We start from the raw sequence: 115,233 nt of genomic DNA on the forward strand, positions 1-115,233 counted from the left end.
GCTCAGGGGTTGGATAACTCCATACCCTCCAACATTTCTCCAGTGAAAATTGGGATATCCTAAGGAAAAGCCTGGCGTGCTCTGGTCTATGGGGTCACGAAGAGTTGGATATGACTAAATGACTAAACAACAACAAGGAAAATCAGGACATTCTGGGATCAAATCAGAAACCGGGACAGCTTCTGTAAATCAGGGACGTCCCTGGAAAATAGGGACGCTTGGAAGATGACTGACAATAGTTGGAAGGCCAGACATTTCCCCATGCCAAGGATAAGCACTGTTAACCAGTTTTGCTCTTTCCTTACAGTGGTACCTCTGGTTATGAACTTAATCCATTCCGGAGGTCTGTTCTTAAGCTGAAACCGTTCTTATCCTGAGGTGCACATTCACTAATGGGGCCTTTTGCTGCATGCGCGCCAGCGCACGATTTCCGTTCGCATCCTGGGGCAAAGTTCACAACCAGGAATAACTACTTCCGGGTTAGCGGAACTCGTAACCTGAAGCGTTCATAACCAGAAGTGTTCATAGCCAGAGGTACCACTGTACTTAAATTCCAGTTTTGGGGTTTGTTGATGCAGACACAGGACCAGCAGTTGGTCTGGTTGGGAACTATCCAGGGCTCAGCAGGACTGATCACTGGCCTAGCCCAGCTATGCTGCACTTCATTGCTGTTTGTGTTGGGGGCCTGGCTGGCTACTTTAGGGGTGGGTGGGTGGGTAGGAGATCCACTTTTGAATAGGAAATGAGGTCGTCTACTGCTATGCAGTGGGAAAAAAGAGTATGTATGAGAGTAGAGGTCTGGGTAGGGCCCCATTGTCAGCACTAGGTTGAGAGCTTCCTGAATGGTTCTGGCCCTGTAGAGACAGTTTTGTTTGCTCCTGATGCTTTGGGGGGAGAGGGATCCCCAAGAATGGATTAGGATGGAGAAAAGGCTGATATGCAACAAATTCTCAGTTGATAACAGATGGAGATTCCTGGAAGCATTTCCCACAAATTGCAGTGGAAAAAAAGACTTTTAAAACAAAACACCACCCCATTAAAAGTATCTTTTATAGTAATTTCCTTATTTGAGCTATTTATTCAGTAAAGCTGAAATCCTGGTGTGTTCATACTATGTGAAAAGGCACGAAAAACCTCAGCGACCGACTCCAGGCTTAGAACATATGAGGAGAGTAGGTTCTTGCCAGCACGCAAGATGGCGGCTGCACCTCAGCAAGGAAACTTCTTGCCCTTCTCCAAGATGAGAGGGTTCCAACCCGTTATCCCTTCAGCTGTTTTTCGAGCTTCGCCCTGATCCGAGATGGCGATTTTTGTCCCTCTCTACCTTTCTCGGTTTCGAAGCAACTTGCCAGCTTCTAAGATGGCGGAGCCGACCTATGGAAGAGAATGGCTTACTGGCCCTTCTTTTGACCACCGTCTTCTTTTTTTGCCCGGAGCAAACATGGCGGCGCGAAAAAAAAAGGAAGCGAGGGAGTAAAGGTTCGGAAGGAGGGAAGCCCCGAGTCCTCCTGGGTAGACGGTGAAGCAGCAGCCACTTCCGCCGAGGAGAGGCCTCGCCAGCAGTAAAAATGGCGGAGTCGGTGCTAGAAGTTGTAGGGAAGCTGCAGTCGCGGCTCACGGGCAGTTCGGAGCCCAAGAAGGTAAAGGACCCCCTGAAGGGGAGGGCGAAGCAAAGGTGGCGGGTGCGTCCTCTGGTAGCCGAGTGGTTTGGGGAACTCTGGCTAACTGGGTGGACAAAGAGGGGGCCCCGCTTGTAAGGGCCACACAGCAAAGGAGACGAGAACTGGGGAGGGGTCCTTGAGAAGGAGGTGGGGGGGCGACTCGGAGGAGGTTGGTGGGATGTGGCGGGGTGGCTCCCTAGTATGGATCCAGGTGATCTGGAGTAAAGGATCCCACCCCCTACTCAAATTATGAATTTGGGGCAGGCTTGGACTTTTTCACACCGGGAGGATGGAAAGACCAGGAGATCCAACGTCTCTTTTTCCGAAGTGGGGTGGCAGTCAGCAGAGCTCTGTTTCCAAGGGCATGTACCTTAACGTGTCTTAGGTTATTTTACGCCTCCCCCCTCCCCGCGCCGCCCCACGACACCCTGGTTGAACTCTGAACCGGGGTGGTTGCAAGGAGGGCTCCGTTCTCAAGCCCCGTTTCCAGTGTGTTCCTTGAACCCCCTTTTCAGTGTGTGCTGATGAATGGTGTGCGGGGTTGTCGCTATGAAAGGGTCGATCTGTCAAATAAAATCATCATATGTGCAGTGTAAAGAAGAAAGCGGGGAGGTTGTTGGGTTTACCCCCACATGGAGCGGGTTGCTGGAGATATCTGAAGCAAGGCAGTCCTCAAAATTTTATAAACCCCTCTGCACAAATGTGGAATTATAACCACCCTTTGATTTTGTAGTTGCAACTACTTTAGGTGTGCTGACCAAAAAGGAGAATATATCCCTATTAATTTTAAACAGTGCTTTTTTCCTGGGGGGACGCAGGGAAACGCTTATCCCTAAACATTTTGTGAATCTAAGTTTGGCTTCATTGAGGGGCAGTATTTCAATATGAGTAGGAAAATGAGAGTACCCCTAAACATTTTTAAAGAAAAAAACACTGATTTTAACCATCATGTTTACATGCACCCCCAAAATGGTTAAAGTGTGCAAAGAGGCAACTAAGCTAAGCTAAGTGATTTTCATTATGTGCTGATTGGGGATGTAAAGTGGGGGGGGGGGCAGGCATGGGATATGGTGAGTGACTCTGTGAATAATTTAGAGGAAAGGGCTGGATTTCTTTTTACTGGACTCATAAAAGAGGGTTATTCTGGCAAATCAATATAACTTTGGTGTCTGCTGAATACCTCATCATGTCTTTGCATTGAACTGATTTAAAATAAGGTTACGGGAGAGATCAGATGCATTGCACTCCATGTACTGGAGCACATTAAGTGCTAGGGGGAAAGCACCACATCTCTGGTGCACAGCATCAAACCACGAAGTGAAATCAACTTTGTATCTAGAAGTGCTTCCTGTATTTTATGGGTTTTAGGTTTGCTTAGCAATGTGAGTTACATTTTTACCTAGAGATTCCTTAAAATCAGATGGCCCTGCTCCTTGGGAATTTTGGGAACTACAGTACTATAGGCTTGGGGTTTCAAACCAGGTCAAAAATGCTTTTTGATTTATATGTAAAATGTTATTTTTTTAAAAGTGCCTGGTTCTTGCAACAATTTATAAAAAAGAAATTCATAGGTGTGAAAAGGAGAGTTCCAACGCACACCCCCAGCTTAATTCTTATTAATCTGCATGTCCACAAGTATGCTTTTTGTATCATCTGCTCTGTGTATTTGTGAGAGGCGGTGGGAAATGTTATGCACAGCTAGAATCTGGTGTCTGCCCTATAAAATATTGGCTTCTGCTTAAATAAAAATGTGAAGGTCCTAGACCTACTCATTAGGGGGTGGGTACCGATCGTCCAAAATGGCAACTTATCATAGTGTACCTGTTACCATGTGAGACATCAGGGTGGTCTGTAATATCCAGGCAAATGCTAAGGAGTGTGTGCCTTTTCCTGTTTTGTTGACTTTCTGAATAGGTGCAGATGTTTGGCCAAGGTCTTGTCATACAGGCAACTAGTTGTGCCATATGGCAGCATGTGTACCGTGATAGCTGATACCACTTGGTAAAAGGACTGTCTGTGTTCACCCTTCATCTGAAAAATTCTGTGAGCTTTGTCTAGGGCAAAGTCCAGAAACCAGTAATATAAGCTTCTTGGGAAGAATTTCCACTGGAAAAGCAAAATCAAATAATTTTGCTGCTTTTAGCAAAAACTTGATTTTATTCTTGCAACAGTTTTTCTAGTTGAGTCTTCATAAATCATCAAGGTGAGAGGACTGCAATTTAGAAAGAAAGGGACTTACATACTCATGTAGATCAGTGTTGAACAATCTTGGGTCTCCAGACATTACAACTCTCGTCATCCCTGGCTAGCTTAGTCAATGGGCAAGAATGATGGGAGTTTTAGTACAATATCTTGGGACCAAAGTTTGAAGAACACTGTGCTGAACTACATGGTCCTGAGGCTCCCAGGTGGGGATTTTATTGAAATAATTTCTTCTTTGCCTTTTAGCCAATAAGACTTCCAGAGCAGTTAGAAAAACCAGTAGTAAGTGGTTCACTGCCCTCAGGCTTATGACACATGAGGAAAAAGGGGCAGGAGGGCACTCTTTCTCCTTCCTCTCAAATGCTAACACCTCAAGCAGACCCTTGCCTCTCCTCCCCCTGCCCCATGAGGCTTTATGTCTGTTGTCCAGGAGATAGGGATTTTGCATGTTTTATAAAACCCAGGGAAGTGGAAGTGTTGTTGGAATAGAACTCACACCAGCCCTTAGTTGGTGATCAGGGCTGATGGGAGTTGTAGTCCAAAAACATCTGGAAGACCACCCCTGCTATAAATCCTCTTTTCTATTGCTCTTTTGTTGTTGTTTCATCTGTATTAAATCCCCACCCATACTTTATTCTCATACTTTTCTTTTTAAATAAGCTGTTTGTATGCCTTTATTCTTCACTCTACCAGATTTTGCGTAACTGAAACTCTAATTTTGGGCTTAGCATAAATGATTACACAGTTTGTAGTTTTATTTTTGCTTCCAGACAGTTTTCAAAGATGTGGATTTCTCTTTTGGGCGAAAGGCTGAAGGCTGAAGTGGCAAGGTGGCAAAAAGGACTGAAGACCCCGGAGATGGGTGTTCTTTGGCCAGTCAAAGTCTGAAAGGAGTTTGATCTCTAACTGAAATTTTGCCATTGAGCCTCTAATCCAGGGTTGGGCAAGTGCATTTGTGTATGTGGATGGCTCAGAAAATGTCGCTCAGTGATCTGAGTTGCAGAAGTTCTTTACGGCTTGTGAAACATTTTGCCTGACTCTGGTCTTTTGCTTCCAGACTGGTTTCCGGAAGAGGTAGTGCTCTGGCTTTAGCCAAGGGGGCTGTAAAGGGGAAGATAGGAAGTTGACTTACAGTGGTGCCTCGCTAGACGAAAAGAATTCGTTCCGCGATTCTCTTCGTCTAGCGGTTTTTTCGTCTTGCGAAGCAAGCCCATTGACAGCTTAGTGGATTAGCGCTACAGCTGTCAAGCGGCTTCCAGCGACCAGCTGTTAAGCGGCTTATCAGCGGAACAGCTGATAAGCGGCTTAGCGGCTTAAGAAAAGGGCGAAAAAAGCGGAAAAAACCCGCGGGGGGATGCAAGATTTTTTTCGTCTTGCGAAGCAACCCCATAGGGAAATTCGTTTTGCGAAGCGCCTCCAAAACGGAAAACCCTTTCGTCTAGCGGCTTTTTCGTCTTGCGAGGTGTTCGTCTTGCGGGGCACCACTGTATATGAAGTCAGACCACTGGTCCATCGAGCTTTGGTTTCAGGCAGGGAGTCTCTCCCCCTTCTACCTGGAGATACTGGGGAATGTTCTGTGTGCAAAGCGGATGTTCTCCCACTGAGCCAGGCCCTTCCCTTAAACAAAGATAGCGTGCACTAGTGGCAACAGCAATGTTTTCTTTTTTGCTTTGTTAGTTTGGTCTTCTTTCTGAAGAGAGGCAGAGAGAGAGAGAGGTTGACCAGCTGCAGGAGAGAGAAGGAGCAGATATCTGGCTGCACCCAGAGTAAATAATTTGGCACGGCACATTTTAACTCGTGCAGCTCTTCTCTAGACCATCTATAAACAAAACTGCAATAAAAGAACAAATGACAAGACAATTGGATGGGCTCCCTTTGTAGTTTAGATCCATTCAGTAAGCGAGTTTGTACAATTATCCTGTTAAAATATCTTCAGATTGTAACCAGTGTTGGTCCGACTCGGAGTAGATCCATTGCAAATAATGGACATGGCTAACACATTAATTTCCATGGGTCTACTGTGAACATAACTTACAACCCCCTTGCTGAAGAAAGAGCAGTGCCACATTGGCCCAAATGAGACTCTGCACCTTTGAGGCCACGTCTCCCTTTTGTTTTTAGACTTGGCAGATGGGAAGGAGGTGGGCGGAATTTTTCTCAAAACAGTTGTGTAAAACAAGAGATTTGGATAGATGCTGCTTTTTCACCCACGAAAAGGCACTCTCCCCTTGGAAGAATTCCCTCTGCTCCACAATTGTTATAAATACAGGAGCCTTGCCTTTGGGGAAGGGAAGCAGAGCATCTGCCTTTCCTGCAGGACACCCCAGGTTCAATCCCTGCCCCCCAGCAGCCTTAGCTGGGCAAAAATAGCCTGGCTTCAGTTATCCATTCTACGGTAACCTTCAGGTTAGACTACTGCATGGGATTGCCTTCAAAGATTGCATGGAAATTATTAGTGGTTGGTGGGGCATAAATAGAATATATTCGTGGCATTGTATACAGTGTTAGTCTTCCTCAGAGTAGCCCATTGAGGTTACTGACCTTACTAGGCATCACACAGTTTGAGTCATAAAATCATAGAAGTGTAGAGTGAGGAGGGACACGAGGGTCATCTAGCCTAACCCGCTGCAATGCAGGAGCCACAGCAAATGCATCCATGATAGATAGTGCTTGATGTGCTTGATTCAAGATGGTGCAACCCTCAGTAGGTCTCCTATCTATCTATCTATCTATCTATCTATCTATCTATCATCTATCTATCTATCATCTCACTCTTACTCCAAAAGCAGCCCATGGCGGCAAACAAAGCTGTAAAACAACACACTTAAAGATAAGTAAAAAAAGAAACAACCCGTCAGAGACTCCATCAGCAATGCATACTGTCCTTGAGGTTGGCCCAGAAGCTGCAGCTGGTGCAGAAATTGGCAAGTTGACTATTTGGGGCAAGCTATCACCACCGTGTTTCACTGCTGCTGAAAGAATTGCTCTGGCTGCCAGTTTGCCAGCAAGCTTAATTTCAAGGTACTAGTGTGCAAAGCCCTGTACAGCTTGGGACCAGGGTGCCTGAAAGATAGTCTCACCCCTTCTGCACCCAACCGACCACTGGGTTCTGCAGGAGAGGGCCTCCTGTGGATACTGTCTTATTAGGAGGTCCATTGAGCATGATAGAATTCCTTCCAATACATACTAAGACAGGCACCGACTATGTTGACTTTTTGGCGCCTACTGAAGACATTCTTCTTTCAGCAACTCTTTTAAGTGGAGATCTTTATCCTAGCCTATGACCACATTGGAACTGTTTTTACATGTGGAATTTTTTTTAATGTTCTATACATATGGAACTGGGCCCCCCCCCCCACTTTTCTTGTTTTACAGCTGTAACTCTTAATTAATTTTTATTTGTATTAATTTATTGTTGCTACCTTTCCTGGGACCTTGTGGTAGAAGGTGGATTAAATAAATAAATAAGAGCATAGAAAAACATTTTTTAAATAGTTGCATGTCCTCATGGCTAACAATTTCAAGGTTGCCAAGAACAGTATTTTTCAGCCATCAGATGCCTGCTTAAACAGGAATACACTCAAACTTTTCCTGAAACTTAATAATGCGGGGAGATGGGCATGCCTCACCGGGGGGGGGGGGGCATTCCACAAATTGGAGAACCACCACCGAAAAGGCCCTGTCACGAGTCAGTGGCAACCGGGCAGCATCTAATGGTGATACTGCCACCAAGGTCACAACTGCCAATCATCGGCTCCGAGATGGTTGATATTGTGGGAAGGTGCTCTTTTAGGTACCTGGGTCCTCAGCCAGTTGGGGCTTTGCATGCTAGTACAGACATCTTGAATTGGGCCAGGTAGCTCCTGGGCAGGCTGTGCAGTGCATTTGGGACCAGTGGCACATGGTCCTTGCCACCAGCTTAGCAGCTGTATTTTGCACTAGCTGCAGCATCTGGGCCACCTAAACAGGTCTGGTGTTGGTAACTCCTTGACTCTGCCAGCTTCTGGTCCTGGCCATGCTGCCTTTGCAGACAAGCCACAGCAGTGGAGGGTTAAAGTCAGAGTGGCACCTGCCTTATGAGGTGCTAGGAAGCTTCCTGTGCTCCAGTAATTCAAATGATAGGAGAGCTGCAATGGGGCTGCCTTTTGCTGAATCTTCAGGATTCCTTGTTCTGCATCGTTTGCCCACAAAAGGTGTGAGTACTCTTCTTCATCAGCATGACTTAATTTCCCTCTGTGTGGCTGCCATCATAGAAGCTGGATGGATTTGTTTTCTTGTGCCCTTCCTGCTTTGCTGCTGCCAAACGGAACTCCCTTTGATTGGCGGACACCTCATTCCCTTTTCATTTTTGTCTCTGCAGCTGATGAAGAGTTTGAAGCGGCTTTCAGAGTTGCCTATTACGGTTGATATCCTTCTGGTAAGACCTCTTTTGATAACAGCACTTCTTATTCCCAGATATGCAGTGCATCACTGAGGGTATGAACCACTTTAGGATTAAACAGGTGGAAGCCAAAATGAGCTCCGGTGGCTTTTTGTCTGACCCTTAGCATCATTCCTAATCTCAAGGATTCTCACAAAAACCCAGTAATTTCTCCCAAATTGAGAACCAAGCAAAGGATTCTTTCATATTTTATTTTTAGTGGGTTTTTTATTTGGTTGTGTTCTGATGTTTTTAATTTAACTGTTTTGGGCTCCCTTTGGAGAGTGAAAGGTGGGGTAAAAATAAACGAGCTTTATTTTATGTACTTGGGGGGATTGGACATGTTACCTGCCAGGATGAGACTGGATATACACAAACCTAAAAGAAATACACATTGGCAATCAATGATGGTCAAAACTTGAGGTTTTCTGTATCCCTTCTGCAGGAGACTGGAGTGGGGAAAACTGTGAACGGTTTACGGAAACACGAACAGGTTGGAGAGTTTGCCAAGAATTTGGTGGCAAGGTGGAAAAAGCTAGTGCCAGTCCCACAGGAAGTGGAACGGTAAGCCAGACATCCCCTAATTCTGTTCTTTGATTACCTTTTATACCAGATGACATCTGGGGACTTGTAATTCATCAGCTGAAGTCATTTCATACCTCAGAATAATTTGAAAGATTCCCACATTTCTTGCATTGATTGTGGCTGACCAGGTAGGGACCAAGTAAGCAAGCCTATAGCAGTGTGGGATAGAGTCCAGGAATCCCTGCTTTTTTGGGGTACTTGGTGGTACAGCACATTCTTGGGGTGTAGAGTTTCCTGGCTCAATCTCTAACATCTCCGGGTAGCACTGGGAAAGGAGCTTCTCTATTGGAAACCCTGGAGAGGTGCTAACTTTGGGTTATAGCCAATGTTAGTCCTACTCAAAGTAGACTCATAGAAATTAATAGGCATGACTAACTTAGGTTTATTAATTTCCATGGGTCTACTGCTTGATTATCACCCGTTCTGTGTAGTGACAATATGAACTTGGTACAAGGCAGCTTCCTTTGTTCCATAGCACAGGGGATTCTGGTTCATCTCTGATCTGCCTTGTAAGCATTACGAAGGTTAGAAGGGGCCTGTTGGATTAGGCCACTCTAGCACAGCATCCTGTTTTTGCGGTGGCCAATCAGGTGCCTATGGGAAGACTGCAAGAAGAACCCAAGTGCAATCCACCCTTCAACTTTCCAGAAATGTCAGAAGCATAGTGCCTTCAATACTGGAGGGTTGTTCATAGCGACCGACAGCTTTATCCTCAATGAATTTGTCTGAATGCTTTTTAAAACCATTCGAGTTGGCCCCCACTACATCTTATGGTAGTGAATTCCATACTTCTAACTTTGTGCTGTGTGAAGAAGTACTTCCTTTTGCCTGTCCTGACTCTTCCAACATTTGGCTCCTCTGCATGGCCCTGGGTTCTAGAACCGGGAGACTGGGAGAGAGAAATGTCTCTCTGTCCATTTCCCCAACACCATGAATAGTTTGTCCACTCTGGTGTTTCTCTCCCTTTTGATCATTCATATAATTCCTTGCAGGCATTGTAGTGAAACGTACAATCCACTCTTACAGGAAAGCTTTTAGAGAACTTCAGTGCAAATATGCTTTTAGTTGGAAGGCAGGCTATAAAATATTTTTTAATGGATACCTTCCCTCAGAAGAACAACCCTCCCGTTACTAGTATTTCTGCAGGAATTGGTGATCTGGGCATGTCTCCTGATTAGAAGGACACAGTGGGTTGTATCTCCCCACCAGGAATGCTTGAATGGTCCAATTGCACCCATTCTAGAGGCAGGCAGCAGAATTGTCCACCTCTAAGTGATGCTGCATAGCTATATGAGACTTACCCAGAGGGATAGTAGGCATCTTCCTCAGAGGCCATGTAATCTGTTGAATCTGCATTGTGTGCAGTCAAATAATCTGTTGTTCCCAGTCCAGAATTGGGTCACAGCAGGAATAGCCCACCTCCAGGAGAGACTGGCTGAGAGTTGGCATGGGCATTTTCATGTAGAGATAGCAGCAGGAAACTTCTTCCATGTGATGGCCCCTTTGGGCTCCTTGGAGTCTTTAATTACTATTTTTATTTTTATCGTGGCTCGTTGACCGCTTTCTCCTAGCAGTAAGAATTACTGGCCTAGCTGCTGCTGCTGGACAAAGAACAGGCACTGAGAACTGCTGGAAACAAAGGCAAAGTTGACTGACCTCCCCTCCCTTATGCTCAAGGAGGGCAGTGACTAAGTTTGTGAGAGTGAGACTGTAACTGTAACTCAAACCCCAGAGAGTTGCACCATCTGTGTTGCCTTTTCCTGTGCATTGTATGTGATCATGGAACCTGGGTGCCATTTTTTTTGGGCTCTTTTGAATGATGACTGTAGAACACCAGTTTAAGCAAACATGTTCACTTGCATTTTGTCTTCTTCTGCATTATCTCAAACGACATAGTCTGTACTTGGACTGTTGGCATGTGAGAAAGTAAATAAGGGACTGTCAAGGTGAAGGAAGAGATACGTTGTACTTCTTGAGTGCAGGGATATTTTATAGACACACGTGGAAATGTGCAAGCTCCATCTTCAGCCATAAGGACTAGAAACTTGGCGTCGAAAAAAATCTCCAGCATTCTGTCTATTGTAGAACTGGAATGGGGAGCCTCTGGCATTCCCAAAGCTGTTGGACTGCAACTCCCATCACCCTTGGCTATGTTGGCTGGGGCTGATGGGAGTCTTACTCTAGCGGTGCTTGGAGGGCTGGAGGTTCCCCACCCTTGTCACAGAGGCACTGAAGTCAACAGTCTTGGCTGGATTCTTTTTCTACCTCAGTAAAGGGAGGGGGGCCAACCTCAGAAGTAACTTAATGCTTTGATGTCAGGTTTTTCTGATCTACTACTTCTTTCCTTTTCTATTTTGCAAAGACATAACCTCGAACCTGTAGAGCACAGCTATGACCGAAGCATCTCTAGGAAACGGCAACGGGAACCTTCCCCCAAAGAGGATGAAGAGGTTGACCAGGATTACACAGAGGCTTACCAGCCTTCCTGCAGCCAGTCGTACGAGCCAGACAATGGGGCAAAAAAGCCCAAGAGATATTATGAGCCCGAAAAAGCCCATGAGACGTTGAGCTATGGTGTTCCAGAGGACAGGACGTGGGGCAGAGAGTCCCCGGCTCTCTCCTCCGATCAGGAATGCTCTGACTATGGACATGCGGCCTCGCCCGAGCCTAGTGATAGCCCTCAGGACCTGTACATGGACCTCTGTAGAGCTGAGGACCAGGAAAGGGAGCAGAAGTCCCTTAATCGGAAGTCCAATAAGGGCCATGGCTTTCAGGACAGGCAAGAGGGAAGCCAGAGTAGGAGCTTCAGTGACTCCCAGGAGAAAGCCAGCTTGGGTCGCAGCAAAGAGCACAAGTCTTCTCACAAGGAAAAGCTGCGGCTGGAGGCCAAGGGGGAGGAGAAAGGGCCTGCTTTTAGCCCGGAGAGGCTGCTAAAGGCTTCCTCCAAAGAGCCTCTGCGAGACTCTTCTATGGTGGGGGGCAGCAAGGAGAGGCTGAAGGCCTTGGACGGCACCAAGCGAGAGAAGAAGAGAGAAGGCGGCAGCAGTAGCAAGAAGGAGAAGCCACACGTGGACTTGGAGGAAACGCTGGACAACCACTTGAGGAAGCAAAAGCACCAGGACTCTGAGAGAGTCAAGCCAGAGAAGGTGAAGCTGGGCAGCCTGGAGGCCTTGCCTGGAGATCGGGAGAAGCGCAAGCCAGAGGGCGATCCCTCCAAGAGCAAGGAGAAGAAGGTTTCGGGCAGCTCCAAGAACTTGGAGGGCAAAGCCAGGGCCTCCGAGTCAAACAAGAGACCAGCCAACTTCTCTCCTCCAAACGATGGGGAGGGAGACGCAGAGGATGAGTACGAGAAGCCGAAGATGTCCTTTGAGTCCTACCTGAGTTATGACCAGCCGCAGAAGAAGAAGAAGAAGAACGTGGTGAAGCCCACGGCTCCTGTCCCAGACAAAGACAAAGGGCACGGCAAGCAGAACGGTTCCAAGTCCAGCACCAAGAGCTCTGACACGAGCAGGAAGACACACAAGCAGGCCAGCGAGAAGAAGCAGTCGGGGGCTTCCAAAGCGAAAAAGGTGAGTGCGATGTTTTGGGGATACATTGCGCCTTCTCCCCTTGAGGGTTCACTTGCTCCTAAGTGCCTTTTACAATAAGGAAAGGGGAGATGGCAGGTAGAGAGCATCCACAAAGGCAGCAAAGAGGTGGACCTGCCTCATGGCATGGCAGCTCTGGAGGAAGTTCTCTGGGATGCAAGGGAACTGGAGTAGCATTCTAGGGTGCTGCTGTTCATTTCAACGAGACTTGTGCAGAGACAGTCTCCCTCACCTTATTTATGAGGAGGAGAGGGGAGACCATTTATCTTGGGGTGGTTCTGCATGGGCTCCATCTGTTTGTGAAATATGGTCTCTCTTATCTTTGTGGTCTAGCACCTTCTGGGCAGCCCAGGACCTCCATACATACTGCCCAGGCTTGCACCCCAGAGAGGTACCGGTGCTGCAAATGCAGCAAAAACAATGTGGGAGGAAGCAGTGCAGTGCAATTACATCTTGAACATTTTCACACTTATCAGAGGCTGTATTTTACTTTATTCTTGATGTTTTATTAAAAGGTGTAGCTCGCCTCTTTTTATTTCTATTTAGCTGTGGGAGCAGCCTCAGCTCATTGGCAGAGCTTTTGCCTTGAACCCAGAAGGTCCTGGGTTCAATCCTCAGCACCTCTAAGTAGGGCGAAGAAGGACTCTTGCCTGGGACTCTGGATAGTCGCTGCCGGTCAGTGTAGACAATGCCAAGCTAGATAGGCCCATGGTCATTGGTCTGACTCAGTATAAAGCAGCTCCCTAAGTTCCCTATGTCTTCTTGGTGACTCCAGCCTCTGATAAACTTACTAAAAAGCAACTGTTGGAGATTTGATTTCTCCTTTGCAGCATAATTGCAAGTGGTGCAGGGCTTGTGACACCTCTGCTCCTCAATGCCTCAGGGCATCTTGCTCTCTGTTTTGCTCCTGTGGATTCTGAACTCCCCAAATTCTGAATTAATGAGAAAGAACTGCTCTCTGCTTAGGAAATACAGTTTGGTACCTGATCTAGCTTCAGCACACTGAGGGGCAAGCTAGCTTTAGTAAATCAGAAGGAGGATAGAACTTCTTCATGGAACAGTGCTATGAGAATAAGGAAGACTATCCATGGAAATGGGATCTGCCTTGTCTTCATCCCAGACTTATTCACATGTAATGATGATCCATGGTTAGTGGATAATTGCATGTATGGGGAACCTTTGGCCCTCCAGATGTTGCTGAATTACAATTCTCAGCAGCCCCAGGAAACATAGCCAACGGCAAGGATGATGAGAGTTGTGGTCGAACAACATCTGGAAGGCCATAGATTCCCCGGCCCTGCCTGCACAGTGCCACCTCCCTCACCCTGAAAATGGCTCATCAACATTGTGTAAAGCTTGCTTAACTTCTGTATTCTTGGGGCCGCTATATTCTCCAGGCACTAATCCACAGAGACCAGAGCAAGCCAACCTGTTGGGCAATGAAATAAAATGGACACTGCCTAACAGCGATGGCTTCAGGTGTATGGAGTGCATGAAGTGGCATGGCATAAGGTCATGGGGGCTGGGCAGAGCACTGTGGAATAAAAATGCCTCCCGCGAGATCCCCTTGAGTGGCAGCACTGGCAGGGAAATACATGTCTGGGTAGGACTTGCTGTATCTTTCCTTTGAAGAAAATTTCAAACAAAACATTTTACTGCATTTTTATTTTAAAATACGTGTTGCACTGATGACAATCTCTGTTGCTGGTTTTATTCCGTGTTAGATTTTCTTTTCATACTGTATTTTATGTTTATAATTTTTACTTGTAAACCACTCAGAGGACTGTAGTCATTAGCAGGTATATAAATATTGGAAATAAACAAGCAACTCTCTTTGGCCTCAACTTGAACTGAAAAGAAGACTAAGTGCATGTCATTGTATTTGCTCTCCTTTCTAGTGGCGGAAGGGAGGTGATCCTAGGTCACTGGTAGTGAATGTCCTTTGCATGCTGGGAATCCCTAGTTCAGTTCCTGGCATCTCCAATTAAATGGATCGAGTAGTAGGTGATGTAAAGAAAAATACCCCTTATGTCTGAGACTCTGAAGAGCTGGTGATAAGTTAGTATAGACCAAGGGTGGGGAGCCTCAGGGCCAAATCTGGCCTTGGAACCCTCCCTCCGGCCACACCCTTTACAGGCTGCTGCCAGTCAGTGTAGACAATACTGAGCTAAATGGACCAGTGGTCTGATTCAGTATGGTTGCTTCTGTTTGGAGGGCAGAGAGAACTGCCATTAGGCAACCAGGCAGACAAGTGTTTGCTCTCTCGCCACTCCTGCCCACCAGCTGTCTTCCTTCAGGACATCCATGGGCCACCAATGACTATGTGTGAGAAGAAAGGCTAGTAAATATTCTTGTGGATTAGCAACACTTTCATGAACTTTATTTTGCAGAGCTGCCTTAGCTTAAACACTTTATTTTCTCCTCTATTCCAGATGATCATTGACGTGGTGCCAACGCTTCCTGACATCCCCTTGCCCCCAATCCAGGCCAACTACCGCCCTCTTCCTACAATTGAATCGATGCCCCTTCCCCAGCCAAAAAGGAAAGGTAACTTCTGAGCTAAGAACAGGATGGAATCTGCTTGAGAAAATCCTTTCTAAGACTAGTGGGACAGCTCCATTCTTTTAAAACCATCAACAACGAAACCCCTATCAGAATGTAAAAAGCAGGTGCTGAAAATACCCAATATAGAGATTATTGGAGGAATCTTACCTTCCAAAGGCTTTGGAATAGAAATGCACCATAGCTCTTCCCCCAAGGCTTCTAAAGAGCTCAGCATGCAGTCCTCCTGGGGAAGGAGGTTTCACACCTGGGTGCCACTGCTGGAAAGGCACTGCCCCGACTTGCTCTCAAAGGGTGTAGAGAATGGTGTCATGTGAAGATCTTAATGTACAGTAGGGGTGGAGAATGTGTGGCACTCCAGATGTTGGATTCCTAGCTCCCATAAACTGGCTGGGGGTGATGAAGGTTGAAGTCTCGCAGCATCTGGAGTGCCACATGTTCACTACCCGTGATGCATTAGGGAAAGGTGCACTCAGGTACCTTGGACCTTAGCCCTCCGATATGCCTGCTGGATTGAGAAATAGATGTACTCAAAGTTTAAGTCATTAGGATCTTGTGGAAAAGGTATGCCCCTCTGAACATGCTTGGAGATCAATTCTTGACCTCTGTTTGGCTTTGAAATGCAGGCATGGATTTCACTTCATTGATCCGTGATTCAGTTCATGTGAGGTTTATTTCCACTTCTGTCAGTATTTTGCCATGCAGCATGCTCCTTGTTTTCTGTGTTGCTTTTGGTTGCCTGGTATAGAGAACCATCATTCAAAAGCTCTTTGCTTCTCAGTCATTTTAGTCATTATGATATTAGTGGAAGAAGGGCTGGAGCTCGGTGGTAGAGAATCTGCTTTAAATGCAGAAGGTTCTAGATTCAATCTGTGGCATCTTCAGGTAGGGCTTGGAAAAGACTCTTTTCTGAAATGCCAGAGAGTCACTGCCAATCTAGCACTGAGTATGAGGCAGCTTTGTATGTTCTTCACACCAAGACTCTGAAATCATAGGATAATAATAATTCACAGTTATGTAGTAATAATAATAGTAATTAAGAGAACTTATAAACCACATCTTGGGATCAGAATGGCATGTGTTCCATCAATTTAAAGTGAATTACTATTAAAAACAGTTCATTGTCATGTTATGGGAGCCATGTCTATTAAAAAAGAACTAGACAAACTAATGGATGATAGGTCTGTCGACTCCTAGAAAACCAGTGGCCCTCCAGATGTTGCTGCATTGCAGCTCCCATAATTCCAGACCGCTGACCATGCCAGCAGAGGCTGATGGGAAATGCAGTCTACTGACATCTAGAACACCACTGGTTTCCCATCCCTGTAATAAATCATGGCGATTGCTATGTGGAATCTTCCAGGTTCATCAGCATAGCTGGGTTCCTGATTCAGGAGCTGTCAGCTTCCCAGTGGCAGCTTTTGGACCAGGGCTGGAGATGGAGTGGTATCTAAGGCAGATCGTTGACCTTCTGCAATGAGGCAGCAGGCCTTCTTGGGAAGGACTCAGCAAGCCATCTGAGCTTTGCATTGTATTTACCTAAACTCTGTACTGGATCCTGAGAACTGACAGTGACTTGTTTCTCTGCTTTTATCTCACTTTCCTCCTGTCCCTCAGTCCTGTCCTCACCCACAGAGGAAGACGAGGCTGGCTTCACAGGACGCAGGCTGAATTCCAAGATGCAGGTGTACTCAGGCTCAAAGACTGCCTACCTCCCAAAGATGATGTCTCTGTATGAGCAATGCATCAGGGTACTCAGCAATAATATTGACTGTGAGTATTTGCCAGCTGGGCTCCTTTAACATAAAGGGGTGGGTTTTGCAGGGAGGAGGTTGGGGCCTCTGGCTGGCTGAGAAAAACTGCCATTTCTGGTTCCCCATGTTGGCTGAGTATTTCTAGTGGGGGAGGGGAGGGCTGCTTAGGCCTTCTCCACAGCTCCTCACCCTTGACTTCCTTCTGCCCCACCTCAATGTAACCATGTTTATTTCCTGGCTCAAATGCTGGGGACCCTCTGTCAGGGTAGGCAATATATACAGCATATATATTTCATTTATTTATCCCAGCTTTCCTGCAAGGAGCTCAATGTAGTGTGCATAGCAACTCCCTCCCTCCTTTATCCTCACAACAACCTTGTGGGGTAGGTTAGGCTGAGAGTAAGTGACTGGCCTGAGGTCACCCAGTGAGCTTCATGGAGAAGTGGGGATATGAACCCTGGGCTCCCAGATCTGTTCTGACTCAATCTAAAGCGGTTTCCTGTGCTCCTATTGGCTTGCCGTAGCAGCCACTCTAAATTGTCAATGCCAGGCATATGTGGCTTTCACTAGAGACATGCAAGGCTACAGGAACGTCCTTATTTGTATTCATAGAGTCATGACCAACAGCAACTTTCACTTTATTTATTGGAAGTTCTCTCTGCCTGCTGCTCTGGCTCCCACTCCCCCCCCCCCCCCCGCCACCGCCTGCCTCTGTGTCAAGATCCTCCTGCTCATTCAGTGATGGGGAACTTGTGGTCCTTCAGATGTTGATGGACTACAATTCCCATCATCCTTGATGCTTGTTGGGAATTGGGAGTCTATAACAACACCTGGAGGCCTATTGGTTCCCCATCCCTGTGCTAAATAGTGGTTTGAAGTAAGAGTAGGACGTTTGCTGCTGCTGCTTCTCTCCATGGCCTTTTTTTGTTCACTTTCTTTGTTATCCTCCTGCTTTGCCTTCCTCAAACCCTTCCTTATATGGTCTCTCAAAGCCCCACTGGGAGAATATTCACACCCCACTCTCCCGGTAAACACTCCTGATGTGTGTGCCCCTCTACGCCAGTTTCAAGCACCCCTTTCTACATATTTGTCGGTTGCCACCAATGGGCTCCGTGACTGGTTTAAGTTCAAAGCAGTCTAGGTCTTCCTTCTGCTTACTGCCCCCTCCCCAGCTGGGTAATGGCCTGCGGGGAACATTTGTTATGATCTATTTCTGCCTTTGTCAGCCCTTCAGATGTTTTGGAATACAGCTCCCAGCCAGCACAATAGCTGTGGCATTCTGACACCTCCCTGAGTTTCAGAAGGTGCTACAGTGGCCTGTGCTCTACAGCGAGTCAAATCAGTTGGGTCGTTGACTGCTTTTGGGGGCGTTTTCGTGGATCTGATGGGTCGCCTTCTCTCTTACAGCAATCTATGAAGTAGGTGGTGTCCCTTTCTCTGTGCTGGAGCCTGTCTTGGAGAGATGCACCCCGGAGCAACTGTACCGCATTGAGGACTGCAATCACGTGAGTGTTATGAGATGGTGTGGGAGAGTCGGGGGCAAGAAGTGTTTGCATCTGTTGCTGCTGCTGTTCCATTACTGGCTGCGATTAGTGTGGAGGCTGGTCCATTAGGGGAAGTGTCACGCTGCCCCATCAGCCTCTGCCTGCCCTCATCCAGCCCCCACTTGCTTATCTTCTTACTTGCAACCAGTCTAGGGTAGCACTAGCTGTCAGCTTCCTTCTCCTTAGCCTCAATGTTGCCCTTATAGAGCTCAGCAGGGAGGAAGATGTAGACAAAACAAGAATCACTTGGCTCTGGCTTCACCTGCTGTTCTCTCTGCCTTCTGCCCTATTGGTCCCAATAGGCACTAGCTTCCACTTCCTTATTCAGCCGTGCCCCCAGCTGCCAGTGCTTTACTGCCTTCTGCAGTAATGAAAGGCAGCCCCATTTACTTACATTGGGGGCACAAAAGGGTGACTTGAACCTGCCCCTGGTTGTCCCATGCATTAGGAAACAAGACTGTTCCTTCCTCTCTGTGTAGTTTTGTATCCTGGATTTGTTTCCTGGGATCTGCAACGAATTTTTGCAGCACAGAATGTTCCTGTTCAGGTGCTGGCCAGTAAGTGGTGTAGTGGTTAAGAGCGGTAGTCTCATAATCTGGGGAACCGGGTTCGCGTCTCTGCTCCTCCACATGCAGCTGCTGGGTGACCTTGGGCCAGTCATGCTTCTTTGAAGTCTCTCAGCCCCACTCACCTCACAGAGTGTTTGTTGTGGGGGAGGAAGGGAAAGGAGACTGTTGGCCGCTTTGAGACTCCTTAAAGGGAGTGAAAGGCGGGATATCAAATCCAAACTCTTCTTCTTCTTCTTCTTCTTCTTCTTCTAAGTCATGTCCATCTGTAGGATATTCCTTTCTCCTTCAGCCAAACTTGCAGAGTCAGCATTCCATGCCACAGAGCATGCTCATTTCTCACTGGTCGTTTTTATGAGGGGCTTCCATCCCTCCCCACCAATATTAGTATATACTAATATTAGCATGAGGGACGCGGGTGGCGCTGTGGGTAAAAGCCTCAGCACCTAGGACTTGCCGATCGAAAGGTTGGCGGTTCGAATCCCCGCGGCGGGGTGCGCTCCCGTCGCTCAGTCCCAGCGCCTGCCAACCTAGCAGTTCGAAAGCACCTCCGGTTGCAAGTAGATAAATAGGGACCGCTTACTAGCGGGAAGGTAAACGGCGTTCCGTGTGCTGCGCGGGCTCGCCAGATGCAGCTTGTCACCCTTGTGACCCGGAAGTGTCTGCGGACAGCGCTGGCTCCCGGCCTCTAGAGTGAGATGAGCGCACAACCCTAGAGTCTGTCAAGACTGGCAGGGGTACCTTTACCTTTAATATTAGCATGATGAGTTCTTCCATTTATCTGGGTCTTTCTTCCAATAAGCTCAGGCCAACGTAAGTGGCTCACTTCTCTCCCCCCTCCCATTTTGACCTCACAACAATCCGGTGAGGTAGGTTAGACTGATGATTACTTAGTAAGGGATTTGAACCCAGGTCTTCCCAGGCCCCCTCTGACACTCCCCAGCCTTCCCCAACCTGCTGTACTCCAGAAGACCTGGACTTCCAACTCCATCAGTTCTAGCCAGCACTCTAATGGTCAGGGATTTTTGGAGTTTTAGTGTGGTAACATGTGGGTTACCAGGTTGAAGAAGGCTGCTCACAGCGTTCTGTGCCTGGGTTCCCAGCCACCCTCTCAGGAAAGGCGGCCTTGGAGCTGAGAAGGGAGAGCAAATCCTTTCCCATGGGGTAAGGGAGAGAGGATGTCGGGTCTCCCTCCTTTAGTATCGACGTGCTCCATGGTCAAGTTTGATAGGGCAGCTGTTGTGTCTTATCTATAAAATGCTTACTCATCTGACGCTCCCACAGGAAAGCTGACAAAACATAAACGCTGTTAATTGCAGTTAGCCACAGTCTTGTCTGCTGCTTTTCCAACATGCAAAAATAGTTTGGTTTAAAACTGTTTAAAAAGGCAAAACTAAGTTTAAAACTAAATTTAAAGGCTTAAAAACTACTGAGCTATAAATCTAGCTGCCGTTTCCGTCCTCAGCTGGAGCCAGAAGGCTGCTCTTAATCATTATGTTGTGTTTGCTCAACATTGGCCAAAGTGGTGTCCTAGTTGGACAGGATGCAACTTATTTCACCCGTATGAAAATTATCTGACTTACGCCAAAGACACACCTTCCCTTGCTTTACCAACCTTACTAAGGGTGTAAATCATTAACTACTTAACGTTTATGTCCAGTATTGAATACAATGAGCCTGATTGCTTTTCAGGAAAAGGGTCAGTTGAGCTACATCTGTGTTTAATAGTAACATTTTAGTTCGTAACTCATAGCTTTAAAGTTGGGGGATGCTGGCCAGCATTTCTGGCACCAAGATCAAATTCTGATGTGAAACTTGAAGTTCTAGCTGTTTAGGCTTCCTAATTCAGATTTTGAATTACAAAAGCGATCAGCCTCTTGGTTTTTCCCCCTTTGTTGATGGCTTTAAAAAAAGGCAGCACAGATTTATCCAGTGTGCATGTGTGTTTCCTCCTTAAGGCAGCAAGCACTTTGTTAAATGTCATACCGGTTGTGTTTTGATGAGAAACCTTAATACAACTTTCCCCAATCTGGTGCCCTCCAGACATTTTGGAGTGCCACTACCACCATCCCTGACTGCTTGCAGTGCTGGATGGGGCTGGTAGAAATTGTAACCCAAAGCATCAGGAAGGCATTAGTTTGGGGTGGGCTGCTTTCATAGTACATGTGGATTTTGCTACCTTCCCACAAGGCAGAATCTCTTAGAGCTCAGCTGGATTAGGGTTCCCTAGACGGTGATGGAGCGGATGCTGCGTTTTTCATTCTGAGTTGTGCTCAGTAGAGGGAATTAGATCTTGGTTAGAGCAGCGCAGGTTGGTCAGCAGCTGTTGCTGCTCTAAATGAGCCTCGGGGGTATAAACAGAGGTGAAAAAAGAGAGAGGTGTCACATGTTTTTGGAGAGCGAAAAAACACACTCGAGAGCCCTTTAATTTATGCTCCAAGGGGGAATGAAATGCAGCCTCCCCAGACAACCAGGAGGCAGGTGGTACAAGTGGTCTCTCAAGAGCAGTGCAGAGAGCTCTGCCTTTAGAAAAGCAGTTCCAAGTGTATGTGTAGAGAATTAATTTAATCCCCCGCGGTGTTTGTCCAATGTTTTGCCTTCTGTCTTTCCCATTTGCTGGGCTCAAGCCTTTTCTCTGCTCATGGCCTGCAGGTTTTAATCGAGGACACAGATCAGTTGTGGCACAATCACTGCCTTCGCGACTTCAAGAAGGAGAAGCCAGAGGAGTTTGAGTCGTGGCGGGAGATGTACTTGCGCCTGCACGATGCCCGAGAGCAGCGGCTGCTGATGTTGACCAAAAACATCCAGTCGGCTCATGCCAATAAACCCAAAGGTAGAATGTGAAGGCCTGGGATTTGAGGGGGAAATGCTAGCCATTTGCTTATGAAACTGAAAGGAAGTGTGGATGAGAACGGCCAACTTTAAAAAAAAATTAAAAATAGTCCTGCCCTTTTGACTTCAGCAGTAGTAGCTTAGGTGGACAGAAATTTAGCATCAAGTCTGGAAACAATGAGAAGGAAAATCTGGCTTATTTACTTTCATTTGTGAATGGTTTCCTGAGAAACATATTTAAATGATTTAGCAATTCTAAAAAGTCAACTAGTAAAACCTATATAAAATCATTTCATACATAAAAAAAATGATTTAAACAATTTCATATATAAACACAGTTTTTAATCCAGTACAGGTACACACTGGAGTAAAAATCTTCACATAAAAGGTTTGTTTAAAAAGGAAAGTATTCAGCAGGTGCTGAAAAGAGAGTCAGCACCAGTCTGATGTGTAATGTAGGGTTGCTATATTTCAAAAAGTGAAAATCCAGACAGATTTTTTTTACAAAATCTCAAAAAATAATGAAGTTTTGAGCTATTTTTAAGGAACTTTGCCAAAACCTACACTTCCGACATGGGTTGTCGTATGTCCACATTTTCCAGGACATTTAAGCGATTTCTGCCTAGGCGCTGTTTACGAGGAAATTCCAGACATATGGCAGCCCTAATGGGATCTTCATTCATTTAGCTTCCTTGTGCCTTTGTTAAAGGCAGAAGAAAAAGGACAAACAAGATATGACCATTTTGGAAGTATTTTTGTGTCTTGAGTCAAAGCTCCTTCAGAGGCATGGCTATCCATGATAACATGAGTTATCTGAAGATTTTGGCTCCGTTTTAGGAAATGAGAATCTGTCCTATAGCCCTTTCATAGCTGACTCTCCAAGGTTATTAACTAATAGCAAAGTGCTCTGGCTCTCTCTTGTATCTTTTTAAAGCAAGAAGCTTCTAACGGCATGGAGTGAAATATTATTGCCTGCTTACATCTACAAATCAAGGAACGACTACAATAGCCAGCAGAAATGTTGGCAGCACTACCTTGTTCTACAGAGTAGGGTTGGTGCACTCCATCTGGGATTGGGGCCCCTGTTGCTTTAATCCAGGGGACGTTTAACCGGCCCACGAGCCACCCCAGAACTGAGCTGCTTGCTCAGCGAGTCCCCACGTGCTGCGCTAAACCAGCACAGCATGGCACAGGGACTTGCTTCCACGGCACTGGAAATCACGTCTGCAGACGCAGATGCCGGAAATCGTGAGTCCGTGCGCTCATGTGATCCAGCCTACGGAGGGATCCCAGGCAGGGTAAACCTTGCTGACCCCTGCTTTAATCTGCCTTCTTTGGAAGGCAGATTTCCAAAGAAATAACTTTTTCCTATCTCCAGTGTTGCCACTAGTGATGGGGGGGGGGGGGGACTTTGACTGCTGAATATTTCCCAGAGTTGATTCTTTTAAAGAGGCCGTAGCCATGTCCTAGATATTAGGTGCCCCCTGTCCTAAAAGACTGTGAATCTAATCATGCATGCTTGAGTTGCTCTTGGTGGTTAGCAGTGAAATGGCCTGTATGTGTATTGCATGTTGTCAGAGGGAAGATGCTATCACTGGGATCATTCTGGAATTTCATGCAGGAAAAGGTGCAGCAGGAGGAAGCTTTCATCAGAGAGGATGCAAGCCATCTGCTTGATGTTGGGAGAAAGCCTCCCCCTGCTCCATGAGCGGGGGGGGGGGGGGATATATGGGTTTTGCAAGGAAAAGCGCTTTTTGTTTAACCTGATCCTTCTCCATTTGCTCACCCTTTTAGGCAGAGTAGCCAAGATGGCTTTTGTCAATTCAGTGGCCAAGCCGCCCCGGGATGTGCTGAGACGGCAAGCAAAATTTGGGACTGGAGGAGCTGCAGTCCCAGAGAAAATCAAGTGAGTCTGAAACTACATAGTCACTTTTTTTGTGTAATGTTGAGGAGGAGAGAACTTGGGGGTGTTAATTTGGTGATCTAATCTAATTCCCGATTTGCACTTTATCAACCAGTGGGTTTCTGGCAGCTCACTTTGACACATTCCAGCATTTTCCCTATACAGTCCAATAAAGTTACAATTCCACATTCGCTAAGATGCCGTTCTGGTTCTCCTTAGCATCTTACTGGGTATGGCGTTGTCTTTTAACCGTACTGGGTTCTGATTGCCAAAGAATCACAAGTGGGAAGTGTTGCTGTTGCCCTCAGGTCCTGTTTTAGGGCTTTGGGTTGGCCACTGTGCAAACAGAATGCTGGGCAAGATGACTGCTATTCCCGGATCCAGCAGGGCTCTTCCTTGTTCTTAAGGTGCCATTGTCACTATGATTCAGGAAAAGTTCCAAGCAGCTTACAAGATGTGTACTTTTCATTCCTCTTCTCCATTTTGGCCCATTGTGGCTGTTCTGGTGTTTGCAGAAGCTGATGATTCCTTGAGCCTAGCAGGGCCCAGACTAACAAGAGACAATTTGTAGGGAGAGGGAGCAAGCGTCCGTGAGGCTGAAGTGTACAGTTTTGATTGTTTTTTTTGTCTAGCAGTTGCTTTCACATAAAAAGTATGATGGCTGGGGCTGATTGGAGTTGTATTACAAAACATCTGGAGGGTACTAGGTTGGAGAAGATTGCTTAAGATGGGTCAGATTTAGCAGTGGTGCTATAATATCTTCTCTTCCATTCATTGTTAGTCTGGTTTTAAAAAAAATCCTTGCAACCTCCCTGTGAGGGATGTTAGGCTGAGAAAAAGAAAGCTTCCACTCTCCCTGGTTCTAAACTGACACCTTCCTGTCTACATTTTGTCAGCTTAAACTCAGAGTGATTGAAATTGCCTCACTTATTCCGGCGGCAGTGTGATTTCTTGGGTGCACACAGAGCAACCTTGTGTCTTTTCTCTCTGTCTAGGATCAAACCAGTGTACTTCACGCCAGCTAAAACCAGCACTGTTCACACAGAAGAGGAACAGTCCTATGATGGACCCAGCACTAGCAGCGGCCACTCGGGGCCGTCCCTGGGCAGTGCCTCCTCTGCTGGCTATGACTCCAGGAAGCCTCCTGTGAAGAGTAAGTAAGGCAAATGTGGGAATGCAGCTTTCTCTAGGGGTTATGCTCTGCTTGAGCTCGTAGCTGTTGGTAGACATTGTAATACAGCCCGGGAACAATGCTGGAGCTGTAGGACATCTTGATTTAAAGGGCTAGAATCTTACTTTAAACATAAATTTGGGGGTTCTGTATTCCAGAGGCACTAACTGGAATCCGATCAAGCACATTCTTGCACTAGATGGTCTCAACTTTCCTTTTCTCTCTGTCTTTATTGTGTTGTTTCAGAGATTGCACCTATGATGGCGAAGACGATTAAAGAGTTCAAGAACCGATTTTCTCGGAGATAAAGACACCCATGCCTGAGCGAGAAGGGAATTATTCTCCTCCTCTTTTGATGGAAGCAGTGCTTAATGGGAAAACAGGGAGGGGTTGGGGTGGCTAAGACTCCCCCCCAAGCCCAATTTTAAGACCAACAGCACAGTATTGTTCAAAGCAGCCCTCCAGTTCCTTCCTCTGCTCCTACAACCTGGTCTGTTCACCCAGCGTTTTTTAAAATGTGAAGTCTTGGCACTTGCTGAGATAAGAAGGTCCACAAACTGTTGCTCTTCCTTCAGTCTCTTTCTCTGAACTCCAGAATGGAAAGGAATACCTTCTTCCTCTACCTACAGTGTTCTTTTCTCAGTCCCAATGTGTATGGATCTTGATCTCTCCTAGCATCCAGTTTGGAGAGTTCTTTTTTGCTGGTACTGTTACGAACAAAGGCCTTTACTTGTGACTGTGGCAGCCACTGCTGCTTCTCAAACCCCATTTGGAATCCCAGAGCCCTAGATCCACCCCATGGTTTTGCCAGCCCTCTATCAAATCATCCCTCGTGCAGCACGTTCTTATCCCCTCAATTCTTAAATCCCCATTTTCCCTCTTATCCCTAAAACTCTCATGCCAGATATGTGTTGATTAGGCCTTTCTACATATGGACACAAAACAGTCCCTGCCCCTGCCATTTCTCCCTTCTCTTCATTTGGCAAAAAACACATGATAAAGCTCTTCCACTTCTTCCTCTCCCTTTTAAACTCATAGGAAAAACAGCACAGGATCTGAGAGGAGGAGCCTCAGGAGGGGAGAGCAAATGGCAGGTTGCAGAAATCTAAATTTAAAGCAGTCTGATGAACTGGAGACTGATCTCTGCTTTTGAAAGCCAAATTTATTTTAAAAAATGAATAGTGATGTTTAAGGTTTTGTGTCCCTGCTCCTAACACCTCTCTTGGTGGGTTTGGGGGTGTTGTTCTAAAACCCACTTCCAGTTTTTGGTCAGACTGTTTTCTGACTTTTTTAAAAAAATAATGATGACAACAACTGGCACTTTAATCAGTTCCCTGCAAGGAACTTTGGGAGAGATGCATGGAGTAGCTTTACAGCCTGTCTTCGTTTTCACATTGAGCTTCTAGATGGGAAGATGATGAAACTTCTTTCGCCCAAGAATCTTGGACGGCACCTAATCTTAGAAGGAGCTCCAGGCAAAAGATGCAGGTGTTTTGTCTACCTTGAAGCGGCAGCTTGTGCAACTGAGTAGAATCTGGACCTGCATTTTCCCCATGCAAGAGGCCAAGGGAGAAAATCCACTGGGAGTTACATCTTTCTTGTCTGTCTGAGGAGTTTGAGGCATCTGTACTTTTGGGGGCCTGCTTTTTCAGCAGCTGGAGGGAGCACAGGCTTTAACTATTATTTATGCTGATGGTGATGGGGGTTGTTGGTAGGGCAGGTCTGAATCAGTTTTGGGAGACTTGACGGTGTGTTTTTCTGGTTGCCAAGGCTGCATGAAGTTTGGCTAGGGGGTTTATGAAGGAGCCTAGCCCTTTCCTGATCACGTGAAAGTGGAAGATGGGAATCTCTTTCTTCAGTGGTTTTTCAGCCTCGCTCTTCTAAACTCAGGCCTTGCAAGGATGTTCCACAGTTTGACTGACACTCGGTGGTGTTAACCGAATTGCAGCAGCTGAAGAAGGCCTGCTTACCTTTAAAAAACCCTGCTGCTAATTCCTCAATGCTTGGGGCTCGATGGGACCTATGAACTGTGTGCCATGCAGGGTTTGAAAACCTTCTTGATGTTCTCTTCAAGCTGAAAAAAGCACCCCAATGTCCCTCAAAGTTCCAGTTTTATACACATGCACACATACATACACACACATGAAAATTTTAATGATGATGGTATTCGAAAACGGGACTCTTGGTCTCTCTCATGCTGTTTGGAGCTGATTAAAGTTCCGCGGAAGCTTTAATGACATCGTGTAGCATTTCAAGGTGTGTTGTGATGTTGAAAAAAAGAAAAGAAAATCATGCTCCTTTTTGCTTTTTGCTGTACTTCATTTTGCTGTATTAATTTAGTTTATTATATAGATAAATCTTCTGCCAACTGTTGTACTTAATGTATTTTCTCCTTGTAATAATTGGGATCGGTAGTGTGAATGGGGGGGAAATTGAAGAATTATCAATCACTGAGGAAAGAACATTTGACCCTGGAAAATATCCCTTCTGTTAGCCACAAAGAGTAAAGGAAACGTGGGTGGTTTCCCTCTTTTTACTAACCAAGTAAGCATCTGAGGAATTGTGTATTTGAAATGGTCAGCTGGCTGTAGCCCCTCCCACCTTGCAGTGTGTGATATCATTTGTCTGCAACAGCCCTGGTGTAGGAGAAAGCTCCATAGTGTACAACACAATAAGTTATGGCAGGGGGCGGTGACTGTGGCAGCCACTGGACCGGAATGATGTGATATCAGGCTTGCTTGACTGGAAAATGGGCAGTTGGGTGGGCTAGTTCTCTGAGATCAGGGTTTGCCCCTTAATTTCTGGTTGTTGCTATTGCCATCTTGTTGGTAGAGATGAGTGTCTGGATGATACTTGCTGCTGCTATCAGCTATGCCATTGGGTGTATTCCACCACTGAAACTGAGCCATCGAGTATATTCCACCCTTTGTGTCTAATCTGAGACTTCAGCTGTCTTATCAGTATTACGGACTAGTTAGGTGGCATTGTCCAATGAAAGTTGCAGTGCAAATACTGTGACGTCTAGCTCAGTGATACTGGAACAAATTTTCTCAAATAGGAAAAGCGGACCCAATGGAGAATGAACTAGCACATTGTCATATCCCTCTATTTTACAGGTGGGCTTTTTCTCCAGCCAGATGCTAGATCAGTTTGGCTTAAAAAGCATTTTTTTAAAGCTTTTCAGTGCCTGGGTGATACACAAACAATCTCGTGCAGAGTAAAATGACTCCAATTCTGATTCTTCTTTGGGCTTCCCACACATTTTAAAATGGGTACAATTTTCAGAGCTATTCTACATGCAAAGGAATTGAATGAAAGTGCCCTTCCTCCCCTTTCTTCTTCTTCTTCTTCTTCTTCTTCTTCTTCTTCTTCTTCTTCTTCTTCTTCTTCTTTTTTTTTGCATACTACAAGGAAAAGGTAATGCTGAATTGCATTTGTCTTTTGTTTCCCACAGCTGTAAATAACAGTTTTCTATTTTACTTTTTTGTGGTAACTATATGGAGATGAATATTTTAACTAGATAAGTTATATGAAAGGAAGAAAATTGTGTCTCAATAAAAGCCAAACACTGGACATTTGTGTCTGTCTGTTCTGCGTTGTTTGTTGAGCTGTATGCTTTGCTTGCTGAGACCTGGGAGTCCAACAACATGTGGAAGGCCACAGATCACCCATGCTTGCCACAAGGCAATAATTTCCAAATGTGTTCACAGGGCCATTGTAAATGCCATGAAAGTATGGCGGGTGGACTACTAAGAATAAATGAAATAACTCAAGGATTCTGTGAGTTCAAGATCACAACCTGCATATGTGTCTTGGTTGTGGCATGTGGCAATTCTATCGTGTCTACATGTAAAGCAGAGCTTTCCAAACGGTGTCCACATTAGTGTGTCGTATGAACACTCTCTGCACTCCTCCCGGAACTGCAAAGGGGTTAATCTAACCTCTGGTTTGCTAGTAAAACTGAATTGCTGTGTTGTGAAATGATGGATGTCTAAAAAGTGTCACCAACATGAAAAGTTTGGAAAGCTCTGGTATAAAGAGTGTGACTTGGTTTCAGGAGACACTGTCTATGACCAAGTAATGGCACATGAATGTCACTTATACCTCAGTTGCTTACTGACACTTGATATTTGTACGTTTAAGACTCATATTGCTGTTGGGGTTGTAAGATGTTTTGAACTGTTTTTTTATATTGTGTTTTAATGTAACTTGCCCTGGGACCTTGGGATAAAGCGTGTGCAACTAATAATAACATTAATGATAAATGCTCAGGTGGTTGGGGCGTGGTGCTGATCATGCCAAGGTCGCAGGTTCGATCCCAACATGGGCTACCAGCATATTTCTTCATTGCAAGGGGTTGGACTAGATTAGTTCAGGCTGTGCGGGGACACTCTATACTTTTTCTAGCTCTGTAACGAAACGGGCACCGTGTTTCAAGAGACGCGGGAGGAGCCAAGGGAGGCCGGCCTCATCTCTCACAAGGCGGCACAGCGCATGCTCGGCCATTGTTGACATCCGGGTTCTTTCCCTCTGCTCAGTGCGTGTGGCTGCGTGTTTGCTGCTGTCGCTGCGGGGTGCGGGGGGCGTCGCCACGCGCTCGGCCATGTCTCACGGGCACAGTCACGGCGGGGGCAGCTGTTGCCATAGCGACGACCACGAAGAGCCTCCCGAGCGGCGCGGCCAGGCCTGGGGCCTTTACCTGCGCATCGACCGCGAGCGCCTGGAGTGCCTGAACGAGCGGAGGGAAGGCAGCGGGGCTCTTGTCTTCCGCGCCTGGGAAGACCGCGGGGACCGCCAGAAGGTCTTCCCTCTCTCTCTCTCGCCTCCCGGAGGGGTTGGGGGGGGGAGGAGCTTGTGGCCGTTTCGGTGCTGCTGAACTGCAGCTCCTACCAGGCCTCTCGTGGTCTGTGCCAGGGAGTTGTAGCTCGACAACACCTGGAGGGCGTTGCTGAAGTACAACTCCTGACATCCCTGCATGGGTGCATCCAGGATTTATTTTTGCGGGAGGGGCAGGCTTTAGGTTAGGGGGTCAGAATCGAGTTGTCTTCGACGCAATTGTTCAGTTAGTTAAGAATTTTTTATTTATTTACTTGATGGGGGGCACCTGCTGCTCCCCCTGGCTGCACCCATGCATCCCTATCATTGGCCATCTGGCTGATGAGAGTTGGAGTCCAGCAACATCTGGAGGGCCAGAGGCCTCCCCATTCCTGGCGTAGATATCGACCCAGCGAAGGTGCTGGTTATGGGGAGGGGCAGAGGGAGGGTCAAGGGTGTGTGTCAAACGACCAGGCACTAACCCTCCCATTCATTATGATTGGATGCATGTGGTAACTGCGCAGAAAGGTATTTTTCCATGTACAAATTCTAACTCAGTTATGAAGTGGAAACTTTTAAAAAATCCTAAGCATTTTCCAGAGAGGTAACAGTGTTTATTCTGTTGCAGTAGAAACAAGGCTTATCTATATAAGATATCTGTAAGCTGCCTCTTAGGTAAGCTATCTGAAGGTGGCTTCATAACAGTATAAATTGAAAACCGGCATGCTTAGAAAACAAAAACTAGAGTTTTACCCGGAAAACGTATGGGGGAAAGTTGCAGCATTCAGGACTTTGTAGTTTAGAGAACAGGCGAGTGTGAGGTGACATGATAGAAATTTATAAAATTATGCATGTCATTCAGGAAGTGGATAGGGGAAAAAACCATTTTCTTCTCTCAAAGCACTAGAACTGATGGACACCGAGTGAAGTTGAATGTTGGAAGATTCAGGACAAATAAAGTACTTTTTCATGCAGCACATAGTTAATCTCCGGAACTCGCTCCCACAGGAGCTGGTGATGGCCACCAACTTGGATGGCTTTAAAAGAGGATGGGACAGATTTATGGAGATAAGGCTATCCGTGGCTACTAGCCATGATGGCTATGCTCTGCCTCCATGGTGATGCTTCCGTATACCAGTTTCTGGAAACTGCAGGAAGGGAGAGTGCTTTTGTTCTCGGGTCCTACTTGTGGGTTTCCTACAGGCATCTGGTTCTCTACTGTGAGAACAGGATGCTGGACTTCATGGTTATTGGCCGGATCCAGCAGCTCTTCTTATGAGGGCTCAAATTTAATATGGCAAATAAGATTGACCGGAGTCTGCATGCTTACTATGAAAGTTAACTCCATCAATATAAATATAAATTACTTCAGAAGGCATACAGTATACAGTGGTACCTCGCAAGATGAATGCCTCATAAGATGAAAAACGCGCAAGACGAAAGGGTTTTTCGATTTTTGAGTTGCTTCGCAAGACGATTTTCCCTATGGTCTTGCTTCGCAAGATGAAAACGTATTGCATGTTTGTTTTCTTTTTCTTATGTCCCAAACGCGGGGCGGCCGCACGGATGGGTCGGCGCTGGCGGGAGCCTCGTTTGTGGGCGCCGCCGCCGCCTCGTCACCTCTCCCTTCCAAATCCTGCGCGCAGCGCCCGTACAGGATAGCCAGCACCAGCAAGAGCAGCGCCAGCAGTGCGGCGAACTTTTTGCCCACGTAGAAGCCCAAGCGCAACTTGACGGTCATGGTGGCCGGTTGAAAGCGAGGGGGGAGCCTGAGCGACTGAGGAAGAAATTCAGCACAGGATCAGTGCTTCGCAAGATGAAAAAAATTGCAAGACGAAACAACTCGCGGAACGAATTAATTTCGTCTTGCGAGGCACCACTGTACTTAGGATGGGAACAGTAATGTGAAGCATGATGCTATTTTCCCATTAGAACTTGAACATGTGAGACAAAGTGTTGAGGATGTCCAGTGTACTTTTCAGGTTAGAGAGAGATAAGACATCCCTACTTTTAGAAGCAAAAACTTACTGATTTACAGTACGGTCTATCAATGTACGTAATACATAGACTGTGAAGGTACAGGTCTTGTTACATCACCTGGTCCAGTCAATTTGTGTGTTGACTGGAAAGGGTCAGAGAGGTGGCTGTGCCATCTGGCACTATTGCTTATGTCTCCTGATAGATTCCCAGTGCACACTATGTTATAGGACTGTTTTGTAGGTAGTTGAGTTAAAGTTATACTTGCCTGTATTGGATTTAAAGTGCAAAGAGGTTTTAAAGAAGACAGGCTTGGATCTGTATGTGTTTGCCTAGATGTCCAGAATTCTGCAACTGAGATGAATTAAGGCAAATTATATATTTCCTGTCTGTGCACTTAAAATTCAGGTTTTGAAGTTACATAGAATTATCTGGGCAAGAATGGTATTGGCATGGAGAGCAGGGTTAGACTGACAGCAGGTGTGGTCTGTGAGTCACAGCACATTAGTTCTGGGAGGCATAAGAGATGGCCTCTCCCCCAGGCTTGGAAATAGCTACCTGCCTAGGGTGGATCATTATTGCTTCCAGGCAATCCAAGAGGGTGGTCTTGCAGAGTGGAAGCAGATTCCTCCTCAATTTTTCAAGGAGAAAATGAATAAGTAGCACAAGTTATTTGCTGAAATATGTGGGCTGAGGTAACATATGTACATTTATTTGCAAGGCTTTCTTTCAGTTTATGTTGCTACTGCCCGGCCTGCATGCATCCAGACTTTTCTTCTTAGCTGTGATGGCTAGGAACTTGTTCTTTAAAAATTACAACCCAAAAGTGGCCTCTGGTGTTCTCAAGGTGCCATGCAGGACAACATTTTATTCACTGGATATAAATTTCCTTATATTAAATGGAGTTTTATGTTTCTTCTAGTTTGTAGAAAGCGATGATGATGAAGAGCTTTTGTTTAATATTCCGTAAGTACCTATTTTGCATGAGTGCATGATTTATTGACATTCACGTCTCTCCATGTTCAGTGCTGTTTTCCTCACTCTTGAAATGTAACTTGAAATGCAGAGCATTTGGGTGGCAGTCAAGCTGTAAGAGGTAATTTTGGAAGATGGCTACTATAATTTTATTTTTGTTTCTACCTGATTTTCAGGAAAGACTGACTCTCAATGCAGGTTGCAATTAAAAATCCACAAAAAGAGTGATGTGTTAGGGATATGTGAAGTATTTATGGCACTCTCCAGCAGCTGATGCCATAATAGAAATTTCAGAGGGGGGTGCAGAAGGAGCTGTGGGTAGACTGGGCGGCAGTATGACTGGTGGTAAAGATGGCAACCCACAGCAACAGTCTTTCCAATGTTCTGAAGAGTCATCAGACAATGTTGAAGGTGTGACATTCTTACAGCAAGATTTTAATCATATGAGTACAGATTATGTTACACTTTAGTACACCACCTAGGAATCTTCTGGATTGTTAAAAAATGCTTTAAATCTACTGTACTTGGAAAACCAGCAATCTGTCTCTTGTTGCAGTTTTACTGGCAATGTGAAACTAAAAGGCATAATTGTGATGGGAGACAATGATGACACACACCCATCAGAAATGAGACTGTAAGTGGGGCTGAAGGGGAAATATTTTGTGGGGGAATTGTTGTGCTGTGCAAATGCCTAATCCTACCAAGACAATAACTGAGTGGTTATTCTTTGTTTCTTTCTTTTTTTGCTTTAGCTCTTCTATTATTCTAGTCAATACTGGCCATTGTGTAACTTGCAGTAAACGGTTAAGTTCAGTAAATCTGAAATTGCCCATGCCCAAATTCTGTGCCCGAAGAACTGTCTTTCTTTACTCTCATAACTTCCAGGTCATCATGTAGCAGTGACATCAGAAGCTACAATTGGCAGAATTTGTCAAGATCTGGCTTCTATGCTAACACATGCTCCTCCCTTGCTTTCCTGCCACTGCTGAATGGTCCCTGTGCCCCGGTCCTACATAGGAGAAAGTAGGAGAGTGCCTCCCATTCTTCAGCTCCTTCTTTCCTCAGGTGTCTGTTTGTCCCATTTCCTTCTAACCATCTTGCCACTTCGCAAGCCTTCCTTCCACTCCCACCTCACCTTGGTAACTCATAGTGTACTTAAGGTACTCTTCGCACCTTTGTCGCCTCTGAACAAAATACAGGATGCTAGTTCTTAGGTGGAGCCCATAAAAATAGGGCCATACAAATAAAAGCTTATGATATGACCTGTGGGACCCCCTAGAAATCATACATAGATCCCTCACATTCATCAGGAAGAGTGCACATTTTAACACTCCTGTGTGCAACTGTGAAGACTGAAACTGTAGAATCATGAGAGCCATCTTTAGTGCTGCAGTGGAATATTGCTGCTTTGGCTGTGTGCTCTAGGCAAATTGGCATTTGGCTTTGCTGTCATGGCATTTGCAGGTTGATGCCCTTAGCAGTTGGGTGCAGGAGCTTCGCAGGTAGCTTGCCGTTCTGTCATCTGTGGTGGTTTGAGGGTAGAGTCGCAAAGGAACAGGGAGTTGGTGAATTGGGGATGTGACTGAAGTTTCTTAAATTGCTAACTTTTATTAAATCAATATTTCCCCTAGGTAGCAATGTTGGTACTACTGATTACCAGCCCAGTTACTCAGAGATCCATGAGTTGTAGTTCCTTTCTTTTTCAACAGGAGGAGCAGTTTCCTTTTCTAAGTAGTACATTAGGGCAGTACTGTAGTCTTCCAACTACTATTTCAGACCTGGGACTCACCTTCAACTCAAGTATGCATTTGGGGACGTATCTCTTAATTTTTTTTACTACATACAGGTAACTCACATCTATGCTTATTTTAATTACACTATCATAGCTTTGTGTGAGTGGGTAAGGGAAATGATTAAGTAAATGGAGAGTGGAGGAAACCCACTCTCCATTTATTTATTCCCCTCACCTGTACAAAGCTGCAATTGCGGGCTTACCATGCTTTGGGTAAGCAGTGCAAGGGCCCTGGAAGCATCCCAGAGCCCTTTCACCTCCTTCCCAGAGCCAGATAAGTGAGGCACTGGGCTTTGGGAATGATGCATGAGGGCTCTGGCAGGGCCCTAGAGTCCTCCCACCTCCTTCCCAAAGGTGGGCAAGTAGCGCTGGAACTTGCAGGGGGGCTGACTCTGAGGGTTCATGACTTAATTTATCTTTGTGTATATGCATGGACCCCTGGAACCTAGCCCTGATATAAGATGAAAGTTATCTGTACTTTCAGGGTAGAATTTCGGCTGTTGTGACCTAACTTAAATCAATCTGTGACCCAGCAGTGGATCCCAACCCACCAGTGGAGGACCAGTGGAATGGAGCAGGGTAACCATTGTAGTGCCCTCCAGATGTTGACAAACTACCGTTTCCATCATACCTGATTTTTGGCCATGCTGGTTGTGGCTAATGGGAGTTGTAGCTCAAAAACATATGCAGCTCCAAAACACAATATTGGGCTGCCTTTGCAGTAGATAGACTTAGAGCATGTCAATCAATCAATCAATCAATCTTTGTTACGGTCCAGAGACCCAACAAATCAATACACAATTCATACTTAGAGCATGTCTTAAGCCAGCCTTCTCCAACCTGGTTCCTTCCTGGTGGTGGTGGGTTACAGATCTTGCCCCCCTGACCTTTGGCCGTGGTGCATGGGAATGATGGCCATAGCAGTCCCAAACAGTTGGGAGGGCACCAGGATGTGAAAAATAATTTGTTTTTGTCTTCTGATTTCTCCGTTTGTATGGTGCTCCTAGCTGTTGGGCTATGTTTTGCAGTACAAAGCCAAATTACTACAGTGGTTGGGATATGTAAGCAAACTTTGAATTTGTGCAGGCTGACCTTTGCTGTTGTCTTGTATTTATTTCAGCTTTAAGAACATTCCTCACATGTCTTTTGGTGATACTGCCAGAGAACCAGATCAGATGTTCAGCCTGAATCGTGACGTTACTGGAGAACTGGAATATCCTACAAAGTGAGTCATTGCTCAGCTCTCACAGGGGATTTGCAGAACTCCCTTGTTTTGAAACTGGAAACAAATATTCAACCTGTGCCTCAGCACCATCTCTCTGATAGTTCTCCATGTACCAGATGTCGCAACCTTCTCTTTTGAACTATAATTTGCCGTGTTCTTGAGCATAAGGAGCCATGGCAGTTAAATTGGTTAATATTTCTACAGTACAGACATTTTTGGTGTAAGAAATGGAACATAAAGAGAAGGGCAACTGTCTTATTTCCAGACTGATTCTTAATTATATTTTATTTTCTGGTATAGCTCACAAACAGCATTTTTGCCACTGCTGTTTTATGTGGTATGGTACTTAATTGCTGCTCCTGAAGCACACGTGTTGGGTGGGAACTAAGCACCATAGCTGGATACATGCAAATTAATAAAGAAGACAAAGAAGGGAAGTTAACTTGATACCTAGACTGTAGAGAAGCTTTTTCCTTACCCAGCTTCTTCTTGAGCTTTTTTCTGCAATTGAGGATTAGAGAGTCTTTTGTGGCTGGAGAAGACTTGAAATGTAACAAAAGCTATCCATCATGGGGTTTTGGCCTCCTGTTTGTGTGACACCCATTAACTGCCATCATTTGCTCCCATTTCCTTTTGTGATATTATAATTAGTTATTATTGATGTGATGTTTTGTCATTACAACAGAACAAAGGTGATATGTACCATTTTCTGGAATAAAAAACCACAGGAAATTTAAGGGTGTGGAAAGTTGCAGCCCTGGTTTTGAAGTAATTCAATTTCTGAATTAACTTCCCAAGGTGACATGATCCCCCATGTGCCCCAGAAGAGGAAAGGCAGGAAGAAGAATGTAGTAGGTTGGTTGTGTTGCTGAACAGACAAAACTGGAATTTCAGAGAGTTAGAAGCCCTCTAAATGGGCGGGGGGGGGGTACTATGAGGCATAAATAGGCACAACGGTCTCTAAATGTGATCAGTAGTGTAGTCACTGAAAAATCCTAAAAATCAAGAAGTGAATTGAGTGGCTTTAAGGGGCAGCATCTGATAGAGGAGTATTTCAGTAAGGGGTCAGGCATTGGTAGGTCCCTTCCAGAAAAGAAAGATAACACCAGTGACAAGTGTGCCCTGTTTGGTTTGCTGAAACAGCCAAAAATGCTCTAACTGCTGCTGCAATCCAGGAAGTTAAGGTGATCCCTTTCTCCCTTCAGGCTTTGCCAGTTCCTTAGCTTGTGTCTCGGTCTGAAGTTGGTAGGGACAGTGACCCCCCAAAACTGTTTTTCTATCCCTATGTGATTATTATTAGCCCAGGGACCAGGATGCAATCTCTTTCATGTCTGTAATGAGAATTGTATATTTAGAACACCAAATTTCTTTTTTGTTTCAGAATTGCTCGCTTCTCAAATGTTTATCATCTGTCCATCCACATCTCCAAGAACTTTGGTGCTGAGACAACGAAGATCTTTTACATAGGCCTGAGGGGAGAATGGACAGAAGTAAGGGGCCAAGATGACAAATGGAAAAAAGTGTGCAGTTATGAGGAAAGAGGGCCATGCAGAGCTGCTTAAATTTGTATAAATTATCAATAGAGATAGAAAAACAAGACAGCCCCTGCCCATGTGCTTCTGGATCAGTAGACACAATAAAAAAGGGAAAAGGGGTGGGGGGAAGGGAAGGAAAGGAAAGGAAAGGGAAGCAAACAAAGATAGATCTTGTGCCAGCAGGAATGGCCACCAAGGATACCGCTACTTATTTATAAAATTTCTATACTGTCTTTCATCACTGGGGAGTTTATAATAGCAGGAGACAAGTCAAATTACATACAATTCTGTATGTAATTCTGTCTGAGCAGAGGCTCCAGGGTTGGTGCAAAATCAGTGTGACAACCTTGGATGTTGTATATTTAAATGACTCCTAGCTGTTGTCTGCTGTTAGTGGAAAAGAGCATATGAAAGTCTGCGCTTAAGGTACATCCATAGTAAAACATTAACAAAGTTTAAATGCAATTATTGCATTCTAGCAGGTGCCCACCCCTTATGGTTCTTAGTGCTATTTGCTGTGGTAATGATGAGGAGTATGACGTATACCGAAGCCATGCAGATGAGTCCACAAAAGCTGCTATCCCGTTGAGCTTGCTTGACTTCCTGAAGGTTACTTGTTACTTTTAGCACGTTGTATAAGGGAGTCACCCTTCTGTAAAAAAAAAAAAAAGCAGCTTTCCTTCCTTGTCACATCTTGATGCATCTTATGTCTCACAGATGACTCAGTGAGTAGCTGTTTGTAGACATGCCACTTTTATATACCTGCCACTTGATTGCTACAAATCTGGCCCCAGGCTCTCTGTGCAGGATGTGTTTCAGTTATGTGGAAGATCTGTCCTAGGATCTAAAATAGAGATTCCTTAGATGGGCAGTCTGTCTTCAATCCCACCTGCTGCTCCAAATTGGGGTATGATTGTAAACAAAGCAGTTATAGCTGTTTTGCTGGTTTTCCCTAGTGCAGAGCTCTGCCAGGTTAAAGCAGCCGCTGACTTGTCTTGACAATCCTGCCATTTTTCACTGCACACAGCATACCTGAGTGATAAGGCATGCTAGACTTTGAGGGGACAAGACATGAAAAGAGACATCACTGCATCCCCAAAGGGGTAGGTTAGCATCATCTCAAAACTCATCAAAGCATGCACAGGTTACTCAAGGAATCTTTGCGTAGTGAGTATTCTAGGGAAAATGTATGGTGGAAGAGAAGGTCTTGCTAAATGGAAATGGTATCAAAGGACTGCTCTGGCTTTCATCAATTCTCAACTTTACTGCGTTGCATCTTAGGAAGTCTTTTGTCTTTCCTGTACAGCCTCATCGACATGAAGTGACCATCTGCAACTACGAAGCAGCAGCGAACCCAGCTGACCACAAAATTGATCAGTTCACTCCGGAGACGCACTTCATTTCCTAAGTGGTTTGTGCACCACCAGACTGCTGTGGAGGCTTTGAAGACTGTCAAACACTTGAGGCTATAAGGAGCATTGTAGCATTCATTCTTTTGTGGGTGTGAGTGTGGCTGCTTTGGTAAAGCAGGGCACTAAATGCTGGCAGTTAGGTACCAATTATTATACCATTGCTAAGGACAATCATGGCTTGAGATCTTACAAATATTGAAGGAGTAGGTTTTGGAAATATTGGCCTTTGCCTGCCTGTAACATGGTTGTCTCAACTATGTTGTATCTGTCAGCGCAGAAGTTGGTTTTTTTCAGTCAGTGATCTTCCTGTTCAGTTGCTGCTTCTGCTGGCAATACATAAAGGTGTGAGGCTGGTGGAAGACTTGGTCTGGGAGTGCTGTACCATCTGAGATTCTGTTCTGCCTCTTGAATGTACTTTATACAGGGGGATAAGTTATTGGTGTTCTAGATGAGCTCTTGGCTAATTTCAAAAGTTAATGTGACTTGTACATGGCAGTATTCATTTGGTTGTGCTCCAGGGAGTGCACCAAAGTACTGCATGCTTCTCCTTGAATATCATCCAGTAAGCTGCTTGCCAAAATGCAACAGTTTCAACTGTGCATCTAAAACCTGAAGAGGGATCTCTCTCTCCTGGGCTTAACTTTCTAACCAATGTAGCTTAATTTTTTCTAATAAACATGGCAAAGAACGTGTATGTCCCTTGCTTATATCATTTTTTTTTTTTTACCCTCCAAGCAGGAAATCTGCCCTTAGTGCCTGACACAATTGACTGGTACAAAATAAATGTGGAGGAGTACAAAGAGCACAAGAAGAGCCCTGCTGGATCAGATTAAAGGCCTAGCTAGTCCAGTTTTTGGTTCTCACGGTGGCCAACCAGATGCCTCTCGGAAGTCCACAAGCAGGGCAATGGGGAAATAAAATAGTACAGAAGGGTCGAGATTTATGGACTGCTGTCAGCATTAGAGTTTTGTTGACAACTGTAGATTTTTAAAAAAATCTTTCCACCCTGCAATGCAGGAATCTCAGCTAAAGCATCCATGACAGATGGCCATCCAACCTCTGCTTAAAAACCTCCCTATCATCACATTTATATTCCACCTTTCTTTCAAGGAGCTCGAGGTGGTGTATGTGGTTTTCCCCCTCTCCAGTGGGCTAGGCCAAGAGAAAATGTTTAGTTCAAGATCAGTGATCTTCATGGATGATTGGGAATTTGAACCCTGATCTCCTTAGTCCTAGTCCAACATGCTAGTAGCCAGTTCTTAACTAAGGCTCAGCCTTAAACCCTTATAGCAGATTATTCCCCATTGAACAGCAGGACTAAAGAGCACGATCCTGTGCATGTTTCCTGGCAAATGTCACTTTACATGTGCCAAAGTAATAAACCCTTCGTAGCCGCTGGGTATAAACAACAGCCAATCCAGCTTCCTCTACATTTTCAAAATATGTGTGCATTCAGTGTCCACTTTATAGGCTAAAGATGTCAGCCCCTTTCCTATTGCACCTTAACATTTGATGAAGGGAGGGAAAAGGAATATTCGTTTCATTAGTAGTGGTGGTTGTGAGCAAGTCCATTTGTTGGCATCCGTCCCAACACAATGGAATGTGCTTCTGAGAGTAAAGTCAGACTATGGGACGCAAGCCTGCGCAGTGTGTATGAAGGTCCCGGGTTTGCCAAGACAACAAGAACTCCCTTTTGGTCTCACTGATGTGGTCCAACGGAAAGCAGAGCAGTACGTTTGGCACCAGCTTGGCTGCAGGAGATGCTGTAAGGGAAGGAAGTGTACAAGGCACCATATCCAGCCACCTTAGGGACTCCACTCTGGATTTGTGTAGGGTTTACTCATTAGCCTTTTCTTCACCCGAAGATATACCACAAGGTAGCGGAGGTTTAGGATCAGTGTTTTCCTTCTAGATGGGCTACCTTCCCAGGTTAATGAACCCCATCTACCCCTCACATCGCTCTACTGCGCATGTAGAAACTGCCTTATTGTCCGTTGGACCCACTTTTGGTCTCATCTGCTCAATCCACTGGAGCTTGTCTTCACATGCAGAGGAAGTCCCTAACTCAACAAGGGTTTGAGACCCATAGGCTACCCTCATCTGGTTTAGCCAGCCAGTGGAAGCTGTTCCCAGGGCGTGGCTATAAGTGAGAGCTGAGTGCAGGGTGGGGACCAAAGGTGGACAAACTACCCCACAGAGAACATGTTCCCTACCTGAGGCATTAGCCCTGCCTAAAATCCCATACCGATTAACACCCACCACCCACTACCAATTAGTGTTTTTCATCTCAGCAGATAGATGAAAATAAGTAATCTTGTTACTGTTGGAACAATTGTGTCAAAGGTCCTTGCTGATTCCCCCTCCCCTCCTTTTTCCTTTCCCCCTCAACTCCTCCTCCTAATTGTTTAAACCAATTCATAAACCAAGAACTTATACATTGACCACTAATAAACACGTTGTAGATATTTTTCCATATTTATTATGATATTTTTGTGATATACAAGTGACATGAGAAAACTTGGTATACTTGTTTGTATATCATTATTCTTGTTTATAAAACCCAATTAAAAGAAGTCATTGCCGATCTACGGTTGTACCAGCAGATCCTAATCTATCTTTCGCGGTCATACCCATTGCTAATAGGTGTGGGATGTTAAATTCACAGGAAGGGATCGCCCTCTAACCTGGTATACTCAGTATGGTCACCTGGTCAGACTTTCAAAATCAAGTCAGGCAAAATTTATCCTGCTAACTCGATACAGTTAGCAGGCACGTGCTACTATTAAGTACAGTATTTGTGACGTTATTATGACTAACGGCTGATACCAAGAGCGCAAAAATAATTAGCAACGCCAACGCTGCTGTTCACCATAATAATTATGAATTGGCCATGGCATCAAATGCTATAATCCCCATTACCTAGACCCACCAAAAAAGAGAGCTGCTATTTCAAATACAGTGGTACCTCGGGTTAAGTACTTAATTCGTTCCGGAGGTCCGTTCTTAACCTGAAACTGTTCTTAACCTTAAAGCACCACTTTAGCTAATGGGGCCTCCTGCAGCTGCTGCCGCGCCGCCGGAGCCCGATTTCTGTTCTCATCCTGAAGCAAAGTTCTTAACCCGAGGTACTATTTCTGGGTTAGCAGAGTCTGTAACCTGAAGAGTATGTAATCCAAGGTACCACTGTAATAACAGCAAATAGCCATATGAAAATACTGAGCCATTTAATTTATGACACCGGCACGAAGAACCCCGCGGGTCGTTACTTCAGCCAAACAAGATGGCCGCGCCCCTCGAGGCTCCTCTTCCGGACTCCGTTCTTTCCAGCGGGATAGAGCGGCGCGCGACACTTCCGGCGGGGCCGAAGCTTGGGCGGACCCGCCCACTTCGCGCGCGCTGGCGGCGGCGGCGGCGGCGGAAGTTCCGGAGCCGTCTGGTGAGCTCGAGAACTGACTGAATCCTCTTCAGTTGGAAGCCGGGTAGAAAGAGACAAGAGGAAAGAGGTGAGGGGGGAGGGGGGCAATTAGAATCGGGACCATTCTCGAGGGGATAGTCTCGTCGCCGAGGGGGCTTCTGTGTGGGGAGAGAAGGAGGGTGGGCCGGTCTCTGCGTGAGCGGCGGGCTGTTGGTAGAAGTGGGGGGGGGGGCACGCGAAGGGGCCCAGGTCTGTGAGGTAAAGGGTTGGGGGAGGGCGCGGGTGGGAGCGGAGGGGGCGTGGGCTGGAGGGAGGCAGAGGGTGAGGCGGGCTGCAGGGAGGGTGTGGCCAGGAGATGACATTCGCGAGGAGGGAAAGGAAGCTGAGAAAGTGGAAGAGGGTTTGAAGTGCTGGATTTTGGGGGGGGGGGTGTCCAGGGGTTGCAGGTGGGAAGAGGTCAGTGATGGAGGGTTAGGAGCACGAGGAGGTGCTAGCATGGACCAGATACAATAGAAGAGATGAGAGAAAAATATGCACCTGCCAGGACTCCCTGTCATTCTGAGAGTTTTTGTGTGTGTGTGTGCATGTTTTTAAAGGTGTCCTGGCAGGTGCATATTTTTTCTCATCTCTTCCCAGTTTACATTTACATTTGCCTTTGATGTACAGGAGCTGCCCACCTTTCTCTTCCTTGGCATGGGCTTATCCTAAGAGGACAGGGGATGAGGAGGGGGAATGAGTGAGGGCAGGAAGATGCAAGGGTCGTGGGTAGAATGTGTGTGTGCAGATGAATGGGGGGAGAATCTGGGTGGGACGCTTTCTGAAAGGATAAGAACCAAATCATAGGAGAGAAGTTAATTGCATGCGACAGTATCTCATGCAAACTGTATTTTTATTGTGAGCAGTGACCTGAGTACCTTTAACTGCTTACAACCTTTGCATATATTGTAGGTACCCTTGCAAATAATAGATGATATGCACTCAGTTTCTATCTTCTACCTTATTCCTAGAACAAAGGTGGACAACACATTCATTATTAAAAGCATATATTGTCTTTTTTCCATTGTATAATAATGTCCAAAGTGGATTGCAAGTATCATAATAAAACAGTATGAAATAATAATAAACTAAGCAGCATAAAAACGTAACTTTGATAACTAAAAGAATATGATTCACCTGAACTCAAAGGCTTGTTGAAACAAAATAGCCTTTACTACAATGTTGTATTGTGTAATAACTGTAGAGTACATTGGAACTTTTGCCATCACACATCAATAGAAAATGGGTGTCTCTCATGGACTGGGTTCTTTAATATTTAAAGTGGGAGAGACACACACATACATTTGTTAGGAAGAAATAATAACTTTGTTAGTTGTAAGTTGACCACAAGTTTGAATGCCTTAAACCTTAGTTAACCTACAGACTGATCTAACCATGTTTCCTTGGCATTCCAAGATTGCCTAAGATTGCAGTCAGCATGCCAGAAGTTATAATTTGACTTACACAAAAGCTCAGTTTGTGAAAAACACATCGAGTGATTTGTAAGTTAATTGATTCAGCAAGGCCAGAGTTTCCAGAGCAAGTTATAATGGAATCAAGCTGATGAGTTGTGGTTTTGGCTGAAGATGTACAGCACAGTGTTCTTCATTACAGTACACACAAATCACATTGCTAGATCTGACTAGGAGCCCACTACTCATGCTGTCTTCAGCCAACTAAATGCCTCAAGATAGAGCATGAAAGCAAGAACCTTAGCCTTTTGCCTTTCCAATTATCTGATGCTCAGTTATACTCTCTTTAAACATGGAGGCTTTGCTGAACTTTTGTGGCTAAAAGTTTCTGTTAATCTTGTCCTTCCATGCGTTTGTCTGATCCTTTTTAAATACCATCTCAGTTGGCCATCAATCACTACTTCTGGCAGTAGCAAATCCTATCAGTTTATTTCATGTTGTGTAAAGTACTCAGGTCCATTTGCAAAGGTTGAAAGCACCACAGCAATAAATAGAATGTGTGGGAAAGGTTTGAAGGGAAGAAGATTTATTCTTAGTACGTATAGTCCCTTTCCCCATACATCTCAAGCATGTAAAATGCTCCATATTGTAGCATGGAGGTTTGATAAACCAATTCCAGCTTGTTGGGCTATGTGTCCTATAAGAAATGAAGTATCTTTTTTTACTATAGCATAGGAATTGATATCAGGCAAAGAACAACATATTTTTGCGAAAAAGTTCTTAAAGAGTTGGCTTCTCTTTCCAAGCAACCATCTACTTATGACATCCTGTTCAGGAGGCACTAGGGAGAGACTTCTTTGAACCAGTAAACAACAATTACAAGTAGTTGTTAGGTCTTTTAGGTCTTCTAGAAAAAATTCCAGAAGCAGTGTCATAACACCTTTATTAGGGCCACCTCAAACACTACCAAGTAGTGAGCAACCTTTCAAATTGTTTGAAACTCACTCTTTTGTAGTGTTTTAGTTGGTCCTAATAAAAGTTTTATGCTACTGTTGCTTTTGGACTCACTCATGTCATGTATTTTGGGAGCATGTTGGGTCTGATTTTGTTAGCAATGTACTTAGCTCTGAGAGTGCTATTATTACTGAACAAGCATTATTATTAATATTGCATGACTTCTCTTTGTTACTAGAGAATGAGCAGAGAACACAAATGAAATTCCATTTGCTATTTGAATAGCTTGTTTCTCTTGCCCCATCACTCAGATATGGACAAGGAATGTTCATTTTCCCCAGTCCGTTTTCCTAAAGAAGTGCTGGTCATAAGAGCATAGAATTGCCTTGCAGAAAGTCTCTTTAGTCTGGCTTTCTTTTCCAGCTGTGACTAGCCAGATGCCTCTAAATGAAAATCATGAGCAGGGTATGATGAGAGCCATCCCCTGCTGTTTGTCCACAGCAGCTGATATTCTGTAGTATGCTACCTCTGAACATGGATATTCCAACTGTTCCAGGGTTATTGGCCAGTAGATTTATCCTCCTGAGAATTTGTTTAAACACTTAAAAAAAACCTTCAAAATTAGTGGTCAGTGTTTGGTAGTGCACTTTGTAAATTTAAGAGTTGCATGCCCAACGTAATCCTCTCCTATATCCTGAGCTTGCTGCTGCTTGACTTCATTGGGATCCTAAGTTCTGATAATATTCTGTTTCCCCTTATTCTGTCTTTTTCCCTTTTGAGGCAGAGCAACTGGTAACCTAGTAATCTAATAGTAGGTGCACTACAGTTTTCTATATATGTAATGGCTGTTTTATTTTCGGTCTCTTTCCTTGGGATTCTTCCATCCTGTCTGAAATTTTTTTATCTTCTACTGCTACCTCATTGTTTCCTACATACAGCTCCATATAATTTATGAATAGGTGAAATAACACCATTCTCAATTCAGAACTGAGGGAGTTTAATTTGCTTCCCACCATTGTGAAAACTGACAATTTATTTCTAATGTCTGTTTCCTGTTTTTTAACCAGAATGCTAAGGGTTTTTTTTCTTAGCAACCCTTGATAAAAAGTTTTGTCAAAAGCTTTTGAGCTGTTCTTGTATTCTTGAATTTTCTGAAATCTTTTGACAAAATTATATGTCTGGCAGGTCTCATGTTTAATGCTCAAGGAATTTTCAAAAAATGGCTAGAACTATCCTTGAAAAAGCTGTGCTGAATCTTTCTCAGGATACTATTTCCTCAGCTGATTTTCCTCTCTATATGTTTAACAATTCTAGCCCTTAATAAGGTTTTCTGTCAGTAGCAGGGACAGCAGTTAGCCTAATTAATCTGTAGTTTACTGGATCCCTTTAAAAAATGGTGTTACGCTGGCTGTGTTCCAATGAGGAAGCTGATTTCCATGATGCTGTAAGTGGTGAGTTCTCTTAAATTCAAGCAAAATTGTCATTGTTCTTGAAAACTACCTAGCTCATTCAGATTTAGCATGGTTTAGCATGAGGTTCTGTAAAATGTTTTCCCCTCTCCTCAGTCCTTATATATGACAGACTTTCACATCTGTTCCTCAGCTAGGAATGAATGGGCCCTGCATGCAGGTATGCTTTCCTTTTTTTAAAAAAAGGAGGCAAGCCTAAGTACTGTATTGTGTAAAATGGGGGGGGGGGGGGTAATTAGATTACAGTACAAGTGTTAATTTCAAGATGAGTACCTTGTATAGAGGTGAAAATGTATGCAAGTTACTAAGATTCCAGTGTCTGATTTTAATTTTTTAATGCACAGATGACCAGATTTTCTATCTGACACATTTCTTTTACACTCCTTCATATAAATAAGGCCATGGTATGCATTTGGGAGAGGAAGGGATTATGATTTCTTAACAGTTAGGGATTGTATTTCTCATGGCTTTTTTCACATGAGCCAGGGTGCCTTGAATGAGGGAATCCTGCTATTTTCTGCGCCAACCTTTTCAACATCTTGAGCTCATAGATCATATAAACAAGCGATAGGAAATCTGTGACACTCTAGGTGTTACTGGACTTCAAATCCCAACATACCTGATCTTTGGCACACTGGCTGGAGTTGATGTAAGTTGGAGTTAAACAACCTATGCTATGTGCATAGCAATTTAAATATTTTGGTCACCGCCCAACATAGAATTAGGCACCTTTAAGTTCTTTGCTTTTTGGTGGATTTATGTACACATGGCCCTTGCACAGGTTTGTGGCCCTGATCTTTGCCTTTATGGAATTCTAACCTTGAATACTGTACTGTCTAGTCACTTTTTTCGTAGGCTTTAAAATGATGGTATGGAATAAACAAGCTTGGTATGTCCTCATCTCACTCAATTTGTGGGCAGGTTACAGGACTTCCGGGGAGAGGAATGGCAGTTTGGCTGCCTCTCTGTTAGCTCCTGCTTACAGAAGATAATTACAGTATGTAGTGATTGATAATAGACAGATAGTCTGACTATTAATCATTATGCAGATAAGGGTGATCTGGGAGTTGACCTCAAATGCTTTTATCAAGACTGTTTTTATATGCCTGGTGGCTTGGACGGGAGTTATAACGAGCTGGGAAACTGACGAGTTGCCATCGTGCCCAAACTCCACGTAATCAATTTTCACAGGTAAGAAAGACCCACACCCTCTCTTTTTAAAACACTTCTGGGACAAGGAAAACTGTAACAAAAATTCCCTCCATCAGCTGGTGAAAATCTACAATCTGAAAATCTATAACACCTTCTGTCATTAAGGAAAACAGAAAGGAAAACAGATTGTTGTCTAAGGCAGAGTGTCTACGGCAGAGCAAAATTCCAGATTTATGGTTTACAATAACGATTAAATGGACATGGGGAACCTCTGTGTGAAAAATCTTTAACCCTTTTTCTCTTTTCCTGCCACTAAACAACTGAAAAAACTGAAAGTAAAGTGGCCGTTGCCAGCTGTGGGTTAGAAGTTAATATGAGATAAGACACGTTGCAGCTGTGATTTTAAGGTGGAAATATTAAGCTAGACTGAGTTGCTAATAATATCCAGAACATCAAAAACATTCATTATGGTAAAGGCACTTTTGGATCTTCCTGTGACTGTTGGTGTAGTTCAACAGTTGATGACTGAATAGTTTCAAATGATCGGATCAGAGATTAATGGAGAAAATGGAGAAGGGGAATACTCAGAGGCTTCAGACTAAATTGATGAAAAGTTGAGAGGAATGGATCATGAAATAGTTAAGCAGATGGTGATGCTGAAGTGGAAATGACTTTCATGCCTTGATTTGGATGAGAAGGAGAAAATAAAAGTAGGTTATAGGGAACCCAACAGAGGGCCTTCTCGGTAGTGGCACCCGCCCTGTGAAATGCCCTCCCTTCAGATGTGAAGGAAATAAGCGGCTATCTTAAGTTTTTAATATTTAATGCTGTATTGTTTTTAACACTTGATTGGAAGCCGCCCAAAGTGGCTGGGGAAAATCAGCCAGATGGGTGAGGTATTTTATTATTATTATTATTATTATTATTATTATTATTATTATTAAAAATTATCTGGATATGGTATTGATGAAGTTGAGGGGCGAAAAAAACTGAGAAAACTTCAGTCCTAGCCTTGCTTCAGTTCTAGTAGAGAGAAAGTATTCTGCATACAATCTGAAGTGAATTAAGAAAATTATGCTGCTAAAGTTATGCTATTCTCTGTGGAAAAAGACTGGAAAGAATGAAAATGGACATGGGCAGAAGAATTTACTATCACTCAATATGGAGTAATGGTGGTGGGAATTAATGGAGGTAATGGCAAAAGAAAAAATATGGTTGACATTTATCAATAGCAATAACAATTAGAGAACCAATCTTGGACTTTTCATGAGAAAAAGAGGCACCTTGACATAAAAGAAATATTGTTTAACAGAAAGTGGAGAAGATGGATGTTAGCGTGGACTGAATGTTTGAAATAATCCTTTTTTCCTTTTTTATGTAACCTGCGGGTGAAAAATCAGAAGTTTTCTTTTTGTATCTTTCTCTAATGTTTCTTCTTTTGTCTCCCCCCGCCCTTCTTTCTTCTTATTGTTCCTTTCTCTTTTTGTTTCTCTCTTTGGAGTCTTATGTCTGGGGCCTTTATTAAGGTCCAGAGATTGTATACTTATGGGAGTGGTAGATGGTGGATGGAGAACCCTGGGTGAGAGATAGGGAAATGTCGAGAGTCGGTGGAAGAAGATTGGAAAAAAATTTAAAGATTATTTACGGAAATACTGTAAAATCAATGAATGTTAGAAAAATGTTGGAATGAAGTTATATGGCTTTAGCAGAAATGTTATAAGGAACTAAGTACAAATAGATTATTAATGTATTAAAGGGAAAAAATAAGGTTAGAATATGTTAAGATAAATTACAGGACAGAAAACAGAGGAAGATGGAAAGGAATTGCTGAAACAGTTAATTGAAGTGGAATACAAAAAGGGAGGTGTGAGGAGGTCGTTGAAACAAGTGAATGAAAGATAAGATACTGAAATTATTGGATGTGTTTTAAATTGTGTTTGTTTTGTTAATTCAATGTTTTAGTGTTAGTGTTATGTAGTGTTTTTGTATTTTGTATTGTATCGTATTGTTTTGTTTAATTCTTTTTTTTCTTTTGTAGTCTTTAAACTGTTAATAAATATTATTTTTTTAAAAAAGAGAGATAGGGAAATGTCGGTCTCCCAGGGTGCTTATTTGTCCTCTGTGGGTGGTAAGGGCTAAGAATAGAGAACTCTGTAGTCTAATTACTTGATTTGTATTTTTTGTAGAAGCTATTTTATTGTATTTTGTTGTTATTATTATTATTTCAAGGAAAAAATTGTGGGCAAGTTACTGTTCATGCATTCATGTGTGGAATGCAGTGGATCAGTCTGTGTCTGGACTCTTGGCAAATGTCCTTATCTGAACCATTCAACTTGATTGCACCAATAGCTCAAGATGGCATTTTCAGTGGGGAGGTAAAAAGCTGATGGATCTATGAAAGATCAGCTTCATCCAGATAAGAAATAAGATGCAGGAAATATAGCAATGTGAAGAAGACTTGGTTCCTGTGTATTGTTGATATCTAGCTTGGTGAGGTTGCTCAGCACTTGAATCAGGGTGTGAATGATTTGAGGGTCATCTGGTCCACCTTTCTCTCTCATCCTCCCTTCACAAAGGTAACTGTGGACCCCTCTGCATACTACCCTGTCCAGTCCACACCACACTGTCACATAATCAAATAACAGTTGTTTGAGGGTGGGGGGAAACAAGCAGAGCAAGCTGCTTCATGTTATTCAAGCAACTGGTACCCTATTGCAATAGAGATGGAAGACCGCTTGAGCTGGACCTCTAAAGATTCTGTGCTTTAATAGCCAAAATCCTTCAAGTGGGATACATTTATTGTTATTGTTATTATTATTATTATTAATTGAATTTATATCCCTCCCAGGGTGGCAAACAGATCTACAGTTTAAAAAAACAAAACCCTTCTAAAACAGTTAAAACCTTCTAAGAGCAGTTACAGTTTAAGCATTCTAAAAGTTACAGTTAAAACCATTCATTCATTCCAGTGATCTCAGGGATGCCAAGAGCAGTGTTCATGCCACCAAATGCCTGGGTAAACAAGGAATGTTTTAGTATTCCTCCTGAAAATTAATAATGATGGAGACAGATGTACCTCACTAGGGAGAGCATTCCACAAACAGGGGACCACCACTAAATATGTCCTGCCATGGGCCAGTGTCTGCTGAGCTGCCATTGGGTGGGTGGGTGTGGGTGTTTGGTGTTGTTGATGGGGAACATCTCTGTTGTTTGTGTTAATTTCAGGGAAGCAAGGGATGGGCTCACAACAAAGACAAGGGAGCATGGGCTAAGAAATTGGAGTGTGGCTGATAAGTTCAGTAATTAGTGAATAATAACTCTTGTCCTGACCTTTTGGAATTCTCATTCCCGCTTCCTTCCTAATCTTTTTCGAGCAAGTTTCTTTGCATAGCTACAGTCACAGGAGGCTAGAAACTTGGTGTTTATTTTAAATAGAAGATCAGATTCTGGATTGTATTCTTAGCCTCTGCTCTAAGCTTTTGTGGGTAACCATAGCATTCAACTTGCCATTGCTTTTGGCTAAAACACTGATGTGGGTGTTACACAGTTATACAGTGGTACCTCGGGTTAAGTACTTAATTCGTTCTGGAGGTCCATTCTTAACCTGAAACTGTTCTTAACCTGAAGCACCACTTTAGCTAATGGGGCCTCCTGCTGCCGCCATGCCGCCGGAGCACTATTTCTTTTCTCATCCTGAAGCAAAGTTGTTAACCTGAAGCACTATTTCTGGGTTAGCGGAGTCTGTAACCTGAAGTGTATGTAACCTGAAGCGTATGTAACCTGAGGTACCACTGTAGTATAATGATTTGCACTGCGTGATTAGGTTAATAATAGGCTTCCAGATGTACTGGCAGTGTGGCAATGGCTTGATACCTTCCTGGCTTTTGTGGTCATAGTTACACCCAAGTGGGCAGCCACCGGGCATAGCTCTTGTTTTTCATTGTATTGGCTGTATCAGTACATCTCCAGTAGCAGCCGAGGCAGCACAGACTCTTGAATCTTTATGCCCCTGCACTGTTATCAGTGGTTATATAAATAGCCTTGTCCTTTACTGGTGGCATAGAAGTAACAAAAACTACTTTTAAACCTTCAGCTTTTTGGTTGCAGGAGGGGTTTGCTGGGATGAGAAATCCCAGGCTTAATATCAGGGACTTTATGCTGCAGTTTTGTAAAAGCCACTGACTCCCACTCTGTCCTTAAGCTGTGCCTCCCAAGGCCTTTGGCAGGATGTTACAGGGAACCCTTATCAAACCATATCACTGACTATAACAGATAAGCAGCATTTGAAAAACAAGTCACGGTTGCTTTGAAAACCCTCAGAGTTGGGAAATACAGAGTGGGAGCTCAGCTACCATGTGGTAGCCAATTCTTAGCCTGTTCGAAATGTGTTCACACACACACACACATATACATATTATTTTGTGCCTACGGTATATTCCTCTAGTTGCATCCTGGTTTTGAATTTTGCCTTTTATGAATGTAGCACTTCTTATTCTTATATTTCTACATTAAACGGGTTCATACTTAATTTGTGGGAAAGTACCTTGTGATTAAATACTAGGGGACAAACCCTCATGGTTGTTTCAGTATAGGATAGGATTTTGTTGACTAGATAATCTGTTACAGACCTCAACTCTATAATTCATTGACGTGTGTCTACTAGAGGACAACTATAAAAGGGTACAGAAATGTTTTCAGAGGTATTAATAATCTGAATCCTCGCATGTGTCCTTCAGAGGAATGTTTGTAGGTCACATTTCAGGCAGCTCTTTGTGTTTCACGTTTTATATTAAATAATGCTCTAAAGAAGAGATCCATGGCCTGAGATAGGTTGGAGTTAAAGTATTCAAGGCTTTTAAACGTTGTGTATGTTAGTCTTTTTGCACCTGGCCTGTATGCAGCCTTCTTTTTGTTAGTTCATATCTACCGGAAACTTTCCCAGATGAACTTTTTAAGCAAATGTAAAGTCTCCTTGGAAACCAGACTGGATTTTTGCTTTGCCTAGAAATGGAATATTCTCTTTGCCACTGTCAACTGCTGGAACTAGCTGGTCCAGGTTTTCCAGGTGGATATTCCACCTTGAGAGCTAGTTGTTTGTGGCTTTTGGTCTTGGGTGCTGGTCTGAAGCCCAAGGTTTCTGGGTTGCAACCTTTGCTCTGAAAATCTTGGTTTTCATTTTTAATCCAGGAGCAAGCTTCTAGCCCTTATGCAGGACAGGGAAAGAGATGAAACCTGATGGGCTTCAGAACGGGAACTTGTACATCATGCACACATTTGAAGAGAGGCTTTCACACCCCTTTTGATTCTGTACCCTGCCTGGTTATAAAAGTGACCTAGCTCTTCGCATAGTTGTAAGGTCCAACAAGATTAAGCATTGCAGAGCTGCTCTTAAATTAAAAGTGCTTTGCATATAATAAATGTGTGTGTGTTTCTCTATCTCTGTGTCTTTCAGCGTGAGCTGTGAAACCTCTATTGGTGTATGTGCGGTAACAACATGTCTGTCCCCCTCCTCGCCGATGCCGTGACCATTTCAGGGGCAGAGCGGGAGACTGCAGCGGTAAGGGCTTTCTCTGTCTCTCTCCTTGGCTTGCCATCTGTCGGGATCCAGAAAGATTAGGGGAATTAACTGGATTTCTTTCCTCCACCCCCCTCCTCTTGGTTGCTGCTAATGTCAAGGGGCTGCCCTCCCTTTAACTCAGAAGCTGTTTGAGAGAAAGGGGTGGTGGGGTGGTGGCAGAGGAATTGTGCAGAGAGAAACTTTGGTGAGGGGAGGGCTGCGGGAAGAGATCAACATGGTTTCGTTCCTTTCCAGTAAACAGCACAATGTTGTTTGTGTAGGACCTGCGCAAAACACCACCGCTGCCTCTGGCAGGTAATTAGCCCAGCTGTATCAAATTGTGTTGGCCTTGACACTACTACTCTTGCACTAACAAGGAAATAATAGTCAAGGCTTGCTTTCTACCACCCCCTTAATGCAAATGTGGGGCTGCTGTGGTCAACCATCATGGCCAGGCACTTCTGCAGAAATGACACTGACACCCACCAGACTCCCAAGCTCCTATAATCCTTGCCCTTGTTGCTGGCTCTGCCTGCATTTGCACCATCAGATGTACCTTGCAGTTTTATTTCCTGCCTATCTGTGTGAACCAAGCCCTCCCCTTCACAAAGATCTAAATTCTGCAAGGAGAACACATTACATAAATCAAACACATTTTGCCTAGATCGGCTTATTTGTATATAATTCTTTTTCAGTATTTGGTCTCCTCAGTGCTGTGAGAGTAGAGAGATGAGTGGTCTCCAGGGGCGTGGCTGTGAGTGATCAGGAGGCAAGGGGACACCGGAAGTGCTCCCTTCTGACCACTGGTTAGTTCTGCCAACCCCCAGAACACTTTTTTAAAAAGGTTGTTTTCTGCATTCCTGAGGACTAGTAACAGCTTTTCCGAACATATGTGCCCAACAGACAAAATATGCTAAATTTTGCCACATTCTGGCCAACAGAAATTATTGCAATCTGGAATTCAGCAAATATTACCTTGTAAAGCCCATCTCCTTGTTCTATTATGCAAATGACTCTTGATTAATTTGCAGGTGTAATTGTGCCTCTGTTTCCTTTTTAAAGGACAGAGAGAAAGGCTGATGGGACATGAAGATTTGGAGTAGGGTGTTAAATGTTTCAGAACTGTGGGAAGGAGTGAGATTAAATTATCAAAGAGCCAGCTCCCCTTTGCACCCAAGTTCCATGGGGGGAGGGGTTAAATCTGTGAAACAACCCTTGGATTGTCAAGAACTCTGTGGGATTGAGAGTTTCGCTGTAATGTGTGCTGATTGAGATGGGGTAGGCAGAGGTGTTTGTAGAATTTGTAGCCATTTTGGTGAGGGTTAGACATAAGAGAGAAGAATGGATGTGTTAAATGAAAGATGGAACTAGGACAGTAATAGGTTTTCTGGCATAACCATTTGGAGCCACAGGAAGGGAAAGGAAACTGTACAATTTCCTCTCCCAAAGACCACAGTGATAATGGCTAGGAACTTGCTCTTCCGCTAGAAATGAAAGCCATGTTTTTCAGAGCTCGTAAGCAGCCAAACCATATATCAAGATCTGCAACAGAAGCAAAGCTTTACAAGTCTCTAGCTTTCCATTGGGAAAATCCTGTGAAGACATTCACGAGAAGTTAGTTTGCACTAACCTCTCTGCAAGAGTCAGAAGAGGGTCTCTGGTGGTCTGCCACATGGGGAGTGGATGTGAATACTCGGGTGTAAATATTCGGAGTGTGCCTCCTCAGTTAACTTGGCTTGTGAACAGAGATTGAAGCTGCTCAGGAGACATGACTCCGAGGTAACTGATGGTGCGAACAGGCCTGTCTGCCCGCAAGTGGATCTGTCACTGCCAAAATACTTCTGGGTTTAGCAGTGTGGTAACCTGCTGCAGAGATGTAGCCATGTAGCTGGTTGATGGAAGCTTTTTAACCCTCTCACCTGGACTGGAATTGCTAACTTCCCTGACCTTTCTAATGAACAACTCTGTTTTTCTTCAAGAAGGCTGGAACTTGTGGTTGCCAACAGAAATGGGGAAGCAAAGCACATCCAGCTCTGCTAGCGGGTGTTTGGTTTCCTCTATCTGGGCTGCTGGTCAAGAATAACATTGATAACAGAGGGGTGCAAGAAGCTGTGCACCAGCATTTCTGTGTGATTTTCGAAAGGCCAGATTCCGTTGCATGGAGAGCCTGCCTTTTAAATAGGACCTTTATATCACTGTGATTCTCATTGCTAAGATAAATTGCCCTGTTCTTCAGCAAGAAATGCTGAATTCTTAAACCTGTATAATTTTTTGCAAATTTGTTCAATATCTCTTTATTATGTATAATTTACTGCACAACGTCTACTGTTTCCATTCTCAGCAAATAAATATACCGTATTTTTCCGTGTATAAGACTAGGCTTTTCTCCCTAAAAATAATGTCAAAAATTAGGGTGGGTCTTATATACAGATACATCTCCCCCCCATTTTCTTGAATATGAGTCCCCAAAAATAGGGGGTGTCTTATACATGAGGGCATTCTACAGACGGAAAAATACGGTAATATGCAGAGGGGGCAGAGGAGTTATGCAAGGCTCAGAAGCCTCAACCTCTAGAAACCAGACTGGGCCACCTCTATGGTTTTTGAGACTTTGCCGATCATACCCACTTGGCCTCAAAGCGATAAAGGTTAGAAACATCTTCTTTTTGAAAATGGAGATTCTCAGGAAGCCAGATATTGTGATCCTGCGAAAGCTTATACTTTCTTTGAGGTGAAATAATAAATGCTTGAAATAGGCAACGTTTAGGAGAGGAGGTGGTAACAGCCTGTCGGATTAATTCACAGAAAGCAATAACCTTGACCCAGAAGTTATTGGGGGTGGGGCATATTTTTTAAACAACATTTATATAATGGTTACTCAAACAAAAGTCTTCTAAGTGGTTTACAAACCATCTATAATATTCATTTAAAAATACCAGCAAAAGCAAACATTAAAAAAGTTACATCAAAAAGTTTAAAATACAAAAGAAGATAAGTAAATTTAAAAACACAAATTGCAACTACATGCCTGAGTAGGCTTGCTGAAATGAACAATTTTTTACCAGGCACTGAAAGTATTACAGTAGGTGCCACACTAAAGGATGGATTTCTCACAAGTGTGGAATGCATGTTTTGTGGCATTTGTAGAGTGCTGGTTCTGGAGATCTAAGCAGTCAAGTGGGCATGTATGGGGTGATCTTATCACAGTGCCTAGGTTTAGGAATCCTAGATGATGGTTTAGGAATCCTAGGTTCCTAGATTCCTAGGTTTAGGATCCTAGATGATGGGCCTCTCTGCATGGCTCAGCTTACGTCTTGTGTTTGCCTCTGTCTTCCAGGTGCAGATGTGTACATGATGTGTTAGCAGTCCCTTTTCAGTGACATGGGGTGTGGTTGAGGCATCTTCTCTTATTACAGCTGGGGCACACACATGGTGATGTGTAGGCTCTTCGTTCCCAGCCTCTCCTCCTCACTTTAGGTTGGGTCCTTCCTGCTTTTCCCCTTTAGCATAATTCACTGCTGCGCTTTTTTTTTTTTTTTTTTTTTGGCAACTAATTGGTCTCACAGGATGCTCCTGATGTGCTTTGGTAGCACTTTTGCACTTGTTGTGCTGCCTAATGTGTTATTTTCTGCTTGATTTCACAGGTCATTTTTTTACATGGGCTTGGAGACACAGGGTGAGTTGTTTGGGTTGTGTTAGTAACTGAGGCAAGAAGGGAAAGAGAAACCTAATTTGTCCCAGCAGCCTGGACCCAAAAGAGCTCCTGTTTCTAGTTGGGAAATGTTGAATGTTAATATTCTAGCCAGCATGAGCAGCAGCAGGATTGGAATGGGGAGATGTTGAGACAAAAGCAATAGTTTACCAATCCAGAACACATTTTCACATAGGAAAATGCCTTATACCAAATCAGATTATTGGTCTATCTAGCTCAGTATGTCTACACAAGCCTTCTCCAACCTGGTGCCTTCCAAAAACCTTGGACTACTGCTCCCATCAGCCCATTCCAGCATGGCCATTGGTCAGGGATGATGGACATTATAGTCCAAGACATCTGAAAAGCACCAGGCTGGGGAATGCTGGTCTGCGTGGACTGACTGCTGAGGTCTCCTGTTGGGATGCTACACCAGGTGGAGGAGGGCTTACCGACTTTACTGGATTGCAGTTACTCATACAGGGTATATAAATTTGCTTGAGTCTTTATGCATAGCTTTGCATAAATGCTTCTTACCACAGTTGGCAGCTATGAAAATGTCCCACCATGTCTTTCCAGTAGAATGGGTTTTGGTGGGGGAGACAGGCAGTGGAAAATGCTTGCTTCTCCATTTTAGTTTGTCTGCTGTGCAGTGCAAGTTCTGATCTATGTTCTTTCTGCCTTCCCTACTTCAGGCACAGCTGGGCTGAGGCCCTGTCCTCCATCCGGCTTCCTTATGTGAAATACATCTGCCCTCATGCGTAAGTGTTGCCTCTGCCCTGGGTTACAATTAAGGCTTGCATATGTTTCAGGAAACAGGGCTCTGCTTGGGGTGTGTGTTCCCCTTATCAGTCTAGTTTCCCCCAGCCAGAAATAAGCTTCCCTTACAAACTCAGAAAATACACTCACCATCCCCAGCCTAGTGCCCTTCAGTCATTCTGGACTGCAGCTCCCATTAGCCCCAGCCAGCACAATCTCATCATCCCTCACCAATGGCCATGGTAACTCTGGGCTAATGGGAACCAAAGTCCAACAATGGGGAGGAGGTGCGGAACACAGGTTCCCTTCAGGCCTGTGTGTGGTTTTAATCCTAGCCAAACTGGAAACATTCTCTTCACCCATGGAAGCTAGTTTGCAGGCATTCTGACAGCTTTGCTCTCATGTAATTTGGAACCTTATAGGTTGAGAGGCAGGATAAGGTTGTTGCCTTATGTCATTTTTGTGAGCTTCTCTGGGCTTCTGGTTGGTTACTGTAGGGAGCAGCATGCTAGAGTAGGTAGCCCTTTGATCTGATCCAGCAGAGCTCCTCTTAGGCGCATCATTGCACCAGTGCCAGAGACTTCGCTTCCTTAAGCACAATACAATATATATTCCATTAGTGGAATTGGGCTGTGATGTTTTTCCTGCCTGCGTCCACTTTTTCCTTTTTAAAATAGAAATATATGTATGTGCTAAGGCAGAATCTCAGCTGCATCCCAGTTCTCTTTCTTGTTGGATCAAGCCAGCTCTGGCTGTCTCAAAGTGAGAATAGCACTTTAGCTTTTTAGGGGCTATGGCTTAAGTTTTTGCTACCCGCTTAAGAATCTGCCCTTGCAAAAAAAAAACCCATCCCCACCAATCATTAATTAACCAATCATTGTATTATCCCTGATATTCTAATCTTTTTCAATCAATTTTTTTTTGAAGATTTAAAACTGTAAGATACTACAATCGCACAAACATCACAACAAAAAACAACAATTTGGTGTTAATGGTAAAACAGCTATATTAAATATTACAGATTGAGGTTAGTACATTAATATCATAGTGGTGACCCAATCTGAAAAATAGACATCAGACACAATGTTGACTTTTGACCAAACCAGGTTGGGAGTTGAACACCTAGAGGTCAGTTAGTGCAAACTTCTTGACTGACCAGCATTAACAGAAGCCACCATTTCTCCACGAGGATGTCAGCCTTAATCAGCTGATATTCTAATCTGAGGAACATAAGATGATCCTGCTGGATCAAGCCACTGATGCATCTGATCCAGCATCCTGGTCTCACAATGGCCAACCTGTTGTCTCTGGGGAGCCTGCAAGCAGGACCCGAACACAGAAGCACTCTCCCCTCCTGCACTTTCCAGCCTCTATGACAGTGGCTGGAAGGAGCTCAGTAGATCTTGCTAGCCAACCCAACACTCTGCCTGAACTCCCTAAGCTGCAGCTCCCTATAACATGCATGGATTATCCAGTGTCAGCCATTCAGGGTGTTGTACACCACCCAGCAGAGGTGCTTATTTCAAAAAGCCTTCAGTAAATTAGCCCAAGATCTTTGAGGCACAAAGCACACTGCCTCTCCACCTCAGCCCTTAGCACGAGTTTGCTTGCTTTGGACAAACATAGTATCTGCCAAGCACATACTAAGAGGGGCTCACAAATAATTTTGCCCTTGTTACAAAACTTGAGAGTCTGTTTGACCTGGTTTTCCTTTCACCAAGTCCCCACCCCAGCAGCTCCCAAGGGGAACATGGACAGATAATCATACCCCACAACTGGACCATCGTGCCCCCCCCCTTACACTGGAGAATCTTTAGGTTTGCCACAAAGAGCATTTTGACAAGCAAGGTGGGGATGCATCAGCTGGGGTGGGGCTAAAGTGGTGTGTCTGGGTGCCATACAAGATGATAAACAGGCATCAGTTTTCCTTCCTAGGCGCCTCTTTGAACCTGGACTTGCAGTGGTAGTGGCAGGATGAGTAAAATAGGCTCCAAAAGAGCTGATTTCTGCCTTCACCTACATTCTTTTTGTCAAAACACTGGGAAGAGCCATGCAGTTCTGCCTTGAGCCTGCAGTATCTCCCCCCACCCCCCGCTTACCTTGCAAAGCAGCCGTGTCTGTTTTTGCGACGCCACCTGGGTTAGATTTAAGACAAAATGGAGCGACTTGCAGACTGCTCCTACTTGAGTCCGGCTCTTTTGTTGGTAGCAACAGGCAGACATGCGAAGCCCTGTGCCCACTGTGGTAAGTGCAGGCTCGTGAGCTTTTCAGCCCAAAGGAGATGGCTGCTGCTTCCGCAGCAACTCTAGCCAAAGCACCTAGCTTATGCTCAAGTCAGTCCCCAAATGTCCAGGTCCCAGGGTGGGCTGCTTGGCAACCACACCAAACGCTGCCTGATCCAGGAGGGACTGTGTGTATTTCTTAGAAAGGAAGTAAGGGCAAGCAGAGCAGGCTGTGTGTGTGCGCGCATATGTAAAGATCTTTGTCACCTGCTTCTTTGCAAAGCTAACCCTACCTGGGCAGACCCTGAGGTTGGGTACTTGGGGGAAAACAGCTAGCAGTTCTATAGCTGGAACTCAGTCATGTTTATCCCATACCTTTTGGAGTCACATACAATTTCAACTTGTACAAGTGTACAAGTTCAGGATTTGAGAGAATGTGCAGCCTTTGAGGTTTTTGCAAACTCCACTATGTCTGGATGAGTTGAGGTTTCTTAGCTTTGTGAAGAGCCTCATGACCTGTTGTCTCTTCCTACTGGAGCATAATTGCCTGCTTCTCTCTCTCTCTTTTTCTCTCTCCCTCCCCCCACCCTCTCATATGCTTGCAGGCCTAGGATCCCTGTCACCCTCAACATGAAGATGGTCATGCCATCCTGGTTAGTATAAAACAATGTTAATTTAATTGCTGACAGATAAGCGACGTGCCCCGGCCTCCTGCCTCCCAGGCACTTCTTTTTCTGGCCTGCATGACATCATAAGGAAATATGGCAGCCAGAACTAGGGTTGTGGCAGTCACCAGGAGTGATGGGGAATGATACAGATGAGAGGCTGATGGGAGGGGGGAAATTAAAGGCAGCAGCTGTGTGCAAAGGTTTAGTGGACCTGAGGAAGCTGGCCGATGCTTTTTGGCTAGGGCAGATTGGTGCATGATTTGTAGGGGGCACACCATGACTACTCCTATAAGGCTGGGGTTCAAACACTGTAGAGGATGAAGAGTGCGTCTTTAAATAAGACATTTGGGCCATGAGGTCGAGGGGTACTGCCTACCAGGTAACTTGCCTTGCCTAGGGTTCTGATCCACAGCCCTTTAACAGTCTTTTAAGAAATGTATATTGTTTCAACACCCACAGGTTTCACTTCTAGATTTTCCTACAAATTTTTCCTGTGTCTCTGGTTACTTTTCTGGGCAATGGGCATTAATGTATATTCACAATACAGCAGGGGAGCATAGGCAGGCTTGCTGCCTTTTAAGACCTGGTGCAAAGAAGGTCTCTGAATTGGTGCATGTCTGCAGCCAGCAGATAGTCTGTCGGGTAGAAACCTCTCCAGCTTCCCAGCAGAGTCCTCCCTTAATCACTTTAATTCTTTCATACAGAAGATTTTGGAATGGCACAGCCAAGCTGCCAGGACACTATATAGTCATATAATGTGCTTGCTTAGCCAGCCTCATGTAGGCTGCTGGTGGACCAGAGAACAGGGGCTAACTTGCATTTTTTTCTTCCAGGTTTGATTTGATGGGCCTGAGTCCTGATGCACCTGAGGATGAAACTGGAATTAAAAAAGCTGCTGAGAACCGTAAGAAAAGTTTGCCCAGGGGTAGTGTTAGAGCTGGTCCACATTTCTCCAAATTGTAACTGACAACATTTGAAAGCCGGAGGGAAAGAGAGAGACTTGGGTTCTGTTTCTTGAGTCATAAAGAGCCTCTGCCCTTTTTTACATTCCCAGTTCAAAAAGGCCCACTTCCTAATTCTTGCAAAAAGTAAAGCGAGTGAAGCAGTTTGGGATGTTTACATTCTGAATGCATGGAAGGCTTATTTTAAAACACTTCCTCCTAGTGCAAATGTAACAGAGGCATCCTGTAGACAATGTTTTGCATATCTTAAGCCATCCTCCACTCCCACACCATATTTATCCCTTCTCCAAGATTTCACCCCTGCCTGCCCTTTCCAGTTTTAACTAGTTTTGTGTTGCAGGTGCAGTTGTTGCAAGCCATAGTTCTATCAGAAACATATGGAAACCATGGTTATGAGGAAAGCTGGTTGTAGTAACCATGGTTTGCATTGGTCTGTATAACAAATTCTTGGCTAGCAACATGGGAAATTACCTTACCTAGTCAGACCTTTGGCTGGGTGCTGTCTATGCTGATGGGCAGCTTTTTGACAAGGGTCTGTCCAGCCCTATCCAGATTCTGGGGATTGAATCTAGGATCTTCTGCATGCAAAGCAAATGCTCTGCCACCGATTTGCAGCCATTCCCAAATTGTTAATGCTGGCAGGAGAAGAAGAGGAGATGAATCACTCCAGCAGGAAAGATCCAGAGAGTGGGAATGTGTGCTCTCAAGGCGGATTCCTGATTTGCAAATGTGTGGCACCTTAGCACCGTCTGCCTTTTTAAACATTTCAACACCAAAGAAGAGTGGTTTCTGGGTTTTAGCAATCACACACCAACTCTGTCCAAAGCTGGTGTGACATAGTGGTGAAGGCTGTGAATTGTGAATTCACTGAAGAGGTCTTGGGCAAGCTTCAGATTCCAGAGAAACAGCCATGTTGGTCCACTGCAGCAAAACCCAGAGTCCTCTGGCATCTTAAAAGACTAGCATGTATTTTGTGGCATCACTTTTCATGAGGGAGAGCTGAGCCCAATGCAAACATTGATTGTCTTATGCTCCTCCCCCCCCCCCTTTTCAAACTCTACTCCTTTTCCCTTGATCTCTGCCACCGGAGGCCTTGCCAGAAAGAACATCACACTCCTTTTAAAAACATGACATTTTGAAGCAGAGGAAACTCTGAAATAGATCTGTGCCAACAGACTTTGTCTTTGTAATTATTGTGCACCCAGCATATTTGGCACCTGAGATGCAAGGCCTATGATATTATGCCACCTTGAACTCTCTCCCTCTGCATTCCAGTTAAAGCGGTGATCGAACATGAGATAAAGAATGGGATCCCAGCCAACCGTATCATCCTGGGAGGCTTTTCACAGGTGACTGGTGTGTGTGTGGCAGGCTACATCCCCAGGATGGCAAGCCGGTGGGTGGATGGCGGGGCTGGAAATGAGGAACAGGACATGAGCTCTGGTGCTGGGGAAGATGGAGAACTAGCGGCTGCCACCTTGCTAATGGGGGGGGGGGGGAGCATGGGAGATGAGGTATAACTTCCTCTGGAGCAGCCACTTGGATGTGTGCAGTTGTTCCAATAGTACTGAGGTTAAGTGGTATCCTGGGTCATACTGCTTTCACTTTTTCCATTCCAAACACATTTCTAACCTTTATTGCCATGGGAAACACACATGCTTTGGGGCAATGTCTGGTAAAACCTTACAACCCAAGGATGGGTGTGGGGACAGAGTTAGACTTCTGGAGTGGAACATCTGCCCTCCTAACCTACTACAGTGGTACCTCGGGTTACAAACTCCGCTAACCCAGAAGTAGTACCTCAGGTTGAGAACTTTGCCCCAGGTTGAGAACGGAAATCGTGTGGTGGCAGCGGGAGGCCCCATTAGCGAAAGCACACTTCAGATTAAGAACGGTTTCGGGTTAAGAATGGACCTCCGGAACAAATTAAGTTCATAACCCGAGGTACCACTGTATTTCCCTGTTTCCTTCTGGCAAGCTGAACATTGCATGCAAAAAAAGAGAGGGAAGCCTTTGAAGTTTGTGTTGGTAGAATATAATCAAATATTTTTGAAAGCTTTAGGTTGCACCAGGTCTATTTTTTCCCTCAAGCAGTTAAGTGGGGCAGGAAGTGGCGAGGGCTCTTCTCTGACACTGTGCATGAGGAGTGTGGCCTCCACTGACCTGTGTGTGTCCCCCATACCATTCGTGCTATAAGAACCAGGAAATCTCCTACAAAGGGGTGGGGTGGGGAGGGCTGTTCACAGGGGTGGTAGTAGATGAGAGTTGTGTGCACCTTTGCATCGGTAGAGGGTTTTTTCTGGAGCAAGCTCTGACCTGCTTTCTAATCTTGGTTGCGCTTCAGGGTGGCGCGCTGTCCCTCTACACGGCGCTCACGTGCCCACACCAACTGGCTGGCATTGTGGCCCTCAGCTGCTGGCTCCCCTTGCACAAGACCTTTCCTCAGGTACTGCAGCCCCCTCTCCCCCTTGAATTTGTTGCTGTTGGCCCTGTGGGTTGGGCTTGGTGCATGCCGGGGTGGCTGCTCAACTGGGAAATGCCTGTCTGGTAGAGCAGTTCCTTCACAACTAGCTTGCCCAGGTACTGCATTTCCCAGAGTGCAATGGGTTGTTCACAGCTTGGTCTCCTTCCCCTGCTGCTGTTTTTCCCCCCTCCCTCCTGCAGGCAGCAAATAACAGCATGAACAAAGACATCCCCATCCTACAGTGCCATGGGGAGATGGACCCCATGATCCCAGTCCGCTTTGGAGCCCTCACTGCCGAGAAACTGAAGGGCATTGTGACTCCAAGCAGGGTCCAGTTCAGAACCTACCCAGGAATGATGCACAGCTCCTGCCCTCAGGTTAGTTGGCAGCCGGCAAACCCATTTCCTAGGATGACTAGTCTTAGTTGAGGGCCATATCTTGGTTGCAGCCAGGGTGCATGCCGGGATATTAGGGTTGAGATGCCCTCTCTCTACCTTACTCTGGAAGTATCTGAGAAGGTCCTGTGCCTGGTGCCTCGACCTTCAGAGGTTCGGTGGATGGCATCCAAAAACAAAGCATCCCTTGAGGTACTCCTTGAAGTGCCTTCTGCCATGAGCCCTTATTATGGCTTGTATGCTCCAGTTTCCTAAGGCAGCTTTGCAGACCTGGTGGTCTCAGGCAGCCTCTTTTTGATCCCCACTTAATTATATTGTACTGCTGCAATCAGCTGTCTTTAAGAGGATATGTATTTTTTTTAACCAATTAATTCAAAGGAGATAACAGTGTTAGTCTGGAGTACTAAAAATAGCAGGTGCCCTGTGGAAGCTTAAAGGTAGACAACTATATTGTGGCATCAGCTTTCATGGGCCAGACCCCCCAACTCCTGATAAAGCCAAGTGCCATCATGACACTTTAATGGTGGCTTTTGTTTAATCTCAACTTGCTTCAATTGACTTTTGATTTTATATGAGCAGCGAAATAAATTGCTGTGAGCTGGCTTGGCAGCCGCCTCTTGTGGCAGCCAAAAGACTGCTTGAAGCTTGAAAATCAGCGTACATGTGTGGGCAACAACTCATGTAGCATAACAAGGAAACTGGCCAGTCCCCCGCCCCCCGGACTCTTGATAAGCTCAGTTCTCATTTCAGCTCTTGAATTTTTTTGTTTTATGACCCTCAGTTCAATACAGAGAATCTTGTCAATCCCCGAAGGGAGCACATGAACTGTTTGAGGCTGTTAAGTCTTTGAAGGGGAGGAGAATGAGCACATGAACAAAAAAACCCCACTACTTCTCTTTTTACTCTGTGCAGGAGATGATGGCTGTGAAAGAATTCATTGAGAAGCTGCTGCCCAGGATTTAAACAAAGCTACTGGAGACTGTTGCAGGGAGAGGAGACAGAGGTCACCACCTGTGATCTTTAACCTTGACCTGCCCAGCTGCAAATGGGGAGCCACAGCAATCCACCTCCACTTCAGCCGGTTTCCTTTCTCTGGCCTTTCCCTTCCTCCTGCACCGCCCCCCTCCTGTGCATAGGGAGGGTTGCCCCTCTCTCTCCAGTACATGGAGTGAAGGTACGGAGCGGTTTTAAGGTACAGCTGAGAACCATGTGGCTGCCTCCATGCAAATTTAGTATTTTTGGTCACCTGATTTCCGTCTTTCTTTGCTATCTCTTCCCTCTTCCCCAACCCCACACAAATGCTTGCTGTGGCAATGAACTGGGTGGTAGCCAAAGGCTTAAAACAAAGGTATTACGAGACTGTGTTCTGCGCTGTTACAGTATTTGCAGGGAGCATCTGCAAAGGTATCTGAGCTCCCTGATGGGTTTGCAACAATCCCACCCACAGTCCCTGTGCCCCCCCTTTTCTGTGATGCAGAGCCTGAGCCTGTCCTGGTGGAACCACCTTAGAGGTGCAGGTAGGGTCAGGGCCCCCTCTCGAGTTGCCAGTGCTTGGCTTTTTTGGGGCAGGGGAGGCAGGTAAACTGCCCCACCCAGGCAATCATTCCATCCCTGTTCTGCCATCCCATCCACTCTGCCAGGCGAAAGGAGGAAGGTCTGGCTGGCTGACGGGTTGTTGTACATCCTCCAAGCATGTCCTGGGGCTGCTCCTCCCCAGTCAGCCACATGCACCATTCAGCGTGCTAACAACTCCCAGCTTGGGCTGGAGATACCGTCGGTTGGGGCGTTAATGTGGTGGAGGGGCCCCCACCTCACCAGGAATTGCTTCTAATGTATGTTCTTTTAAAAATTCCTTTGTTTGTTTCTTTCAAAATCATCTCTGCTGTGGTCCCCTCCATTGGGTCTATCTTGTTTTGTACCTACACAGATAGGGTTTGTCCAGAAGGTAGACACGCAGCAAGCTCTCGGCAGCCTTTTGGGCACCGCAGCTCTCAGAAGCACCACTCCTCCACTTCCTATCCAGTCTGTATCGAGTAGCTGCAAGTGGCCTTTTTGTCTATGGGGTGCAGTCTCCCTCTTATCACTCGCCACCCCGCTGGTCTTGTTAGTAGAATGGGCAAGCACGGTCCCCCTCTCTCCCTTCTAGCCCTGGTGGCTGGCGTATTTTTTGAGGCTCTCCTCTAAGTCTCTAGTCTGTTTTATTTCAGTAACTGTCCCCTTTCACCTCAAGCAGAAGGCTCTCATCCCTATTTCTGGCAGGGGGCTGTGCTGTTGAGCAGCCAAGGTTCTCTTACCATCACCCCTTCAGCATCCAGACCCAAATTATCCACCGGCGTGGGCTGACACCAGCACTGACAGCCAGGGACAAGATGTCTATTCAAGGAGTTTTCCTCCTCTTTTTGTGTGAAGGGCTAAATGTTGCCTCCCACATTGTCCTACTGTGTTGCTCTTTGTGAGGGATCTCTCTGCTCATTTCCTTCCCCTGGCTCTGTATGGTCCTCGGTGGTTGGTAGCAGCAACAGCAAGGGAGATGTTTGGGGTCCCCCAAGGCTAGGACAGCCCTCCCTCTGCTACACTTTCCAGTGCTTTATACAGCTATATGCAGCAAAGGGGGATCTCAGCATATCCATGTAGGAATACATGGCCTGCCCTTCTAGAGCTTGCATCACAATGGCAGCCCCAAAGGAGATGTTGCTCCCCTTCCTGCTTTCAGTGCAAGGCTGCCTCCTCTGTCCTGAGCAGCTGCTGCTTCCCCCAAGATCTGTTTTTTGCCAGCCTTGGGGATCATTTGGCCGCGGCCAAACTTGGCTTCTCTAGAAGGCAAAGTGCCTTCACTGCCAAGTGGAATGCCTCCCACTTGGGGGTCTTTCCTTTTTAGCAGCTGGCAACTTGCTGGGTTGTCCTCCAGGTTGCAGGGGCTTCCCAGATCTCACTGGAAATGGGGCCAGATTACATGGCTTGGTGCTGGAACAGCTCACATTCACAGAAACAGCAGGAATGGTTGGAGAGATTTGTTTGTAATGGGCCAGAATATTCTGTATGGCCTCTTTTTATCACCAGAGAAGCAGAAAGCACTAATCCTTTCATAAACTGATTTGCATTAGATTCATTTTGAGTGACTGCTTAAACGGCAAAGCTGCCTCTTGCTTGCTCTGTGGAGGGTTTGAATCCTCCACTATTCTGCTTTGGGTTTGGACGTTCTAGTGGTTGGGAGGACTGTGGCTGGTCTTGGACATGCAGCAGAATGAAGTGGTAGAATCCCAAGGTAGTAGAGGAGGGGGACTGTACAATTTCACAATTGCAAGGTGGGTTTTGTGTGCACTGTTCTTGAATGCTCCCTGACGTAAAACTCAAATCCCTGTAAGTAGCAACACATCAAACAGAGGTTCTTATCTAGCCCTCTCATCTGCTGGATTTCTACCTGCAGGGACCTTTGTGCATGTGTATGCTGCTTTTTTACGTAGGGAGTATTTAGGCATGTTATCCCACCACCACTTCAGCCTTCACAAGGAAGTGTTGTGGTGACAGTCCTTTTCCTTCTGCATTTTGCTCCATCTGCAGGCCAGGCCTTGGCTTCCTTCTCTATAGTGAGCGTGGGCAAGCAGACATGAGGGGTGATGCTCCTCCTGTGCTTGTGGCTGCCTGGCTGCTGCTGCTGCGCTCTCTCCTCTTCTCGGACCATTAATTGGATTGTTCTGTATAGTAGTTACACAGAGAAGCGCCCTGGACTCTGCTGCAGTTGCCACTGCCAATTTTGATTAGATCCTTCTCAAAGCAAATTGTCAAAGTGGCCTGCAAATCTTGGGTGTCTCTGGAGGGAATGTGTTAAGAATATGGAAGCCAAAGCAAAACAGTGGCTTCTGTATGTTCCTGCATATGAATTAATTCTCTTCCCCAACCCCCCTTTCCCTTTTGTCTTCCCCATACATCATTTTTATTTTTGTGTTCCACTGAGATTAAACAAACACAACCATCTGTGCCTCACCTTGTTGTTTCTTCAGTGTAGTCAAGATGTGTCAGTTTCTCTTACAGTCGTTAAGTGTTTAAAGCACTGTGTACGCCTCTTGGTTTAGATGAATAACAAGCCTGTGCAGTAGCTCATAGGCCAGGGGCGGCTGGTATGTGACCCTCCAGTTGTTGCTGAACTACATATCCCATCACCCCCAACCATTGGTCATGCTGGCTGGGGCTGATGGAAGTTGCAGTTCAGTAACATCTGGAGGGTTGCAGATTAGCTACCCATGCTTATAGGTGACTTTCCTACATGATGAGCAGCAGGGGAAAGAGAAACTCACCTAAGGCCCTGTGGGCTTCATTTGTGAACTAGCATTTGATCACAGATATTCCCAGTCCAGGCCCAAATACCTATTGCAACACTGGAATTCTACAAACTGCAAGTTACCATCTTTGATTTCTAGAGTGCAACATGTGACCCACAAGACGAACTCCCTAGAAAATAATGTTTTTGTCTACTAATTTTTTTAAGGCTCTAGCCCTTATTGTGGCACAAAAAAGCCTCCTGAGGCTAACTGCTGAATGGCTCTGAATCCAAATACTGTATGTACAAAAGGGCTTTATGTAATAGAGAAGCAGTGTGGGCGGTTTGGGTAGGAGAGACTATTCCCATGTAACATCTTCGGTTTGAAAGGGGTTTTCTTAACTTCCCCTTCTCATTGAGTCAGGGCCAGCTCAACTGTTAGGCAAGTGCTGAAGACGTAGGGAGTAGCAATGAAGTGTTGGCTAGCGCTGTGTGCTTGTGCCTTGTGATTCACCTTGCACCCCCTCAGCTGGCCGCCTGTTTCACCAGTTGCAGTGGAGAATGCTGTTCCATCACCAGCACTGAAGTAAGGCTGAGATGCCACTTGGGGTGTGCGTCTGTGTGCATGCATTATTTTGTCTTTCTGGCACTGGCAGCTAGATCTCTTAGGCTGGCCCTGAGGACAGTATTGTTTACTCTGCTTAACACTGGCTCTTCAAGATCTCTCTTCCTTGAGAATTGTTTCAGCTGGAGATGTTTAGGGACTGAAGTTGGAACATTACATGCAGAGCAGGAACTCCCACCTCAATCACACAGGAAACTTGTAACCCAACCAAGGCAACATTCTCATTGCAATAGATCTTGCTATCGCCAGGGTGTGTGTGGTAGGCATCTGTCTTAAGTGAGGACAAGGAAGTTCCTGTTGCCTACATTTTGTCTCAACAAAGAGAGATGCCTTGTGCGTCTTGAGGTGTCAGTCTAATCTTACTCTGCTATCTCAGAGTATGTTAGGCAAGGCCTTGTAAATACCTGGCTTTGGGGCAGGAAGCCTTAATCCACTTGTTCGCAAACAGTCCCATTGACGTCGGTGGGCGCTGTTTCACCACCAGGATGTGCTTGCATGTTACTGCTGGTGCTATAATAAAAGCTGGAAGTGAGCCTAGTAATTATTACTATGTGTTAATCATTTTGTGTATATTTTCCAATATCTAAAAACATATCAAAACACACCTTTTAAAAACCTCATCCCCCTTAGTCTCAAGCCACCAAATTTACACTGGCAAGATTTACATTTTGCTAGTATCTTCTGGGATGTGTTCCAGGCAGATGACCCTAAGAATAACATGGTTATCTATAATCATTCAATTGCATTTTCCCCAGTGCCCTTCTATATGTTTTTTTAGACCTCAGAAAAATCTGGCTCCTTTTAGAAGGATCAGTGCCACCTCTGCTGCTACTTGGCCATGTTTCTGGTGGCGGCGGCTATCATTATGCTTCACTTACTCGGCACAATTTTAATAATGTGCTTATTTTTATTGAACTTCTAATTTGCCCTAAAATACTTCTGCCTACATTAAAAATTATATGCACATTCAGATGATGGTGCTCAAATAAAGAAGTGTTTCACTACAGATTTAAGAGTTCTTTAAAAAGCCAGGCTGCTAAATGGCCATTCTTCAGGGCACTGTAACTCACTAGGGCAGAGGTTGCCAACACGCCGCACACAGGTACTAATGTGCCAGCCAGTATCACCTACGGTGCCTGCAAAAGGTCTTGGTAAATATACATAACATAAGAGACTGTTTGATCTTCCTGTTCAATTTGTGTTTGCACTTGGCTTGGCTTCTCCTACATTGAATATGCCCCTTTAATTATGCCTACTTTTTTTTGGCTGCCCAAGAGTGGTTACCAACCATCTCTGCTGCTCTAACAGGGAAATTAGGCTACCCCCAGCAGCCATTTTGGCACTTCCTCAAAATTCCAAATATACCCCACAGGCCCCAAAAGGTTGGCAACCCTTGGACTAGGTTATGTTTCCCAATGTAGTTGGAATATAGCATGACACTACCCACCTCCCACCAAAATTGGGGAAAATCAGCTGCAATTCTACATGTAGCTTACAGTGGGAGCAGTGAGCTTTAAATGAAGTTTTCAAACATTGAAAGATGGTAGCCTCAAATGGATTCTCCTGTTCTCTCCAGTAGGCAAGGCTATGCAGCTTCTAAGCCCCACAGAACACATTAAGAATTGCTTCTGAGTAGGCAGGCACAGGGTGGTGCTAACAGTGGGGATAAAAAACCTAGCAACTGGCATGGGAGTTAAAGCTTCACCTGGGAACCGCTTGCCAGCAAGCAGGGTGGAACATAGATTATTAGCAACACAGAGGTGCAAAATCTGGCCTTGGACTTCTTTTTTTAACTTCAAAAAATCAAGTATTTAGTCCTTTTTAAGATGGAGGGAACACAATGGCAACAATAGCACCGCAACAGAGACACACAGATCAGAAGGGTAGAAAGAGTAATCTGTAGTTCTTTGATCTTGTAATCCAACATCTGGGGCTGCATCTCCCATTATCCCTGACTATTAACTATGCTTGCTGTGGATTATGTGAGCTGTGATCCAACAAGAGATAGGGAGCCATGGTTGAAGGACATTGCTCCAGTCAATCAGGTAGAGCTTTTTCCCTCAAAGCTTTCTGGCCTTCAAGTTCTACACTAATAAAACATTTTGTACTCGTGAAAGCTGCTATATACACAATTTCTTCTAAATGGACAATCTGGCTTTCCACTGCGGGAGCTACACACAACTTTGCTACTGGAGTAATCTATCTGCTGCAAGATGACTGCAGCAGGATTTTGATTTGGCTGCAACAGAAACTGCTGTGTGAATTCGAGTTAGTTGTAACAAATCAAGGCAGACCAGAAAGGGGAACTTATTCCACCAAGCAAATCCTAGCTGATGCTCCATTTTTGCAACTGGTTTCTTTTTCTTTTTTAATCCGTACACCACCAAAAATTTTCATAATGCTTCAGAGACTGATGAGCTGTAGTGCAGCCACATCTAGAGGGCCACAGGTTCCCCACCTCTGATTTACAGAAGGCATTACAATTTAGAAACAGGAAGCCAGGGAGCAAATGACAAGGCTCCATGGACCTAGCTGTCATTTTCCAACTACATTTTAACACTCGTACCTCCATGCAGCCTCTTCCCACAGCTCAGAACCTCATGGAGCAGCCTGCATCCATCAGGACATCTCAAGAACCTGGCAGCAGAGGGTGGACTCTAAAACCAAAGAAACCAAGTTTGTCCCCAATGAGGGGAGCATGACATCCTCCATGGGCTCCCATTGACACTTTTTATTTGTCAGGCTTCCCACTCAATGGGAGGGTCAGAGCTCCTTGCTCCCTGTTTGGTACCAACCTGGCTGGCAGAGAAGGTTCAGGGAGAAGGCACAAGAGAGTTAAAGAAATGGGTACAGCAAAAGGCCAAGATACTCTTCCCCTTCCTGAGTCTATTTGGTCTCTTACGAAAAGGGAGAAGAAGGGCAGGGGAAGGAATGAGCAGGAACCACCATCTTCCCTGAGTGAAAAGCAAAACAGCCCTTGGAACTGTCCTTGGGTCATGGCAGCCACGCACTGGGGAGGACAGGCAACATCTTCCCGGCGCTAGTTCTTGCTGTAGCCAGTGGGGTTCTGTGACTGCCACCTCCACAAGTCCTCACCTGGAAAAGGGCAAGAGAATAACAGCAATGAGTTAAACTGGAATTCGCTACCACGCTGTGGGGGTGGGTGCCACTACAGAGAAGGTCCTTTCCTTGATTTGCAGAGAGATTAGACAAATCCGTGGAGGATAAAACTAAAAATGGCTACTGGTTGTGATAGCTATGGTCTACCTCCAGTGCCAGAGGCTGCATATAGCTCTGAATACCAGTCGTTGGGAACTGCAAAGGGGGAGAGATGTTGTTGCACTCAGCTCCTGCTTGTGGGCTTCCCATTGAGGCACCTGGTGGGCTGCTGTGAGTGAGAGCAGGATGCTAGGCTAGCTGGGCTGAAGGCCTGATCCTGCAGGATTCTTTGCATGCAGATGTCAATGGAACATCCCACCCCATGAGACTCCAGGTGAACAGTGGCGGGTGAAGCAACTTGGTTGAATTAAGGAGGAGGGAATGGAAACCCATTTATTTCTCCAGTTTCTGCCCCTAGGAATAAAGAAGGGGGAGGCAAAGGCTGGCAGAAAAGGAGCAGGCAGATGGCCCTCTGTGGGGAGGCTCCACTTACACATTTTGTCCAAGCCAAAAACAGCTTTCCAGCCCAGCTCCCGTTCAGCTAGGGCAGGGTTGGCGTAACAGGAGGCGATGTCTCCTTCCCGACGTGCAACAATCTTGTAGTTTATCTAGAACAAAGACCGCAGCCTGTCATTAAGCAATGGGAAACTGACCGGGGCAGCAGCCAAGATGATAAGACACATTACTATTAGTAGTACTATAATTTTGATTTATTAGTCTCTCACTACAAAATAAAACCCTCTCAGACATAACAAATTAAGTGTCACAGGCAAAGAATGAAAATGAAAAAAATACACATTACAGTGAAGCAAATCGCCAACAGCAATAAACAAAACGTTTATCATAAGCCATCAAATGCATGGGAGAAGAGAGTTGGAAGGATGTTAATGATGGTGCCAGGTGGATCTCACAAGGGAGAGCATTTTTTCATTTATTTAAAGGCAATCATTGGTAAGCTGCTTAATATTCAATTATCTGCAACCTAATCACAATGGCATTCCTTCCAGAAGACTAAAGTGCTGGTTGATGTTCTCTACTCTAGTGTGAGGCTCCTAGACCAAAATGTTGGCTGGTCCCCTCAAAAGCACCCTGCATTCTGCATAGTAGGTGGGCTGGTCGTGCCACTGGCAGAGGGGAGCAATGTGCCTCTCTATAGTCCCAGTATTAAAATTTAAAGGTACACATTCCAGCCCCAGTTTTATGCCAACTCTTTTTAAACAGGGTCGCAGATCAAAGAGGCCATGTTTGCCTCATATCAAAGGAGGCAGATTTTGGATCCCAAAATACTGAAAGCTACCTCAGGTATGGCAGGCATTTATTATTTTAGCACAGGCTAAATAGCCTATGAGCCCCTAAAGCAGGGGTGGGAACCTGTGGCAAGTCATTTGATTCCAATTCCCATCATCCCCAACATCATCTAGAAGGCCACAGGTTCTCCCCAGCCCTGCAGAAAAGTGGATGCAACCCATCAGCCATATATGGAGACCTGGCTTGATAGCCAACCTGATCTTGCTATCATAACTAGCACTGCGAACAGAACAGCCTGGCAATGTTCTGGTAAGTGCTAAAATGTGTGGGGAGCCTCCAGTCCAGGGGCAAAATGGCGGACTTCTCCAGGCCACTCCCCTTCCTGGCCTTGGTCCACTCTCAAGTGCTTTTGCATTGCTGGAATGTGTCCTTGAACATCTGGAGGGCACCAGGTTGGGGAAGGCTGAACCAGACTCCTGCTTCGTGGTGGGCCCAGCGAGGGTTGGCCAATTGGCAATGCCTTCCTCTCTCTGGTCCTCTTTACCTAGACCCTAACAGGAGTTCAATCCCCCCCTCCTGGAACCCAGGTTGTCCCGATACTCTACCTCTCTTCCCGACGCCTTCTCCATTGCCTTCACCATTTGCAGGACTGAGCAGCCGGTGCCGGTTCCAAGGTTGTATATCTGCAAAGATGCAACTCTTGTGACGAAGGCTTTGTCGACCTTATTGCCCTGTGCGGCACTTTCCAGGTGCCTGTCCCGAGGAACTTACAAATATAGGAAAAACTGCACCACAAGGGAAGGGTCTATAGGAAGGAAATGCATTCACTTTTCAGGTACACATCCCTAGAGCTTAGTTTCTGTAGGTTGTGGGAAGTAACTAAGGGGCCATGCCAAAGTCTTCATGGAAAAAGCATTCTGTGAAACGGGAAGTGTGCGTAATAATATAGGGTGGTGACACTTTCTTGGCACAAAATTTTGAACACACCCCTGCCTAAACTGAGCATGTCTCCTGAACAAATTAGGAGAAGTGCCTGGAGTCTGCAAGCAAGGATGCTCCCAAAATCCAGGTGATGGAGGTTCAGTTGACAAGAGCTCCAGCAAAACACAACATGGATGGAAGCAGTGCTTCTGACCAAGTCTATGCACTTCCCTACCTTGCAGCCGCAGTTCTCCTTGAGCTTTTTCAAAGCCGCAATGTGGCCTTTGGCCAGGTCCACCACGTGGATGTAATCCCGGACGCCTGCAGAAGAAGGAGGAAACCCATCAGCCAGCGCACTGTCCACCCCTGTGGGTAGGCCTACATCTTAGTTCAACCTTTGCCAACCTGGTAGCTTCCAGATGATCTGGACTACAAGTCCCATCAGCCCCAGCTCGCTGGGTCGCCACCAGGATGGCGAAGGCTGAACTGGCTTATCATCAGAAGGAGGGATGATAAATACTGACTCTATCCTGCTATGAAATGAAAGGAACAACCCAGGGAAGATTTTCTAAGCAGATCATGGATTTGCCAAGTTTGATTTTAAACAGGACTTCCAAAAAAGAATTATGGGGATTGCGGTTTGCCAAGGGTGCTGGGAGCTGTTAGGAGACCCCCTATTCCCCTCCCAGTGCTTCAATTCCCAGAGTTCGCTGGGAAGAGGGACTGATTGTTAAACCACTCTGGGAATGAGACTCTCCCCAGGCCACACCCCTCACAGGCTATGGTTTGCAACCAGACTGCTTTCGCCTGGCTGGAAGGTGCTCTGCTTCTTGGTTGCCTGGATGGAAGACAGAGACGGGTGTTTCAAAACTAGCCTATCGTAAAGGTAAAGGTAAAGGGACCCCTGACCATTAGGGCCAGTCGTGGCTGACTCTGGGGTTGCAGCACTCATCTTGCTTTATTGGCTGAGGGAGCCGGCGTACAGCTTCCGGGTCATGTGGCCAGCATGACTAAGCCGCTTCTGGCAAACCAGAGCTGCGCACGGAAATGCCGTTTACCGATCCGCCTATCTAGCTACTTGCACTTTGACATGCTTTTGAACTGCTAGGTGGGCAGGAGCAAGGACTGAGCAAGGGGAGCTCACCCCGTTGTTTGGATTCGAACCGCCGATCTTCTGATCAGCAAGTCCTAGACTCTGTGGTTTAACCCACAGTGCCACCCACATCCCTTTATAAGGGGACAATTCATGTTCATTGCTCCACCCATGTTTGCTGTTCCTGGCCCTGCCCTTCACTGGCCTGTGACCCTCAGAAGGTTCCCCTTAAAGTTTTCCCATCTTTGCCCTAGAACACATACAAAAAGAGAAAACACCCCCGTGCCTATATGTGTCTATAAACCACTAGGGATAGAGGCCCATAACCACTCTGGCTTCCACATCTCCAAACTTCCCAGTGCCGTATTTCAAGTAGATTTGGGGGTGGAGGTATCTTTCCTTTCAAGCTAGGGTGATTCCAAGCAACTCACCAGTCCCATCCACTGTATCATAGTCATCCCCAAATACACTCAGGTACTCTCGGCGCCCCACAGCCACCTGGAGTGAACAGAAGGAAGAAACGACAGGAAGGCACAGGAGTTAGCAGGAGAAACTCACTGTGCAGGAGGTGGAGCAGAGCAAACTCTCCCAGGGGGGTCTTGGGTACCTGAGCAACGTAGGGCATCAGGTTGTTTGGGGTGCCCTGGGGGTCCTCGCCAATCCTCCCCGACTCGTGGGCTCCAATGGGGTTGAAGTATCGCAGGAGAACCGCGTTCCAGTCCTGAGAGAAGCAGCACAAGTGATCGGATCAGAAAATACCGCCCAGGAGAGCTGTATGGAGGATTCTGGGACATGCTTTCCAGTTCTGCCTTGCACAAGTCTGACTTTAGAGGCATGAGATAAAAAGCTTTTATTTATAGTGGTATCAGAAAAACTAACACATCACTCAAAAGTACAAAGAGGTAAAGCCAGTTCTGAGGATCTGGTCACTGTTTGGTGGCCATGGATCAATGATCCACATATATATTATATGCCCAGACACAATTCATTTATATGGAATTACTTGTAACCAATCCCTGGCTTGTGTCAATTATATTTTAAATATATGTTTTTATATACTGGGGCAGATAAACTAAGCTAAATGGATAGGCTTATGCTGGTATTATAAGGCCATGTACTTGTGGATTCTTAATATATGCCTTTCTTTCCATTAGTTCCAGAAGTAATGAAATAAAATTAATGCTATATGAGTTTTTGCAAAAATGACAATAAATATTATTTTAGAAGAAAAAAAGAAAAATAACCCAGAAAATACTGCTGAGGGCGGTTGTACCCCTGCGTTATAAGGGGGTTGGTGGTGTGTGGTATGTTGCTCACTCACCGGTTCTGCCTTGCACAAGTCTCGGATCATCTCCTCGATGAAATACTTGGATTTCCCGTAAGGGTTTGTGCAGCCTCCCACAGGGTGGTTTTCGTCAAGGGGGAGGTAGGCCGGGTCGCCGTAAACTGTGGCTGAGCTGCTGAACACAATGTTCTTGACCCCATGCTCTTTCATGGCCTGTGGAGGAACGCAGACAACCTCAGTGCTCTTCCTCCAGATGTCTCTGGATGTTGTTGGACTGCAACTTCCATCATCCCCAACCACTGAGATGGCTGAGGATTATGGGAGTCCAACAAGAGTCGGGGAGCGAAGGTCAAAGGGCACTGAGCTAGCCAGGCTCCATGTAGCAGGGGTTCTGTTTGAAAGTGATTCCTCAAGAGCAGGAGGAAGCCCTGAGGATGGGTGAACAGCACTTCCCCAGGCCAGGGCGGGCCAACAGATAGGCCACATCCAACCCCTGACCAGCCTTCCTCCAGGCCAACATGGTGCCTTGAGTGACACTATGGAAAGCCTGTCGCACGTGATGCCGTAAGCTGCTCTGACAGGTATCTGTGCCACACACGAGATGGGCTTCCTGCAGTTGACGTCCTCCCGCAAACCCAGACTTATAACAGAAGCCTTGTAAACACTGGTGGAATAAGCCATGTTCCTGCTCACCTCCAGCAATCGGATGGTCCCAGTCAGGTTCACTTTGTAATATTCCAGCGGCATCTGGACAGACTCTCCCACAGCCTTGAGGCCTGCAAAATGCATCACGGCAGAGAAATTGTGCTGAGGAGAAACAGAAGGGGGAGCTGCGTTAGGAATACTTCAGCGGAGGCTACAGTACGTTTTCTATTTATACGTGCCCATTTTAATTTAAAAAAAAATGTTCCCCTAATGAAAAGCTGGAAGAGGGCAAAAAGCGCCTGTGGTGCTTTTTTTTAATGAGAAACGCCATTTTGTTTACTGATTTCAAAGGGCTTTTGGCCCAAGCTTGCAAACACACACACCAGAGCCATATGTCCTGCATGTCTGGCAGGAGAGCCAGATGCCAGCCTGACACAACCCACAACAGGGCTGCGTGGCTCCCGAGTGGTGCAGATGCCACTTCTGAGTTCTGGGATTGACAGGCGTCACTCGTGGCTCCCCAGCAAAGCCCAAGGAGGCACATCTGGTGCTTTTGCCACATATCTTTAGGCGAAAATGTTTTTCTAGAAACAGGCCTTTGGCTAATTAACATCCCATGTGTTTGTGGGAAAGGGGGCTATTGGTTTCTTTTTGGTTTTGTTTTTATTATGTATTTACAAAATACAAAATTATCATGTTTCGAACCACCCTGTGATCCTTCAGGTGAAAGGCGGTATACAAAATAAATAAATAAATGGGCCAGAAATAAACACAGCAGGAGTGTTGGGGCAGCAGCATGGCAGCAACACCAAGATGCTCTGGTGCACGCACATTGGGAACAACAAAATCTCCCCAGAGGCTGAAAGGAGTGCTGTGGGGAGGGAGGGGAGCAACGGGGGGTGAGCAGGCAGCAGAGGCAGGAGAGACAGAACCCCTCTCCTGCCAGCCCAAAGTGTAGTCCAAGACAGTGAAGACAGGAGATCTAGGGGACCACCACTGAGGAGGCCCTGATGCCACCCAGAGAGCAAAAAGTAAGCCAGAATAGTGCCCCCATTGGTGGGGGGGCAATGCTCCAACCCATCTCAATAGGTGTAATGGGGAAGGAAACATTAAGCAGTAGGATCGGGCCCTCACCTTCTTGAAGAGGTTGTGGAGACCTGCCTCATCGAGGACATCCAGTTCCTGGAATGGGATCTTCTTGCCCACGATCTCCTCCACCCGCTGAATACTCTCGGGGACTGTGCTGCCCCCTGGGGAGAAAGACTGTTTTTGACACCACACCAGAGGAGACCCGATTCCCAAATCATTGCTGTCCTCTTCAATGAGGAAGACTTAGTGTTGCCTTTCGGGGGGCAAAAACCCAGGGGCCCCCACTCAGCAGAGTGAACGGGTGGGGGACCCTCAAATACAGAACGGCTGGGCTAATGATCACCTTGTGAGGTAAATACATGTTTCCATCTAAGGACTTAAATTATCCTAACAGCACTACTGAAAGGACTCACACATCCAGATCTACAAGCCCCTTCTTAGGATTGGGATAGGCACCTGGTGGTCCAGGAGCTTGGTCTGGTCCTCAGGGACTTTCCATCCACATTCCAGCCTAGAGCAGGGATGGGGAACCTGTGGCCCCCCAAATGTTGGGCTTCAACTCCCCAGTCCCAGCCAGGATAGTCAATGGTTAAGGAATGATGGTTGCTGTAGTCCAACAAACATCTGGAGGTTTCCCCTCCTTGTCCTAAAGAGTTAAATAAACCTCTGGTTCTGTGAATGGGTGGGTGCAGCCAATGTTGCTGACCCACCCTGACCCCTCAGTTCCTTCCTCCTACTTGAGCCAAGCCAGCCCCTTCTTCTCCAAACGGCAATGGACATTCCTCCATCGCTCTGCTGTGCCTCTGACTTGGAGGCCAAAGGGCTCTTGATCCCTTCCACAGGTGGAGCAACAGTAGCCTAGTCAGATGACTGGTTGAGGTGCACAAAAAGCAGAATCCTGCCACTGACCCAGCTGCTGTTCATGTGGGGAGGTTGGATGAAAAAAGGAGGCCTTTTGTCTGTATCTCAAGTGAGTGAATGGGGAGGCCTAGGAAGAGGAAGGCCAAAGCCTGTGTTGCCACGCTGGGAAAGAGAGGGTTAAAGAGCCCTTTGCCTCTGCAAATCAGTGGGCGGAGCTAATGTTTCTGGCCTATGGAGCTTTGCTCAGTTATGAATCTCCCATTGCTGAGTCGGACCACTGGAAGGGCCATAGCTCAGTGCTCGAGCCTTCCATGCAGAAGGTCCCAGGTTCAATCCCCAGCATCTCCAGGTAGGATTCCTAGAGAGCTACTGCCAGTCACTGTAGACAACCCTGAGCTAGATAAACCAATGGCCTGGCTCAGCTGAAGGCAGCTTCCTGCATTCCTAAAGGTCCATCTAGTTCTTTAGAGCTCAACCTTAGGTCCCCAGATGTTACTGAACTACAACTCCCATCATCCCCAGCCACCTTTGCCAATGGCCAGGGATAATGGGAGGTGCAGTCCCAACAGAATCAAAGGACCCACAGTTGAAGAAGGCTGGTCTGCATGAAATGGTAGCGGCTCTCCATGGTTTCAGGAGATGGGACTTCTCCATTCTTCTGGATACGCATCAGGTGTGATCTAGCAGGCCTCTTTTGCCAGGGATTGAAGGTGGGACCTTCTACATCCAAAACAGGTGCCCTACCACTGAGCTATGGCCCTTCTCTAAATCCCCGTCAAACCAGTTGCTGCCAGCCCTGGCCTTGGCTGCCTCCTTACCTCGGATGGCATTGTGGAAATTGTCAAGGACCACAGGGGTGTATCCGGCCTCAGCCAGTTCCAGAACGCAGTGGCTCCCGATGTAGCCGGCTCCGCCCGTCACAAGGATCTTTTCCGACATCGTCACCTGAAAGGGGACACGATAGCTGTTTGAGAGAGGAGGGATGGGGGGCCTTCATGGGAACCTTAGGGGTGCAGAAGCTTTCATGGAGGTTCTAGGAAGGATGTAGGTGCCCCCAACTGATATCTGCTTGGATGGCACAAGAGCCAAAAATCCAGCCTGAGTCAAGACAGGTGTTGCATAGAATGAATGCACACAGCTTTCATATATCGTGACGGCACTGGGGAAGTCATGATATTCTCTTCAGGCCCAGAAGTCAACATCCTGAGTGTTTCAGCTCATATTTAATAAGGGAACATAGCAAGTTTCTAGTCTTTAAGACTGCAATGGCAGACTTGGAAATCAGACAGCGCCTGGTGATGTTTCAGAAGATGGGCTTCCAGTGGCGTTGAGGTACTCAGGACACTAAAACTGCGTTAAGACAGTGCAGGGTTGTTGTGAAAAGAACCATGATGCCTTTGGGCACCCTTTGCATGCTAAACAGAAATAGGGGAGTGTTATCTTCTCTGAAGATGTGACATTAATGTCACAAGATGAAACCCCCTCCAAGCCTGCCTCCTTCATTCCCACAACTTCCCTCCACCTCAATACAATTTGGAGTAAATTGCAACATTTACTTCATCATCTATTTCCCACTCCTTTGGGGTCCTTTGTGTGGTAGATGCCATACAGAACCAACACTATCCTTAGCCAGGGACCAAAGAAACTTGCAGTTCTTGCGAGTGGCAAAAATGTAGTCATCTGGGAGAGGACAGGATCAACCACGGGGGGGGGGGGGGGGGAGTTGGACTCTGACCAGGGCAATGAGTCACTTTGTTGAGATCCACCTTGTTTTGCCCAAGAACCAAAGAGTGGGTTGCCAACACCATAGGACAGCTGCCCAAAAGAACACCTCTGGGCATGTGAGCCTCTTCGCAGTCCGCAGACACATGGGTCAGCCCCACCTTTCTGCAAACTGAAAGAGGTTTCTGTCCTTCTGCTCCCTGGAGAGAAAGGAGGGGCTGGAGGAGGAAGGGGTGGAGGGTGTTTCATCCTCCCAAATGGACAATTTTTTTTCCAGAGAACAGACAAGCTTTTAGTCTTCTTGAGCTGGCAAGGTTCAGCATCTTGCTTGGAATAGAAGCCCTCAGAGTAGCAGCTGAGAAGACTAAGCCAACTAGTCAAACTGGGCTCATTCCAAAGGCCAACGGAAAGAATATCCAAATACACATACACAGAGAAAAGCATTCATATTGGGGGAAAATCATCGCAGAGATGTGGCTGGGCTGTTAGGCTTGGACTAAGGTTCAAATTGAGCCTCAGGCATGCTCCTGAGCAGCCTTGGCCAGATTACCCCAGAGCCTCAGTTGTCTTCATCTGCAAAATGGGAACACATTGGGTCCCTGTCTATTTCTGGATCCAGCAAGAGCACCCTGTCCTTAGCTTCAAAGCCCTTCTTGGCCTTGCCCCCTCCTCATCCCACGGCTCATAGTATTCAATAAACCCTTGTCCGTGATCTTCCCTCCTTCAGTTCCACCACCCTCAATCAACCAAATGTTTTCTCAACGTACTCCATCCTTTCTCTCTCTCTGCTAGAAACTGCCTCCTACAATGCCAGCCTGATACCACCTCTCCCCCTTCAAAACCCACCCCATCTTTTCTGTGAAATATTTGGCACAACCCCACCCCAATATCCTACTGAAGCCACATGCAACTGAAAGAAATACATATTTTATCCCCATTTCCTCCCTTCCTCTGTTGCATCCGCTGCCCACTGAGTCAAATTACAGATTGGAAATGCCATGGGGGCAATGACTTATACACTGTAAAGTGCTGATACCACTATGGAAATGAACGATTAAAAACTAAACTAAAAACAAGGTGGGGACAAGGTCATGGAAGAGATGCAGAGCGTGACAATCTGAAACCAGAAACATGCCTAATGCCCAGGCCAGCCTCCCTTAACCTCGTTCTCTCCAGATGTTTTAGGCTAGGCTGATGGAACCCAGAACATCTGGAGGAGAGCACCTGGTTGAGAAAGGCTGGTTTAGACACCTATTAACATAACTCTTACAAAGGCATCCGCCACAAAATCCCCACCACTTCCTAAAAGAGAAATAGGAACAGGCATGAGAAAATGGCTGGCAAATGACTATGGCTAGCAAAAAGAACTGCAGTTCAGCTGTCGAGCACCTTCTTTGCATGCCAACAATCCCAGGTTCAATCCCCAGGTTCTCCAAGTGGGACAGACCCCCATACAAAACCCTGCAGAGCCACTGCTAGTTGCAAGAAGGACCAGCTTCCTGTGTTCAGATGCTCCTATGACAATCTCAGCATATGAGCCTCTTCCAGGGCCTCAGGCCCACTTTCACACCATAATAAAGCAGTTGTGTGGACTTTGGCGCTTCTGCAAGCACATTTGATCCAATATAGTATTTGGATTATTATTTTTACTATTTTAAATCGTGATTAGCCAAAACAGAAGCCCTGGTGATAGCCAGCAGCTATGATGTGTTCCCCCTGCCATTTCTCCTGGCTGAAGAGACCATCTGCTTAGCCCCTTCTGGGACTGCCCTGGCATAACCTCACTTGCGCCTCCGCCCAAAACCATGTTTTCAATCTGTTTCTGCTTTATAATCTGCAACCTTTGCTGCAGGGTGATTAACGTTTAAGCTTTGATTCCCAGGACAGGCAATGGATATACTGTGCTTCCGACAACCGTGCAGTTCCCAGAACCCTCCAACTTAGCCAACTTTTAAAAATATTTTGACAGGTTCTGCTCCTGCGCCTTTAACAACAGCCTGAAAAGCACAAATGTAACAGAGAAAGCTTTTCCCATTTCTGTGTATCTTTATGTCTGGAAAAGCTACATTTGTTTCTTGTTGTTGTTGTTTTGCAGGAGCAGGGAGGTAAAAATGTCGATGGCTCAATTCCTGCATTGCTGCTTTTGCAGGGAACAAGAGAATTAAGCTCCGTGGCAGTTCAATCTACTTTCTGGCCCCCATCGCAGGTATGTTGAAACACAGTCACACCCTGTGGGTATGCAGAGTCAGTTACATGGCTGGGAGCCAACCTGCTTCAGAGAACAGGATATGGAGACACCAAAGTCACACAGTTCCTGGTCAGAGATAAAAGGGGGAGTGGCATGATGGACTGGAACTCACCTGGGCAGGCCAGATACCTGCAAGTGGAAATAAAGCCTTAGGAGGAACGGCTGAGGGAGTTGGGTAAGTTTAGCCTAGAAAAGAGAAGGCCGAGAAGTGATGATAGCCATCTTCAAATATCTGAAGGACTCTCCTTCACTGGGGGTTTTTAAATAGAGGTTGACTAGCCATCTTTCAGGGACTCTTTATCTGTAATTCCTGTGTTGCAGGAGGCTGAACTTGCAGGAGTCTCCTCCAACTCTACAATTCTATGATAATTAGACTCTCCTAAACAGTAATCGGGACGCAGGTGGCGCTGTGGGTTAAAGCCTCAGCGCCTAGGACTTGCCGATCGAAAGGTCGGCGGTTCGAATCCCTGCGGCGGGGTGCGCTCCCGCTGCTCGGTCCCAGCGCCTGCCAACCTAGCAGTTCGAAAGCACCTCTGGGTGCAAGTAGATAAATAGGGACCGCTTACCAGCGGGAAGGTAAACGGCGTTTCCGTGTGCGGCTCTGGCTCGCCAGAGCAGCGATGTCACGCTGGCCACGTGACCCGGAAGTGTCTCCGGACAGCGCTGGCCCCTGGCCTCTTAAGTGAGATGGGCGCACAACCCCAGAGTCTGTCAAGACTGGCCCGTACGGGCAGGGGTACCTTTACCTTTACCTTTAAACAGTAATCATTAGAATATTACAGTGGTACCTCAGGTTACAGACACTTCAGGTTATGGATGCTTCAGGCTACAGACTCTGCTAACCCAAAAATAGTACCTCGGGTTAAGAACTTTGCTTCAGGATGAGAACAGAAATCGTGCTCCAGCGGCGTGGCGGCAGCAGAAGGCCCCATTAGCTAAAGTGGTGCTTCAGGTTAAGAACAGTTTCAAGTGAAGAACGAACCTCCAGAATGAATTAAATTCTTAACCCGAGGTACCGCTGTAGATGGATTCAGGCACGGACTTTTCATATTATTATTAATTAGATATATTGGTCACTTTTTTTACCAAGGTAACTCAAAGCAATTTATGGTATATAAGCAAAGAAACACATACAGTAAAACCAGCATATAAGAAAAACATTTGAAGCAAAATCAAAAGGGCAATTCTATCAAGGAAACCACAGATAATTAACAGCCAAATGTTTTTCTAAGCTATGTAATGATGGTGCCAGGCAAGCATCCCTGGAGAGAGTATTCCACAAGCTGGGAGCCACCACAGAAAAGACCTCTTCTTGTGTTGCCACCCTTGGACATCCTGAGGAAGGAACACACGATTAAGGGCTTCAGATGACACTCACTGGGTCCAGGTTGGTTCAGAGGAGACTTTAGAAGGTGGTAGGTATACAAGCTGTACTGTAGCTACACCAGCAATGCCACACCAAGACCATCTGGCTCTGCTGGCACACCTTGAGTACACACAGCCCTCTCTTCCACAATTTGAGCGCAACTCTAACAGCCCAATGAATGAGGACAAGTCAAGGTGACTCAGTTATGTGAGAAGAACCACAAGCTGTCAACAACTGAGAAGCAGGAAGAAACCTGATTTGAGTCAGACCTTGTACAAACAACAGAAAGAGACACTGTGATGGGCAAGATGCAAAAATCCAGGTAGCAGATCAACTAGCAGGGAAACAAAAGCATGTATAAGACAGACAGGTCTTTATTGGCATGTCTGTGAATTTTGACAGGTACAAATTGCTTTAAACCAGATTGTGGAGACACGTCTAGAAAATTTATTTATTCTTGCAATGACCAGAAAAATCTTGTATCATATCATTAATACAGCTTCCATTTATTAACTGGCAAGAGCCAAAATTTATCCTAGGACTGTGAGTTACAAGCTGCTCACAGCTCACAGCATCTGCATCTGCATTGCCAAAGGGGTGCTACAGAGGGAAGGTTGACCTTCGTCACTCATGCCTTTTCCTTACTCTGAAATCTCCCCCTTCCAACCACTGTTCATTCTGAAACCTGTATGCCGGAGGGAGCAGGGGCAAAGATTTAGATCAAGGAAATAGCACCAGAGGGAAATTTCAACCACTTCCCTTATCTTCAAGGCAGCTATGCAGTGCTGGTAATTAGTTAACCAAAAAGACAAGCCATGGTTTGGCTTGACATGTTGTCTGAACCCAGGCTCATGGTTTAGCTCCCCTGGTCTAACCAAGAGCTGTAAACCATAGGTTCAAACCACCAGCCCTGTTTCAGATAGCATGCTAAGTAAGGCAAACAGTAGCTTGTCCCAGCACATCTACAGATTGACTGGCAGGGAGCAAAGTGACCTCAGTCTCCTCTCCCACAGCCCATGCATTTGTGCTAAACCATGGCTTGGCTCAGCATGATGCACAAAGTCTTTGTTATCACACCAACATGATGCAAGAATATGAAGATGAAGGGATGGAGCTATGCAGGTCCAACTTGCTCATTTCTCAGTGGCACTCACTCACCCAGTTCTGTATGTGAAAGCTCAGTCTGGGATAAAGCTGAAAGTGCACCAAACCTTCCTGACAACAAGAGGGCAGGGAAACTGTTAGACTCCAGCTCCCATCATCCTTCACCTTTGGCCATGCGGGCTGAGGCTGATGGGAGTTGGAGTCCAACAACATCTGGAGGGCCACAGGTTACAATGCCAAGTATGGCTTCAATATGATATCTTTGATTTTTTATTTTATGGTCCAATTTCAAATACAAGGGAAAAGTGAGTATAACATGAAACATATTCTGCATAGAACTTACGTTCCAAAAACCTCACACATATACTTTGCAAAAGAATAAAACAAAAAAAATTCCTTCCAGTAGCACCTTAAAGACCAACTAAGTCAGTTCTTGGTATGAGCTTTCGTGTGCATGCACACTTCTTCAGATACCTATCTGAAGAAGTGTGCATGCACACGAAAGCTCATACCAAGAACTGACTTAGTTGGTCTTTAAGGTGCTACTGGAAGGAATTTTTTTTGTTTTGACTATGGCAGACCAACAGGGCTACCTATCTGTATTTGCAAAAGAATGAATGTTTACTACCCTCGTCTCTCCTCATCTCTCCCCCCACCCACCATATACTGTATACAGCATTAAAATTTCACATCGAATAAAAACAATCTGTAAAAAAAGACTTTATGATCTGAAAACATCTCTGTGACCCAAGAAATTATTTAATAAAAACCATTTTTAAAAAAGAACTTGCATTCCAAACAAAGCACACAGGTGTAGCCTCAGGAGGAAAGGGAAAGTTTTGCCACACACCTTAATATCACCCCAAACCACAATATACTCCCAGCACAAGTCACATGCAGCGAGGGGCCTAATTCCAAGTACATCAATTTTAATGAAAGAAAAGAAATGCGAACCACATTGCTTCAACAACAGTATCCTCTAGTCTAACAAACTCTTTAGTAATCTGTTACAATGTATTAATTGCCAAACTCAAGAGTAACAGCTTGTATAGACACAACTTTGAGGACATCATCCACACTAAAGATATTTCCATGCTGGCTGCTACTAGAAGGAAATTTTTCCTTTACAGAAAAGTTCATCACTGCAGAGAAGCAAAATCTTCCCTCTATATGTGATGCTAGGCGATCTGAAACCTACAGACAGAGATTATGCAATGGGGAAAGTGCATCTCTGTGTAAAGAAAACATTGGGGTACACTGAACACACCTGGCTCCCTGCAACACACTGGTTTCTCCTACTACTACCTATTCTAAAACATAGGAAGTTGCCTTCTGAAGAGTCAGACTATTGGTCTATTTAGTTTAGTACTGGCTTTTACACTGACATGCAACTAAAGTGGTACCTCTGGTTACAGACACTTCAGGTTACAGATGCTTCAGGTTACAGACTCCGCTAACCCAGAAATAACCCAGAGGATGAGATGGTTGGACAGTGTTCTCAAAGCTACAAACATGACCAAACTGCGGGAGGCAGTGGAAGACAGGAGTGCCTGGCGTGCTCTGGTCCATGGGGTCACAAAGAGTCGGACACGACTAAACGACTAAACAACAACAAAACCCAGAAATAGTACCTCGGGTTAAGAACTTTGCTTCAGGATGAGAACAGAAATCGTGCAGCGGCAGCAGGAGGCCCCATTAGCTAAAGTGGTGCTTCAGGTTAAGAACGGACCTCCGGAACGAATTAAGTTCTTAACCCGAGTTACCACTGTAACTGCCTTGCAGGGTTTCAAGCAGGTATGCTTCCCAGGTCTACCTGGAAATGCTGAGCATTGAACTTTAGACCTTTTGCATGCACAGCATGTGCCCCAGGCACTGAACCCTGCCCCTTTCCCATAGCCAGCATTTAGCTGGTTATAACTTTAGAGGAAAAGCACAAAAGTTATTATGGCCTAAGCGTCCACTGAGTAATTTGTTCGTCTTTTATTAGGTGCCACACCAGTCGGTTATAAATATAATGGATATTCCACAGTTTGAAGTGATCCTGACCAGCTTGTGGAAAGAGCAGATTATCATGCCTTGCTTTGATTTTAACACACAGGTGTTTACTTGCATAGCACTAGAAGCAAGATGCCAGCCCTGCCTCCGGATATTTAATTTCTGGAGATTCAGGAGAAAGCAAGAATGGGAATGCAAACTAACCTCCCCACTCACCCTCCACTAGCTCTTGCAACAGAATTACCCAAAAGCAAACAGGAAATGTAGGAATACGGAGAACTGCCTATACTGAGTCAAATCATTCCTGCATCTTGTGTACCGGGACTAATAGTGGCTCTCCAGGGTTTCAGGCACTAGCCAGCTCCCAGCCCTATCTGGAAATGCCAGGGATTGAACCTGACACCTTCTGGGTGCAAAGCACCACTGAGTTATTGTGGTTTCAGACAGGTATCGGGAAGTAAATGGAGACAGCTGTATTGCTTCACAGCAGGTGGATACATGATGGAAACGATCAGATGAAGGCTGTCCTTTGCATGGAGGTACAGCAGGCCGGGAAAGGCTGCTCATTTGCTAATGCTCCAGCCTGCTGTTAAAGGCACACGAGCAGAGCCATCAGGAAAAGGTGGCAACCTGATTGCACAGAGGCTACCCGGGCTGCCGACCTCCCCCGCTGAACACCAAGAGATCCTATTAACCCCCCCCCCAAAAAAAAAACTCTTCCCCCCCCCCCGCTTTTAGGATGAGCAGCATCCCTCGAACAGCATCGCATGTATTGAATCAAAATCTCAGTCAGTAGCATCTTCTTCTCTATGATGTTTCAAATTGCCAAGGCCCTCCATTTTATTCACAAATATATAAAAATGCATACACACTGCCCGGTACCGCCTACCAAACTCCCACACTCACCAGCAGCTCTGAACGCGCCTCCAATTCAACAGGGGCGCATTCTTCGGCGCGTCTCCTTTAAGAGCTCCTGGGTCCCCCTCCTCCCCTGTTCCCTCCTGGCCCCGCCCCGGCCCGTAGCGCGGCGACACGCCGCAGCTTCCCCATGGAAACGTGTCACTCTTCTTCCGCCCCGTCCCCGCCCCCCGCTACGGGAAGAGGCAAGAGCCAAAAAGAGCCGAGCCATCAGCCATTGGATATAGACAAGTCGGCGCTGTCTTTCTCCCAGCCAGGCACCGGCTAGGCAGAGACCTGCTCAGCTGCAAGCTGCATTGTGACTGGCCTTGAGCACCTTCTCTGCTTGGCTTCGGAGGCAGCCTTCTCCGACAAGGGATCCCCAGGTGCAGGTGGGCTACCCCATCATCCCTAACCAGCAGGGCCAGCGGTGAGGGATGCTGGGAGTTGTAGTCCAACATCTGGAGACACAAGGCTGAGAAAGGCTGCCCTGAGTGCACCTTGCCAACAAAGGTCCGTATAGTTAAAGCTATGGTTTTCCCAGTGGTGATGTATGGAAGTGAGAGCTGGACCATAAAGAAGGCTGATTGCCGAAGAATTGATGCTTTTGAATTATGGTGCTGGAGGAGACTCTTGAGAGTCCCATGGACTGCAAGAAGATCAAATGTATCCATTCTGAAGGAAATCAGCCCTGAGTGCTCAGTGGAAGGACAGATCGTGAAGCTGAGGCTCCAATACTTTGGCCACCTCATGAGAAGAGAAGACTCCCTGGAAAAGACCCTGATGTTGGGAAAGATGGAGGGCACGAGGAGAAGGGGACGATAGAGGATGAGATGGTTGGATACTGTTCTCGAAGCTACCAGCATGAGGCAGTGGAAGACAGGAGTGCCTGGCGTGTTCTGGTCCATGGGGTCACGAAGAGTCGGACACAACTAAACGACTAGACCAGTGTTTCCCAACCTTGTGCCTCCAGCTGTTTTTGGACTACAATTCCCATCATCCCTTGCCACTGGTCTTGCTAGTCAGTGATGATGGGAGTTGTAGTTCAAAAACAGCTGGAGGCACAAGGTTGGGAAACACTGGACTAGACAACAACAACAAAGTGCATAGTTGCTGTTGTTTTTCCTCGCCTTTCAAGAATATCGAGGTGCAGAATAATAAAAATGTCTTCCGTAATATAGATATGTGTCATTTTAGAATCAATTATTGCAAAGGTTGATGAATGCAATACACCAAGTAACAACAGAACAAATAACTATTGACTCCCGCACGACTCCTCCCCGCCCAACAGAATTCTTTTTGCTGTTGTTCATGAAAATAAGTTTATATTCAAAAAGTGGGAGAGACACCGTTACCTCTTCAGAAAATCACATCACAAGCATTACCTGATTTAAAAATTAATTTCACTGATTGGATGCGTTGTATCAGTGGCTACGTCTTAGACCACACTGCTCCCTAGTGGCTGAATGTGTGAACTCATATCTACCTTCTTGTACTGAATTCTCGAAGTACAGGGGTTGGGATCGCCTGGCCCCAGGCCCTCTTCGACTGCTTGTGCCTGGTTGGAATCTCATTTCCTTGACCTGTGATAATGCCTCTTGCTTGCCTGGATGGAGAAGGGTGTGTGAGTGTAAAAAGATTTGGCTTTTGCACAGCTGGGATGTAACAAACAGTAAAGAATCACACCTGTTACCCCATTGCCTTTGACTTGCCCACAAATGGGATGTTCCACCCCCAGCGAGGTTGCCCACAAGGGAATGTGGTTCTCAGGTTTAATGCTTTTAACATATTATCATCAGGGTAAACGAATCAGATGACAATATATTTAAAGAATGTAAGCCTACCCCTTAAAAAGCAGAGAATTGCCAACAAAGGTTCGTATAGTTAAAGCTATGGTTTTCCCAGTAGTGGTGTGTGGAAGTGAGAGCTGGACCATAAAGAAGGCTGATCGCTGAATAACTGATGCTTTTGAATTATGGTGCTGGAGGAGACTCTTGAGAGTCCCATGGACTGCAAGAAGATCAAACCTCTCCATTCTTACGGAAATCAGCCCTGAGTGCTCACTGGAAGGACTGATCGTGAAGCTGAGGCTCCAAGACTTTGGCCACCTCATGAGAAGAGAAGACTCCCTGGAGAAGACCCTGATGTTGGGAAAGATGGAGGGCACAAGGAGAAGGGGACGACAGAGGACGAGATGGTTGGAGAGTGTTCTCTTTTTAAAAAAATATTTTTTATTAAGTTTTAAAAATAACAACAAACAAGAAAAGAAAAACAAATACACAAAAATACAAAGTTATAAAATACATTAAAAAAGAAAAATAGTTTCAAAATAGAAAAGAAAAATCACATTTAAAAAGAAGAAAAAACAAAAATCCCTCTTCTCATCTTTGATTCACTTATTTTCTTGACTTCCTCACATCTCCCTTTTTTGTATCCCTGTTAAAAATTAATTCAGCAAATTCATGTCCAATTAATTTATCTAATTATCCATCTGATCTTATTTTTAACCTCGTTGCTGCAACCCCTTCTATTCATTTCAATGCCATTAGCATTCAAAAACATTACAATATTTCTGTAAATAAACTTTAAATTTCTTCCAATCTTCTTCCACCAACTCTTCTCCCTGGTCTCGGATTCTGCCAGTCATTTCCGCCATTTCCATATATTCCATTACTTGCATCTGCCATTCTTCCAGAGTGGGTAGATCTTGTGTCTTCCAATGCTTTGCGATGAATATTCTTGCTGCTGCTGTAGCATACATAAAAAAGGTTCTATCCTTCTTTAACACCAATTGGCCGACTATGCCCAGGAGAAAGGCCTCTTGTTTCTTAGGGAAAGTGTACTTGAGTACCTTTTTAAATTCATTATACATCATCTCCCATAAAGCCTTAATCCTTGGGCACGTCCACCAAAGGTGAAAGAATGTACCTTCTGTTTCTTTACATTTCCAGCATTTGTTGTTGGGCAAATGATATATTTTTGCGAGCTTGACTGGAGTCATGTACCACCTATACATCATTTTCATAATATTCTCTCTTAAGGCATTACATGCCGTAAATTTAATCCCAAGTTCTCCATGGGGTCACGAAGAGTCGGACACGACTAAACGACTAAACAACAACAACGGCTCGAACCCACAACATTGAGAGTAAGAGTCTCGTGTTCTAGCGACTGTCATCCAATTTTGCTCAAATATTTGTGTATCACTTTCGTTTCTCTCCTTCTCCTCAGAGGGCTGGGAAATAGAAACCTAAAGGTTTGTGGAATGGTCCCTGGATGTTACTTAATAACTGGAACAGGGCTGCAGCATGGAACTAGAGTCCAGATTCCGTTTACATTGGTGGAGTATGCTGTCAGTCACTAGCCTCTTCCCACTACAGAGAAGGATATAAACAAGTGGTGGCAGTGGCTGCAGATACACAAGAAGCGGAGTGGGTGCGCAGGAACGTCTCGCAGGGTTACCCAAAGGGTAAGCAAGGGAAGTTGGTGACTCCATCAGTTCCTTCCCCAGCAGCTGAATATTGAGATGTTTCTATTTCGGAGAAATATTTCTTAATACGCAAGACCAAGTATCACTTCTCAGAATGTATATTTTCCAGAACTGCGTAGCTTTTAAGCTTATTTGGTGGGGAGGTAAAGATACGTAGTGTTTTTGGCAAAGTATCTTAAAAAGTCAAAGAAAAAGCAGGGTGTGAGCTTCCCTTGCCCCCTTGGTTTTGCTGTTAGACAACATTAAGGATGTTTTTAAAATGAAAGATCTAACTGTTAAAGTATGGTTAATAGGTTGCTTTCAACACAAATACTGAATGCCTTTTTAAAAGCAACAATACCTTCGTTTAAGAAAAGAAAATCTGGTGAGAGGTAACCTAATACAATTGCTCATATCGTTAGCAATTTGTTAGCTTAATGCAACATATATAGGATAGATTGAAACAAGCCGACTCATATAATTGGCAGCTGCTTGTTAAATTTCTGGACTAAAGTCATATGGAAATGTTAGGTAGGAGATTCTAAAAATTAACTCTTTGGCTGTGAGGACGTTCTTTACTTCACCTGAGTATAACCTGGTGGCTGTTGGTTGTTTCCCTGATACTATGAATTTTTAATCATATAAGTTTGCACATATTAAATTTACATTTGGCTATACAGTATTAAAAGCACAGTACAGTATTCAGGGGTGAAACTATGCTTTATTTCACTGAGGTCAAAGACACAGTTTGGCGTGAAACAAGATTTGGAATATTCTATAGGCCCTATCCTTAACTATGGAAGTTTGGCTGGAAGGAATATGATTACCGTTGGGTTGGAGCTTCCCCGAGATCTGGTTTTCAACACCAAAGACTATCAAAAAGATTGGCAGAGGGGACACGAAAGAAAGCCTCGGATTTAAGATCTCCGGGTTGATGGTTTTCTGAGATTTATGGAACTATTGCTAGGGGCCAAAACCGGGGAGGGGATCTGCTGGATGAAAATTGGGAATTTAAAGTGTATATAATATAATTTGTTTTGTTTTTCTTTTAAAGAGAGATGGGGAAATCGTGGAATTGAATCTTCCTTTGACCCTAGGGGAAATGTTTTAATAAGTACAGATATATAAGTTTTAATGAGAAATAAGATTAAATAAAGTAAAAGTGGATGGTTATTTGGTGAAAGAAAGAATGGAAAATTACAGTATATTAAGATAAGATATAAGGATAAAATTAAGATGAAGGATTTGTTGAAATATCTATATGAATTAGAATACAAAGAGGGAATTATAGTTGACGAGGGACTGCTCGCCATAAGAAATAAATCAGTCTCACACCAAAAATGGTTTCAAAAGGCCTAGCCAGCAACAACTGAGCTGAACTGAGCTGAACAGAATTGAACAGGCCTGAACATGCTCAAACTGCTGCGGCCTAGCATTTTATTTTTTCACAGAACATTGTATCAACTCAACAGTAAAAGACAATACCATATAAGGAAAATCACACCACTATCAGGGCAGGCTGTGTAGACCAATCACAGGCCAGCATGGGGTGTCCACGCGCTGATCATGCTTAACACAGCCTGCCCTGCCAAAAGGTCAGGCTGTAGTACATTTCCACCCATGCGCCCATTTTCCCTATAGGTAAACCAACCATATTCCCACATGTCCTCTTTTCTTACTTATTTTATGAAAAGTAAAATTTTTCATAACAAAACCTAAGCAGAATCATTTGTCTCATTTTCTAAACGCTTATAACTTGCAACATAAATTCTTCTTGTCATCCCTGTGGCGGGTTGAATTGAATGCAGCAACACAACACAATGAATCCTGCAACAAGCAAAATTACAATTAGCAAAAGTTTTTTTAACCATACTCTATTAGGTAACCAGGAAGACAACCATTCCATGGATCAAAACCTTGGGGTGGATTCAAAGGATTATGGGCTATCATTTGTTCCATATAATCAATAGTAGCAGAAATATTGGCCGATTGATCAGATATATACATACAACAATGAGAATGAATCAATTACATCTAAAGCATAACGATTTTGTCATGTTGGTCGTGACATTATTAACTAAAGCTCTTGGCCTACCATTCATAGTGGTAACATTAAGAAAACAAGAAGATCCATTAACATTATGAATCAACCTTATATCCCACAAAGAACAAAAATCAGAAAAGGCCTGAGAAATATATGCAGGGCCATTATCAGTTTTTAAGGTATGGGGTTTTCCCATAACAGCAAAACAACACATCAAATGTTGAATAACATAACGAGTGGTCTCTCCTTTAAGAGGAGTGGCTAAAATAAAGCCAGATGCAGTGTCCACAGTGAGATGTAGCGAACAAATTTGTAAAACTTTGAAGTACTATAAAATTATTGATAAAACATCTTTCTGTACATTTATCTTAACTTACTTAAGGTTGCAGGAACTATAGGTAAATGCATAAGGAGCCATGTTGGTACCCTGTTAATTTAGCTAGAATTGTATGACAATGCAAAAATATTCTACTTATGATCAGCATTTTTATGAACTACTCCTTATTACCATGGCAAAAGTAAACTCTTATATTCCTTTGAAAATATGTTAAAGAATACCCCACGATACATCCTGCTTTCAAGTGCCATTTTACAGCTGTGTTTTGTTATCACACCAAAAGCTCTGAACGGCACTGTCCAATAATGAAGCCCAAAACAAAATAATACTCTTCTGCTATACTTTGTAGCAATGTTCAAAATCAGAGCTCCACAGTAATATGGAATTACCGTGTATTAAAAAAATCTAGTGTCTTAGTATATTTGTATATGTATCTCTTCAAATATCTTGCTTGTGACATTTACATTTCTTAAAAAGCTGGTGCAGTATGAGCATTCCAAAACTACCATTTTACCCTAACATTTACACTAACACATATTACAATAAACTTACATTGTAAAACTATACTAAAATACAGGTATAAAGTCTGTATGCAAAGCCATGTTTTCTGTTATTTTTGTCTATCATTAGTAAAATGCAGTTTGTTGAGTAGTTTATTTTGTTACATGGATTATAGAGTATGTTAAAAAGCATAAAGAAATAGCAAAGTGATATGTCAAATGACAATGTGATGATTAAAGTGAATTTTCCCCAGTTCACTAGGACAAATAACAATTTGGTGTTCACATTTTTCGAACATTTCAAAACAGTCATAGGAAAAGTCTTGTATTAATTAACATTATGGTAGTTCTTCACCTATTTCTTAAAATACGTTTGGAGTTATGATCGTAAACATTACTTAAATAATTCATTCAATCTCTAAATCTAATAGTATGTCAAGATAAATTAGTAGGATAAAAACAAAGTTGGAAGGATTTGCTGAAATATCTAAATTGAATTGGAATACAAAAATGGGAGGCGTGAGGAAGTCAAGGAAATAAGTGAATGTAAGTAAGTGAGTTTAAGGTTTGATTTGATTTTTTTTCTTTTTTCTTTTTCTCTTTTTTCTGTTTTTTTATGATGTTTTTTATATGCATTGTTTTTTCTCTTTTTTTCTTTGATTGTCTTTTTATTCTCTTTGTAACCTTTAAAATCTTAACAAAAAATTATTTTTTAAAAAAACACAAAGACAGAGTTTGGCACACACACACAAACACGCCATAGGCATTTGCGCACACAAACACATCTCAACACATTTGTTCGTAACAAGTAGACAAAATATTATTTGAATACAAAGTTTTGCTTTAAAAAAAAATCCCCCCCAGCGTAATTTACACAACAGAATATCCAAAATAACTTATATCAACAAGTAATAAAAAGTATGTGTCAGAGCCACCCGAGGTCCCAGCTCACAAGAGACCAAAATCCAGTCCAAGTTATATACAAAAGGTTTTATTGAAGAACATTGTTGTCGTTACATCCAAGCTCCGTGGCTCAGCATCTGTTACCCTTAGATGTTTGAAGTCCCCTCTGAGTCAGTCCCGCCCCTGCACCAGCTTAAGAGGCTTGTACTGCTCCACCTTTTCCTCTCCTTCCTTTTCCGCAGGGTCTTCCTGCCCCCCTGTGCTCCCTCCCTTCGGGACTCCCCCGAGGCTGAGTCTTCTGACGCCTGCTCCCCCCTCCTTCGTGCTTTGGGACCAGGCTCCTCCTCAGGGCTCTCCTCATTTCCGCGCGCCTCCACATTTGAACTTGGCGCGCGTACGTTGCCTCTGACCTTCCTTTCGACCGTTACGCTACTCTCGGTACTACACTCCTCCCCTTCCGGCAGGACGTTCTGCTCCGAACTCCTTCCCCTCTCTGCTCCCTGTTCTGCTCCTTCTGACACACTGGTAACTCCACCCCCTTCACTCCGTTCCGACGGAGAGGCCGGTCCCGATCTCCAACCCCCACTGGGGATTCCCTCTTCGTTCCCCTGCTTCTGACTGCTTCCCTCTCTACTGCCCCTTGGCCTGACCAGGGGGGCTCCCTTTTGGGAATCCTCGGATTCACTTGACGGACTCACTGACAACCTCGGGTCATCGTCGTCCTCTTCCTCGTCACCCTGGGACCCCTCCCCCTTGCTCTCTGTCCCTGAAACCCTGACATCCATCCCCCCCTCGAAGCCCCCCTTCCCCCCTCCCGCCCATCGGGTGCAGGTTGTAGGAGCTGCAGCTCTTCGGAGGTGGATGCAGGATACAGGTTGTGTACCTCCATATCCTCTGCTTGTAGTTCGGTGTATGAGTGTTCGAATTCGGGTTCTTGACCCAAAGTGTTCTCTTCTCCCTCTTCCATTGGTACCTCGTCTGGTGCTGCCGGCCAAGGTCCCGTCAGCCATTTCCTGCGCCAGTCCTCCTCTGGTTGCTCGTCCCACCAATAGGAGGTTTCTGTGTCCACCCCTGAGCACGATCCCCTGGGCGGGCTAGATTCTGGCGTTCTCTCCTCGGCTGAAGAAAACCCCCGGAAAGTACTGCCTGAGAGTGTGGGCGTAAAGAGCCAGTCATCAAAGTACTCGGCTGGCATGGGTCTATGCGGGAAAAGGGCATGAAACTCGTCTTTTAGAAGAGGTTCGTCTAAAGCGTAGCCCGGCACCCAACCGTTGGCACTGGCTGGAGTGCCCTCTGTGGCTAGAAAGTATTCTACCCCCTCTTCCCCCCATCTCGAGTCCAGGATTTCTGTGACCTCGTTGAGTGGTTCGGCCCTAGGCGCCCTCTCCCTCTCCTGTGACTTAGTGTGTAGTTGCGGGACTGTTTCAGACTCCTGAAACCTGTGCGGTGCCTTGTAGGGGGTGAGCACCGACCTATGAAATACCGGATGCACTCTGGAACCTTCGGGGAGGGCTAGTCGAAAGGCTACAGGGTTGATCTTAGCCTCCACTTGGTACGGCCCTAACTGCCTGTGCCCTAGCTTCTTCTTGGCCAACAACTTGGCTGGCATGGCTTGGGCGGCTAACCACACCCAGTCCCCCATCTGGATCTCCTCCCCCGCTCTCCTGTTTTTGTCTGCCTGCACCTTATATGCTTGCTTGGCCAGCTCCAAATGTCTCCGCAACTCTTCGTGCACCTCCTGCAGCTCCGCTGCAAACTGGTCGGCTTCTTGCGGCACCCCCTCTCTCGGTGCCCCGAACCCCGGGAAGGTTCTGGGATGACGACCGTTGTTCGCGAAGAACCGCGTCACCCCCGTGGACGCGTGCTTCGTGTTGTTATAGGCAAACTCTGCCATCGGCAGGTAGTCCACCCAAGCTGCGGGTCGCTGATTGGCGTAACATCTCAGGTACTGCTGCATGATCGCGTTGACCCTCTCAGCTTGGCCGTTGGTCTGTGGGTGTCTCGCCGACGTAAGGTTGATCTTGACGTTCAGGATACCTAAAAGCTTCTGCCAAAAATTGGAAACAAACTGGCGCCCCCTGTCGGACAGGATGGACTGCGGCAGCCCATGCACCTTGAACACGTGATCAATGAAGAGTTTGGCAGTCTGCTCCGCCGTCGCCACCTTTGCGCACGGAATGAAGTGCGCCATCTTGGTGAACAGGTCCACAACCACCAGTACCGCTGTCTTCCCTCTGGAGCTGGGCAGGTCAGTAACGAAGTCCAGGGCTACCCTCTCCCACGGTTGCTGTGGCGTTTCCAGCGGTTCCAACAGCCCCGCTGGCTTCTGGTGTACTGGCTTGAACCTCTGACAAGTGTCACACCTGGCGACGTAATCCGCTACCTCTCCGCGCATCCGGGGCCACCAAAAGTCCCTTGCCACCAGTTCTATTGTCTTCTCCTTACCGAAGTGGCCAGCACTGGGGGCGTCGTGCAACTGCTGCAGAACCTTTGCGCGAAGCTCGTCGCTTGGCACGTAGAGGGCACCTTTGCGAGTTAGCAGTCCGTCGCGCAGTTGGAACTCTTCTCCACTCTGCACACCTCTGCGCAACTCCTCCATTTTGGACTGTGCGAACTGATCCACTTGCAACGCGCGTCGCACCGCGTCCAGATCTACTGCGATGGCAGCGCACGACCACGCCTGCGGTGCGAAAATGTGCTTGGCTGCTACTGGCGCCGCTTCATCGAGATATTGCGGTTTCCTGGATAGCGCATCGGCTATAACGTTGGAATCTCCTGGGATGTACTCTATCCGAAAGTCGAAATCCGCGAAGAATTCCGCCCAGCGCATGTGTCTCTGGCTTTGGAGCTTCGCCGTGCGCCAATACTCTAGGTTTTTGTGATCCGTGCGGACCTGTACTGTGTGCTTGGCTCCTATGAGGAAATGTCGCCACGCTTTGAAAGCTGCGTGAATGGCTAACAGCTCCCTGTCCCATATGGTGTAGTTTTGCTCCGCCTTGCTGAGCTTTCGGGAGTAAAAGGCACCGGGTCTCCAGTTTCCATGTGGATCTTCTTGCAGGAGTACAGCTCCAACCGCCCTGTCTGACGCGTCGGTCTCCACTCGCATGGGCCTGCCTGGATTCACGTGCAGCAGTTGCTCCTCGGAGGCGAAAAGGCTTTTAAGCTTCCGAAAAGAGCGCTCTGCCTGTTCCGTCCACACGAACCTCTTCTTCTTGGAACTCAGAGTGTCCGTGATCGCTGCTGTCTCCTTTGCAAAACCTCTGATGAATTTGCGGTAGAAGTTGGCGAAGCCGACGAATCTCTGGACTTCCTTCCGATTGCGTGGGCTCTTCCAGTCCAACACCGCGCGGACCTTGACGCTGTCCATGGCCAGCCCCTTGTCGGACAGCTTGTAGCCCAGGAAATCCACCTCCGTCACATCAAACTGGCACTTCTCTAACTTGGCGTAGAGCCTGTTCTCCCGTAGTCTTTGCAGGACTTCCTTTACGTCCCTCTCGTGGGCCTCTTCCGTCTCCGAAAAGATCAGGATGTCGTCGAGGAAACACACACATTTCTTGTAGAGGAGTCCCGCTAGCACGTGATGCATAAAGGCTTGGAATACGTGAGATCCATTTTGGAGACCAAACGGCATAACTCTGTATTCATACGTGCCCAGAGGCGTGAACATGGCCGTTTTCCACTCATCGCCCTCCCGGATGCGTATGAGGTTATACGCTCCACGCAGATCCAATTTGGTGAAGATCTTCCCCTTCCTCACGGTTGCTAGGAGATCATCTATCTTGGGCATGGGGAAGGCCTTGGGCTTGGTCATACTGTTTATGAACCTGTAATCCACAATGAGTCTTTTTTGGGACGTGTTTTTCTTCTTTACAAAGAACACAGGACTGCCCCCCACTGCTTTCGATTCCCGGATGAATCCACGCTTCAAATTGTGCTCTATGAACTCCCTGAGCTCTTGCATCTCGTCCTCAGACATGGAATACAGTTTTGCAGTCGGCAACTGCGCCCCCGGCACCAGGTCGATGGCACAATCATAAGGTCTGTGGGGCGGCAACTGGTCAGCTTCCTTCTCGCAGAAAACCTCCAGGAACCCTTCGTACTTGCTAGGTACTGCCTGCACCATGCCAAGTCGCAGCTGGTGCTCAGCCCCCTCCTCCTGGCAGGACTGGATGCAATTTTGAGCACAGTACGATGAGCAAAAGGTGATCTGGCGTTGGTACCACGCTACAGCAGGACTGTGTTTCTCCAGCCAACTCATGCCTAATACTATAGGCGTGTCAGACAGTTGGGTGACATTGAAGCTAATGACTTCTCGGTGATCTCCTATCCGCATCACCATGGGAGGTGTCTGTTGCACAACTTGCCCTCCTAGCAATTTCCTGCCATCCACCGTGACTACGTTCAGAGGCGTTGTGGCGGGCAGAAGCGCTATGCGATGCTGCTTGACGAATTGCATCCCCACGAAATCGGCATTGCTCCCCGAATCGATCGTGAGGGGCACTTCTAGGGTGGTCCCATTTGGCAACTGAAGTGTTGCAGTGAGCTGCACCGCTGGCTTGGGTGGTAAAGGGTCTGTGGGTTGCAAAGACGCTGGGGACTGTTCTACAGATTCGCCTGGCTGAGCCCCAGCAATTCTGCTTGCAGCCAGGCATTGTCGTTTCCCTGAGGTTCCTCTTCCTGGATCACTTCTGCAGCTACCGTCGCTAAAGCTGCAGTGTGTTTCTGGAGCCTCTGGGGGCACTCTTTCGCCATGTGCAGTGCACTGTCGCAGATGTAACACTTCCTGGTCCCTCTAGGAGGCTTCGCCTTTACTGCACCGGAAACTGGGGCTCTGGCTGTTGCTTGAGCCTTAGCACCACCAAGTTCCATCGGCTCCTCCCCCTGCCTCCCCAGCGGCGAGGGATGTGACTGACTGAACTCCCTGGGGATGAAAGAAGACGTCCTCGCTGGTGGACGCACCTGACGTTCTTCCTCATTGTGCCAAGGACGTCCCTCGTGACGTATCCCAATCGCCAGCGCCCTCTGCACCACCTGCTCCAGGGTCTGAGGTCTGTCTCCCCTGGCAAGTTCGTCCTTTATGGGACTGCTGAGACCCTCCCAGAACAAATCCCTCACAGGTGTGCAGTCTTTTTCCCAGCGTAACGCAGTCAGTAAAGCAAAAAATCTGGAATGGTACTGACGCACAGTGGCTTTGCCTTGCCTCAGTCCAAATATCTCCCTGCGTGCAAGATCCAAATCTACGGTTGACTGGAAGCAGGCATCCATCGCTTTAATGAATTCATCAGAATCGCGGCGGGCAGGGCCATCTTCACGCCACAAATTGCGCAACCAGTCTCTGGCCGGCCCATGCAAGTGAGAAACAATAAACCCCACTTTCTCCTCCTCATCTTTAAAGTCATGACGAAGCAAGTGTAATGCATACAAAACGTCTGCTCTGAAACTGGGGTAGTGCTTCAGGTTCCCATCGAAGTGGGTGACTAGGCTGCCCCCCCGCCTTCCAAGTCCAATGCCCTCTGATCTGGACCCTGGGAACCCTTCCCTGTTTGCACGCTCCCACCTTGTGTGCAGGTCCTGGCAGCGCTTCTCCATTTCGTCATGCTTCTTCTGAGACGCAAGGACTGCAGCGGTGAGTTCGGAAACTGTAGTTCGCAGTGCTGTCAGCTGATCCTCCGCACTCATGGCTGTCACCGTTTGTGAGCTTTGCAAAAAAAAAATTTGCGTTCTTTGGGAGGGGACTTACTGTCAGAGCCACCCGAGGTCCCAGCTCACAAGAGACCAAAATCCAGTCCAAGTTATATACAAAAGGTTTTATTGAAGAACATTGTTGTCGTTACATCCAAGCTCCGTGGCTCAGCATCTGTTACCCTTAGATGTTTGAAGTCCCCTCTGAGTCAGTCCCGCCCCTGCACCAGCTTAAGAGGCTTGTACTGCTCCACCTTTTCCTCTCCTTCCTTTTCCGCAGGGTCTTCCTGCCCCCCTGTGCTCCCTCCCTTCGGGACTCCCCCGAGGCTGAGTCTTCTGACGCCTGCTCCCCCCTCCTTCGTGCTTTGGGACCAGGCTCCTCCTCAGGGCTCTCCTCATTTCCGCGCGCCTCCACATTTGAACTTGGCGCGCGTACGTTGCCTCTGACCTTCCTTTCGACCGTTACGCTACTCTCGGTACTACACTCCTCCCCTTCCGGCAGGACGTTCTGCTCCGAACTCCTTCCCCTCTCTGCTCCCTGTTCTGCTCCTTCTGACACACTGGTAACTCCACCCCCTTCACTCCGTTCCGACGGAGAGGCCGGTCCCGATCTCCAACCCCCACTGGGGATTCCCTCTTCGTTCCCCTGCTTCTGACTGCTTCCCTCTCTACTGCCCCTTGGCCTGACCAGGGGGGCTCCCTTTTGGGAATCCTCGGATTCACTTGACGGACTCACTGACAACCTCGGGTCATCGTCGTCCTCTTCCTCGTCACCCTGGGACCCCTCCCCCTTGCTCTCTGTCCCTGAAACCCTGACAGTATGCATTTTTTTTTTTACAGTTTTTGGGGATATAATTTATATCTATTTAGAGCATTATAATGTTTTTGCTGCAGGTTAGCTGTGAGATAAAAAAAATTGTTCTTATATATTCAAGGCCAGAGCCAAACTGACTGAGGATGGGGGTGGGTGGGGAATAAGAGTGCAAAGAACAATATACATGCATGGAAATGTGAATCAGGATTGCTCACTTACGAACAGGAAGGCTGGGCATGCAAGCTAATCCCTGAAGCCCTGCAGGCTGGGAGCCTCAGTGACGCCCCTCTGGATAGGGATTATTATGACCAGAATGTAATTGAAATTTGGAACACAAAAATAAAGAAAATCATCAATTCCAGCACCTGGGGGCCACCTTATCTAAATTATATAATTTGGTATCTTAATGATTGATATTATTAATTGTGTTATGAATGAGGTTTTTATTGGATTATGATTGAAAATTAATTAAAAATATTATAAAAATAAAATAAAAATGACACCCCTCTGGAGGCTTCACCCGCAGCAAAAAACGTGGCTACCCACCCCCACCCTCAACTAACTTTTTATCCAACTAACTTTTTCCACCAGTGCCCTTCTTACTGGCTCTTCTATGGCTTTTAGCAGCAGCCTGGCCTGCAGAAATGTCTCTGAATATTTTCTTGCCAGGCAAATGACAGAGTGAGGAACCCTCTTCCAAGCACTTTGTTTATCTGCATGCCAAACTGTTGTTGTTGTTGTTTAGTCGTTTAGTCGTGTCCGACTCTTCGTGACCCCATGGACCAGAGAACGCCAGGCACCTCTGTCCTCCACTGCCTCCCGCAGTTTGGTCAAACTCATGCTGGTAACCTCGAAAACACTATCCAACCATCTCGTCCTCTGCCGTCCCCTTCTCCTTGTGCCCTCCATCTTTCCCAACATCAGGGTCTTCTCCAGGGAGTCTTCTCTTCTCATGAGGTGGCCAAAGTACTGGAGCCTCAGCTTCACAATCTGTCCTTCCAGTGAGCACTCAGGGTTGATTTCCTTCAGTATGGAGAGGTTTGATCTTCTTGCAGTCCATGGGACTCTCAAGAGTCTCCTCCAGCACCATAATTCAAAAGCATCAATTCTTCGGCGATCAGCCTTCTTTATGGTCCAGCTCTCACTTCCATACATCACTACTGGGAAAACCGTAGCTTTAACTATACGAACCTTTGTTGGCAAGGTGATGTCTCTACTTCTCAAGATGCTTTCTAGCATGCCAAACTACAAACTGACAAACTACAATTCCCAGGATTCCATGAGGGGACACCATTTTCTGAGTTCCCTGGGAAGAGGGATTGATTGCTAAACCACTTTATCAGATACACAGAATTATCCTAAATTGGCCAAGTGATGTACACACAAATGCTTGGGAGGCAGAGGGTATGCAGAGGTCAAGAGGGAAACAAAATGCAAAAAAAACCCCAGGCAGTTGGTAATCCTGTAAAGGGAAATAATCGTGTAAAGGGAAATAATAATACCCCACCCTTCTGGGTATAAACACCCAGCCACTTTTATTTTACTCCATGAAGGAAGGACTACAAAATGGGGAAGGTTTGATACAGGGCAGCCATAATCCCTTCAGCATACCAGCACATCCACAGGAGCCCTGCCCAGTTGCTATGCCAACCCTGATGGTCCTAGACAGAAGACCATCAAGATCACAAAGAACTTGCATATGGGAGTGGATTCAGCACAGACTGGAACAAAGGACAATAATCAGCTCTTCCCTCTGGGGGCAGGAAACTGCAAACTCCCCTCTGTCACCTGGAAAGTACTCATGGGGAGGGGGAAAGGGGGAACCACCCAGGTGACAGGACACTCAGGTTACCACCACAACTCCTCCCTCAACCCCTCCTTTCTGAGATGTATGCATGATGTTTCTGGGGGTGGGCTTGATCTGAAGGATGGGAATTTCAAAAGTCCTTGTAAGACCTTGCACACCATTTTTTCTGTGTCCTTCCTCTCTCCTGCAAGTGAGGGGAGCACCCTGTTGCAACAGTTCAATAAAGGCCAAGCCTACAGGCTGCTGTTTTGCTCCAAGTTATCCTGGTTGGTGTCTTTGTTTTTGTCCAAGGAAGCCCTCGGATTTTTCCGTTAACACTCTTTTAAAGCCACCCAAAATTGGTGGTCGTCACTGCCTCCTGTGGGATTGAGTTCCATAGTTTAACACACAATTGTACACTGCATTATCCTAACAAGAGTTTCTGGCATCTCTATACAGGTCTTTAGGAAGCCAGCATGGCTGATCCAGGTAAGAGAGCCTGTTTACTTTCTTGGGGATTGGGTAACGGTAACCGTATAGTCCAAAGAAGTTGTCTCAAACTCTCAGTCAGCGACACAAACTCTCCTCACCTCCACCCCCACTCAGTGCAGATTAAACTTGGAAGCATGCTTCCCTGTTAGGTTCTGTTGACACTATGGCATTAATGTGTACACAGGTAAGGGGAAAAGGTAAAGGACCCCTGGACGTTTAAGTCCAGTCAAAGGTGACTATGGGGTTGCAGCGCTTATCTCGCTTTCGGGACAAGGTAGCCGACGTTTCTCCACAGACAGCTTTCTGGATCATGTGGCCAGCATGACTAAACCACTTCTGGTGCAACGAAACACTGTGACGGAAGCAAGAGTGCATGGAAACGCCATTTACCTTCCCGCCGCAGTGGTATCTATTTATCTACTTGCACTAACATGCCTTCTGCTAGATTGGCAGACGCTGGGACAGAGTAATGGAAGCTCACCCCATCGCGGGGATTTGAACTGCTGGCAAGCCCAAGAGTCTCAGTGGTTTAGAACACAGCGCCACCCGCATCCCAGTACACAGACCACTGTTTCTGTGCATGTATTCGTGTGCCTTCATCCGCATAGAAGTGCTTTTAATTTTATGTTTCCAAAATCTGTCTTAATATTCATGCACACTAGTAGGCAATACTTGGTTAAATGTGTGTGTTGCCCCACGCTTCAATTAGAACTTCCCTGTTCCTGAAACTGGAGGTCTCTTGTGGGTAGGAATGCAAGTACAATGGTACCTCGGGTTAAGTACTTAATTCGTTCCAGAGGTCCGTTCTTAACCTGAAACTGTTCTTAACCTGAAGCACCACTTTAGCTAATGGGGCCTGCTGCTGCTGCCGTGCCGCCGGAGCACGATTTCTGTTCTCATCCTGAAGCAAAGTTCTTAACCTGAGGTACTATTTCTGGGTTAGCGAAGTCTGTAACCTGAAGCGTATGTAACCCGAGGTACCACTGTATTTCAAAATCTTGTACAACTGTATACATAGTGACCAAGACTAGATGAAAGAATTGAACAAATCTGAAATTCTTTTCTTCTAGTTCTGCATGGGCAGTTACATGCTCTTGTAACATCTTAGATTAATGTAACAGGCCACATCTTGGGCAGCTTTTGAAGACAGCACGGAAACTGAAGCTGGTTAAGAAATGCAACTGTGCCATTATGTTGGAAAATGCCAGTTTGAAATATATCTTGCCCAGTATTAAAAGATTTGCACTGAATAGCAGTTCATTTCTGGGCCAGTGCCAATTTATAGCTTCCACTTCCCTCTGCCACAGGTAGGGATGGGCGAGAAACTCATTTCCTTTCAAACTGAAAGGTGAACCTCCCTAATTTGCACTTTCAGAAGCAGTACAAGAACCAAAACAACAACCCTTTGAGATGTGCACTTCTCTGAATTTTGCAGTGCAGTTCTTCAGCCAAGCAATGTGTAGAAAAAGGCACACACTGTCCTTAAAAATGTGTAGATGAGTAAAAATAACATTTTAAAAAATGTATTGTTTTAGAGAAATTGCTTTGCAAAAAAAATGTGTGCAATAGGGAATATTGCATACAAATGTATATATTGGGAGAAATCAGAATTGAAATGTTGGTAAATTTTCATGAGAATTTGTTTGCATTTGATTTTAAATCAGGCTGATATGGAAATGTGAACTGAACCTGAGATTGAAAAACAAAGGAACTGAAACTGACAAATATACCCATCACAGTTGGAGCTCACCTGATCCTTTTTTGCATTTTACAGTCATACCTCTGGTTGCAAACATGATCCATGCGGGAGGCACGTTCGCAACCCGCAGTGTTCATAGCCTTAAGCGCCGTGTCTGCGCACGATGCAATCCGGTGCTTCTGCGCACCCATGTGACATCGTTTTGTGCTTCTGCGCATGAGCGAGCGCTGAAACCCATAACCTGTTCCGGTACTTCCAGGTTCTGCGCGGTCTGCAACCCGAAAACGCGCAACCCGCAGAGTTCGTAACCCGAGGTATGACTGTATGTGTACTTGAGATCCATTATATCTTATTAAAACAAGTCTCTCTTTCAGTGACTGCAGTTTTGGGAGCTGCAGCCAGCTTGGGTAAGTTTTTAGCAAAAAGGATTTCCAGTTGGGCAAGTTTGGGTGATTATTTTGGTAGCAGCAGCATGAATGAAGCTTGCAAGTCATTGGAAATGGTGGAGTTCACAATGAAAGTCTGGCTTGATGAGATCTGTGAAATGGCTTTGACAGAACACCTGGCATATCAAAACAGAATAACTGAAGGGATAGCCAACAGCATTAAATTAAACAAAATTTGGATGCCCTTTCTGCATTAAGCAAATACAGTGGTACCTCAGGTTAAGTACTTAATTCGTTCCGGAAGTCTGTTCTTAACCTTAAACTGTTCTTAACCTGAAGCACCACTTTAGCTAATGGGGCCTCCTGCTGCTGCTGCGCCGCCGGAGCACAATTTCTGTTCTCCACCTGAAGCAAAGTTCTTAACCCGAGGTACTATTTCTGGGTTAGCGGAGTATGTAACCTGAAGTGTATGTAAACCGAGGTACCACTGTATCTATATATCGTAGTCAGTTCCCCCACCTTTTTTCCAAGAAAAAAAGCACTGGTAGCCGGGATAGCCAAAGCAGGAAGGATGGCAGGGGTGGGTGGGTGGAGGAGAGAAGCAAACTGCCTTGACTGTCAGCTGAAGTTAGGGCAAGTTGTTGTGAGCAGGTGCTGCTAGCAACGGAGGTACCTAGTGCTGGTGAAAAGCTTTGTTCCCCCCTCACTCCACTGGTCTCAGAAACAGTGACTGGTCTAGGGCTACTCTGATTTTTTAAAGCGAAAAAGGGACTTGAACCAAATTCTCCCCAAGCCCAAGTTTCTAGGCACCTGGTTGCCCGCCCCCCCAAAAAAAATCAATGAGGTCTGGACGCAAAAATATGCATTTGCTTGATTGGGCATATTTTTAGAATCCACCTTATTCATATGTGTCAGGACTGCCGCTAGATCCCAGCTCACAGAGGACCAACGCCCAGTGGATGTTATATACAAAAGTCTTTATTAAAGTTTAGTTTCCATTTCCAAGCTCTGGGCGCGCAGACCCACGTCTCGACGCTAGACCGGCTAAGTCCCCTCTGACTCACTGCTCCACCCACACCAGTTTAAGATTCTAGCCCGGCTCCACCTCCTACGCTGCTCTTTCCTTCGCTGGGTCTTTCTGCCCTCTGGGGTTCCCTCCTTCCTGGACTCCTCTGACGCTGAGCCTCCTGAGTCTTGCCCCTCCCTCCGGCGGGCTTTAGGACCTGGCTCCCTTTCTGGGCTCCCTGCTGTGCCGCGCTCCTGTACATTTGAACTTGGCGCGCGCGCCCAGCCGGTGACTTTCCTTCTGACCGTTTCCCCGCTTCCTGATGTGGGCGTTGCCAAACCTGACTCCTCTCCTCTCTCTGGTGGTGAGGACACTGGTCCCGACTCCTGGGACTCCCCCTCCCCACTGCGCTCTGGTGGAGAAGCTGGTCCTGATTTCCAACTGCTGCTCAGGGACTCCCCGCTAGCCCCTTCCTCCTGGGGCTTCCCCCCTGGAGCCCCCTTCGCTCTGGCCACCGGCGCTCCCTTCTGTGAGTCCTCCGATTCGCTAGAGAGGCTTGTGGAATAACTCTGGCCACTGTCACTGCCTGCGCCTCCCTCGTACTCCTCCTCCTCACTCTCCATTTGCTCCCCCTCCTGTGTCTCTCCTTCTGAACCCCTGACAATATGACATTAAGTTGTTTTCTAATGCCTTTAAATATTGTGTTTTAATTGTTGTAAGCTGCTTTGGGACCTTGGGGTAAAAGACGGATTGATGATGACAACAATGATAGGTGGAGAGCTTTACATGCCAAGTCGTCTGAATTAGGCACTCCTAGTTTAATTATTTTAGATCTGGCTTCCTCAAACTCAGCCCTCCATATGTTTTTTGCCTACAGTTCCCATGATCCCTAGCTAGCAGGACCAGTGGTCAGGGATTATGGGAATTATAGTCTCAAAACATCTGGAGGGCCAAGTTTGAGGAAGCCTGTTTTAGATGATAACCAACCAGGAGCTACTTCACCTTTCGTCCTAGCAGGACTCCATGAATTCGCCCCATGGAGTAAGCAATTTGCATTCTCACTCTCTCCTTGTACCAATTGCAAGAGCCATAAAATGATGTCAGAGGCTTTTCCCCAATCCCTACTCTCTTGCCATCCAGCAACTTTCCCTGATAGTGCGTGGAGGCTCAATGATCCACAGATGGCTTTCACTCCCCAATTAGCAAGATAAGCAAGTTCTCTCAGGGGGGTGCAACAGACCACACCCCCCCAATTGGAAACCACTGCCCTAAATATCCAAGCCCAAGAGCCTTAGCTTTTGAAATTATAGTCTGTCAGTCAGGGACCCACCATCCCAGGCCAGGTGGGAAAAGGCCTGCAAGGTCTCCTAGGACCCACAGCCAAGACGGTTAAGCACTGTGGTCTAGCCAATTTAGATTTAAGGCTTCTACCATGTAACATATTCCTAATTCTGTGTTCTTGCAGCAGTGGCCAAGATTGGTGTCCCAGCAGCACTGGGAGCAGCAGGCTTCACTGGAGCTGGAATTGCAGCTGGCTCTCTGGCTGCAAAAATGATGTCGGCAGCGGCCATCGCCAATGGTGGAGGAGTAGCAGCTGGGAGCGCTGTTGCCGCGCTTCAGTCAGTCGGTATGTCTGCTGCTCTCAGGACAAGAACCACATGAATGGCAGAGCCAGTCTCCCCACCTTGAGATCTTCATTACAATAATGGTGTGCCTTGATCCTCTTCTAGGTGCTGTTGGGCTGTCCGCTGCTACCACAGCTGCAGTGACAGCTGGTGGAGCACTGCTGGCTGCCGTCGCCAAAGGTGGAGTAGCAGCTGGGAGCGCTGTTGCCGCGCTTCAGCCAGTCGGTATGTCTGCTGCTCTCAGGACAAGAACCACATGATTGGCAGAGCCATTCTCCTCACCTTGAGATCTTCATTACAATAATTGTGTGCCTTAATCCTCTTCTAGGTGCTGCTGGGCTGTCCGCTGCTACCACAGCTGCAGTGACAGCTGGTGGAGCACTGCTGGCCAGTGGCGTAACGTGGGTTGTCAGCACCTGGGGCAAGGCAAGTAATTTGCGCCCCCTAACCCGTGAATTTTAGCACTCAAGTCTCTTCCACTAGATTAGTGCGCGCCCCCTCAGAGGTTGTGCCCGGTGCGGCCGGCCCCCCCTGCACCCCCCACGCTACGCCACTGCTGCTGGCTGCCATCTTCCGTTAAGAAGAAAACACACATACGCAGAGGCCATATCTACTTGGAAAAGCAGTACTTGGAAGATTATGCTTTGCCGTCAACAGCATAAATGACCTTAAGCAAAATGTGATTTTAATCAATGCTATGTTATTCCTACTGGCTGAGATATGCAACAACAAATAAAGCTTTGATAATTAAACAACAACAAGAGTGTTAGCAAGAAAGCTGATTGGTGGTATCGCACAACGCACATGTAAAATACTGGCTGTGTCCCATGAGGAAAAGATCCATGTTTTCCTTAGCAGGCTTTTGACTTCAGTGTTTTGTGCTGCACTGGGGAAAACTCCATTTCCCCTCTTTCCACAGTTATGAGCTTCTTAGTTGAGAATCCCATTCTGACTGGAGTCCAGACATGTACTGAGGCCCCCAGTAATAGAGCTCGGATTCACCTAGTGCAATTAACTGGCAGCAGATTCAGAACCAATAGAGGAAAACACTCCTTTGCAAAGTTGTGATAGGCAATAGCTTTGAGGGGACATTAAAAAATAATTGAGGATTAGACCAATTGATGGATGGCAGATATGGGACAATTGCATATTCCTGCATTACAGGGGTTGGACTAGATGATCCTCTGGGTCCCTTCCAACTTTATGCTTCTATGACCCCAAGGGCTGTTGATTACTAGTAATCACAATAGTTATTTGGAACATTGGGCAGAAAAGAGTGGGAACAAGCATGGGACAGGCCTGCCTGTTAAACTTCACAAAACTTATATTGCCAGCATTCAAGGGTGGTCCTTCAGCACGCACCACAAACTACAGTGGTACCTCAGGTTAAGAACTTAATTCGTTCTGGAGATCCGTTCTTAACCTGAAAGTGTTCTTAACCTGAAGCATCACTTTAGCTAATGGGGCCTCCTGCTGCCGCTGCGCCACCACTGGACAATTTCTGTTCTCATCCTGAAGCAAAGTTCTTAACACGAGGTACTATTTCTGGGTTAGCGGAGTCTGTAACCTGAAGTGTATGTAACTTGAGGTACCACTGTTTTTGGAGAACTTTTGAACTTGGGGTATGTGCTACTTAAAAGCAACAATCTTAAATGGAAACACCAGGCAGAATTGGAACGCCACTGGGACTGACAAACAGGAGATCTAGGGTTCTTCCAGATGGTCAGTATTTTATGTGTGATTCCAGCACAAAGTGGAGCATAAGATCTATGTATTTCAGTGGATTAAACAACACTTCCCCTCGTGCAGGGATGTCAAATTGGGCTCTTTTTCCTTTGCGGGGGCAAAATAGCATCTGGCCCCGCCCCCTTGCCCCGTCCTCCATTTGTGCACAATCGCTAGTACGGAAGACAGTTTTCGCCATGATCCTGAGTGTTCTTTTGGTAAGCGACTTTTTCCTTTCCCCCCTAAAGTCAACAAGTTTGGCTTTCCTCCCTAAAACAAAGCTCAACAACTTTGACCTGAACCCCTCCAAAAGGGGTAGATCACTGCCAGTTTTTTACTCTGTAAGTAGATCGCAGTCTCTTGGGAGCTGGACGTTCCTGCTGGCAAGTTTGGCCTTGGAGTTCAAAACGAAGCAGGGCAAAGGCTAATAGAGTTCTGCCAAGAGAACAAGCTGGTCATCACAAACACTCTTTTCCAACAACACAAGAGACGACTCTACACATGGACATCACCAGATGGGCAGCATCAAAATCAGATTGCTTATATTCTCCGCAGTCAAAGATGGAGAAGCTCTATACAGTCAGCAAAAACAAGACCTGGAGCTGACTGTGGCTCAGATCATCAGCTTCTTATAGCAAATTCAAGCTTAAACTGAAGAAAGTAGGAAAAACCACTGGGCCAGTAAGATACAATCTAAATCAAATCCCTTATGAATACACAGTGGAACAGGTTTAAGGATTTAGATTTGGTGGACAGAGTGCCTGAAGAGCTATGGATAGAGGCTCACAACATTATACAGGAGGCAGCAATGAAAACCACCCCAATGAAAAGGAAATGCAAGAAAGCAAAGTGGCTGTCCAACGAGGCCTTACAAATAGAGGGGGAGAGAAGGCAAGCAAAATGCGAGGGAGATAGTGAAAGATACAGGAAATTGAATACAGATTTCAAAAAAATAGCAAGGAGAGACAAGAAGGCCTTCTTAAACGAGCAATGCAAAGAAACAGAGGAAAACAACAGAATGGGAAGAACCAAAGATCTGTTCAAGAAAATTGGAGATATGAAAGGAACATTTCATACAAAGATTTCCATAATAAAGGACAAAAGTGGAAAGGACCTAACAGAAGCAGAAGACATCAAGAAGAGGTGGCAAGAATACACAGAGGAATTATACCAGAAAGATATGGATGTCTCGTACACCCCCGGTAGTGTGGTTGCTGACCTTGAGCCAGACATCTTGGAGAGTGAAATCAAATGGGCCTTAGAAAGCACTGCTAATAACAAGGCCAGTGGAAGTGAAGGTATCCCAGCTTAACTATTTAAAATTTTAAAAGATGATGCTGTTAAGGTGCTACACTCAATATGCCAGCAAGTTTGGAAAACTCAGCAGTGGCCAGAGGATTGGAGAAGATCAGTCTACATCCCAATCCCAAAGAAGGGCAGTGCCAAAGAATGCTCCAACTACCGCACAACTGCACTCATTTCACACGCTAGCAAGGTTATGCTTAAAATACTACAAGGAAGGCTCAAGCAGTATGTGGACCGAGAACTCCCAGAAGTGCAAGCTGGATTTAGAAGAAGCAGAGGAACCAGAGACCAAATTGCAAACATGCGCTGGATTATGGAGAAAGCTAGAGAGTTCCAGAAAGACATCTACTTCTGCTTATAATAATATAATAATAATTTATTATTTATACCCCGCCCATCTGGCTGGGCCTCCCCAGCCACTCTGGGCGGCTTCCATAAAAACCAAAAATACAGTAAAATATCACACGTTAAAAACTTCCCTGAACAGGGCTGCCTTAAGATGTCTTCTGAATGTCAGGTAGTTGTTTATCGCTTTGACATCTGCTGGAAGGGCGTTCCACAGGGTGGGCACCAATACCGAGAAGGCCCTCTGCCTGGTTCCCTGTAACTTTGCTTCTCGCAATGAGGGAACCGCGAGAAGGCCCTCGGCGCTGGACCTCAGCGTCCGGGCAGAATGATGGGGGTGGAGACGCTCCTTCAGGTATACTGGACCGAGGCCGTTTAGGGCTTTAAAGGTCAGCACCAACACTTTGAATTGTGCTCGGAAACATACTGGGAGCCAATGTAGGTCTTTCAAGACCGGTGTTATATGGTCTCGGCGGCCGCTCCCAGTCACCAGTCTAGCTGCCGCATTCTGGATTAGTTGTAGTTTCCGAGTCACCTTCAAAGGTAGCCCCACGTAGAGTGCATTGCAGTAGTCCAAGCGGGAGATAACCAGAGCATGCACCACTCTGGCGAGACAGTCCGCAGGCAGATAGGGTCTCAGCCTACGTACCAGATGGAGCTGGTAAACAGCTGCCCTGGACACAGATTTGACCTGTGCCTCCATGGACAGCTGTGAGTCCAAAATGACTCCCAGGCTGCGCACCTGGTCCTTCAGGGGCACAGTTACCCTATTCAGGACCAGGGAATCCTCCACACCTGCCCGCCTCCTGTCCCCCAGAAACAGTACTTCTGTCTTGTCAGGATTCAACCTCAATCTGTTAGCCTCCATCCATCCTCCAACCGCCTCCAGACACTCACACAGGACCTTCACTGCCCTCACTGGTTCTGATTTAAAAGAGAGGTAGAGCTGGGTATCATCTGCATACTGATGAACACCCAGCCCATTGACTATGCAAAAGCCTTTGACTGTGTCGACCACAGCAAACTATGGCAAGTTCTTGAAGAAATGGGAGTGCCTGATCATCTTATCTGTCTCCTGAGAAATATCTATGTGGGACAAGAAGCTTCAGTTAGAACTGGATATGGAACAACTGATTGGTTCATAATTGGGAAAGGAGTACGACAAGGCTGTATATTGTCTCCCTGCTTATTTAACTTATATGCAGAATTCATCATGCGAAAGGCTGGGCTGGATGAATCCCATGCCGGAATTAAGATTGCCAGAAGAAATATCAACAACCTCAGATATGCAGATGACACAACCTTGATGGCAGAAAGTGAGGAGGAATTAAAGAACCTTTAAATGAGGGTGAAAGAGGAGAGCGCAAAATAGGGTCTGAAGCTCAACATCAAAAAAATGAAGATCATGGCCACTGGGCCCATCACCTCCTGGCAAATAGAAGGGGAAGAAAAGGAGGCAGTGAGAGATTTCACTTTCTTGGGCTCCATCGTCACTGCAGATGGTGACAGCAGTCACGAAATTAAAAGACGCCTGCTTCTTGGGAGAAAAGCAATGACAAACCTAGACAGCATCTTAAAAGGCATAGACATCACCTTGCCAACAAAGGTCCGTATAGTTAAAGCTATAGTTTTCCCAGTAGTGATGTATGGAAGTGAGAGCTGGACCATAAAGAAGGCTGATCGCCGAAGAATTGATGCTTTTGAGTTATGGTGTTGGAGGAGATCTTGAGAGTCCCATGGACTGCAAGAAGATCAAACCTCTCCATTCTGAAGGAAATCAGCCCTGAGTGCTCAGTGGAAGGACAGATTGTGAAGCTGAGGCTCCAATACTTTAGCCACCTCATGAGAAGAGAAGACCCCCTGGAAAAGACCCTGATGTTGGGAAAGATGGAGGGCGCAAGGAGAAGGGGACGACAGAGGACGAGATGGTTGGATAGTGTTCTCAAAGCTATCAGCATAAGTTTGACCAAACTGCAGGAGGCAGTGGAAGACAGGAGTGCCTGGCGTGCTCTGGTCCAGGGGGTCACAAAGAGTTGGACACAACTAAACTACTAAACAACAACAACAAGCCCACCCCATGCCTCAGCCAAGCACAGCGGGCACCCCTCTCTGCAGGGGGTGGACTCTGATTCTGTGGAATGGGTTTCAATGGGCTGGAGAGGATATATTGATTGTAATGTATCCCTCCAGACACCCATGCATGTGGGTTGAACAGAGTTTCCAAATCCCATCCTTGGCATCAAAACTAAAAGCATAGGGAATTAAGCTGTAAAACCTTATTTGGAGCAAGTCCAACTCTGAAGGAAGCTGGCTTTCCCCTTTTTACCCTGTTTAATTAAGAATCAGGGAGTAATTTAGGAAGTAAGTTTAAAAATATATTTACTTACTTTATAATCATGGATTGGTTCACAGCAACAGTAGCAGTAACAACTATGCAGGCAAAATACTTTTATTTACAATATAACCAGCTTCAGGCCTGGGCCTAAAGGTGGGGCAAGCAGAGGCATGCCTGCATCCAACACTGGTCAAAGGAGCAGAGAGAACAGGAAGTACTATATGCTGCTTCCTCCCCAGGAGAGGAGGGGAAATGACATCACACAGAGCCCTCTCTGTGAATTGCATTTCTATGGGCTGAGTATCTGGCTATCGGCAATACAACTCTGTGGACTTACCCCTTCTCATGCTAACTAGCCAGAACATGCACTTGTTGGGTTTGGCTGCTAATCTCCCACAGATTGTGCCTTGCACAGAGGAACGCTACAGCGTGGCCATTGCGTGCAGCAGCAGCGATAGCCATTCAATCAATGTTTAAAATGCCTTCAGTGAAGGAGAGTCCGTCATTTCCGAGGGAGTCCCTTCCACTGTCAAACAGCTCTGTCAGAAAGTTCTTCCGGATGTTTACTTGGAATCTTCTTACTTGTAACT

General features: G+C 45.9%; 5 protein-coding genes across 14 annotated transcripts; 4 read left to right on the top strand and 1 right to left on the bottom strand.

The window, feature by feature from the left end:
- Positions 1-1,495: 1,495 nt before the first annotated feature.
- Positions 1,496-28,360, top strand: ELOA (elongin A). 2 transcript variants are annotated; one of them, XM_083751714.1, is made up of 11 exons: positions 1,496-1,640; positions 8,224-8,280; positions 8,729-8,847; positions 11,231-12,437; positions 14,888-15,002; positions 16,635-16,790; positions 18,179-18,276; positions 21,534-21,714; positions 23,508-23,619; positions 24,612-24,769; positions 25,034-28,360. In XM_083751714.1, exons 1-11 carry the CDS (start codon positions 1,569-1,571, stop codon positions 25,093-25,095), a joined length of 2,337 nt encoding a protein of 778 aa, XP_083607840.1. In that variant the 5' UTR covers positions 1,496-1,568; the 3' UTR covers positions 25,096-28,360. The 2 variants fall into 2 exon arrangements, 1 of the variants encoding a protein (XP_083607840.1); XR_014567297.1 differs by lacking the exons at positions 23,508-23,619; positions 24,612-24,769; positions 25,034-28,360 and adding an exon at positions 19,138-19,284 and having other exon boundaries at positions 1,498-1,640; positions 18,179-18,876; positions 19,641-21,714.
- Positions 28,361-29,272: 912 nt separating this feature from the next.
- PITHD1 (PITH domain containing 1) lies at positions 29,273-39,212 on the top strand. The gene is made up of 6 exons (XM_083751945.1): positions 29,273-29,588; positions 32,502-32,545; positions 33,111-33,188; positions 35,467-35,571; positions 36,953-37,061; positions 38,413-39,212. The coding sequence occupies exons 1-6, from the start codon at positions 29,391-29,393 to the stop codon at positions 38,512-38,514; spliced, it is 636 nt and encodes a 211-aa protein (XP_083608071.1). The 5' UTR covers positions 29,273-29,390; the 3' UTR covers positions 38,515-39,212.
- A 2,659-nt stretch (positions 39,213-41,871) lies between these two features.
- On the top strand, positions 41,872-67,647 carry LYPLA2 (lysophospholipase 2). Of its 8 annotated transcripts, none has more exons than XM_083751939.1 (11): positions 41,894-42,021; positions 46,726-46,801; positions 52,409-52,513; positions 56,158-56,189; positions 56,900-56,965; positions 59,791-59,838; positions 60,687-60,757; positions 62,091-62,164; positions 63,160-63,261; positions 63,480-63,656; positions 64,587-67,647. In XM_083751939.1, the coding sequence occupies exons 3-11, from the start codon at positions 52,436-52,438 to the stop codon at positions 64,635-64,637; spliced, it is 699 nt and encodes a 232-aa protein (XP_083608065.1). In that variant the 5' UTR covers positions 41,894-42,021; positions 46,726-46,801; positions 52,409-52,435; the 3' UTR covers positions 64,638-67,647. The 8 variants fall into 8 exon arrangements, with proteins under 8 accessions (XP_083608064.1, XP_083608067.1, XP_083608065.1 ...); XM_083751940.1 differs by lacking the exon at positions 46,726-46,801 and adding an exon at positions 46,854-46,995 and having other exon boundaries at positions 41,955-42,021; XM_083751936.1 differs by having other exon boundaries at positions 41,958-42,021; positions 46,726-46,808; positions 52,415-52,513.
- Positions 67,648-71,268: 3,621 nt separating this feature from the next.
- Positions 71,269-88,349, bottom strand: GALE (UDP-galactose-4-epimerase). Its single transcript, XM_083751882.1, has 11 exons — positions 88,200-88,349; positions 79,677-79,803; positions 78,043-78,158; positions 76,957-77,070; positions 76,300-76,476; positions 75,586-75,699; positions 75,410-75,476; positions 74,121-74,206; positions 73,570-73,647; positions 72,210-72,324; positions 71,269-71,653 (listed from the first exon to the last, which is right to left on the bottom strand). Exons 2-11 carry the CDS (start codon positions 79,795-79,797, stop codon positions 71,598-71,600), a joined length of 1,044 nt encoding a protein of 347 aa, XP_083608008.1. The 5' UTR covers positions 79,798-79,803; positions 88,200-88,349; the 3' UTR covers positions 71,269-71,597.
- A 15,743-nt stretch (positions 88,350-104,092) lies between these two features.
- On the top strand, positions 104,093-109,694 carry LOC310850180 (interferon alpha-inducible protein 27-like protein 2A). 2 transcript variants are annotated; one of them, XM_083751304.1, is made up of 5 exons: positions 104,093-104,214; positions 106,291-106,323; positions 108,774-108,935; positions 109,039-109,113; positions 109,515-109,694. In XM_083751304.1, the coding sequence occupies exons 1-5, from the start codon at positions 104,202-104,204 to the stop codon at positions 109,667-109,669; spliced, it is 438 nt and encodes a 145-aa protein (XP_083607430.1). In that variant the 5' UTR covers positions 104,093-104,201; the 3' UTR covers positions 109,670-109,694. The 2 variants fall into 2 exon arrangements, with proteins under 2 accessions (XP_083607430.1, XP_083607431.1); XM_083751305.1 differs by lacking the exon at positions 109,039-109,113 and having other exon boundaries at positions 104,187-104,214; positions 109,262-109,694.
- The last annotated feature ends 5,539 nt before the right edge of the window (positions 109,695-115,233 follow it).

The sequence above is a fragment of the Podarcis gaigeae genome (assembly GCF_964106915.1).
Source record: "Podarcis gaigeae genome assembly, chromosome: 8".
Lineage (NCBI taxonomy): Eukaryota > Metazoa > Chordata > Lepidosauria > Squamata > Lacertidae > Podarcis > Podarcis gaigeae.

Coding starts and splice junctions, on each gene's coding strand:
- ELOA (XM_083751714.1), top strand. CDS start 1,569: ATGGCGGAGTCGGTGCTAGAAGTTGTAGGGAAGCTGCAGTCGCGGCTC. Junction 18,277..21,533: donor GCATTGAGGACTGCAATCAC/GTGAGTGTTATG, acceptor CATGGCCTGCAG/GTTTTAATCGAGGACACAGA. Junction 21,715..23,507: donor TCATGCCAATAAACCCAAAG/GTAGAATGTGAA, acceptor TCACCCTTTTAG/GCAGAGTAGCCAAGATGGCT.
- PITHD1 (XM_083751945.1), top strand. CDS start 29,391: ATGTCTCACGGGCACAGTCACGGCGGGGGCAGCTGTTGCCATAGCGAC. Junction 32,546..33,110: donor GAGCTTTTGTTTAATATTCC/GTAAGTACCTAT, acceptor CTCTTGTTGCAG/TTTTACTGGCAATGTGAAAC. Junction 33,189..35,466: donor CACCCATCAGAAATGAGACT/GTAAGTGGGGCT, acceptor TATTTATTTCAG/CTTTAAGAACATTCCTCACA.
- LYPLA2 (XM_083751938.1), top strand. CDS start 52,436: ATGTGCGGTAACAACATGTCTGTCCCCCTCCTCGCCGATGCCGTGACC. Junction 56,190..56,899: donor CATGGGCTTGGAGACACAGG/GTGAGTTGTTTG, acceptor TCCCTACTTCAG/GCACAGCTGGGCTGAGGCCC. Junction 59,839..60,686: donor AAGATGGTCATGCCATCCTG/GTTAGTATAAAA, acceptor TTTTTCTTCCAG/GTTTGATTTGATGGGCCTGA.
- GALE (XM_083751882.1), bottom strand. CDS start 79,797: ATGTCGGAAAAGATCCTTGTGACGGGCGGAGCCGGCTACATCGGGAGC. Junction 77,071..78,042: donor TCCACAACCTCTTCAAGAAG/GTGAGGGCCCGA, acceptor GTTTCTCCTCAG/CACAATTTCTCTGCCGTGAT. Junction 76,477..76,956: donor GGACCATCCGATTGCTGGAG/GTGAGCAGGAAC, acceptor GTTCCTCCACAG/GCCATGAAAGAGCATGGGGT.
- LOC310850180 (XM_083751304.1), top strand. Junction 106,324..108,773: donor GGGAGCTGCAGCCAGCTTGG/GTAAGTTTTTAG, acceptor GTGTTCTTGCAG/CAGTGGCCAAGATTGGTGTC. Junction 108,936..109,038: donor TGCCGCGCTTCAGTCAGTCG/GTATGTCTGCTG, acceptor ATCCTCTTCTAG/GTGCTGTTGGGCTGTCCGCT.